The sequence below is a fragment of the Nerophis ophidion genome, linkage group LG21 (assembly GCF_033978795.1).
Source record: "Nerophis ophidion isolate RoL-2023_Sa linkage group LG21, RoL_Noph_v1.0, whole genome shotgun sequence".
Lineage (NCBI taxonomy): Eukaryota > Metazoa > Chordata > Actinopteri > Syngnathiformes > Syngnathidae > Nerophis > Nerophis ophidion.
In genome coordinates this window covers 42,320,554-42,464,732 of record NC_084631.1, presented here as the reverse complement: position 1 = coordinate 42,464,732, position 144,179 = coordinate 42,320,554, and the positions used below count along the sequence as shown (strand labels likewise).

The 144,179-nt window shown below is 40.1% G+C and overlaps 2 protein-coding genes across 3 annotated transcripts in view; both read left to right on the top strand.

The window, feature by feature from the left end:
• Positions 1 to 8,534, top strand: part of trappc9 (trafficking protein particle complex subunit 9) — a 320,599-nt gene extending 312,065 nt beyond the window's left edge. For both annotated transcript variants that reach the window (XM_061882643.1, XM_061882642.1), the window contains one exon: positions 6,569 to 8,534. In XM_061882643.1, coding sequence (XP_061738627.1) covers positions 6,569 to 6,736 — 168 coding nt within the window. In that variant the 3' untranslated portion in view covers positions 6,737 to 8,534. The remainder of the gene's footprint in view (positions 1 to 6,568) is intronic.
• A 33,940-nt stretch (positions 8,535 to 42,474) lies between these two features.
• Positions 42,475 to 131,381, top strand: kcnk9 (potassium channel, subfamily K, member 9). The gene is made up of 2 exons (XM_061882641.1): positions 42,475 to 43,006; positions 129,534 to 131,381. Exons 1-2 carry the CDS (start codon positions 42,724 to 42,726, stop codon positions 130,361 to 130,363), a joined length of 1,113 nt encoding a protein of 370 aa, XP_061738625.1. The 5' UTR covers positions 42,475 to 42,723; the 3' UTR covers positions 130,364 to 131,381.
• Positions 131,382 to 144,179: the final 12,798 nt, after the last annotated feature.

The following is a 144,179-nucleotide window of genomic DNA, read 5'->3' as shown; positions in this document are numbered from 1 at the left end:
ATTATTATCATCACAATTGACATTTCAATATTATTATTATTATTATTATATTATCAGTAGGCTAAATGAACCTCTTCAACATATTATTATTATCATCATTGAAATGTCAGTATTATTATAATTGACTCTTTGATATTATTATTATCATTGACTCTTCAATAATAATATTATTATTATCATCATTTACACTTCAATATGATTATTATTTATAATAATAATTATTATTATTATCATTGACACTTGAATATTTTTATTGTTATCATAATCATTGACACTTCAATACTATTATTATTATCATTGACACTTCAATTGTATTATTATTATTATCATCACAATTGACATTTCAATATTATTGTTGGTATTATTATTATTATAGTATCAGTAGGCTAAATGAACCTCTTCAACATATTATTATTATTATTATTATCATCATTGAAATGTCAGTATTATTATAATTGACTCTTTAATATTATTATTATCATTGACACTTCAATTGTATTATTATTATCATCACAATTGACATTTCAATATTATTATTATTATTATTATTATTATTATTATTATTATCCTCATCATTGACACTTGAATTGCTTTTCTTTGTTTAGTCGATCAACACTGAAACAAACATGCATGCTTTTACAAACAATATTTTTAGGCCAAATATGACATTTTTTTCCCTAATTTAAAATCATTTCATAAAATCAGATTGCAACGGTTAAATGTGTTAATTTTCCACTAATAACAATACATGACTTTTGTGGATGAAATCCTAATAGTCGTCTTTTGTTGACGGTAGTTGGTCAGTGAAATTTCCACTCAGTAGGAATTTCTATTTACAAAGTGAAAATATTGCTAGTTAAACATTAAAATCATGTTCTAAATATGACTTTTAAGAAGATGGGAGCCCTAAAGACATGAATTTACACTTGACTCTGCTACTTGTTGATTATGTCAGCTACTTCGTGCTTAACTGGGTTCTATTAACACTGACAAGATTGTATATACGGCGGATACTGCCCTCCAAAATAGTTTCTCTCGTTTTGAGGAAATAACATTAGAGGAATTGTTACAACGTGTAAATGGAATAAAACAGACAACATGTTTACTTGACCCACTTCCTGGGAAACTGATCAAGGAGCTCTTTGTATTATTAGGTCCATCCGTGCTAAATATTATAAACTTATCACTTTCCTCGGGCACTGTTCCCCTAGCATTCAAAAAAGCGGTTATTCATCCTCTTCTTAAAAGACCTAACCTCGATCCTGACCTCATGGTAAACCTCACCTTCCCTTTATTTCAAAAATCCTCGAAAAAATTTCAGGGCAAATCACTCTACAGAGATAGCCCTCGCAAAAATGACTAATGATCTATCGCTAACGATGGATTCTGATGCGTCATCTATGTTGCTGCTCCTCCATCTTAGCGCTGCTTTCGATACCGTCGATCATAATATTTTATTAGAACGTATCAAAACACGAATTGGTACGTCAGACTTAGCCCTGTCTTGGTTTAACTCTTATCTTACTGATACTGTGTCTCCCATAACAATGTGACCTCGGACTACGTTAAGGTAAAGTGTGGAGTTCCCCAGGGTTCGGTCTTTGGCCCTGCATTCTTCAGTGCAGGGCCGCTAGGTGACATCATACGCAAATACGGTGTTAGCTTTCACTGCTATGCTGATGACACCCAACTCTACATGCCCCTAAAGCTGACCAACACGCCGGATTGTAGTCAGCTGGAGGCGTGTCTTAATGAAATTAAACAATGGATGTCCGCTAACTTTTTGCAACTCAACGCCCAAAAAACGGAAATGCTGATTATCGGTCCTGCTAGACACCGACCTCTATTTAATGATACAACTCTAACATTTGACAACCAAACAATTAAACAAGGCGACTCGGTAAAGAATCTGGGTGTTATCTTTGACCCAACTCTCTCCTTTGAGGCACACATTAAAAGCGTTACTAAAACGCTTTTAATGGGACGGCGTGGCGCAGTGGGAGAGTGGCCGTACGCAACCCGAGGGGCCCTGGTTCAAATCCCACTTAGTACCAACCTCGTCACGTCCGTTGTGTCCTGAGCAAGACACTTCACCCTTGCTCCTGATGGGTGCTGGTTGGCGCCTTGCATGGCAGCTCCCTTCATCAGTGTGTGAATGTGTGTGTGAATGGGTAAATGTGGAAGTAGTGTCAAAGCGCTTTGAGTACCTTGAAGGTAGAAAAGCGCTATACAAGTACAACCCATTTATTTATTTATTTATTTAAAACGGTTTTCCTGCTGGCTCCACTGTGAACGGGACTCTCGCTGCTGTGTTGGATCCGCTTTGGACTGGACTCTTGCGACTGTGTTGGATCCGCTTTGGACTGGACTCTTGCGACTGTGTTGGATCCGCTTTGGACTGGACTCTTGCGACTGTGTTGGATCCGCTTTGGACTGGACTCTTGCGACTGTGTTGGATCCGCTTTGGACTGGACTCTTGCGACTGTGTTGGATCCGCTTTGGACTGGACTCTTGCGACTGTGTTGGATCCGCTTTGGACTGGACTCTTGCGACTGTGTTGGATCCGCTTTGGACTGGACTCTTGCGACTGTGTTGGATCCGCTTTGGACTGGACTCTTGCGACTGTGTTGGATCCGCTTTGGACTGGACTCTTGCGACTGTGTTGGATCCGCTTTGGACTGGACTCTTGCGACTGTGTTGGATCCGCTTTGGACTGGACTCTTGCGACTGTGTTGGATCCGCTTTGGACTGGACTCTTGCGACTGTGTTGGATCCGCTTTGGACTGGACTCTTGCGACTGTGTTGGATCCGCTTTGGACTGGACTCTTGCGACTGTGTTGGATCCGCTTTGGACTGGACTCTTGCGACTGTGTTGGATCCGCTTTGGACTGGACTCTTGCGACTGTGTTGGATCCGCTTTGGACTGGACTCTTGCGACTGTGTTGGATCCGCTTTGGACTGGACTCTTGCGACTGTGTTGGATCCGCTTTGGACTGGACTCTTGCGACTGTGTTGGATCCGCTTTGGACTGGACTCTTGCGACTGTGTTGGATCCGCTTTGGACTGGACTCTTGCGACTGTGTTGGATCCGCTTTGGACTGGACTCTTCCGACTGTGTTGGATCCGCTTTGGACTGGACTCTCGCGACTGTGTTGGATCCGCTTTGGACTGGACTCTCGCGACTGTGTTGGATCCGCTTTGGACTGGACTCTTGCGACTGTGTTGGATCTGCTTTGGACTGGACTCTTGCGACTGTGTTGGATCCGCTTTGGACTGGACTCTTGCGACTGTGTTGGATCCGCTTTGGACTGGACTCTTACGACTGTGTTGGATCCGCTTTGGACTGGACTCTCGCGACTGTGTTGGATCCGCTTTGGACTGGACTCTTGCGACTGTGTTGGATCCGCTTTGGACTGGACTCTTGCGACTGTGTTGGATCCGCTTTGGACTGGACTCTTGCGACTGTGTTGGATCCGCTTTGGACTGTACTCTTGCGACTGTTTTGGATCCGCTTTGGACTGGACTTTTGCGACTGTGTTGGATCCGCTTTGGACTGGACTCTTGCGACTGTGTTGGATCCGCTTTGGACTGGACTCTTGCGACTGTGTTGGATCCGCTTTGGACTGGACTCTTGCGACTGTGTTGGATCCGCTTTGGACTGGACTCTCGCGACTGTGTTGGATCCGCTTTGGACTGGACTCTCGCGACTGTGTTGGATCCGCTTTGGACTGGACTCTCGCGACTGTGTTGGATCCGCTTTGGACTGGACTCTCGCGACTGTGTTGGATCCGCTTTGGACTGGACTCTTGCGACTGTGTTGGATCCGCTTTGGACTGGACTCTTGCGACTGTGTTGGATCCGCTTTGGACTGGACTCTTGCGACTGTGTTGGATCCGCTTTGGACTGGACTCTTGCGACTGTGTTGGATCCGCTTTGGACTGGACTCTTGCGACTGTGTTGGATCCGCTTTGGACTGGACTCTTGCGACTGTGTTGGATCCGCTTTGGACTGGACTCTTGCGACTGTGTTGGATCCGCTTTGGACTGGACTCTTGCGACTGTGTTGGATCCGCTTTGGACTGGACTCTTCCGACTGTGTTGGATCCGCTTTGGACTGGACTCTCGCGACTGTGTTGGATCCGCTTTGGACTGGACTCTCGCGACTGTGTTGGATCCGCTTTGGACTGGACTCTTGCGACTGTGTTGGATCTGCTTTGGACTGGACTCTTGCGACTGTGTTGGATCCGCTTTGGACTGGACTCTTGCGACTGTGTTGGATCCGCTTTGGACTGGACTCTTACGACTGTGTTGGATCCGCTTTGGACTGGACTCTCGCGACTGTGTTGGATCCGCTTTGGACTGGACTCTTGCGACTGTGTTGGATCCGCTTTGGACTGGACTCTTGCGACTGTGTTGGATCCGCTTTGGACTGGACTCTTGCGACTGTGTTGGATCCGCTTTGGACTGTACTCTTGCGACTGTTTTGGATCCGCTTTGGACTGGACTTTTGCGACTGTGTTGGATCCGCTTTGGACTGGACTCTTGCGACTGTGTTGGATCCGCTTTGGACTGGACTCTTGCGACTGTGTTGGATCCGCTTTGGACTGGACTCTTGCGACTGTGTTGGATCCGCTTTGGACTGGACTCTCGCGACTGTGTTGGATCCGCTTTGGACTGGACTCTCGCGACTGTGTTGGATCCGCTTTGGACTGGACTCTCGCGACTGTGTTGGATCCGCTTTGGACTGGACTCTCGCGACTGTGTTGGATCCGCTTTGGACTGGACTCTTGCGACTGTGTTGGATCCGCTTTGGACTGGACTCTTGCGACTGTGTTGGATCCGCTTTGGACTGGACTCTTGCGACTGTGTTGGATCCGCTTTGGACTGGACTCTTGCGACTGTGTTGGATCCGCTTTGGACTGGACTCTTGCGACTGTGTTGGATCCGCTTTGGACTGGACTCTTGCGACTGTGTTGGATCCGCTTTGGACTGGACTCTTGCGACTGTGTTGGATCCGCTTTGGACTGGACTCTTGCGACTGTGTTGGATCCGCTTTGGACTGGACTCTTGCGACTGTGTTGGATCCGCTTTGGACTGGACTCTTGCGACTGTGTTGGGTCCGCTTTGGACTGGACTCTTGCGACTGTGTTGGATCCGCTTTGGACTGGACTCTTGCGACTGTGTTGGATCCGCTTTGGACTGGACTGTTGCGACTGTGTTGGATCCGCTTTGGACTGGACTCTTGCGACTGTGTTGGATCCGCTTTGGACTGGACTCTTGCGACTGTGTTGGATCCGCTTTGGACTGGACTCTTGCGACTGTGTTGGATCCGCTTTGGACTGGACTCTTGCGACTGTGTTGGATCCGCTTTGGACTGGACTCTTGCGACTGTGTTGGATCCGCTTTGGACTGGACTCTTGCGACTGTGTTGGATCCGCTTTGGACTGGACTCTTGCGACTGTGTTGGATCCGCTTTGGACTGGACTCTTGCGACTGTGTTGGATCCGCTTTGGACTGGACTCTTGCGACTGTGTTGGATCCGCTTTGGACTGGACTCTTGCGACTGTGTTGGATCCGCTTTGGACTGGACTCTTGCGACTGTGTTGGATCCGCTTTGGACTGGACTCTCGCGACTGTGTTGGATCCGCTTTGGACTGGACTCTTGCGACTGTGTTGGATCCGCTTTGGACTGGACTCTTGCGACTGTGTTGGATCCGCTTTGGACTGGACTCTTGCGACTGTGTTGGATCCGCTTTGGACTGGACTCTTGCGACTGTGTTGGATCCGCTTTGGACTGGACTTTCGCGACTGTGTTGGATCCGCTTTGGACTGGACTCTCGCGACTGTGTTGGATCCGCTTTGGACTGGACTCTTGCGACTGTGTTGGATCCGCTTTGGATTGAACTTTCACAGTATCATGTTAGACCCGCTCCACATCCATTGCTTTCTTCCTCTCCAAGGTTCTCATAGTCATCATTGTCACCGACGTCCCACTGGGTGTGAGTTTTTCCTTGCCCTTATGTGGGCCTACCGAGGATCTCGTAGTGGTTTGTGCAGCCCTTTGAGACACTAGTGATTTAGGGCTATATAAGTAAACATTGATTGATAAATCCTTCATTCTTCAATGGAAGACAGATTGTCATCACTGAGACCCGGGACTTACTTTAGTGCCGCAGGAACCAGTGGAAACACTTTAGTCGGTTCCAGGGTCAAACTGCAGCAATGTGAAGACTTCAAGTCAGTCGTCACGTTTGCAGAAGTCCCACACTTGACTTTTCCAGTCTGTCTGCAGCACTTTGGACTGTGGGGGCGCTCCTTTTGTTTGCCCGGATGCCATCAGAAATAATCTTCATAAATAGATTCACCCGGTCACAACATTAGGTGCACATCCTCTGGTCCATTGAGATGCAACATAATATGAATATAATAATGATACAAGTAGCCAAAGAGGAAATCCATCCCTTGAAGAGGTTGGATCATCCTTACTGGCCTGTAAAAAGATGACTTGAAAGACATTTCCTTTGTGGACCTTCTTTAAGAATGATCCTGTGCTGTGGTGTCCACTGCAGGTGAAGCCCGGAGACAAGAAGGTGTGCACAGGTGCGCTGCTCTTCCTCTACGCGGGACATTTCTACCTCAACATCAAGTTCCAGGACGACAGCGCCGGACGAGAACTTCCTTTAGCGTGGTTCACTCTGCCCAGCGTCCACATCAGAACTCTTCTACCTGCAGCTTAGACTCACCTTCACCGCCACATACTCCCCTGTCACTCACATCTGGATCACACTACCCACTGCCCCGGACTGCTGGCACTAACATCTGGATAAGACTACTGTAAGTAACTTATGGATAGTAAATACTCCCCTAGACTGCTGTCAGTCACATCTGGAGAATAAATACTCGCCTTGACTGCTGTAACATATGGATAATACAACTGTAAGTAACTTATGGATAATAAACACTCCCCTAGACTACTGTAAGTAACTTATGGATAATAAATACTCACCAAGACTGCTTTTAGTCAAATCTGAAGAACCAATACTCCCCTAGACTGCTGTAAGTAACATCTGGATAATGCTTCATACTTCACTTCTCCACCTTAAATACTCCCCTAGACTGCTGTAAGTAACATCTGGATAATAAATACTCACCAGGACTGCTGTAACATCTGGATAATACGACTGTAAGTAACTTATGGATAATAAATACTCCCCTAGACTGCTGTAAGTAACATCTGGATAATAAATACTCACAAGACTGCTGTAACATCTGTATCATACGACTGTAAGTAACTTATGGATAATAAACACTCCCCTAGACTGCTGTTAGTAACATCTGGATAATGCTTCATACTTCACTTCTCCACCTTAAATACTCCCCTAGACTGCTGTAAGTAACATCTGGATAATAAATACTCACCAAGACTGCTGTAACATCTGGATAATACGACTGTAAGTAACTTATGGATAATAAACACTCCCCTAGACTGCTGTACGTAACATCTGGATAATAAATACTCACCAAGACTGCTTTTAGTCAAATCTGAAGAACCAATACTCCCCTAGACTGCTGTAAGTAACATCTGGATAATGCTTCATACTTCACTTCTCCACCTTAAATACTCCCCTAGACTACTGTAAGTAACATCTGGATAATAAATACTCGCCTTGACTGCTGTAACATCTGGATAATACGACTGTAAGTAACTTATGGATAATAAACACTCCCCTAGACTGCTGTAAGTAACATCTGGATAATGCTTCATACTTCACTTCTCCACCTTAAACACTCCCCTAGACTGCTGTAAGTAACATCTGGTTAATAAATACTCACCAGGACTGCTGTAACATCTGGATAATACGACTGTAAGTAACTTATGGATAATAAACACTCCCCTAGACTGCTGTAAGTAACATCTGGATAATACGACTGTAAGTAACTTATGGATAATAAACACTCCCCTAGACTGCTGTAAGTAACATCTGGATAATGCTTCATACTTCACTTCTCCACCTTAAATACTCCCCTAGACTGCTGTAAGTAACATCTGGATAATAAATACTCACCAGGAGTGCTGTAACATCTGGATGATACAACTGTAAGTAACGTATGGATAATAAACACTCCCCTAGACTGCTGTAAGTAACATCTGGATAATAAATACTCACCAAGACTGCTTTTAGTCAAATCTGAAGAACCAACACTCCCCTAGACTGCTGTAAGTAACATCTGGATAATGCTTCATACTTCACTTCTCCACCTTAAATACTCCCCTAGACTGCTGTCAGTCACATCTGGAGAATAAATACTCTCCTTGACTGCTGTAACATCTGGATAATACGACTGTAAGTAACTTATGGATAATAAACACTCCCCTAGACTGCTGTAAGTAACATCTGGATAATAAATACTCACCAAGACTGCTGTAAGTAACATCTGGATAATAAATACTCACCAAGACTGCTGTAACATCTGGATCATACTACTGTAAGTAACTTATGGATAATAAACACTCCCCTAGACTGCTGTACGTAACATCTGGATAATAAATACTCACCAAGACTGCTTTTAGTCAAATCTGAAGAACCAATACTCCCATAGACTGCTGTAAGGAACATCTGGATAATGCTTCATACTTCACTTCTCCACCTTAAATACTCCCCTAGACTGCTGAAAGTAACATCTGGTTAATAAATACTCACTAAGACTGCTGTAACATCTGGATGATACAACTGTAAGTAACTTATAGATAATAAATGCTCCCCGAGACTGCTGTCATATAACATCTGGATAATACTACAAACTAACAATAGAAAAGCGCGATATAAATCTAATCCATTATTATTATTATTATTATTATTATTATTACTTCACTTCTCCACCTTAAATACTCCCTTTGACTGCTGTCAGTCACATCTGGATAATACTATTGTAAGTACAAACCCCGTTTCCATATGAGTTGGGAAATTGTGTTAGATGTAAATATAAACAGAATACAATGATTTGCAAATCATTTTCAACCCATATTCAGTTGAATATGCTACAAAGACAACATATTTGATGTTCCAACTCATAAACTTTTTTTTTTTGGCAAATAATAATTAACTTAGAATTTCATGGCTGCAACACGTGCCAAAGTAGTTGGGAAAGGGCATGTTCACCACTGTGTTACATCACCTTTTCTTTTAACAACACTCAATAAACGTTTGGGAACTGAGGAAACTAATTGTTGAAGCTTTGAAAGTGGAATTCTCTCCCATTCTTGTTTTATGTAGAGCTTCAGTCCTTCAACAGTCCGGGGTCTCCGCTGTCCTATTTCAGCTTCATAATGCGCCACACATTTTCCATGGGAGACAGGTCTGGACTGCAGGCGGGCCAGGAAAGTACCCGCACTCTTTTACTACGAAGCCACGCTGTTGTAACACGTGGCTTGGCATTGTCTTGCTGAAATAAGCAGGGGTGTCCATGATAAAGTTGCTTGGATGACAACATATGTTGCTCCTAAACCTGTATGTACCTTTCAGCATTAATGGTGCCTTCACAGATGTGTAAGTTACCCATGCCTTGGGCACTAATGCACCCCCATACCATCACACATGCTGGCTTTTACACTTTGCGCCTATAACAATCCGGATGGTTATTTTCTTCTTTGTTCTGGAGGACACTATGTCCACAGTTTCCAAATATAATTTAAAATGTGGACTCCTCAGACCACAGAACACTTTTCCACTTTGCATCAGTCCATCTTAGATGATCTCGGGCCCAGCCAAGCCGGCAGCGTTCCTGGGTGTTGTTGATAAATGGGTTTGGCTTTGCATAGCAGAGTTTTAACTTGCACTTACAGATGTAGCGACCAACTGTAGTGACTGACAGTGGTTTTATGAAGTGTGCCTGAGCCCATGTGGTGATATCCTTTACACACTGATGTCGGTTTTTTGATGCAGCACCGCCTGAGGGATCAAAGGTCTGTAATACCATCGCTTACGTGCAGTGATTTCTCCAGATTCTCTGAACCTTTTGACGATTTTACGGACCGTAGATGGTAAAATCCCTAAATTCCTTGCAATAGCTCGTTGAGAAATGTTCGACAATTTGCTTATCAGTATTGTCTTTGTCACGTGTTGCTGGCATCAAATTCTAAAGTTAATGATTATTTGCAACAAAACATTTTTTTTATGAGTTTGAACATCAAATATGTTGTCTTTGTAGCATATTCAACTGAATATGGGTTGAAAAGGATTTGCAAATCATTGTATTCTGTTTATATTTACATCCAACACAATTTCCCAACTCATATGGAAACAGGGTTTGAACTTATGGATAATAAATACTCCCCTAGACTGCTGTCAGTAACATCTGGATAATACTACACACTTCTCCACCTTACACCTACACTAGTGTGTGTGTGTGTGTGTGTGTGTGTGTGTGGCCAGTGTGTCACCTTCACCTGTCAGCAACAGGAAGTGCAGGTGTCATCAAGATTTGGACACCTTCATATTTGGTAAAGGTGAGTATCGTCATTGTGTACTTTTCTATGTTCTATTACGCCATCTATCATAGTTACATGTCACACAATGTATAAGGATTCATGAATTACTGTAGTACTACATGATAGTAGTACTACATGATATTAATATTCATTTTAAGTCAATTACAAAATGTGTCACACTTTTCTAGGGGTTTTTTTTCTAATAAAATGAGTTCAATTAGAATCATGTTGTCACTTGGTGCGGTGGTGTAGACGGGGTTTGTTCTCCCAGGATGCAGACTGGACGGCTCCGGACGACAGCGTTAGGTAGGAGATGATAATTGAATCATAATAGTACCAGAAGACAGATTCAATCCAAAGAAAAACGTGTCGATCGCAGGGGAAGCTAAGATAAAAGCTTAGCACAGGATTAAGATCAGGAATCATGAAGAGGACTAAACCATGGTGATAGTTGCCTACCGCAAACAATGAAGCCACACCGACTGTGGCGAGCAACGTGACTAAATAGCTCTCTGATTAGTGCTCAACAGCAGGTGCTAATCAGAGGCAGGTGAAACCAATTAGTAGTACCCATGGAAACCAAAACAAACACCCAAAGTGCACAAAACAGGAACTGAGGGAGTCCAAAACTAACAGAACATACTAAAGGAATTCATGTCAACCAAATTCTTCAATAAAGATTTTTTTTCCGAGCAGAAGAGAAAATGTAACGTAAACATTAAAGCTGCAAGCAGCGAAGGACGGGACCGCTTTGGCTGCTGCCCCCGCCAAGATGGATGGATAGTAGCTACTATTAGCAAACAGACTTACCAACTCGGCGTAATATCTTAACATCGACACACTCTCTCGTCACAACTCGGCCTTGATGGTCGGCACCTTTAAGTTTACAGTTAGTTGTAAAATGTTGGACGGTTGTTTTTACGATATGCAGGCAAACGACAACTTTAAAACATACCGGCTTAGCTACGGTGCCTGGCAGCCATCTTGGTATAGACGATCACAGCCCCTCCCTCACGAATGTTGGTGCGTGCGCACCAGCAGCAGACGGTACGGGGGAAAAAAAGAAGAAAAAAAACATCTCCCTCACTGTGTCTGCGCACGGCGGCCATTTTTGAAATGGTTTTCAGCGCAGCTGTTATTTGAAGGCTGAGAAAATCCAAACCGTAGCAGTAATTAAAACTCTTTCATCAACTTTTAATCAGAAGGGTTCAATCTCTCTCCTGTGGTAGTTTGAAGCCGACACGACAAACGTGCTCGGAGGAGATGATGTTTGAAAAAAGGTGACCGGTTTGTACAAAACTTTTGTTTTGAAGGGGGAATTGCAAACTTTCTGTTGATTTTTGCTGGGGGTTGTCAATATATGAAATGTAGCTCTAAGTGAGACCTACATAGAGGTTTTTGTTTCATGTCTCTACGGCAGTCCTACTGGAAGTTACAAGCAGTTGTGTCTGTGTTTTCTTCCTAGGAGCAGTTTTGTCTGTGTTTTATTCCTAGGGGGCGCTAAAGCGCAGTTTTTAGTTTTGGGGTTAGGTTTTTTGATTAGATCGCAATTATAGCCAGTCCTGATGTGTGTGTCCAGTTTGGTGAGTTTATAAGCATGTTAAAGCGGTCAAATTTCAGCTCAAAGAGGCAAAAGTGAGTGTTCTTACAAAACTTTTGTTTTGAGGGGGGAATTGCAAACTTCCTGTTGATTTTTGCTGAAGGATGTCAGTGTATGAAAGCTAGGTCTAAGTGAGACCTACATCGAGGTTTTTGTTTCATGTCGCTACGACATTCCTACTGGAAGTTACAGGCAGTTGTGTATGTGTTTTCTTCCTAGGAGCAGTTTTGTCTGTGTTTTATTCCTAGGGGGCGCTAAAGCGCAATTTCGAGTTTTGGGGTTAGGTTTTCTGATTAGATCGCAATTTTCGCCAGTCCTGAAGTGTGTGTCCAGTTTGGTGAGTTTATAAGCATTTTAAGGGGGTCAAATTAGAGCTCAAAGAGGCAAAAGTGAGTGTTTTTACAAAACGTTTGTTTTGAAGGGGGAATTGCAAACTTCCTGTTGATTTTTGCTGAAGGATGTCAGTGTATGAAAGCTAGGTCTAAGTGAGACCTACATCGAGGTTTTTTCTTCATGTCGCTATGACATTCCTACTGGAAGTTACAGGCAGTTTTGTCTGTGTTTTCTTCATACGGGGCGCTAAAAATGCAATTATTAGTTTTGGGGTTAGGTTTTTTGATTAAATCGCAATGTTCGCCAGTCCTGATGTGTGTGTCAAATTTGGTGAGTTTTGAAGCATGTTAAGGGGGTCAAATTAAAGCTCAAAGCTGCGGAATAATAATAAAGGAATAATATAACGCCAGAAATTGAATAGGGTCCTCTGTCCCAAAGGGACATTCGGTCCCTAATAAATGTGCAAATCCTCCTGACAACAACGGATGGCAGTGCCCTCCCAACCCCCCACAACCCAATATCAGTACGGGAGCAGGAAGGGCCTTGGAACACGTTTTAAAAGATGTGCCATGCCATTGAAAATTCTCTAATTGATACAACACATGAGATGTTCCATTTGCTTGGAGCCTCTCTAGGTCGTCCTCAGACGAGCCTTCCATTGTTGCTTCCAGTCATCCCGATTCTCCATACATTTGGACAGTTCCCTGGTACTCGGAGCTCCTGCATCCTTCTTGAGTATGTCCACGTACAGTGGGGCAAAAAAGTATTTAGTCAGCCAGCAATTGTGCAAGTTCTCCCACTTAAAATGATGACAGAGGTCTGTAATTTTCATCATAGGTACACTTCAACTGTGAGAGACAGAATGTGAAAAAAAATCTAGGAATTCCCATTGTAGGAATTTTAAAGAATTTATTTGTAAATGATGGTGGAAAATAAGTATTTGGTCAAGCATTCAAAGCTCTCACTGATGGAAGGAGGTTTTGGCTGAAAATCTCACGATACATGGCCCCATTCATTCTTTCCTTAACACGGATCAATCGTCCTGTCCCCTTAGCAGAAAAACAGCCCCAAAGCATGATGTTTCCACCCCCATGCTTCACAGTAGGTATGGTGTTCTTGGGATGCAACTCAGTATTCTTCTTCCTCCAAACACCACCAGTTGAGTTTATACCAAAAAGTTCTATTTTGGTTTCATCTGACCACATGACAATCTCCCAATCCTCTGCTGTATCATCCATGTGCTCTCTGGCAAACTTCAGACGGGCAGGACATGCACTGGCTTAAGCAGGGGGTCACGTCTGGCACTGCAGGATTTTGATTCCCTGTCGGCGTAGTGTGTTACTGATGGTAACCTTTGTTACTTTGGTCCCAGCTCTCTGCAGGTCATTCACCGGGTCCCGCCGTGTGGTTCTGGGATTTTTGCTCATCGTTCTCATGATCATTTTGACCCCACGGGAGGAGATTATCAGTGGTCTTGTATGTCTTCCATTTTCTGATAATTGCTCCCACAGTTGATTTTTTCCCACCAAGCTGCTTGCCTATTTTAGATTCACTCTTCCCAGTCTGGTGCAGGTCTACAATTCTTTTCCTGGTGTCTTTTGACAGCTCTTTGGTCTTGGTCATAGTGGAGTTTGGAGTCTGACTGTTTGAGGCTGTGGACAGGTGTCTTTTATACAGACAACGAGTTCAAACAGGTGCCATTAATACAGGTAACGAGTGGAGGACAGAAGAGCTTCTTAAAGAAGAAGTTACAGGTCTGTGAGAGCCAGAGATCTTCCTTGTTTGAAGTGACCAAATACTTATTTTCCACTATAATTTACAAATGAATTATTTAAAATTCCTACAATGTGAATTCCTGGATTTTTTTTTCCCATTCTGTCTCTCACAGTTGAAAGCCAAATATTTTAAAATGTATTTCCGTGTCTATCTGTGTTGGCCCTGCGATGAGGTGGCGACTTATCCAGGGTGTACCCCGCCTTCCGCCCGATTGTGGCTGAGATAGGCGCCAGCGCCCCCCGCGACCCCAAAAGGGAATAAGCGGTAGAAAATGGATGGATGGATGGATTTCCGTGAGAGCCATTTAATATTTTTAACACCGAATACAACTGTCAGGTTCAAACACTGATGACATCTATTAAACAGACAAGAAGCAAGGAATTAAACAGAGACAGGATTCAATTTAGCTCAATGAGGAGAAACCTGCAGACTTGTACCCTTGTACAGTGTTGTCGCCTCCTCTTTTATTTGGACTTTCCCTGATTACAACAACTAAATGCATGCATTTTTAAGTAAGACCAACATTTTCAGAGTATAATCAGTCTCTTATTCTTTTATAATAACTTTGTTATTCTGAAGCTAACCAACAATAAATAAAATACTTTTGACCACTAATGCGACTTCTTGAACAGGTGCAATAGAAACGGATGGATGGATTCAAATGCATGAGAATGTTTTATATTTGGAACGTTATTTTTAACCAGCGGAATTATTCATTACTTATCCGCTAAGATTTATCTGAGAGCCAGATGCAGTCATCAAAAGAGCCACATCTGGCTCTACACCAGGGGTGCCCATTACGTCGATCGCGAGCTACCAGTCGACCGCGGGGGGTGTGTCAGTCGATCTCCAGCCAGGCTTTTAAAAAAAATAGACCTAAAAATCAGTGATCATCAATCTTCACCAAGACGTCACTTAAATGACATTCACGGTACCGGAGGGTCTTGTGAGATGACGCTGGCTGCTGCAAGATCATTATTATTAAAAATGACCGAGAGGAAGGCGAGAAACACTTTTTATTTCAACAGACTCTCGCGCCGTACCTTCCGTCAAAACTCTAAAGGCCGACTGCACATTTCCTATCTTCACAATAAAAGCCCTGCTTCATGCTGCCTGCGCTAACTAAATACAGAGTCTCGGAAAACTGGCGTGCACAAGCGATCCCTCAGAAAGCTGGCGTGCACATCACTTGTGCACGCCAGTTTTCCGAGACTCTTATTTTGTTAGCGCAGGCAGCATGAAGCAGGGCTTTTATTGTGAAGATAGGAAATGTGCAGTCGGCCTTTAGAGTTTTGACGGAAGGGACAGCGGGAAAGTCTGTTGAAATAAAAAGTGTTTCTCGCCTTCCTCTCGGTCATTTTTTCATAATAATGAACTGGCAGCAGCCAGCGTCATCTCACAAGACCCTCGGGTGCCGTGAATGTCAATCAAGCAAGCTACGGAATTTGCCGCCAATGTTTTTCTTGTAAAGTGTATGGAAGCTGGATGAATTAGATGCCAAAAACCAACCACTTTCATGTGGTATTGTACAGAAAGGACAACTTTTTTTCTCCTCCATTTGAAAATGTGGGCGTTATCATCATTACTGTCTGATTCCAATCAATGCAAGTCATCAGAATCAGGTAATACACCAACTTATATTCTTGTCTTCGTGAAAGAAAGACATCTATATGTGTTACACATGCTTGTATTATCATTAAACACATTTAACTTGTTTACAAAAATGTCTCTTTCATAAATGAATAAATATAAATGATATATATAAATGAGGTAGATCCCCTCGAGTTGGTCAATTGAAAAGTAGCTCGCCTGCAGAAAAAGTGTGGGCACCCCTGCTCTGGAGCCATAGGTTTCCTACCCCTGATCCAGAGACTTCTCCAGGGTTGGCTTCAGGGTCCAGCATTCGCTGCCATAGAGGAGAAGGGACTCAACTGTCGCGTAGAAGAAGCTGAGTTTCATTTGGCGGGGGAGGTTGGAGCCCCTCACATCCATGAGCTGCCTCACGCTGCAGAGAAAGGACACGGAGATTTGACAGGAAGTCGCACACGTCTGCTAGATATTTTTGTTTTCTTTCATTAATGTTGTGCTAAAGCTTGTTGTTGCCAGGCAGAGATCACTCCTTCAGGTCATTGAGTGGCTGGGCACTGCCCGCTGCCTCACGCTGCAGAGAAAGGACACAGAGAGCTGGCAGTAAGTCACACACGTCTGCTTGCATGACATCTTTTTTTTGTTTGTTTTTTGATGTTTGCCCCTTGTTGCTAGGCAGGATGGATGTGCCGTGCTGGCGTCTCTGGGCCTCACTCTGCCAGGCAAGGACAGGGAGAGTTGGCAGGAGCAGGAAGTGACAGCTTTAAGGTACATGGTCAAACATTTCTTCCTCACTTTTTTTCTACGAAGTGATAGCCGATGTTTGACAACATCAGAATGTGGCAACAAAAAAAACAACACACTTTGTTCGCCACATTGCCCTCTGTTGGATGAAGCGAGCACTGCAGGCCGTGCTTCAGTTTTGCAAGTGAAAACCGAACTTTGGACCATCTTGGTCGGCGTTTTTCTCCTGCGCTCTGATTGGCCGACCTGAGACGCGGGGGAGGAAGCGTGTTGAAGAGCAAATGTTTGACTTGATAGCGAAGACGTCCTCAAAGCTGGGCTGAACATGAAAAGCTTCATGCAAATCCACGTGCACGCTTTGGGCCGCAGTCCAATTAAATCTCCTCTCTTTGCCGGGCTTAAGTGGTGTCCATTCACAAAGTCCCACCTTCCACCTTCGTATGCAAATCATGTCAACACACGGATTATACAACGTGAGCTCAGGAACCTTCAGGACTTCCTTTGTGTCTTACTGTACAACATACTTACTGTATGTGCTGCATTAGTACATTAAATACACTGTATGTGCTGCATTAGTACATTAAATATACTGTATGTGCTGCATTAGTACATTAAATACACTGTATGTGCTGCATTAGTACATTAAATATACTGTATGTGCTACACTAGTACATTAAATATACTGTATGTACTGCATTAGTACATTAAATACACTGTATGTGTTGCATTAGTACATGACATATACTGTATGTACTGCATTAGTACATTAAATATACTGTATGTACTGCATTAGTACATTAAATATACTGTATGTGCTGCACTAGTACATTAAATATACTGTATGTGCTGCATTAGTACATTAAATACACTGTATGTGCTACATTAGTACATGAAATATACTGTATGTGCTACACTAGTACATTAAATATACTGTATGTGCTGCATTAGTACATTAAATATACTGTATGTGCTACACTAGTACATTAAATACACTGTATGTGCTGCATTAGTACATGAAATATACTGTATGTGCTACACTAGTACATTAAATACACTGTATGTGCTGCATTAGTACATTAAATATACTGTATGTGCTACACTAGTACATTAAATATACTGTATGTGCTACACTAGTACATTAAATACACTGTATGTGCTACACTAGTACATTAAATACACTGTATGTGCTACACTAGTACATTAAATACACTGTATGTGCTACACTAGTACATTAAATACACTGTATGTGCTACACTAGTACATTAAATATACTGTATGTGCTACACTAGTACATTAAATATACTGTATGTGCTACACTAGTACATTAAATACACTGTATGTGCTACACTAGTACATTAAATATACTGTATGTGCTACACTAGTACATTAAATACACTGTATGTGCTACACTAGTACATTAAATATACTGTATGTGCTACACTAGTACATTAAATATACTGTATGTGCTACACTAGTACATTAAATATACTGTATGTGCTACACTAGTACATTAAATATACTGTATGTGCTGCATTAGTACATTAAATACACTGTATGTGCTGCATTAGTACATTAAATATACTGTATGTGCTACACTAGTACATTAAATATACTGTATGTGCTGCATTAGTACATGAAATACACTTTATGTGCTGCATTAGTACATTAAATACACTGTATGTGCTACATTAGTACATTAAATATACTGTATGTGCTACACTAGTACATTAAATACACTGTATGTGCTGCATTAGTACATTAAATACACTGTATGTGCTGCATTAGTACATTAAATACACTGTATGTGCTGCATTAGTACATTAAATATACTGTATGTGCTGCATTAGTACATTAAATATACTGTGTGTGCTGCATTAGTACATTAAATACACTGTATGTGCTGCATTAGTACATTAAATACACTGTATGTGCTACATTAGTACATTAAATATACTGTATGTGCTGCATTAGTACATTAAATATACTGTATGTGCTGCATTAGTACATTAAATACACTGTATGTGCTGCATTAGTACATTAAATACACTGTATGTGCTACACTAGTACATTAAATACACTGTATGTGCTACATTAGTACATTAAATATACTGTATGTGCTGCATTAGTACATTAAATACACTGTATGTGCTGCATTAGTACATTAAATATACTGTATGTGCTACACTAGTACATTAAATACACTGTATGTGCTACACTAGTACATTAAATACACTGTATGTGCTACACTAGTACATTAAATATACTGTATGTGCTACACTAGTACATTAAATACACTGTATGTGCTACACTAGTACATGAAATATATTATTGTACAATATTTTGTACAATAATACAGCTCCTCTGGCAGCTCCTCCCCTAGCTGCCACCTTACCGTGGTAGAGGAGTTTGCGTGTCCCAATGATCCTAGGAGCTATGTTGTCCTGGGACTTTAAGCCCCCTGGTAGGGTCTCCCAAGGCAGACAGGTCCTAGGTGAGGGATCAGACAAAGAGCAGCTCAAAGACCTTCATGAAGAAGACATATCGAGGACCCAGATTTCCCCCTCTGGAGCCAGGCCCGGAGTTGGGGCACGATGGCGAGCGCCTGTCCCCATGGGGCCCGGCCGGGAACAGCCCGAAGAGGCAACGTGGGTCACCCCTCCAATGGGCTCACCACCCATAGCAGGGGCCACAGAGGTCGGGTGCGATGTGAGCTGGGCGGCAGGGCACTTGGCGGTCCGATCCTCAGCTACGTAAGCTAGCTCTTGGGACGTGGAACGTCACCTCTCTGGGGGGGAAGGAGCCTGAGCTAGTGCGCGTTGTAGAGAAGTTCCGGCTGGATATAGTCGGACTCACTCACTCACTCGATGTTTGCTTATTGGACTTTTGTGCTCGTCACAGTTTGTCCATAACAAACACCATGTTCAAACGTAAGGGGGTCCATACGAGCACCTGGCACTAGGACACCTTAGGCCGCAGTTCCATGATCGACTTTGTAATTGTGTCATCGGATTTGCGGCCTCATGTTTTGGACACTCGGGTGAAGAGAGGGGCGGAGCTTTCTACCGATCACCACCTGGTGGTGAGTTGGCTGCGATGGTGGGGGAGGATGCCGGACAGACCTGGCAGGCCCGAACGCATTGTGAGGGTCTGCTGGGGACGTCTGGCCGAGTCTCCTGTGAGAGAGAGTTTCAATTCCCACCTCCGGAAGAACTTTGAACATGTCACGAGGGAGGTGCTGGAGATTGAGTCCGAGTGGACCATGTTCCGCACCTCTATTGTCAAGGCGACCGATTGGAGCTGTGGTCGCAAGGTAGTTGGTGCGTGTCGTGGCGGTAATCCTAGAACCCGCTGGTGGACACCAGCGGTGAGGTATGCGGTCAAGCTGAAGAAGGAGTCCTATCGGGTTCTTTTGGCTCATAGGACTCCGGAGGCAGTGGACAGGTACCGACAGGCCAAGCGGTGTGCAGCTTTAGCAGTCGCGGAGGCAAAGAGAGATCCGCCCAGAGTTCCTTAAGGCTCTGGATGCTGTGGGGTTGTCTTGGTTAACAAGACTCTGCAGCATCGCGTGGACATCAGAGGCGGTACCTCTGGATTGGCAGACCAGGGTGGTGGTCCCTCTCTTTAACAAGAGGCACCAAAGGGGTGTGTTCCAACTATCGTGGGATCACACTCCTCAGCCTTCCCGGTAAGGTCTATTCAGGTGTACTGGAGAGGAGGCTACGTCGGATAGTCGAACCTCGGATTCAGGAGGAACAGTGTGGTTTTCGTCCTGGTCGTGGAACTGTGGACCAGCTCTATACTCTCGGCAGGGTTCTTGAGGGTGCATGGGAGTTTGCCCAACCAGTCTACATGTGCTTTGTGGACTTGGAGAAGGCATTGGACCGTGTCCCTCGGGAAGTCCTGTGGGGAGTGCTCAGAGAGTATGGGGTATCGGACTGTCTGATTGAAAAGAATAGAATATATCTATATCATAATTGTATGCAAAAACTAATTAAGTGCAAATTCATAACACATAAAAACACAAGAACATAGATAAAAAGAGCAAGCATACAGCTCACCTGCACAGTCATTATTGTCATCTTGTGTTCAGCGACACTATGGCTCTCGGGTAAAAAGTGTTCTTGAATCGGTTTGTCCAGTATTTTATTGTCCTGTATCTCCTGCCTGAGGGCATCAGTTCAAAAAGTTTATGTCCAGGGTCAGATGGGTTCTTTATGATGTTTTGGGCCATTTTGAGGCACCTGGCACTGTACAGTTCATCTAGGGAGAGGAGACAGCAGCCAGTGATCATCATGGCAGTCCACTCTGTATGATCAGTCTCAGAACTTGGTCCGCATTGCCGGCAGTAAGTCGGACACGTTTCCAGTGAGGGTTGGACTCCGCCAAGGCTGTCCTTTGTCACCCATTCTGTTCATAACTTTTATGGACAGAATTTCTAGGCGCAGTCAAGGCGTTGAGGGGTTCCGGTTTGGTGACCGCAGGATTAGGTCTCTGCTTTTTGCAGATGATGTGGTCCTGATGGCTTAATCTGGCCCGGATCTTCAGCTCTCATTGGATCGGTTTGCAGCCGCGTGTGAAGCGACCGGATTGAGAGTCAGCACCTCAAAGTTCGAGTCCATGGTTCTCGCCCGGAAAAGGGTGGAATGCCATCTCCGGGTTGGGGAGGAGACCCTGCCCCAAGTGGAGGAGTTCAAGTACTTGGGAGTCTTGTTCACAAGTGAGGGAAGAGTGGATCGTGAGATGGACTGGCGGATTGGTGCGGCGTCTTCAGTAATGCAGACGCCGCAACTAACTCTCAGATGATGCTGAGAGTTAGTTGCATACATACATAGATGATGCTGAGAGTTAGTTGCATACATACATGGATGATGCTGAGAGTTAGGTGCATACATACATAGATGATGCTGAGAGTTAGTTGCATACATACATGGATGATGCTGAGAGTTAGTTGCGTACATACATGGATGATGCTGAGATTTAGTTGCATACATACATAGATGATGCAGAGAGTTAGTTGCATACATACATAGATGATGCTGAGAGTTAATTGCATACATACATAGATGATGCTGGGAGTTAGTTGCATACATACATGGATGATGCTGAGAGTTAGTTGCGTACATACATAGATGATGCTGGGAGTTAGTTGTATACATACATAGATGATGCTGAGAGTTAGTTGCATACATACATAGATGGTGCTGAGAGTTAGTTGCATACATACATAGATGATGCTGAGAGTTAGTTGCATACATACATAGATTATGCTTAGAGTTAGTTGCATATATACATAGATGATGCTGAGAGCTAGTTGCATACATACATAGATGATGCTGAGTGTTAGTTGCATACATACATAGAAGATGCTGAGAGTTAGTTGCATACATACATAGATGATGCTGAGAGTTAGCTGCATACATACATAGATGATGCTGAGTGTTAGTTGCATACATACATAGATGATGCTGAGAGTTAGTTGCATACATACATAGATGATGCTGAGAGTTAGCTGCATACATACATAAATGATGCTGGGAGTTAGTTGTATACATACATAGATGATGCTGAGAGTTAGTTGCATGCATGCATAGATGATGCAGGGAGTTAGTTGCATACATACATAGATGATGTGGGGAGTTAGTTGCATACATGCATGGATGATGCTGAGAGTTAGTTGCATACATACATAGATGATGCTGAGAGTTAGTTGCATACATACATAGATGGTGCTGAGAGTTAGTTGCATACATACATAGATGATGCGGGGAGTTAGTTGCATACATACATGGATGATGCTGAGAGTTAGTTGCATACATACATAGATGATGCTGAGAGTTAGTTGCATACATACATAGATGATGCTGAGAGTTAGTTGCATACATACATAGATGATGCTGAGAGTTAGTTGCATACATACATAGATGAAGCTGAGAGTTAGTTGCATATATACATAGATGATGCTGAGAGTTAGTTGCATACATACATACATACATAGAGGATGCTGGGAGTTAGTTGCATACATACATAGATGATGCTGAGAGTTAGTTGCATACATACATAGATGATGCTGAGAGTTAGTTACATACATACATAGGTGATGCTGAGAGTTAGTTGCATACATACATAGATGATGCTGGGAGTTAGTTGCATACATACATAGATGATCCTGGGAGTTAGTTGCATACATTCATAGATGATGCTGAGAGTTAGTTGCATACATTCATAGATGATGCTGAGAGTTAGCTGCGTACATACATAGATGATGCTGGGAGTTAGTGACATACATACATAGATGATGCCGAGAGTTAGTTGCATACACACATAGATGATGATGGGAGATAGTTGCATACATACATAGATGATGCTGGGAGTTAATTGCATACATACATAGATGATGCTGAGAGTTAGTTGCATACATACATAGGTGATGCTGAGAGTTAGTTGCATACATGCATAGATGATGCTGAGAGTTAGTTGCATACATACATAGATGAAGCTGGGAGTTAGTTACATACATACATAGGTGATGATGGGAGTTAGTTGCATACATACATACATAGATGATGCTGAGAGTTAGTTGCATACATACATAGATGATGCTGAGAGTTAGTTGCATACATACATAGATGATGCTGAGAGTTAGTTGCATACATACATAGGTGATGCTGGGAGTTAGTTGCATACATACATACATAGATGATGCTGAGAGTTAGTTGCATACATATACAGATGATGCTGGGAGTTAGTTGCATACATACATGGATGATGCTGAGAGTTAGTTGCATACATACATAGATGATGCTGAGAATTAGTTGCATCCATACATAGATTATTTCTGAGAGTTAGTTGCATACATACATAGATGATGCTGAGAGTTAGTTGCATACATACATAGATGATGCTGAGAGTTAGTTGCATACATACATAGATGATGCTGAGAGTTAGTTGCATACATACATAGATGATGCTGGGAGTTAGTTTCATACATACATAGGTGATGCTGAGAGTTAGTTGCATATATACATAGATGATGCTGGGAGTTAGTTTCATACATACATAGGTGATGCTGAGAGTTAGTTGCATACATACATAGATGGTGCTGAGAGTTAGTTGTATACATACATAGATTATGCTTAGAGTTAGTTGCATATATACATAGATGATGCTGAGAGTTAGTTGCATACATACATAGATGATGCTGAGTGTTAGTTGCATACATACATAGAAGATGCTGAGAGTTAGTTGCATACATACATAGATGATGCTGAGAGTTAGTTGCATACATACATAGATGATGCTGAGAGTTAGTTGCATACATACATAGGTGATGCTGGGAGTTAGTTGCATACATACATACATAGATGATGCTGAGAGTTAGTTGCATACATATACAGATGATGCTGGGAGTTAGTTGCATACATACATGGATGATGCTGAGAGTTAGTTGCATACATACATAGATGATGCTGAGAATTAGTTGCATCCATACATAGATTATTTCTGAGAGTTAGTTGCATACATACATAGATGATGCTGAGAGTTAGTTGCATACATACATAGATGATGCTGAGAGTTAGTTGCATACATACATAGATGATGCTGAGAGTTAGTTGCATACATACATAGATGATGCTGGGAGTTAGTTTCATACATACATAGGTGATGCTGAGAGTTAGTTGCATATATACATAGATGATGCTGGGAGTTAGTTTCATACATACATAGGTGATGCTGAGAGTTAGTTGCATACATACATAGATGGTGCTGAGAGTTAGTTGTATACATACATAGATTATGCTTAGAGTTAGTTGCATATATACATAGATGATGCTGAGAGTTAGTTGCATACATACATAGATGATGCTGAGTGTTAGTTGCATACATACATAGAAGATGCTGAGAGTTAGTTGCATACATACATAGATGATGCTGAGAGTTAGCTGCATACATACATAGATGATGCTGAGTGTTAGTTGCATTCATACATAGATGATGCTGAGAGTTAGTTGCATACATACATACATAGATGATGCTGAGAGTTAGATGCATACATACATAGATGATGCTGGGAGTTAGTTGCATACATACATAGATGATGCTGAGAGTTAGTTGCATACATACATAGATGATGCTGGGAGTTAGTTGCATACATACATAGATGATGCTGGGAGTTAGTTGCATACATACATAGATGATGCTGGGAGTTAGTTGCATACATACATAGATGATGCTGGGAGTTAGTTGCATACATACATAGGTGATGCTGGGAGTTAGTTGCATACATACATAGACGATGCTGAGAGTTAGTTCTATACATACACGGATGATGCTGAGAGTTAGTTGCATACATACATAGATGATGCTGAGAGTTAGTTGCATACATACATAGATGATGCTGAGTGTTAGTTGCATACATACACATATGATGCTGGGAGTTAGTTGCATACATACATAGATGATGCTGAGAGTTAGTTGCATACATACATAGATGATGCTGAGAGTTAGTTGCATACATACATAGATGATGCTGAGAGTTAGTTGCATACATTCATAGATGATGCTGAGAGTTAGTTGCATACATACATAGATGATGCTGGGAGTTAGTTGCATACATACATAGATGATGCTGAGAGTTAGTTGCATACATACATAGATGATGCTGAGAGTTAGTTACATACATACATAGGTGATGCTGAGAGTTAGTTGCATACATACATAGATGATGCTGGGAGTTAGTTGCATACATACATAGATGATCCTGGGAGTTAGTTGCATACATTCATAGATGATGCTGAGAGTTAGTTGCATACATTCATAGATGATGCTGAGAGTTAGCTGCGTACATACATAGATGATGCTGGGAGTTAGTGACATACATACATAGATGATGCCGAGAGTTAGTTGCATACACACATAGATGATGATGGGAGATAGTTGCATACATACATAGATGATGCTGGGAGTTAATTGCATACATACATAGATGATGCTGAGAGTTAGTTGCATACATACATAGGTGATGCTGAGAGTTAGTTGCATACATGCATAGATGATGCTGAGAGTTAGTTGCATACATACATAGATGAAGCTGGGAGTTAGTTACATACATACATAGGTGATGATGGGAGTTAGTTGCATACATACATACATAGATGATGCTGAGAGTTAGTTGCATACATACATAGATGATGCTGAGAGTTAGTTGCATACATACATAGATGATGCTGAGAGTTAGTTGCATACATACATAGGTGATGCTGGGAGTTAGTTGCATACATACATACATAGATGATGCTGAGAGTTAGTTGCATACATATACAGATGATGCTGGGAGTTAGTTGCATACATACATGGATGATGCTGAGAGTTAGTTGCATACATACATAGATGATGCTGAGAATTAGTTGCATCCATACATAGATTATTTCTGAGAGTTAGTTGCATACATACATAGATGATGCTGAGAGTTAGTTGCATACATACATAGATGATGCTGAGAGTTAGTTGCATACATACATAGATGATGCTGAGAGTTAGTTGCATACATACATAGATGATGCTGGGAGTTAGTTTCATACATACATAGGTGATGCTGAGAGTTAGTTGCATATATACATAGATGATGCTGGGAGTTAGTTTCATACATACATAGGTGATGCTGAGAGTTAGTTGCATACATACATAGATGGTGCTGAGAGTTAGTTGTATACATACATAGATTATGCTTAGAGTTAGTTGCATATATACATAGATGATGCTGAGAGTTAGTTGCATACATACATAGATGATGCTGAGTGTTAGTTGCATACATACATAGAAGATGCTGAGAGTTAGTTGCATACATACATAGATGATGCTGAGAGTTAGTTGCATACATACATAGATGATGCTGAGAGTTAGTTGCATACATACATAGGTGATGCTGGGAGTTAGTTGCATACATACATACATAGATGATGCTGAGAGTTAGTTGCATACATATACAGATGATGCTGGGAGTTAGTTGCATACATACATGGATGATGCTGAGAGTTAGTTGCATACATACATAGATGATGCTGAGAATTAGTTGCATCCATACATAGATTATTTCTGAGAGTTAGTTGCATACATACATAGATGATGCTGAGAGTTAGTTGCATACATACATAGATGATGCTGAGAGTTAGTTGCATACATACATAGATGATGCTGAGAGTTAGTTGCATACATACATAGATGATGCTGGGAGTTAGTTTCATACATACATAGGTGATGCTGAGAGTTAGTTGCATATATACATAGATGATGCTGGGAGTTAGTTTCATACATACATAGGTGATGCTGAGAGTTAGTTGCATACATACATAGATGGTGCTGAGAGTTAGTTGTATACATACATAGATTATGCTTAGAGTTAGTTGCATATATACATAGATGATGCTGAGAGTTAGTTGCATACATACATAGATGATGCTGAGTGTTAGTTGCATACATACATAGAAGATGCTGAGAGTTAGTTGCATACATACATAGATGATGCTGAGAGTTAGCTGCATACATACATAGATGATGCTGAGTGTTAGTTGCATTCATACATAGATGATGCTGAGAGTTAGTTGCATACATACATACATAGATGATGCTGAGAGTTAGATGCATACATACATAGATGATGCTGGGAGTTAGTTGCATACATACATAGATGATGCTGAGAGTTAGTTGCATACATACATAGATGATGCTGGGAGTTAGTTGCATACATACATAGATGATGCTGGGAGTTAGTTGCATACATACATAGATGATGCTGGGAGTTAGTTGCATACATACATAGATGATGCTGGGAGTTAGTTGCATACATACATAGGTGATGCTGGGAGTTAGTTGCATACATACATAGACGATGCTGAGAGTTAGTTCTATACATACACGGATGATGCTGAGAGTTAGTTGCATACATACATAGATGATGCTGAGAGTTAGTTGCATACATACATAGATGATGCTGAGTGTTAGTTGCATACATACACATATGATGCTGGGAGTTAGTTGCATACATACATAGATGATGCTGAGAGTTAGTTGCATACATACATAGATGATGCTGAGAGTTAGTTGCATACATACATAGATGATGCTGAGAGTTAGTTGCATACATTCGTAGATGATGCTGAGAGTTAGTTGCATACATACATAGATGATGCTGAGAGTTAGTTGCATACGTACATAGATGATGCTGAGTGTTAGTTGCATACATACATAGATGATGCTGAGAGTTAGTTGCATACATACATAGATGATGCTGAGAGTTAGTTGCATACATACATAGATGATGCTGAGAGTTAGTTGCATACATACATAGATGATGCTGAGTGTTAGTTGCATACATACATAGATGATGCTGAGAGTTAGTTGCATACATTCATAGATGATGCTGAGAGTTAGTTGCATACATACATGGATAGATGATGCTGGGAGGCTAACTGTGGCGTCACCATGACAACTGGACAAACTGCCTGGGCTAATGAGGGCCAGACATATAACCTTCTCTAGAGAATAACTACTCTGCCAACTTCACTTTGTACACTTCCCTCTTTCCTGACTCAATCATATCTTTCACTTTCATTTTACTAGTACATCATCTTGATGTAATTATTCACTTTTTATTACAAGTACATCATCTTGATGTAATTGTTGACATCATCCAACACTTTCTTGTAAACGTTGACATCATCCAACACTTTTTTGTAAACGTTGACATCATCCAACACTTTTTTGTAAACGTTGACATCATCCGACACTTTTTTGTAAACGTTGACATCATCCGACACTTTTTTGTAAACGTTGACATCATCCAACACTTTTTTGTAAACTTTGACATCATCCGACACTTTTTTGTAAACATTGACATCATCCAACACTTTTTTGTAAACGTTGACATCATCCAACACTTTTTTGTAAACGTTGACATCATCCAACACTTTTTTGTAAACGTTGACATCATCCGACTCTTTTTTGTAAACGTTGACATCATCCAACACTTTTTTGTAAACGTTGACATCATCCGACACTTTCTTGTAAACGTTGACATCATCCAACACTTTTTTGTAAACGTTGACATCATCCGACACTTTTTTGTAAACGTTGACATCATCCAAAACTTTTTTGTAAACGTTGACATCATCCAACACTTTTTTGTAAACGTTGACATCATCCAACACTTTTTTGTAAACGTTGACATCATCCAACACTTTTTTGTAAACGTTGACATCATCCGACACTTTTTTGTAAACGTTGACATCATCCAACACTTTTTTGTAAACGTTGACATCATCCAACACTTTCTTGTAAACGTTGACATCATCCGACACTTTTTTGTAAACGTTGACATCATCCAACACTTTCTTGTAAACGTTGACATCATCCGACACTTTTTTGTAAACGTTGACATCATCCAACACTTTCTTGTAAACGTTGACATCATCCGACACTTTCTTGTAAACGTTGACATCATCCAACACTTTTTTGTAAACGTTGACATCATCCAACACTTTCTTGTAAACGTTGACATCATCCAACACTTTTTGTAAACGTTTACATCATCCAACACTTTTTTGTAAACGTTGACATCAGCCGACACTTTTTTGTAAACGTTGACATCATCCAACACTTTTTTGTAAACGTTGACATCATCCAACACTTTATTGTAAACGTTGACATCATCCAACACTTTTTGTAAACGTTTACATCGTCCAACACTTTCTTGTAAACGTTGACATCATCCGACACTTTTTTGTAAACGTTGACATCATCCGACACTTTTTTGTAAACATTGACATCATCCGACACTTTTTTGTAAACGTTGACATCATCCGACACTTTTTTGTAAACGTTTACATCATCCAACACTTTATTGTAAACGTTGACATCATCCAACACTTTTTGTAAACGTTTACATCGTCCAACACTTTCTTGTAAACGTTGACATCATCCGACACTTTTTTGTAAACGTTGACATCATCCGACACTTTTTTGTAAACATTGACATCATCCGACACTTTTTTGTAAACGTTGACATCATCCGACACTTTTTTGTAAACGTTTACATCATCCAACACTTTATTGTAAACGTTGACATCATCCAACACTTTTTGTAAACGTTTACATCGTCCAACACTTTCTTGTAAACGTTGACATCATCCGACACTTTTTTGTAAACGTTGACATCATCCGACACTTTTTTGTAAACATTGACATCATCCGACACTTTTTTGTAAACGTTGACATCATCCGACACTTTTTTGTAAACGTTTACATCATCCAACACTTTTTTGTAAACGTTGACATCAGCCGACACTTTTTTGTAAACGTTGACATCATCCAACACTTTTTTGTAAACGTTGACATCATCCAACACTTTTTGTAAACGTTTACATCGTCCAACACTTTCTTGTAAACGTTGACATCATCCGACACTTTTTTGTAAACGTTGACATCATCCAACACTTTTTTGTAAACGTTGACATCATCCAACACTTTTTTGTAAACGTTGACATCATCCAACACTTTTTTGTAAACGTTGACATCATCCGACACTTTTTTGTAAACGTTTACATCATCCAACACTTTATTGTAAACGTTGACATCATCCAACACTTTTTGTAAACGTTTACATCGTCCAACACTTTCTTGTAAACGTTGACATCATCCGACACTTTTTTGTAAACGTTGACATCATCCGACACTTTTCTGTAAACATTGACATCATCCGACACTTTTTTGTAAACGTTTACATCATCCAACACTTTTTTGTAAACGTTGACATCAGCCGACACTTTTTTGTAAACGTTGACATCATCCAACACTTTTTTGTAAACGTTGACATCATCCAACACTTTTTGTAAACGTTTACATCGTCCAACACTTTCTTGTAAACGTTGACATCATCCGACACTTTTTTGTAAACGTTGACATCATCCGACACTTTTTTGTAAATGTTGACATCATCCGACACTTTTTTGTAAACGTTGACATCATCCAACACTTTTTTGTAAACGTTGACATCATCCGACACTCTTTTGTAAATGTTGACATCATCCGACACTTTTTTGTAAACGTTGACATCATCCGACACTTTTTTGTAAACGTTGACATCATCCAACACTTTTTTTGTAAACGTTGACATCATCCGACACTTTTTTGTAAACGTTGACATCATCCAACACTTTTTTGTAAACGTTGACATCATCCAACACTTTTTTGTAAACGTTGACATCATCCAACACTTTTTGTAAACGTTTACATCGTCCAACACTTTTTTGTAAACGTTGACATCAGCCGACACTTTTTGTAAACGTTTACATCGTCCAACACTTTTTTGTAAACATTGACATCAGCCGACACTTTTTTGTAAACGTTGACATCATCCGACACTTTTTTGTAAACGTTGACATCATCCAACACTTTTTTGTAAACGTTGACATCATCCAACACTTTTTGTAAACGTTTACATCATCCAACACTTTTTTGTAAACGTTGACATCAGCCGACACTTTTTTGTAAACGTTGACATCATCCAACACTTTTTTGTAAACGTTGACATCATCCAACACTTTATTGTAAACGTTGACATCATCCAACACTTTTTGTAAACGTTTACATCGTCCAACACTTTCTTGTAAACGTTGACATCATCCGACACTTTTTTGTAAACGTTGACATCATCCGACACTTTTTTGTAAACATTGACATCATCCGACACTTTTTTGTAAACGTTGACATCATCCGACACTTTTTTGTAAACGTTTACATCATCCAACACTTTTTTGTAAACGTTGACATCAGCCGACACTTTTTTGTAAACGTTGACATCATCCAACACTTTTTTGTAAACGTTGACATCATCCAACACTTTTTTGTAAACGTTGACATCATCCAACACTTTTTGTAAACGTTTACATCGTCCAACACTTTCTTGTAAACGTTGACATCATCCGACACTTTTTTGTAAACGTTGACATCATCCGACACTTTTTTGTAAACGTTGACATCATCCGACACTTTTTTGTAAACGTTGACATCATCCAACACTTTTTTGTAAACGTTGACATCATCCGACACTTTTTTGTAAATGTTGACATCATCCGACACTTTTTTGTAAACGTTGACATCATCCGACACTTTTTTGTAAACGTTGACATCATCCAACACTTTTTTTGTAAACGTTGACATCATCCAACACTTTTTGTAAACGTTGACATCATCCAACACTTTTTTGTAAACGTTGACATCATCCAACACTTTTTTGTAAACGTTGACATCATCCAACACTTTTTGTAAACGTTGACATCATCCAACACTTTTTTGTAAACGTTGACATCAGCCGACACTTTTTGTAAACGTTTACATCGTCCAACACTTTTTTGTAAACATTGACATCAGCCGACACTTTTTTGTAAACGTTGACATCATCCAACACTTTTTGTAAACGTTTACATCGTCCAACACTTTTTTGTAAACGTTGACATCAGCCAACACTTTTTTGTAAACGTTGACATCATCCAACACTTTCTTGTAAACGTTGACATCATCCAACACTTTTTTGTAAACGTTGACATCACCCAACACTTTTTTGTAAACGTTGACATCATCCAACACTTTCTTGTAAACGTTGACATCATCCAACACTTTTTTGTAAACGTTGACATCACCCAACACTTTTTTGTAAACGTTGACATCGTCCAACACTTTTTTGTAAACGTTGACGTCATCCAACACTTTTTTGTAAACATTGACATCATCCATTACTTTTTTGTAAACGTTGACATCATCCGACACTTTTTTGTAAAAAAGTGACATCAGTGTGTAAAGGATATCACCACATGGGTTAAGGAACACTTCAGAAAACCACTGTCAGTAACTACAGTTGGTCGCTACATCTCTAAGTACAAGTTAAAACTCTTACTATGCAACGCCAAAGCCATTTATCAACAACACCCAGAAACGCTCATCTAAGATGGACTGATGCAAAGTGGAAAAGTGTTCTGTGGTCTGACGAGTCCACATTGTTTTTGGAAACTGTGGACGTGGTGTCCATAGGACCAAAAAGAAAAACTCAGCATGTGTGATGGTATGGGGGTGTATTAGTGCCCAAGGCATGGGTAACTTACACATCTGTGAAGGCACCATTAATGCTGAAAGGTCCATACAGGTTTTGGAGCAACATATGTTGCCATCCAAGCAAAGTTATCACGGACGCCCCTGCTTATTTCAGCATGACAATGCCAAGCTAGGTGTTACAACAGCGTGGCCTCATAGTAAAAGAGTGCGGGTACTAAACTGGCCTGCCTGTAGTCCTACTGTACATGTGAGCATATTTATAATATTCCTTAATGGAAGACAGGGATGATCATGCTGCGTGATAAACAGACAATCTCACTGTTAGTTTATTGTAAGCCATCGCCATGGCGACGAGGCTGAGCGCTTGCCATAATGAAAGTAATGAAAGTTGCTGCGACAAAAGCATGAGAGCTTCTGTGGGTCTGTGGGTGGTCCGGACTCCACATGTGGACCACGTGGACTTAAATATAGACCCAGTGTGTCCGCGCTTACATGACTCCACTTCTTCTTCTTCATCTAAATGCAATACCAGCGCTCCCCTTTCACGCAGGGCGGGATTTGCATTGCAAACCAATAATAATTAAAGCTGCAAGCAGCGTTGGTCGGGTCCGCCTTTGGCTGCTGCCCCCGAGACCCACGGCCGGATAAGCGTTAGAAGACGCCTTGGAGCCACTATTTTGAGAATCTAATGCATTGTGAAAGTAATGCAGTTGTTGTATTGAAGTGAAAATATCAAACTTCCCTGTTGATGTTTGCTAAAGTATGTTGATTATTCAAATGTAGGTCTAAGTGAGACCTACATAGTGTTTTTTGTTTCATGTCTCTCTGACATTCCTACCGGAAGTTACAAGCAGTTTTGTCTGTGTTTTCTTCCTAGGAGCAGTTTGTCCGTGTTGTATTCCTAGGGGGGCGGTAGAGCGCAATTTTGAGTTTTGAAGTTAGGTTTTTTCATCAGATCGCAATTTTTGCCAGACCTGATGTGTGTGTCAAGTTTGGTGAGTTTAGAAGCATTTTATGGGGGTCAAAAAACAGCTCAAAGAGGCAAAAATGACATTTTTTAGGAGATTTTGCACAGGGGTTCTTTGAAGGCGCGTAAAATCAAAACCTGAGAACTTATCAAAACTCTGTACTATACTTTTAATCAGAAGGGTTCAATCTCTCTCCTGTGCGAGTTTGAAGCCAAAACAACAAACGCACTCAGAGGAGATAATGTTTGAAGAAAGGTGACCGGTTTTTACAAATCTTTTGTTTTGAAGGGGGGATTGCAAACTTCCTGTTGATTTTTGTTGGGGGTTGTCAATCTATGAAATGTAGGTCTAAGCGAGACCTACATAGAGGTTTTTTGTTTCATGTCCCTCCGACATTCTTACCGGAAGTTACAAGCAGTTTTGTCTGTGTTTTCTTCCTAGGAGCAGTTTTTTCAGTGTTTTATTCAAAAATAGCGCTAGAGCGCAATTTTGAGTTTTGGGGTTTGGTTTTCTCATTAGATCGCAATATTCGCCAGTCCTGATGTGTGTGCCAAGTTTGGTGACTTTTGAAGCATTTTAAAGGGGTCAAATTACAGCACAAAGAGGCAAAAAATGCATTTTTTTGCAAACATTTTATTTTGAAGGGGTTTTTGCCAACTTCCTGTAGATTTTTGCTGAACAAAGTGTGTGTATGAAAATTGGGTCTAAGTCAGACCTACATAGGAGTTTTTGTTTCATGTCGCTATGACATTCCTAACAGAAGTTACATGCAGTTTTGTCTGTAATTTTTTTTCCTAGGGGGGCGCTAGAGCGCAATTTTCATTTTGGGGGATTGGTTGCTTAATATGTTGGGAAGGTTTGCTATACCGACGTGTGTGTCAAATTTGGTGAGTTTTGAAGCATGTTAAGGGGGTCAAATTACAGCGCGTAGGTGCGGAATAATAATAAAACACAGCAGTTTCAATAGGGTCCTTGGCCCATGGCAAAGGATGCATCATTGCGCAATAGGATTTGTTTCTCACTTGTTACCTGGGATAGTGGGTGTGGCTACATGTGTGTGTGTGAGAGAGGTGTGTTTACATGTGTGTGTGTGTGTGTGTGTGGGAGGTGTGGCTACATGTGTGTGTGTGTGTGTGGGAGGTGTGTTTACATGTGTGTGTGTGTGGGAAGTGTGGCTACGTGTGTGTGTGTGTGTGGGAAGTGTGTTTACATGTGTGTGTGTTTGTGCACCTGTTTGGGGGACTTGTTTGTCTAGTTTAGAGAGAGTGAACCTGTGTGCTGTTACTCCTGTTGACAAAGTTGTGTGACTATCAAAAAGTAATTAATCACCAAGAGCCCTGCTTTCCACTCTCTGTGATTAATTACTTTTTGGTAGCCACACAACAATCATGAAAACGGAGCAAAATAATCTATGTAATGTACACCTGTTAATCATTAGCATGTTGCTATTTGGACAAGGACCCTATTGAAACTGCTGTGTTTTATTATTATTCCGCACCTACGCGCTGTAATTTGACCCCCTTAACATGCTTCAAAACTCACCAAATTTGACACACACGTCGGTATAGCAAACCTTCCCAACATATTAAGCAAAAAATCCCCCAAAATGAAAATTGCGCTCTAGCGCCCCCTAGGGAAAAAATTAAAGACAAAACTGCATGTAACTTCTGTTAGGAATGTCATAGCGACATGAAACAAAAACTCCTATGTAGGTCTGACTTAGACCCAGTTTTCATACACTCACTTCTTTCAGCCAAAATCTACAGGAAGTTGGCAAAAACCCCTTCAAAATAAAATTTTCGCAAAAAATGCAATTTTTCCTCTTTGCGCTGTAATTTGACCCCTTTAAAATGCTTCAAAAGTCACCAAACTTGGCGCACACATAAGGACTGGCGAATATTGCGATCTAATGAAAAAACCAAACCCCAAAACTCAAAATTGCGCTCTCGCGCTGTTTTTGAATAAAACACTGAAAAACTGCTCCTAGGAAGAAAACACAGACAAAACTGCTTGTAACTTCCGGTAAGAATGTCGGAGAGACATGAAACAAAAACCTCTATGTAGGTCTCGCTTAGACCTACATTTCATAGATTGACAACCCCCAACAAAAATCAACAGGAAGTTTGCAATCCCCCCTTCAAAACAAAAGTTTTGTAAAAACCGGTCACCTTTCTTCAAACATTATCTCCTCTGAGTGCGTTTGTTGTTTTGGCTTCAAACTCGCACAGGACAGAGATTGAACCCTTCTGATTAAAAGTATAGAACAGAGTTTTGATAAGTTCTCAGGTTTTGATTTTACGCGCCTTCAAAGAACCCCTGTGCAATGTCTCCTAAAAAAATGTCATTTTTGCCTCTTTGAGCTGTTAAATTTGACCCCCTTAAAATGCTTCTAAACTCACCAAACTTGACACACACATCAGGTCTGGCAAAAATTGCGATCTGATGAAAAAAACCTGACCTCAAAACTCAAAAATTGCGCTCTACCGCCCCCCTAGGAATACAACACGGACAAACTGCTCCTAGGAAGAAAACACAGACAAAACTGCTTGTAACTTCCGGTAGGAATGTCAGAGAGACATGAAACAAAAAACACTATGTAGGTCTCACTTAGACCTACATTTTAATCATTAAGATACTTTAGCAAAAATCAACAGGAAGTTTGATATTTTCACTTCAATACAACAACTGCATTACTTTCACAATGCATTGGATTCTCAAAATAGTGGCTCCAAGGCGTCTTCTAACGCTTATCCGGCCGTGGGTCTCGGGGGCAGCAGCCAAAGGCGGACCCGACCAACGCTGCTTGCAGCTTTTATTCTGCTTTGTAATTGACATTATTAGTATTATTATTATTATTATTGTCATGTTGCAGCACATGGTTCCTACTGTACATGCATTGTCATATTAATATATAAGATATGTATACACGCTACGATTTTAACATTGAGCTAGTACAAACCCTGTTTCTATATGAGTTGGAAAATTGTGTTAGATGTAAATATAAACAGAATACAATGATTTGCAAATCCTTTTCAACCCATATTCAGTTGAATATGCTACAAAGACAACATATTTGATGTTCAAACTCATAAACTTTTTTTTGTTCGCAAATAATAATTAACTTAGAATTTCATGGCTGCAACACGTGCCAAAGTAGTTGGGAAAGGGCATGTTCACCACTGTGTTACATCACCTTTTCTTTTAACAACACTCAATAAACGTTTGGGAACTGAGGAAACTAAATTGTTGAAGCTTTGAAAGTGGAATTCTTTCCCATTCTTGTTTTATGTAGAGCTTCAGTCCTTCAACAGTCCGGGGTCTCCGCTGTCCTATTTTACGCTTCATAATGCGCCACACATTTTCCATGTGAGACAGGTCTGGACTGCAGGCGGGCCAGGAAAGTATCCACACTCTTTTACTACGAAGCCACGCTGTTGTAACACATGGCTTGGCATTGTCTTGCTGAAATAAGCAGGGGCGTCCATGATAACGTTGCTTGGATGACAACATATGTTGCTCCAAAACCTGTATGGACCTTTCAGCATTAATGGTGCCTTCACAGATGTGTAAGTTACCCATGCCTTGGGCACTAATACACCCCCATACCATCACAGATGCTAGCTTTTACACTTTGCGCCTATAACAATCCGGATGGTTATTTTCCTCTTTGTTCCTCTGTTTCCAAATATAATTTGAAATGTGGACTCGTCAGACCACAGAACACTTTTCCACTTTGCATCAGTGCATCTTAGATGAGCTTAGCCAGCAGCATTCCTGGGTGTTGTTGATAAATGGGTTTTGCTTTGTATAGCAGAGTTTTAACTTGCACTTACAGATGTAGCGACCAACTGTAGTTACTGACAGCGGTTTTATGAATGTTCCTGAGCCCATGTGGTGATATCCTTTACACACTGATGTCGGTTTTTGATGCAGGGATCAAAGGTCCGTAATATCATCGCTTACGTGCAGTGATTTCTCCAGATTCTCTGCACCTTTTGATATTTTTACAGACCGTAGATGGTAAAATCCCTGAATTCCTTGCCATAGCTCGTTGAGAAATGTTGTTCTAAAACTGTTCGAAAATTTGCTTACAAATTGCTGACCCTCACCCCATCCTTTTTTGTGAATTACTTAGCATTTCATGGAAGCTGCTTTTACAGCCAATCATGGCACCCACCTGTTGCCAAGTAGCCTGCACACCTGTGGGATGTTCCAAATAAGTGTTTGATGAGCATTCCTCAACTTTATCCGTATTTATTGCCACCTTTCCCAACTTCTTTGTCACGTTTATGAGTTTGAACATCAAATATGTCGTCTTTGTAGCATATTCAACTGAATATGGGTTGAAAAGGTTTTGCAAATCATTGTATTCTGTTTATATTTACATCTAACACAATTTCCCAACTCATATGAAAACGGGGTTTGTATGCTATGTGTATTAAGATGAGTGTGCACACAATTGAGCATCCTAATGAAAACCTTCTAATTTTACACACTTTTGTGCAATCATTGAGATTACATTAAATTATTTCAAGATACTTGTCTTAGAGATATGAGTTTATAGTGTGTTTATTATTACTAGTAAGTTTCTTTTAATATTACATTATGCTGTTTTGCACAACTTATTGAGATCCCATGCAAGATGTCTATGGAACTTTGTGCTTATTTTAATACGCTACTGCACAGTTCTGCGAGAAACAGTTAGAAAGATGTACATTTTTGCTATGTTTCGTATTATGATCATGCTTTTGAATCATGCACTTTCTGGTACAGTCGTGCATATAATTGGACATTTCTGCTGCCCACCTGTGCCGTCAGGTGAGAATTCCACTTCAAAAATGTGTCTCCTCAGTTCCCAAACCTTTGCTGAGAGTTGTTCAAAGGAAAGGCCATGTAACACACTGGTAAAAAAAAAAAAAAAAAAGCCTTTTTTGCTGCCGATAAATTCTAAGTTCATGATTATTTTCCCAAAAATAAGAAAGTTTGTCAGTGTGAAGATGAAATACAAAACAACTGCTTTTAGGAAGAAAACACATATTAAACTGCTTGTGACTTCCGGTAGGAATGCCGGAAAGACATGAAACAAAAACTTCTAAGTAGGTCTCACTTAGACCTACAAAAATCAATAGAACTCACAACTCATCCAAAGCAAAATTTTCGCAAAAAATGCTATTTTTGTCTCTTTGAGCTGTAATTTGACCCCTTTAAAATGCTTCAAAACTCACCAAACTTGGCACACACGTCAGGACCGGCAGAAATTAGAATGTAGTGGAAAAAAATAATAAAAAAACACAAAATTGCGCTCTGGCGCAATTTTTGAATAAAACACAGAAAAAACTGCTTCTAGGAAGAAAACACATTTAACACTGCTTGTAACTTCCAGTAGGAATGACGTAGAGACATGAAATGAAAACCGCTATGTAGGTCTGACTTAGACCTGCATTTCCAATTAGAAACTTCTATAGCAAAAATCAACAGAAATTTTGCAAAAACTCATTCAAAGCAAAATTTTCGCAAAAAATGTTATTTTTGCCTCTTTGAGCTGTAATTTGACCCCTTTAAAATGCTTCAAAACTCACCAAACTTGGCACACACAACAGGACTAGCAGAAACTAGAATCTAGTGGAAAAAAAAAAAAAAACACAGAAAAAAACTGCTTCTGGGAAGAAAACACATGTAAAACTGCTTGTAACTTCCGGTAGGAATGCCGGAAAGACATGAAACAAAAACCTCTATGTAGGTCTCACTTAGACCTACATTTTGAAATTGACATCCTTCAGCAAAAATCAACAGGAAGTTAAATATTACCCCTTCAAAATAAAAGTTTTGTAAACACCCGTCACCTTTTTTCAAAAGTTATCTCCTCTGAGCGCGTTTGTCGTTTCGGCTTCAAACTCGCACAGGAGAGAGAGATTGAACCCTTCTGATTAAAAGTATAGAACAGAGTTTTGATTACTGCTCCGGTTTTGATTTTACGCGCCTTCAAAAGAACCCCTGCGCAAAGTTACCTAAAAAATGTCATTTTCGCCTCTTTGAGCTGTAATTTGACCCCCTTAAAATGCTTCAAAGTGCAAGTTAAAGCTCTACTATACAAAGCGAAAGCCATTTATCAACAACCTCCAGAAACGCCGATCTGTAATGTGACCCCCTTACCATGCTTTAAAACTCACCAAATTTTACACACACATCAGGACTGGCGAAAATTGCCATCTAATAAAATAACAAACCCTAAAAATTTAAATTGAGCTCTAGCGCCCCCCTAAAAACCTCTCTGTTGGTCTGACTTAGACCAGGACTTGGTAGCAGCCAAAGGCGGACCCGACCAATGCTGCTTGCAGCTTTAATCATATTCTCATTAGGCCCTTCTTTAGAAAAAACAACTTTGTTTTTTCATATGGCAAACACAAAATATGCAAAATTTTCTCCAAAAATATCTCAAAGTGGAATATTTAATGTGACATTGATTTTGATTAATTATTATTTTTTTCACAGAAAATAAAAGCCTGCATGGCAGCTTTGTGTTATTAGAGTAAACATTGCAACATTTTATTGTCACATTTCACCTGTTTACTCTTTTATACCACTTTTTCAGTTCTTTATTTTTTAATCGTATTTTTAGAATGTGCTTAGGGCTGTTAAAAAAGGCACTTTGGACACCCCTGGTTTACATGTATAACTTTCTCCGACTGTCTAAGACGTGTTTTATGCCACTTCTTTTTCTGTCTCATTTTGTCCACCAAACTTTTAAGGTTGTGCATGAATGCACAAAGGTGAGTTTTGTTGATGTTATTGCCCTGTGTGGAGTGCTAATCAGACCTATTTGCTCACTGCAAGCTAATCGATGCTAACATGCTACTTAGGCTAGCTGTATGTACATATTGCATTATTATGCCTCATTTGTAGCTATATTTGAGCTCATTTAGATTTCTTTAAGTCCTCTTAATTCAGTTTATATCTCATGACACACTATCCGTATGTAATATGGCTTTTATTTTTTTTGCGGCGCCAGACATTTTTGTATTTTTGGTCCAATATGGCTCTTTCAACATTTTGGGTTGCTGACCCCTGCTATAGAATATCGTGTTTATTTTAAAGGCCTACTGAAAGCCACTACTAGCGACCACGCAGTCTGATAGTTTATATATCAATGATGAAATATTAACATTGCAACACATGCCAATACGGACGCTTTAGTTTACTAAATTGCAATTTTAAATTTCCCGGAAGTTTCTTGTTGAAAACGTCGCGGACTGCAGAGGACATATCAGTGCTGCACCAAACACGGCTAAAAGTCGTCTCTGTTCATGGCGTAATTACACAGTATTTTGGACATCTGTGTTGCTGAATCTTTTGCAATTTCTTCAATTAGTAATGGAGACGTCAAAGAAGAATGCTGTTGGTAGATTGCAGCTGCCTTTTGCACCGAGACACAGCCGGTGTTTCTTTGTTTGTTGAGAAGCTTTAACACAGAGCGGTCAAGCGGACATGTTTTCTCTACGTCAACCAGCATGTTTTTGGATGGGGAAAATTGTGATATATATCTTACCGGAGACATCATTGGATTATTCGTCGTCCTGCAGCAGCTGTCTAAAAGGCAGCTGTGAGCTTGGCTCCTCGGCTTCTCTCTGAGACACTGCGTGTTCACCGCAGCCATCCGACCTCCAGGTATGTCTTTACAATCTCACTAAAACACTATTAAAACAATAAGCAGATAAGGATCTTCCAGAATTATCCTAGTAAATGTGTCTAATTACATCTGAAACGCTCACACTGCCACCGCCCGGAGCTGTCGCATTTTTTTCTTTTTTTTTTTTTGTAGTCCTTCACTATCAATATCCTAATTCACAAATCTTTCATCCTCGCTCAAATTAATGGGGAAAATGTCGTTTTCTCGGTCCGAATTGCTCTCGCTGCTGGTGGCCATGATTGTAAACAATGTCCAGATGTGAGGAGCTCCACAACCCGTGATGTCACGCGCACGTCGTCTGCTACTTCCGGTACAGGCAAGGCTTTTCTATTAGCGACCAAAAGTTGCGAACTTTATCGTGGATGTTCTCTACTAAATCCTTTCAGCTAAAATATGGCAATATCGCAAAAATGATCAAGTATGACACATAGAATGGACCTGCTATCCCCGTTTGAATAAGAACATCTCATTTCAGTAGGCCTTTAACACATATACTATATGCTTATGCTTTTGATTCGGCAGAATGACGTCATGCACTTCTGCGTGCAGTAATGCATGTCATTGTACATTTCAGCTGACCACCTGTGCCATCATGTACCAAAGCAGCAAGGAAGCTGGTTCGGCAAGTGTGTACCCCACTCCCACCATCATTGTGCGTGTGTGTGTGTGTGCAGCATCACGCTTCTTCAGCACCGTGGACAGCGCTCCCCATCAGCATCACGACAAGAAGTCAGTGGTGGTGATGATGATGTTTCTGATGATGATGCAGTCATCTGTTGCACTTCTGTGCAGCAGCAAAGTGATGCAGGAGGCAGCAACGCCCACTGGTGTGTGTGTCGGTGCGTGTGCGTGAGAGTGCGTGGGAAAGGAAGCTGCGCCGGAGTTGGCGTGAGAAGAAGGTGTGACTTGTCTTTCTTCTGCGGCGAGATGGATATTTCCGGAGTGCTTTTCGCGGCGGCGCGTGACTCCTCTGCTGGGTGTCCACGTTTGCAGGACGCGGCGTTGTGAGCGATGTGCGCGCGCAAAGAGGAGCGCACGTGGCAGCAGGTCGCCGCTGAAAGTTGCGGAGATGTCCCGCAAGTGCGCGTGAGGGCGCGCGCAGAGCTTCCCGCCATGAGCGTCGTCCGTTGCGCAGCACTCGGGGCCACCGGAAGCCCGCAGGCGGCACTGGCCGCAGCTCGTTGATGGCACTGCGCACCGGGAGGACTTGGTTCGGACGGGTCTTGCACAGGGTCTCGCGGCTGCAGGGCTCCTGGTCCCGGCGCTCCAGCAGCCTCTTGTGTCTCTCCGGCAGCCGGCGGCAGCAGCAGCAGCAGGATCCGGGCTCCTCGTCCGCCTGCAGGCGCAGTGCACTCGGCTTCCCTCGCCGCGCACGTCGCACCATCCCGGGGAGGAGCGAGAGGGGACATGAGCCCCTCACCTGCCGGCTCCTGGCGGCCATGAAGCGGCAAAACGTGCGGACCTTATCCCTGATCGTGTGCACGTTCACCTACCTGCTGGTGGGGGCCGCCGTCTTCGACGCCCTGGAGTCCGACTTCGAGATGCGGGAGAAGGAGCAGCTGGAAGCCGAGGAGCGGCGCCTCCAGGGGAAATACAACATCAGCGAGGACGACTACCGCAAGCTGGAGACCATCATCATGGAGGCCGAGCCGCACAGAGCCGGCGTGCAGTGGAAATTTGCCGGCTCCTTCTACTTTGCCATCACGGTCATCACCACCATCGGTAAGTTAATTGCTCTTGTCACGCAACACGTTGCATGCACCCACTTTCAAGTTGCATGCACCCGCTTTCACCACGCAACATGTTGCATGCGCCCACTTAAACCACGCAACATGTTGCATGCACCCGCTTTCACCACGCAACATGTTGCACGCACCCACTTTCACCAAGCAAAATGTTGCATGCACCCACTTAAACCACGCAACATGTTGCATGCACCCACTTTCACCACGCAACATGTTGCATGCACCCGCTTTCACCATGCAACATGTTGCATGCACCCGCTTTCACCACGCAACATGTTGCATGCACCCACTTTCACCACGCAACATGTTGCATGCACCCACTTTCACCACGCAACATGTTGCATGCACCCGCTTTCACCACGCAACATGTTGCACGCACCCACTTTCACCACGCAACATGTTGCATGCACCCACCTAAACCACGCAACATGTTGCATGCACCCGCTTTCACCACGCAACATGTTGCATGCACCCACTTAAACCACGCAACATGTTGCATGCACCCGCTTTCACCACGCAACATGTTGCATGCACCCACTTTCACCACGCAACATGTTGCATGCACCCGCTTTCACCACGCAACATGTTGCATGCACCCACTTAAACCACGCAACATGTTGCATGCACCCGCTTTCACCACGCAACATGTTGCACGCACCCACTTTCACCACGCAACATGTTGCATGCACCCACTTAAACCACGCAACATGTTGCATGCACCCACTTTCACCACGCAACATGTTGCATGCACCCGCTTTCACCACGCAACATGTTGCATGCACCCTCTTTCACCACGCAACATGTTGCATGCACCCGCTTTCACCACGCAACATGTTGCATGCACCCTCTTTCACCACGCAACATGTTGCATGCACCCGCTTTCACCACGCAACATGTTGCATGCACCCGCTTTCACCACGCAACATGTTGCATGCACCCACTTTCACCACGCAACATGTTGCATGCACCCGCTTTCACCACGCAACATGTTGCATGCACCCTCTTTCACCACGCAACATGTTGCATGCACCCGCTTTCACCACGCAACATGTTGCATGCACCCACTTTCACCACGCAACATGTTGCATGCACCCGCTTTCACCACGCAACATGTTGCATGCACCCTCTTTCACCACGCAACATGTTGCATGCACCCGCTTTCACCACGCAACATGTTGCATGCACCCACTTTCACCACGCAACATGTTGCATGCACCCGCTTTCACCACGCAACATGTTGCATGCACCCACTTTCACCACGCAACATGTTGCATGCACCCGCTTTCACCACGCAACATGTTGCATGCACCCGCTTTCACCACGCAACATGTTGCATGCACCCGCTTTCACCACGCAACATGTTGCATGCACCCGCTTTCACCACGCAACATGTTGCATGCACCCTCTTTCACCACGCAACATGTTGCATGCACCCACTTTCACCACGCAACATGTTGCATGCACCCACTTTCACCACGCAACATGTTGCTTGCACCCACTTTCTGCCGCCTGCGCCCACTTTCACCACGCAACACATTGCATGCAACAACTTGGCCTTTTTTTTACTGCTATTTACAAGTTGTCTTGTGACGTCACTGCTGCGCCCGTACTATCGTGCGCTTCCTGTTGCACGCAAAGCTTGGTGCTGCGTCACGACCACTTCTGCCCAACACTTAGAACTGCATCTTTCTTTCAAAGTGGGGGTTTTTTAGTGCAGCTGTACCTAATGTTGTGGCAGGTGTGCCTAATGTTGTGGCAGGTGTACCTAATGTTGTGGCAGGTGTGCCTAATGTTGTGGCAGGTGTACCTAATGTTGTGGCAGGTGTACCTAATGTTGTGGCAGGTGTACCTAATGTTGTGGCAGGTGTGCCTAATGTTGTGGCAGGTGTGCCTAATGTTGTGGCAGGTGTGCCTAATGTTGTGGCAGGTGTGCCTAATGTTGTGGCAGGTGTGCCTAATGTTGTGGCAGGTGTGCCTAATGTTGTGGCAGGTGTACCTAATGTTGTGGCAGGTGTACCTAATGTTGTGGCAGGTGTACCTAATGTTGTGGCAGGTGTACCTAATGTTGTGGCAGGTGTGCCTAATGTTGTGGCAGGTGTGCCTAATGTTGTGGCAGGTGTGCCTAATGTTGTGGCAGGTGTGCCTAATGTTGTGGCAGGTGTGCCTAATTTTGTGGCAGGTGTGCCTAATGTTGTGGCAGGTGTGCCTAATGTTGTGGCAGGTGTGCCTAATGTTGTGGCAGGTGTACCTAATGTTGTGGCAGGTGTGCCTAATTTTGTGGCAGGTGTGCCTAATGTTGCGGCAGGTGTGCCTAATGTTGCGGCAGGTGTGGCTAATGTTGTGGCAGGTGTGCCTAATGTTGTGGCAGGTGTACCTAATGTTGTGGCAGGTGTGCCTAATGTTGTGGCAGGTGTGCCTAATGTTGTGGCAGGTGTACCTAATGTTGTGGCAGGTGTGCCTAATGTTGTGGCAACATAAAGATGTTTTGTCAGCCCAAACATAGCACACATGTGTTTTTATAGCACAAACATAGCACAAATGTTATTGTCGATAGCATGAATTTTTTTGCCAGCTCAAACATAGCACACATGTTTTGTAATAGAAGAAGCATAGCACAAATGTTATTGTTGATAACATAAACATGTTTTGTCGGCCCAAACATAGCACACGTGTGTTTTTATAGCACAAACATAGCACAAATGGTATTGTTGATAACATAAACATGTTTTGTCAGCCCAAACATAGCACACATGTTTTTTAATAGAAGAAGCATAGCACAAATGTTATTGTTGATAACATAAACATGTTTTGTCAGCCCAAACATAGCACACGTGTGTTTTTATAGCACAAACATAGCACAAATGTTATTGTTGATAGCATTCATTTTTTGACAGCTCAAACATAGCACACATGTTTTTTAATAGAAGAAGCATAGCACAAATGTTATTGTTGATAACATAAACATGTTTTGTCAGCCCAAACATAGCACACATGTGTTTTTATAGCACAAACATAGCACAAATGTTATTGTTGATAGCATGCATTTTTTTGACAGCTCAAACATAGCACACGTTTTTTAATAGAAGCATAGCACAAATGTTATTGTTGATAACATAAACATGTTTTGTCAGCCCAAACATAGCACACATGTGTTTTTATAGCACAAACATAGCGCAAATGTTATTGTTGATAGCATGCATTTTTTTGCCAGCTCAAACATAGCACACGTTTTTTAATAGAAGAAGCATAGCACAAATGTTATTGTTGATAACATAAACATGTTTTGTCAGCCCAAACATAGCACACGTGTTGTTTTTATAGCACAAACATAGCACAAATGGTATTGTTGATAACATAAACATGTTTTGTCAGCCCAAACATAGCACACATGTTTTTTAATAGAAGAAGCATAGCACAAATGTTATTGTTGATAACATAAACATGTTTTGTCAGCCCAAACATAGCACACGTGTTGTTTTTATAGCACAAACATAGCACAAATGTTATTGTTGATAGCATGCATTTTTTTGCCAGCTCAAACATAGCACACATGTTTTTTAATAGAAGAAGCATAGCACAAATGTTATTGTTGATAACAGAAACACTTTTTTGTCAGCCCAAACATAGCACACGTGTGTTTTTATAGCACAAACATAGCACAAATGTTATTGTTGATAGCATGCATTTTTTTGACAGCTCAAACATAGCACACATGTGTTTTTATAGCACAAACATAGCACAAATGTTATTGTTGATAACATAAACATGTTTTGTCAGCCCAAACATAGCACACATGTGTTTTTATAGCACAAACATAGCACAAATGTTATTGTTGATAGCATGCATTTTTTTGACAGCTCAAACATAGCACACATGTTTTTTAATAGAAGAAGCATAGCACAAATGTTATTGTTGATAACATAAACACTTTTTTGTCAGCCCAAACATAGCACACATGTGTTTTTATAGCACAAACATAGCACAAATGTTATTGTTGATAGCATGCATTTATTTGACAGCCCAAACATAGCACACATGTTTTTTAATAGAAGAAGCATAGTACAAATGTTATTGTTGATAACATAAACATGTTTTGTCAGCCCAAACATAGCACACATGTGTTTTTATAGCACAAACATAGCACAAATGTTATTGTTGATAGCATGCATTTTTTTGCCAGCTCAAACATACCACACATGTTTTTTAATAGAAGAAGCATAGCACAAATGTTATTGTTGATAACATAAACATGTTTTGTCAGCCCAAACATAGCACACATGTGTTTTTATAGCACAAACATAGCACAAATGTTATTGTTGATAGCATGCATTTTTTTGACAGCTCAAACATAGCACACATGTTTTTTAATAGAAGAAGCATAGCACAAATGTTATTGTTGATAACATAAACATGTTTTGTCAGCCCAAACATAGCACACGTGTTGTTTTATAGCACAAACATAGCACAAATGTTATTGTTGATAGCATGCATTTATTTGTCAGCCCAAACATAGCACACATGTTTTTTAATAGAAGAAGCATAGCACAAATGTTATTGTTGATAACATAAACACTTTTTGTCAGCCCAAACATAGCACACATGTGTTTCTGATAGCACAAACATAGCACAAATGTTATTGTTGATAGCATGCATTTTATTGACAGCCCAAACATAGCACACATGTTTTTTAATAGAAGAAGCATAGCACAAATGTTATTGTTGATAACATAAACATGTTTTGTCAGCCCAAACATAGCACACATGTGTTTTTATAGCACAAACATAGCACAAATGTTATTGTTGATAGCATGCATTTTTTTGACAGCTCAAACATAGCACACATGTTTTTTAATAGAAGAAGCATAGCACAAATGTTATTGTTGATAACATAAACATGTTTTGTCAGCCCAAACATAGCACACCTGTGTCTTTATAGCACAAAAATAGCACAAATGTTATTGTTGACAGCATGCATTTTTTTGACAGCTCAAACATAGCACACATGTTTTTTAATAGAAGAAGCATTGCACAAATGTTATTGTTGATAACATAAACATGTTTTGTCAGCCCAAACATAGCACACCTGTGTCTTTATAGCACAAACATAGCACAAATGTTATTGTGATAGCATGCATTTTTTTGACAGCTCAAACATAGCACACATGTTTTTTAATAGAAGCATAGCACAAATGTTATTGTTGATAACATAAACATGTTTTGTCAGCCCAAACATAGCACACATGTGTTTTTATAGCACAAACATAGCGCAAATGTTATTGTTGATAGCATGCATTTTTTTGCCAGCTCAAACATAGCACACATGTTTTTTAATAGAAGAAGCATAGCACAAATGTTATTGTTGATAACATAAACATTTTTTGTCAGCCCAAACATAGCACACGTGTTGTTTTATAGCACAAACATAGCACAAATGTTATTGTTGATAGCATGCATTTATTTGTCAGCCCAAACATAGCACACATGTTTTTTAATAGAAGAAGCATAGCACAAATGTTATTGTTGATAACATAAACATGTTTTGTCAGCCCAAACATAGCACACGTGTGTTTTTATAGCACAAACATAGCACAAATGTTATTGTTGATAGCATGCATTTATTTGACAGCCCAAACATAGCACACATGTTTTTTAATAGAAGAAGCATAGCACAAATGTTATTGTTGATAACATAAACATGTTTTGCCAGCCCAAACATAGCACAGATGTGTTTTTATAGCACAAACATAGCACAAATGTTATTGTTGATAGCATGCATTTTTTTGACAGCTCAAACATAGCACACATGTTTTGTAATAGAAGAAGCATAGCACAAATGTTATTGTTGATAACATAAACATGTTTTGTCAGCCCAAACATAGCACACATGTGTTTTTATAGCACAAACATAGCACAAATGTTATTGTTGATAGCATGCATTTTTTGACAGCTCAAACATAGCACACATGTTTTTTAATAGAAGAAGCATAGCACAAATGTTATTGTTGATAACATAAACATGTTTTGTCAGCCCAAACATAGCACACGTGTTGTTTTATAGCACAAACATAGCACAAATGTTATTGTTGATAGCATGCATTTTTTGACAGCCCAAACATAGCACACATGTTTTTTAATAGAAGAAGCATAGCACAAATGTTATTGTTGATAACATAAACATGTTTTGTCAGCCCAAACATAGCACACATGTGTTTTTATAGCACAAACATAGCACAAATGTTATTGTTGATAGCATGCATTTTTTTGACAGCCCAAACATAGCACACATGTTTTTTAATAGAAGAAGCATAGCACAAATGTTATTGTTGATAACATAAACATGTTTTGTCAGCCCAAACATAGCACACATGTTTTTTAATAGAAGAAGCATAGCACAAATGTTATTGTTGATAACATAAACATGTTTTGTCAGCCCAAACATAGCACACGTGTTGTTTTATAGCACAAACATAGCACAAATGTTATTGTTGATAGCATGCATTTATTTGACAGCCCAAACATAGCACACATGTTTTTTAATAGAAGAAGCAGAGCACAAATGTTATTGTTGATAACATAAACATGTTTTGTCAGCCCAAACATAGCACACGTGTGTTTTTATAGCACAAACATAGCACAAATGTTATTGTTGATAGCATGCATTTTTTTGCCAGCTCAAACATAGCACACATGTTTTTTAATAGAAGAAGCATAGCACAAATGTTATTGTTGATAACATAAACATGTTTTGTCGGCCCAAACATAGCACACGTGTGTTTTTATAGCACAAACATAGCACAAATGGTATTGTTGATAACATAAACATGTTTTGTCAGCCCAAACATAGCACACATGTTTTTTAATAGAAGAAGCATAGCACAAATGTTATTGTTGATAACATAAACATGTTTTGTCAGCCCAAACATAGCACACATGTGTTTTTATAGCACAAACATAGCACAAATGTTATTGTTGATAACATAAACACTTTTTTGTCAGCCCAAACATAGCACACATGTTTTTTAATAGAAGAAGCATAGCACAAATGTTATTGTTGATAACATAAACATGTTTTGTCAGCCCAAACATAGCACACATGTGTTTCTGATAGCACAAACATAGCACAAATGTTATTGTTGATAGCATGCATTTTTTTGACAGCCCAAACATAGCACACATGTTTTTTAATAGAAGAAGCATAGCACAAATGTTATTGTTGATAACATAAACATGTTTTGTCAGCCCAAACATAGCACAGATGTGTTTTTATAGCACAAACATAGCACAAATGTTATTGTTGATAGCATGCATTTTTTTGACAGCTCAAACATAGCACACATGTGTTTTTATAGCACAAACATAGCACAAATGTTATTGTTGATAACATAAACATGTTTTGTCAGCCCAAACATAGCACACATGTGTTTTAATAGAAGAAGCATAGCACAAATGTTATTGTTGATAACATAAACATGTTTTGTCAGCCCAAACATAGCACACGTGTTGTTTTATAGCACAAACATAGCACAAATGTTATTGTTGATAGCATGCATTTTTTGACAGCCCAAACATAGCACACATGTTTTTTAATAGAAGAAGCATAGCACAAATGTTATTGTTGATAACATAAACATGTTTTGTCAGCCCAAACATAGCACACATGTGTTTTTATAGCACAAACATAGCACAAATGGTATTGTTGATAACATAAACATGTTTTGTCAGCCCAAACATAGCACACATGTGTTTTTATAGCACAAACATAGCACAAATGTTATTGTTGATAGCATGCATTTTTTTGACAGCTCAAACATAGCACACATGTGTTTTTATAGCACAAACATAGCACAAATGTTATTGTTGATAACATAAACATGTTTTGTCAGCCCAAACATAGCACACATGTGTTTTAATAGAAGAAGCATAGCACAAATGTTATTGTTGATAACATAAACATGTTTTGTCAGCCCAAACATAGCACACGTGTTGTTTTATAGCACAAACATAGCACAAATATTATTGTTGATAGCATGCATTTTTTGACAGCCCAAACATAGCACACATGTTTTTTAATAGAAGAAGCATAGCACAAATGTTATTGTTGATAACATAAACATGTTTTGTCAGCCCAAACATAGCACACATGTGTTTTTATAGCACAAACATAGCATAAATGGTATTGTTGATAACATAAACATGTTTTGTCAGCCCAAACATAGCACACATGTTTTTTAATAGAAGAAGCATAGCACAAATGTTATTGTTGATAACATAAACATGTTTTGTCAGCCCAAACATAGCACACATGTGTTTTTATAGCACAAACATAGCACAAATGTTATTGTTGATAGCATGCATTTTTTGACAGCCCAAACATAGCACACATGTTTTTTAATAGAAGCATAGCACAAATGTTATTGTTGATAACATAAACATGTTTTGTCAGCCCAAACATAGCACACGTGTTGTTTTATAGCACAAACATAGCACAAATGGTATTTTTGCTCGCATAAACATTTGTTTTGACACGCCAACATAGCACAAAGATGTAGGACAAGTTATGTGAGATTTGGACAAGGTGTGTGGGGGGGGTTGGCGAGTCAATATTAGAAAGGAAGTAACATTAAACTCATAACAACACAAACACTTTTCGATAGCACAAACATTTGGGAGAGGTTTGAAAAAATATGTACAATTTAGTGTTTGAGAATGGTTGAAAACCCAGAACTGCGCACATGAAAATGTTTCTAGCACAAAGAAAGGTAAGGTGGGCTGCTAGTCAACAACAACAACAACAACAACAACAATAATAGCAGCATTTATTTCCGCAGTGTGTGATGTTCCTGTCAAACTAAGAGTGTGTGAGCTCCGTGATGACGAGTCACATGCTGTTATTGGAGGTGAGCACTAATGCACCTGCCAGTCTTTGCCAGGCAACACTCTAGTGTGTGTGAGACTCAACAGTCATGTGACCAGCAGGACACTCCAGTGTGTGTGAGACCCAACAGTCATGTGACCAGCAGGACACTCCAGTGTGTGTGAGACTCAACAGTCATGTGACTAGCAGGACACTCCAGTGTGTGTGAGACTCAACAGTCATGTGACCAGCAGGACACTCCAGTGTGTGTGAGACCCAACAGTCATGTGACCAGCAGGACACTCCAGTGTGTGTGAGACTCAACAGTCATGTGACCAGCAGGACACTCCAGTGTGTGTGAGACTCAACAGTCATGTGACCAGCAGGACACTCCAGTGTGTGTGAGACTCAACAGTCATGTGACCAGCAGGACACTCCAGTGTGTGTGAGACCCAACAGTCATGTGACCAGCAGGACACTCCAGTGTGTGTGAGACCCAACAGTCATGTGACCAGCAGGACACTCCAGTGTGTGTGAGACTCAACAGTCATGTGACCAGCAGGACACTCCAGTGTGTGTGAGACTCAACAGTCATGTGACCGGCAGGACACTCCAGTGTATGTGAGACTCAACAGTCATGTGACCAGCAGGACACTCCAGTGTGTGTGAGACTCAACAGTCATGTGACTAGCAGGACACTCCAGTGTGTGTGAGACTCAACAGTCATGTGACTAGCAGGACACTCCAGTGTGTGTGAGACTCAACAGTCATGTGACCAGCAGGACACTCCAGTGTGTGTGAGACTCAACAGTCATGTGACCAGCAGGACACTCCAGTGTGTGTGAGACTCAACAGTCATGTGACCGGCAGGACACTCCAGTGTGTGTGAGACTCAACAGTCATGTGACTAGCAGGACACTCCAGTGTGTGTGAGACTCAACAGTCATGTGACCAGCAGGACACTCCAGTGTGTGTGAGACTCAACAGTCATGTGACTAGCAGGACACTCCAGTGTGTGTGAGACTCAACAGTCATGTGACTAGCAGGACACTCCAGTGTGTGTGAGACTCAACAGTCATGTGACTAGCAGGACACTCCAGTGTGTGTGAGACTCAACAGTCATGTGACTAGCAGGACACTCAAGTGTGTGTGAGACTCAACAGTCATGTGACCAGCAGGACACTCCAGTGTGTGTGAGACTCAACAGTCATGTGACCAGCAGGACACTCCAGTGTGTGTGAGACCCAACAGTCATGTGACCAGCAGGACATTCCAGTGTGTGTGAGACCCAACAGTCATGTGACCAGCAGGACACTCCAGTGTGTGTGAGACTCAACAGTCATGTGACAAAAATTCAACTCAATACTTTGTAATATAACCTTTGTTGGCAATAACAGAGGTCAAATGATTACTTTAGGTCTTTACCAGGTTTGCACACACAGTAGTTGGTATTTTGTCCCATTCCTCTATGCAGATCTTCTCGAGAGCAGTGATGTTTTGGGGCTGTCGCCGAGCAACACGGACTTTCAACTCCCTCCACAGATTTTCTATGAGGTTGAGGTCTGGAGACTGGCTAGGCCACTCCAGGACTTTCGAATGCTTCTTACGGAGCCACTCCTTCGTTGTCCGGGCGGTGTGTTTGGGATCATTGTCATGCTGGAAGACCCAGCCAAGTTTCATCTTCAAACCTCTCACTGATGGAAGGAGGTTTTGGCTGAAAATCTCACGATACATGGCCCCATTCATTCTTTCCCTAACACGGATCAATCGTCCTGTCACCTTAGCAGAAAAACAGCCCCAAAGCATGATGTTTCCACCCCCATGCTTCACAGTAGGTGTGGTGTTCTTGGGATGCAACTCAGTATTCTTCTTCCTCCAAACACCACCAGTTGAGTTTATACCAAAAAGTTCTATTTTGGTTTCATCTGACCACATGACATTCTCCCAATCCTCTGCTGTATCATCCATGTATCCATTTTGGTATAAACTCAACTAGTGTTGAGTTTATACCAAGCCTTTATATATATGTATATATATATATATATATATATATATATATATATATGCGTGTGTGTGTATATATGTATATATATATATATATATATATATATATATATATATATATATATATATAAAGGCTTCACGGTGGAAGAGGGGTTAGTGCGTCTGCCTCACAATACGAAGGTCCTGCAGTCCTGGGTTCAAATCCAGACTCGGGATCTTTCTGTGTGGAGCTTGCATGTCCTCCCCGTGACTGCGTGGGTTCCCTCCGGGTACTCCGGCTTCCTCCCACCTCCAAAGACATGCACCTGGGGATAGGCCCCTCCCACCTCCAAAGACATGCACCTGGGGATAGGCCCCTCCCACCTCCAAAGACATGCACCTGGGGATAGACCCCTCCCACCTCCAAAGACATGCACCTGGGGATAGGTTGATTTGGCAACACTAAATTGGCCCTAGTGTGTGAATGTGAGTGTGAATGTTGTCTGTCTATCTGTGTTGGCCCTGCGATGAGGTGGCGACTTGTCCAGGTGTACCCTGCCCTTCTGCCCGACTGTAGCTGAGATAGGCGCCACCGCCCCCCGCGTGCCCAAAAGGGAATAAGCGGTAGAAAATGTATATATATATATATATATATATATATATATATATACATTTGTGTGTATATGTATATATGTGTATATTTGTATATATATGTATAATATATATATATATGTGTGTGAATGTGTGTGTATATATATATATATATATATATATATATATATATATATATATATATATATATGTGTGTGTGTATTTACATATATATATATATGTGTGTGATATATATATATATGTGTGTGTGTGTCTCGTAATGGCCATAGGGGTCCATCTATATATAATAAATATTGCCAGTCTCAATTAACTTGTGCTCAGCTGGGAAAGTAATTATATATATACTTATTATGTCATACATTTAATAATATGAAACTGTTACAGGCGAAATAAATCATGTTAATATTAAAAAATGTAACGTAAATGAATGTGGGGATGTAAAAGGCATCCGGTTCTATCAGACCGGGCGGAAGTGCAACCGGAAGCGGAAGTTAACGCGGAAGTAGACGACACACCACCTGAAGCACCTGCCAGTCACAGCGTTTTGACTACGGAGCCACACTATGGAAGTAACCTCATTTTGGACTATTTTTGTGACTTACCAACATTGTCCTGCGGAGAAGATGACAACACAGACTCTTAGCAGCAGGACGCACTGACCGCAGTGACGTGAGTACACAGCTGCTGCTTCCCAACAGTTGATTGCTGCTTTGCACACCTCTCCTACGTCACTTTTATTAGTAGATTGCACAGTACAGCAGAGGTGGGTAGAGTAGCCAAAAACTGTACTCAAGTAAGAGTACTGTTACTTTAGAGATGTATTACTCAAGTAAAAGTAAGGAGTAGTCACCCAAATATTTACTTGAGTAAAAGTAAAAAGTATGTTGTGAAAAAACTACTCAAGTACTGAGTAACTGATGAGTAACCTGCTCGTTTAATGATTACGGCAACAAATAATGCACAAAAACATAAAAATAGCAATGAGCAAATTCAGAGCCAGGAATATCTCTTAAGCAACTAAAACAATATTATATATTAAATAATACATTAAAATAAAAAAAAAATTAAGGCAAATTGAGCCACAATAACTTAACAGCACCGTAGGCTCAGTAGGCATTCAATGATTGATTGAAACTTTTATTAGTAGATTGCACAGTTCAGTACATATTTCGAACAATTGACCACTAAATGGTAACACCCCAATAAGTTTTTCAACGTTTATCAATTCCTTAATAAATGACCAAGCCGAGGTGATCTACCTCATATATACATACACATACACACATATCATATATTATATATATATATACCTTTTATATATACAGTATATACTTTATTTTTATTTATTTTGCGGTTTTTGTTCACATGTTAAAGGTGTTTTAATGAATATACATGCATGTTTAACATATAGATTCCTATCTTTAATGAAGACAACAATATAAGTTGTATAAGTACCTGATTCTGATGACTTGCATTGATTGGAATCAGACAGTATAGTGCTGATAACGTCCCGGTTTCCAAATGGAGGGGAAAAAAAGTTCCTCCTTCCTGTCTAATACCACATGAAAGTCCTTGGTTTTTTGGCATCTTATTTGTCCAGCTTCCATATTCGTGTTTATACACTTTACAAGAAATACATTGGCGGCAAACTCCGTAGCTTGCTAGTTTGTTTGCGCTGGCTTTCGGAGACTCTTATTTTGCTAGCGCAGGCGCGATGGAGCGGCGCTTTTATTGTGAAGACAGGAACTGGGCGATCAGAGCCAGGAATATCTTTTAAGCAACTAAAACAATATTATATATAAATAATAATACATTAAAATAAAAAAAAATTAAGGCAAATTGAGCCACAATAACTTAACAGCACCGTAGGCTCAGTAGACATTGATTGATTGATTGATTGATTGATTAAAACTTGTATTAGTAGATTGCACAGTACAGTACATATTCCCTACAATTGACCACTAAATGGTAACACCCCAATAAGTTTTTCAACGTTAATCAATTACTTAATAAATGACCAAGTCGAGGTGATTTACCTCATATATACATATACATCCACACATATATATACAGTATATAATTTATATTTATATATTTTGCGGTTTTTGTTCACATGTTAAAGGTGTTTTAATGTATATACATGCATGTTTAACATATAGATTCCTATCTTTAATGAAGACAATAATATAAGTTGTATAAGTTACCTGATTCTGATGACTTGGATTGATTGGAATCAGACAGTATAGTGCTGATAACGTCCCGGTTTTCAAATGGAGGAGAAAAAAAGTTCCTCCTTCCTATCTAATACCACATGAAAGTCCTTGGTTTTTGGCATCTTATTTGTCCAGCTTCCATATTCGTTTTTATACACTTTACAAGAAATACATTGGCGGCAAACTCCGTAGCTTGCTAGTTTGTTTGCGCTGGCTTTCGGAGACTCTTATTTTGTTAGCGCAGGCGCGATGGAGCGGCACTTTTATTGTGAAGACAGGAACTGGGCGATCAGTCTTTAGGCTTTTGACGGAAAGTACGGTTAAAATAAAAAGTGTCTTTTTTCCTTTACACTTTTGATTGATTAGTTGATTGATGGAAACTTTTATTAGTAGATTGCACAGTACAGTACATATTCTGTACAGTTGACCACTAAATGGTAACACCCCAATAAGTTTATCAACATGTCGGGTTCTACGTCTGACGGTCACGTGACCACCTGGCTCTGTTTGTCCAACGTCACTAGTGACTGCATTTGATTGGTGAAACGCAAGCATGCGTAGTTCCTACTTTGAATGCGTGTCTGACAAAATCAAAACAAACAAAGCGTGCATTAAGAGATCGATAAAAAAAAAAGTAGCGAGTATCGACCTGATTGCAGATAAATGGAGCGGAGTAAAAGTAGCGTTCCTTGTCTATAAATAATACCCAAGTAAAAGTAAAAGTATGTTGCATAAAAACTACTCTGAGAAGTACAATTTCTCCCAAAAGTTACTCAAGTAGATGTAACGGAGTAAATGTAGCGCGTTACTACCCACCTCTGCTTGTACAGTACATATTCCGTACAATTGACCACTAAATGGTAACACCCCAATAAGTTTTTCAACTTTTGTAAGTCGGGGTCCACCTTCATCATTTCATGGTACAAATATATACTATCAACATAATACAGTCATCACACAGGTTAATCATCATAGTATATACATTGAATTATTTACATTATTTACAATCCGGCGGGTGGGATGAGGAGCTTTGGTTGATATCAGTACTTCAGTCATCAACAGAGAAATGTGGACATTGAAACAGTGTAGGTCTTATTTAGTAGGATATGTACAGCCAGCAGAGAACATAGTGAGTTCACATAGCATAAGAACAAGTAAATACATTAGAAGTACATTTGAGTTGTTTATAATCCGGGGAGATGGGATGTGAATGGAGGAGGGTATTAGTAAAGTGTTGAAGTTGCCTGGAGGTGTTGTTTTAGAGCGGTTTTGAAGGAATATATAGATGCACTTACTTTTATACCTGTTGGGAGTGCATTCCACATTGATGTGGCATCGAAAGAGAATGAGTTAAGACCTTTGTTAGATCGGAATCTGGGTTTAACGTGGTTTGTGGAGCTCCCCCTGGTGTTGTGGTTATGGCGGTCATTTGCGTTAAGGAAGTAGTTTGACATGTACTTTGGTATCAAGGAGGTGTAGCGGATTTTATAGACCAGGCTCAGTGCAAGTTGTTTGACTCTGTCCTCCACCCTGAGCCAGCCCACTTGGAGAAGTGGGTTGAATTGAGGTGTAATCTGGGGTGGAAGTCTAAAAGTAACCGGATTAGCTTATTCTGGGATGTTTGGAGTCTAGATTTGAGGGTTTTGGAGGTGCAAGCGTAATCGAAGAAGGGTTGAATGAGAGTTCCCGCTAGAATCCTCAAGGTGCTTTTGTTGACCAGAGAGGAGATTCTGGAGAGGAATCTCGTTCTTTGGTTGACCTTTTTGATCACCTTGGTTGCCATTTTATCACAGGAAAGATTAGCCTCTAGAATGGATTTATGTTGGCGGGTTATATGGACAAGTAGGGGGAGGTGTTTGTTAAGCGTGTTTAATTTTTTATATAATAAATACAGCCTAGTGGTGTTGTGGCTAATAGTTATCCATGTCTTGTGTTTATTTACTGTATTAATCATTCCCAGCTGAATATCAGGTCCCACCCGTGACTCCTTAATTAGCGTAGTGGGCAGAGACACCTGGGGAACTTGGGTGTGTGTGTGTATATATGTGTGTGTTTATCTATCAATTAATCAATTTTTATTTATATAGCCCTAAATCACCAGTGTCTCAAAGAGCTGCACAAACCACAACGACATCCTCGGTAGGCCCACATAAGGGCAAGGGAAAATTCACACCCAGTGGGACGTCGGTGACAATGATGACTATGAGAACCTTGGAGAGGACCCCATATGTGGCAATGGATGTCGAGCGGGTCTAATATGATACTGTGAAAGTTCAATCCATAGTGGATCCAACACAACCGTGAGAGTCCAGTCCATAGTGGATCAAACACAGTAGCGGGAGTCCCGTCCATAGCGGAGCCAGCAGGAAACCATCCCAAGCGGAGGCGGATCAGCAGCGCAGATTTTGTCCCAAGTCGATACACAGGCGAGAGGTCCATCCTGGGCCCCGACTGTGGACAGCCAGTACTTCATCCATGGCCACTCTAGAAGGGAGAGTGGGACAGAGGAGATTAAGAAAAGAAACGGCAGATCAACTGGTCTAATAAGAGGGTCTAGTTAAAGGCTAGTGTATACAAATTAGTTTTAAGGTGAGATTTAAATGCTTCCACTGAGGTAGCATCGCATTCCAGAGTACTGGAGCCCGAAATGAAAACGCTCTATAGCCCGCAGACTTTTTTTGGGCTTTGGGAATCACTAATAAGCCGGAGTCCTTTGAATGCAGATTTCTTACCGGGACATATGGTACAATACAATCGGCAAGATGGGATGGAGCTAGACCGTGTAGTATTTTATACGTAAATAGTAAAACCTTAAAGTCACATCTTAAGTGCACAGGAAGCCAGTGCAGGTGAGCCAGTATAGGTATATATGTATGTATATATGTATATAAAGGTATATACAGTATAGGTATATATGTATATAAAGGTATATACAGTATAGATATGTATGTATGTATATATGTATATAAAAGTATATACAGTATAGGTATATATGTATGTGTATATGTATATAAAGGTATATACAGTATATGTATGTATATATGTATATAAAGGTATATACAGTATAGGTATATATGTATGTATATATGTATATAAAGGTATATACAGTATATGTATGTATATATGTATATAAAGGTATATACAGTATAGGTATATGTATGTATATAAAGGTATATACAGTATAGGTATATATGTATGTATATATGTATATAAAGGTAAATACAGTATAGGTATGTATGTATGTATATATGTATATAAAGGTATATACAGTATAGGTATATATATATATATGTATATAAATGTATATACAGTATAGGTATATATGTATGTATATATGTATATAAAGGTATATACAGTATAGGTATATATGTATGTATATATGTATATAAAGGTATATACAGTATAGGTATATATGTATGTATATATGTATATAAAGGTATATACAGTACAGGCGTAATATGATCAAACTTTCTTGTTCTTGTCAAAAGTCTAGCAGCCGCATTTTGTACCAACTGTAATCTTTTAATGCTCGACATGGGGAGACCCCAAAATAATACGTTACAGTAATCGAGACGAGACGTAACAAACGCATGGATAATGATCTCAGCGTCTTTAGTGGACAAAATGGAGCGAATTTTAGCGATATTACGGAGATGAAAGAAGGCCGTTTTAGTAACGCTTTTAATGTGTGACTCAAAGGAGAGAGTTGGGTCAAAGATAATACCCAGATTCTTTACCGTGTCGCCTTGTTTTATTGTTTGGTTGTCAAATGTTAAAGTTGTACTATTAAATAGAGGTCGGTGTCCAGCAGGACCGATAATCAGCATTTCCGTTTTTTTGGCGTTGATTTGCAAAAAGTTAGCGGACATCCATAGTTTTATTTCATTAAGACACGCCTCCAGCAGACTACAGTCCGGCGTGTTGGTCAGCTTTAGGGGCATGTAGAGTTGGGTGTCATCAGCATAACAGTGAAAGCTAATACCGTATTTGCGTATGATGTCACCTAGCGGCAGCATGTAGATGCTGAAGAGTGCAGGGCCAAGGACCGAACCCTGGGGAACTCCACATGTTACCTTAACATAGTCCGAGGTCACATTGTTATGGGAGACGCACTGCATCCTGTCAGTAAGATAAGAGTTAAACCAAGACAGGGCTAAGTCTGACATACCAAATCGTGTTTTGAGACGCTCTAATAAAATATTATGATCTACGGTATCGAAAGCAGCGCTAAGATCGAGGAGCAGCAACATAGATGACGCATCAGAATCCATCGTTAGCAATAGATCATTAGTCATTTTTGCGAGGGCTATCTCTGTAGAGTGATTTGCCCTGAAACCGGATTGAAAGGTTTCACATTGATTGTTAGACGCTAAGTGTTCATTTAGCCGCTCTGCAATTGTTTTTTTTGAGGATTTTTGAAATAAAGGGAAGGTGAGATAATATATATATTATAGTAACTTTGCATGCAGTCTACTTTTGGCCCCTGGCCAAAGATTTTTAGCCCACTGTGGCCCCCAAGTCAAAAGGTTTGGACACCCCTGCCGTAGGAGATGCTCAGATAAGTTGCTTGCTTACAGGAAGTTGCTCTTTGTGTTGCCCGATGTCTGTGCCATGACTGTCATTTTTGTGTTTGTACTGCTAATATAGTCAGTGTTATTTCTTAAAAGTTTTAAATATTGCGATAATTTATTTCAACGTGCATAGATACTCCAAATAACACAGTTATTCAACTCCCTGCTGAGTGTACAAAAGGTGTCTTTTAATTTAAATACAAAGCCCAAAAAAAGCCTCCGGGCTATAGAGCGTTTTCATTTCGGGCTCCAGTACTCTGGAATGCCCTCCCGGTAAAAGTTCGAGATGCCACCTCAGTAGAAGCATTTAAGTCTCACCTTAAAACTCATTTGTATACTCTAGCCTTTAAATAGACTCCCTTTTTAGACCAGTTGATCTGCCGTTTCTTTTCTTTTTCTCCTATGTCCCACTCTCCCTTGTGGAGGGGGTCCGGTCCGATCCAGTGGCCATGTACCTCTTGCCTGTGTATCGGCTGGGGACATCTCTGCGCTGCTGATCCGCCTCCGCTTGGGATGGTTTCCTGCTGGCTACGCTGTGAACGGGACTCTCGCTGCTGTGTTGGGTCCGCTTTGGACTGGACTCTTGCGACTGTGTTGGATCCATTATGGATTGAACTTTCACAGTATCATGTTAGACGCGCTCGACATCCATTGCTTTCCTCCTCTCCAAGGTTCTCATAGTCATCATTGTCACCGACGTCCCACTGGGTGTGAGTTTTCCTTGCCCTTATGTGGGCCTACCGAGGATGTCGTAGTGGTTTGTGCAGCCCTTTGAGACACTAGTGATTTAGGGCTATATAAGTAAACATTGATTGATTGATTGAAATAGCACTGGGGAAAAATGCGTTAAAACAGTCATGGCTGTAGGCAACGTCTTGATGTAGATTCTTTTTTAATAACTCCACAAACAGCAGCTTTAGATATATTTGTTGCTGAAAACAGGCCCAACTTTTGTTTACAGCGCTATTAAAATGACACATAGCATCCTGAATTCTGACTTATAAGTTTTTGGAGAAGTCCAGTGGGGAGTGCTCAGAGAGTATGGGGTATCGGACTGTCTTATTGTGGCGGTCCGCTCCCTGTATGATCAGTGTCAGAGCGTGGTCCGCATTGCCGGCAGTAAGTCGAACACATTTCCAGTGAGGGTTGGACTCCGCCAAGGCTGTCCTTTGTCACCCATTCTGTTCATAACTTTTATGGACAGAATTTCTAGGCGCAGTCAAGGCGTTGAGGGGTTCCGGTTTGGTGACCGCAGGATTAGGTCTCTGCTTTTTGCAGATGATGTGGTCCTGATGGCTTCATCTGGCCGGGATCTTCAGCTCTCACTGGATCGGTTCGCAGCCGAGTGTGAAGCGACCGGAATGAGAATCAGCACCTCCAAGTCCGAGTCCATGGTTCTCGCCCGGAAAAGGGTGGAGTGCCATCTCCGGGTTGGGGAGGAGACCCTGCCCCAAGTGGAGGAGTTCAAGTACCTAGGAGTCTTGTTCACGAGTGAGGGAAGAGTGGATCGTGAGATCGACAGGCGGATCGGTGCGGCGTCTTCAGTAATGCGGACGTTGTACCGATCCGTTGTGGTGAAGAAGGAGCTGAGCCGGAAGGCAAAGCTCTCAATTTACCGGTCGATCGACGTTCCCATCCTCACCTATGGTCATGAGCTTTGGGTCATGACTGAAAGGATAAGATCACGGGTACAAGCGGCCCAAATGAGTTTGGGTCTCTCCCTTAGAGATAGGGTGAGAAGCTCTGCCATCCGGGAGGAACTCAAAGTAAAGCCGCTGTTCCTCCACATGGAGAGGAGCCAGATGAGGTGGTTCGGGCATCTGGTCAGGATGCCACCCGAACGCCTCCCTAGGGAGGTGTTTAGGGCACGTCCAACCGGTAGGAGGCCACGGGGAAGACCCAGGACACGTTGGGAAGACTATGTCTCCCGGCTGGCCTGGGAACGCCTCGGGATCCCCCGGGAAGAGCTAGACGAAGTGGCTGGGGAGAGGGAAGTCTGGGTTTCCCTGCTTAGGCTGTTGCCCCCGCGACCCGACCTCGGATAAGCGGAAGAAGATGGATGGATGGATGAAGTTTTTGGAGTAATGATAGATGACTAACTGTACTTTCTGTCATCAGACTCCACATGTTGGATCAAAGAATGTTTTATTCAGTTACATTTTAGTAAGATGTTAGCCAACAATGTTGTGTTTCTTTGGGGGGAAAAAGCCTGCTGTCTGTTTACTTTCAGTCTCAAGTAAGCACAAACATGAATGAGTATTGTTTTCAAAAGTGTTTAAAAGTAACGTGGAGATGAAAGCCGTACATTCTGCAAGCCTTTGCATTCTGAAATTCTTCAGCGATATCAAAAGTGACTCTGCTGACAAAAATATAAACAAGTTTGACTTGATTCAAATCTCTCGTCTATCAGACATGCTCATAACTCATATGAGTCCATTCCACCATTTTTCAATTTTTTCCCAGGCGGCAAACCTTTGGAAAAGTGTCCAGCTGGTCTCGATGCCGTGCCTTGTTTTGTTGTATTTTATTTTGGAGGACCTATTTTAATCCAGTTTGTTGTTTGCTTTCATGTTGCAGACAAAGCTTTTGTCCAGTGTCTTCCCAGCCCCCACAATGCATTGCAAAGTCACAGGGCCGATATATAAAATGTCTTCAAGCTACATTTTAGCGGCTAAAAGTTTGCCGGACCTGGTTAGAAAACAAGCCTAAAATCACTACTGTGTTTATTTTTATCCACAGGGGCCACAACTATAAAATATTGTCTCCGCTACCATTTCAATGACCAACATTAAAATGTAGTAGGCATTATAAACGAGGCAGATGTTTTATGTAACGAGTATATTTAATGTTTTTTGCCACTGTTACACTTCAGACAGTTTGAACAGTAACACTGCGTTTGAATACAGGAACTGTCCTCAAGTGATTGTTTGGCAGAGTCCTTAATGCTGACCGAGCAGTTTGCTTTTACAACATTGGTTGTGTTCCCGCTGTGATCATAAATGACCACATGGTCAACGAGACCTATTGCCCACTTTCTCATGCACGCCAAATCATTATTCAAGTTTTTAAAAAAAAGTGTTCAAGTTTGGGAAATGAATCCAATTATCACCTGCTTCCAATTAACGCCTCTGCCTTTTTGCACCTTGTCAAAAATAAACCCCTGGGCTATAACGAGAGTGCAAGCATGTGACTTGTCACAGCCACTGTATTCCTCCTAATAGGCGCAGTGAGAGTGGACATACAAACCCCGTTTCCATAGGAGTTGGGAAATTGTGTTAGATGTAAATATAAACAGAATACAATGATTTGCAAATCCTTTTCAACCCATATTCAGTTGAATATGCTACAAAGACAACATATTTGATGTTCAAACTCATAAACTATTTTTTTTTTTGCTAATAATAATTAACTTAGAATTTCATGGCTGCAACATGTGCCAAAGTAGTTGGGAAAGGGCATGTTCACCACTGTGTTACATCACCTTTTCTTTTAACAACACTCAATAAACGTTTGGGAACTGAGGAAACTAATTGTTGAAGCTTTGAAAGTGGATTTCTTTCCCATTCTTTTTTTATGTAGAGCTTCAGTCCTTCAACAGTCCGGGGTCTCCGCTGTCGTATTTTACGCTTCATAATGCGCCACACATTTTCCATGGGAGACAGGTCTGGACTGCAGGCGGGCCAGGAAAGTACTCGGACTCTGTAACACATGCTGAATGTGGCTTGGCATTGTCTTTCTGAAATAAGCAGGGGCGTCCATGAAAAAGACGGGGCTTAGATGTTCCAAAAGCTGTATGTACCTTTCAGCATTAATGGTGCCTTCACAGATGTGTAAGTTACCCATGCCTTGGGCACTAATGCACCCCCATACCATCACACATGCTGGCTTTTCAACTTTGCGTCGATAACAGTCTGGATGGTTCGCTTCCCCTTTGGTTCGAATGACACGATGTCAAATATTTCCAAAAGCAATTTGAAATGTGGACTCGTCAGACCACAGAACACTTTTCCACTTTGCATCAGTCCATCTTAGATGATCTCAGGCCCAAAGAAGCCGGCGGCGTTTCTGGATGTTGTTGATAAATGGCTTTGGCTTTGAATAGTAGTGTCAGGCTTTCCCCTGACAGTTTGTCTATGTTTTAGTTTTCCTCTGCATTTGTCTGTTTCCTCTGTGTTTAGTAGTTCCTGTTTAGTGCTCTTATTTTGTTTCAGCTTCCTGTTGGTCTCCCTGTGTCCTGTCTGCACTCGGCTGCGGCTGATTGGCATCTGGTCACACCTGATGTCAATCAGCCAGCTCCTATTTCACCTGCTTTGTTCCTCCAGTCAGTGCTGGATCATTGTATTGTATTGCATTGTCGTTGCCACATGTCACTCTTGTCGTGCTACGTGTCGTGTCATTTTGTTACAGCCCCTACCTGTCATGCGACACTTTGTCCCGGTCGTCGTAGCGGTAAGCTGTTTTTGTTAGCATTAGTTATTTCCAGTTTTTCTGTTTGCTATCCACTAGCTTCCATGCTAAAGTTCCTTTTTGTTTTTCTAGCTCCCAATGCTAGCTCCCTTAGTTGGTTATTCCGCCCACGTGCGTTTTTTTTGTTTGTTCTTGTTTAGTTTTAATTCAATCATGTCTTCTTATCTAATGCCTGCCTCCTTCTCTGCATCTTGGGGTTCGACACCTAATAACCCTGACGAGTAGAGCTTTAACTTGCACTTACAGATGTAGCAATCAACTGTATTTAGTGATAGTGGTTTTCTGAAGTGTTCCTGAGCCCATGTGGTGATATCCTTTAGAGATTGATGTCTGTTTTTGGTACAGTGCCGTCTGAGGGATGGAAGGTCACGGTCATTCAATGTTGGTTTCCGGCCATGCCGCTTACGTGGAGTGATTTCTCCAGATTCTCTGAAGCTTTTGATGATATTATGGAGCGTAGATGTTGAAATCCCTACATTTCTTGCAATTGCGCTTTGAGAAAGGTTGTTCTTAAACTGTTTATTTGCTCACGCAGTTGTGGACAAAGGGGTGTACCTCGCCCCATCCTTTCTTGTGCATTTTTTGGTAAGCTGTTTTTATACCCAATCATGGCACCCACCTGTTCCCAATTAGCCTGCACACCTGTGGGATGTTCCACATAAGTGTTTGATGAGCATTCCTCAACTTTTATCAGTATTTATTGCCACCTTTCCCAACTTCTTTGTCACGTGTTGCCGGCATCAAATTCCAAAGTTAATGATTATCTGCAACAACAAAAAAATCAAGTTTATGAGTTTGAACATGAAATAGATTAGATTAGATTAGATTAGATAGTACTTTATTTATTCCGTCAGGAGAGTTCCTTCAGGAAAATTACAATTTTCAGCACAATCCCATTCAAAATCAGACAAACATTACAGGGAGACAGAACAGGATCGCTGACGGGTCTGCCGGCTTCCAGCGCCCCTTACAAAAAAGATGACATACAGGTAAACAAGGGGGGGGGGAATAGAAGATTAAAATAAAATAAAATAAAATAAATAAATATGTTGTCTTTGTAGCATATACAACTGAATATGGGTTGAAAATGATTTGCAAATCATTGTATTCTGTTTATATTTACATCTAACACAATTTCCCAACTTATATGGAAACAGGGTTTGTACATCAACATAAACAATGACACCTGAACATGGTTCGATCCTCGTTATCGTCCTGGTACCGTCAGACTGGCATTTTTGACCCCCCCTTCATCCCCGTACGACCCGCATCTCGACTGCGGTTCTTCTTGTACGTGCACACAGTGTGACACTCGGAGGTAAAGTCCGTGCTGACGTTGCCAGGAGACTAAAGAGGGCTCCCAGTCATCTCAGCTAAATGTGTGGAAACATCAACAGTGGTGTATTTATACCACAGACGTGTCCGTCACTTCAATGAATCCCACACAACTAGAATTAAACATGTCAATGATTTCACTGATACCACGTCTTCATAACGTAGTTACAGCACATCTGCAACATCACACATGTCATGTCTTTTTCATCATGTCTTGTTTGGCTATGTTCTCTTTGGTTTTTGGACTTTTAAGTTCCTGTTTTTTCACTCCCCTGTTTTGTCACCATGACTACTAGGGGCTGCGAATCTTTGGGTGTCCCACGATTCGATTCAGTATCGATTCTTGGGGTCACGATTCGATAAGAAAGATGTCCAGGCATCGAGTAATTGTCTCTGGCCCCCTGCCTGGCAGAGGCAATGATGAGAGATATAGCAGATTAGTGTCTCTTAACAAGTGGCTGGATAGCTTCTGTAGACAACAGGGATTTACGTTTATTGATAACTGGCCCTCTTTCTGGGGCAAACCTGGCTTGCTGAGGAGAGACGGCCTTCACCCTAACCAGGAAGGCGCTATCCTCTTGTCTCGGAACATAGATTTTGCATTGAGCCACATTTCAATCAATCAATCAATCAATGTTTATTTATATAGCCCCAAATCACAAATGTCTCAAAGGACTGCACAAATCATTGCGACTACGACATCCTCGGAAGAACCCACAAAAGGGCAAGGAAAACTCACACCCAGTGGGCAGGGAGAATTCACATCCAGTGGGACGCCAGTGACAATGCTGACTATGAGAACCCTTGGAGAGGACCTCAGATGTAGGCAACCCCCCCCTTCTAGGGGACCGAAAGCAATGGATGTCGAGCGGGTCCAACATGATACTGTGAAAGTTCAATCCATAGTAGCTCCAACACAGCCGCGACAGTTCAGTTCAAGCGGATCCAAGACAGCAGCGAGAGTCCCGTCCACAGGAAACCATCTCAAGCGGAGGCGGATCAGCAGCGTAGAAATGTCCCCAACCGATACAGGGTCTCGACTCTGGACAGCCAGTACTTCATCCATGGTCATCGGACCACAAGGGAGAGGGGGACATAGGAGAAAGAAAAGAAGCGGCAGATCAACTGGTCTAAAAAGGAGGTCTATTTAAAGGCTACAGTATACAGATGAGTTTTATGGTGAGACTTAAATGCTTCCACTGAGGTAGCATCTCGAACTGTTACCGGGAGGGCATTCCAGAGTACTGGAGCCCGAACGGAAAACGCTCTATAGCCCGCAGACTTTTTTTGGGCTCTAGGAATCACTAATAAGCCAGAGTCTTTTGAACGCAGATTTCTTCATATGGTACAATACAATCGGTACATTTCCTGGTTTGTTTTTTTACCATGAAAACTCATTGCTTTTCACCTTGCCCTCCTAGTCACGCCCATGCCCTCAGTCCCGCACCTGTTCCTAATTATTCACAGCCACTATTTAAGTCAATTTTTTTCCGTCCATCAGTCTGGGAACATCAACTTTCATTACCCATGCCGTTCTAACTTCATTGCCATGCTTTTTGATTCATCCACGCAAAGTAAGTTTTTGTTTGTATTTATGTCTTTGATAGTATCTTTTGTTTTAAGTATAGTATAGATTTTTATCCGCCACAGAGCGCGTCCTTAGTTGCCTTTTTTTTTGTATTTTGAGTATTAATAAAAACATCATGTACCTTAATTCACGCCTGGCTCGTCCCATATTCCCTCTGCGTCGAAGGAGCACAAACAATCCAAGTCCAAGCCTGACAAAAAAAAAAAAAAAAAAAATATATATATATATATATATATATATATATATATATATATATATATATATATTTACTGTGTGTTTATATACAGTGTAGGGATGCACCGATTAATCGGTAACCGAATATATTCGGCCGAATATGGCAAAAAAAGCCACATTCAGCCTTCGGTGGAATGAGTTAAAAGCAAGGCCGGATAGTGGCGTGTGACGCCATTTTTTTGACGCGGTGACGCAATCAACCAACGTGCAGTGTTAAATTTAAATTGTTTTATACATAGTTAGTTTCCTTCTTTTTTTTCTGAAGCTGAAGTACTGTTATTGACAAATCTGTTCTGGCCTGGGATGTGTTGTGTACCTGTATAAGTGTATGAGGTTACAAGCACACACTTAATTGAGATTTAGTGGGGCCTCTGTTTACATTATCAGCCTGTTGTGTAGGCTACCTGTATAAGTGTATGAGGTTACAAGCACACACTTAATTGAGATTTACTTGAGCCTTCTGTTTACATTATTAGCCTGTTGTGTAGGCTACCTGTATAAGTGTATGAGGTTACAAGCACACACTTAATTGAGATTTACTTGAGCCTTCTGTTTACATTATTAGCATATCTACTGTGGCTAAGCAGACTTTTGCCAAAAGGACAATAATTCATTTGTTGTGGGTTTATCCACTTTAATGCACCTTATTTTTTTTGGGAATGCATGTTTTGTTTGAAGGCCTAATATAAATGAAAAACGTTGTGCTTTTTTTGAAAAGCAAAGGCTACTGGAATATTAAAAAATGTCAATATTCAATAAAAATTTACTTTATTTGAAAAACATGTCTAAAAATGTATTCTAGGCTATTTATGCAATATAAAAAAGTTGTGAAAAACTGCATTTATTATTCGGTATTTGGTATTCGGCCTTCGGCCAAGCGCTCAAATTTTATTCGGCTTCGGCCACAAATTTTCATTTCGGTGCATCCCTAATACAGTGTATATGTATATACACGGCATATTTATATGGTGTATATATATGGTGGGGGTGTGTATATGTATATATATATAATATAATTATTATAACATTTTAGGAAAACACTGTTTTGGAGAACATTGGAAATTTACCTGATATAACTTGTAAATATATCTGAAAATATAGATCATATTTTACACGAAAGCACTTTATGAGAACAGAGCTGTACAAATATCTGAAAAAAAATGTTTGAATATAAAGATCAAATACCTTTACTATGCCTCAAAGTACTCCTAAAGACGACATTTCATGAGAATGCATTCAAATGACTTTCAACGAAAGAAATCGCAATTTTAGGACAAAAAAACTTGAAAAAGGGGAAAAAAGTATTGACATGTTCTGTCTTTTAATGTTGATTTGCTTTGAATTGAATAAACTTGTAAATAAAAAAGAACACTCATTAGAATGTGTCGCGTCGATACAAGTCTATTCCAATAACTGTTTATGACAGAAAAATGATTCAGTATTACCAGAAAAGATCTGAATTGGGCCCCAAAAATTAAATTGTCATACATAAAACAAACCTTTTTTTTTTTTTTTTTACATATTTCCTTTCTCTTAGTTCAGGGGTGCCCATTACGTCGATCACGAGCTACCAGTCGACCGCGGGGGGTGTGTCAGTCGATCTCCAGCCAGGCTTTTAAAAAAAATAGACCTAAAAATGAGTGATCATCAATCTTCACCAAGACGTCACTTAAATGACATTCACGGTACCGGAGGGTCTTGTGAGATGACGCTGGCTGCTGCAAGATCATTATTATGAAAATATGACCGAGAGGAAGGCGAGAAACACTTTTTATTTCAACAGACTCTCGCGCCGTACCTTCCGTCAAAACTCTAAAGGCCGACTGCACATTTCCTATCTTCACAATAAAAGCCCTGCTTCATGCTGCCTGCGCTAACTAAATACAGAGTCTCAGAAAACTGGCGTGCACAAGCGATCCCTCAGAAAGCTGGCGTGCACATCACTTGTGCACGCCAGCTTTCTGAGACTCTTATTTTGTTAGCGCAGGCAGCATGAAGCAGGGCTTTTATTGTGAAGATAGGAAATGTGCAGTCGGCCTTTAGAGTTTTGACGGAAGGGACGGCGCGAAAGTCTGTTGAAATGAAAAGTGTTTCTCGCCTTCCTCTCTGTCATTTTTTCATAATAATGAACTGGCAGCAGCCAGCGTCATCTCACAAGACCCTCGGGTGCCGTGAATGTCAATCAAGCAAGCTACGGAATTTGCCGCCAATGTTTTTTTTGTAAAGTGTATGGAAGCTGGATGAATTAGATGCCAAAAACCAACCACTTTCATGTGGTATTGTACAGAAAGGACAACTTTTTGTCTCCTCCATTTGAAAATGTGGGCGTTATCATCATTACTGTCTGATTCCAATCAATGCAAGTCATCAGAATCAGGTAATACACCAACTTATATTCTTGTCTTGGTGAAAGAAAGACATCTATATGTGTTACACATGCTTGTATTATCATTAAACACATTTAACTTGTTTACAAAAATGTCTCTTTCATAAATAAATTAATATAAATGATATATATAAATGAGGTAGATCCCCTCGAGTTGGTCAATTGAAAAGTAGCTCGCCTGCAGAAAAAGTGTGGGCACCCCTGTCTTAGTTAAATAAAAGATATATTGTCTGCGTGGCAAAGATATATTTCCTTTGTACAGCAAAAGAAATTGCCAAAAAGTGAGCCTAATTGTTGTGTTTAGTACCGGGCTTTTGTTAACGAGGTGTTTATTAATGATGCTTTCGACCTTAACGTTCGATAACAATGTGACTTGCTGGCCCCCCTGCTGTGTGTGTCTACCAGAAGCCAGACAGACTATTTTGTGCTTGAAGTGAGCCTCCTGGGGTTCAGACCCGCTGGCTGCGGAGCTTCCGAGTCCCGCAGAGATCATCCACGCCGCAGGACCGCGTTCCCATCGATCCGTGCAGGGAGCTTCCATCAAGCGCTCGGCGGGCGGCCTCGGTAAAGTGAAAATAATCTACTTGCAGCAAACTTCCGCTACAAATCGTTTTTCAATAAGCGGCACAGCCGTAACGCTACGTGAAGAACTATCTTACAAACCACCACTTTGGCAAATCATCTTTTCAAGTTCTGGATTCAAATGTTTCTATCCTGCAAGTGAAAGTGTTTGGCAACACACTTTGTTGTCCTCGGCGTCCAGGTGTGATGTTTTTGAAACACCCCCAGGAGAGCAATTAGCTCATTTAGGACGGGCTAGCCTCGCGGCCGTCCTGCTGTCACATAAATTTGTTTTTGTTTTTGCCATTAATTATGAATCAAACCTCGCAGAAGTTAAGACTCTCCTAAAACTTCATGTTCTTGTCGAAATAGTTCCGTATTTTCCCGTGTATAAGTCGCTCCGGAGTATAAGTCGCACCTGTGGAAAATGCATAATAAAGAAGGAAAAAAACATATACCGTATTTCCTTGAATTGCCAACGGGTATATAGTATGCACCTGACTAGAATTACTGCCGGGTCACACTCGTTTCGCAGAATATTATTTTTATTAGTGCAGGTCTAGAATTTCCGCCGGGTCAAACTCGTTTCACAAAATAATTAGCATATTCCTAGAATTTCCACAGGGTCAAACTCGTCACGTCAGGAGTGACACACCACCTGTCATCATTTTCAAAATGGAGGAGGCTGATTTCAATCATTTGAAATCACATAAAGCATGGGTTTCAAATTTGGCCCGCCGTGTAATTTCATTTGGCCTTTGAGGCAATATCAAATTAATATTAGTGCTGGCCCGCCAGTATTATACAGCGCCGGTGCCGGTGTAACACCGCATTCACCACTAATACTCATACTTGCCAACCCTCCAAATTTTCCTGGGGCAACCACACTCTCGAATTTCTACCGATTTCCACCCGGACAACAATATTGAGGGCGTTCCTTAAAGGCACTGCCTTAAAGCGTTCTCTACAACCTGTCGTCACGTCCGCTTTTACTCCATACAATCGGTGTGCCGGCCTAGTCACTTAAGATATGCGGCTTTTAAACACACACATGAATGAATGCAACAGCCATACAGGTCACACTGAGGGTGGCCGTATAAACAACTTTAACACTGTTACAAATATGCGCCGCACTGTAAACCCACACCAAACAAGAATGACAAACACATTTCGGGAGAACATCCGCACCGAAAGACAACATAAACACAACAAAATAAATACCCAGAAGCCCTTGCAGCACTAACTCTTTTGGGACGCTACAATATACACCCTAAGCTACCACCACTATTAAGATTATGCACTATTAAGTTATATAAGCGTTGCTTGTTCCATATTCTGTGTTAAAGAAAATCAGTGTAGCAAACTGAGCAATAATTAACGTTTGCAGTTTCTCTTGCTACTTCAAGGCTTGAATGTTTGATTCATTCATTAGTTATTTTATTTTCTAATGTATTTTTGGACTGTAAAAAGGTTTATTTTGATATTCACCTCAGAAGGTTGCAAATAGAAAAGAGGCATTAAATTTTCTATTTACATTTTATTGGATATGCCATTGATATTTTTTAATCATTTTTCTTTGAAATACTATTTTGCATGTCACTATAAAGTTAAATAAGCCGTGCTTGTTCAATATTCAATGCAAAACTTATTTGGGTCCCTATTAAAAGGTTAATTTGTTCAACCTTAGCCCGCGGCTTTGTTCAGTTTTAAATTTTGGCCCACTCTGTATTTGAGTTTGACACCCCTGGCATAAAGGGAAGAAGATTAAGAGCTATTCAGTAGGATTTAAGGTCCAAGCTATTGAATATGCTAAAAAGAACAGTAAGCAGCTATGTTTTATTAATATACCGTAGCTGCGTGTGTCAAATATGAGTCATTAAATGACTCCCGCCTCCTAGTGGTAGAGGGCGCTAGTGATCCTTCTTGCGACTACTCGGCTGCAGAAGAAGTGACAACAATATTTTTCCTCTCGCTTGCACTTTTAACATGGAGGATTACATATCTAAAATAAAACGGTTTTCTAAACTGGACTTTCAATCGAAGCAGGAGGTAATAAAGGAAGATCTCCATCGAGACAGAGAGACTTTTAAAACTGAAGAAAGATAAGGAAGACTTCTATAAACAAGTTATCCATGCTTTTGATCAGAAGGAGCCGCGCATGGACTTCATTTATAAGTAAATGTAAGACCATAACGTTTTTTTTATGGTATCCTTATATCACACTCAGGTTTATAAGCGCAGGCCTAAATTTACCGCATGCCTTTGGTAAACGCCGGAGCGAGAAGAGGTTTTAGATTAATTAGCGCCCTGGTGGCAATTCAAGGAAATACGGTATAAGTCACACTGGAGTATAAGTCACATTTTTTGATAAAAGCCAACAGCAAGAATAGACATTTGAAAGGCAATTTAAAATAAATAAAGAATAGTGAACAACAGGCTGAATAAGTGTAGGTTATATGAGGCATAAATAAGCAACTGCTATGTTAACCTAACATATTATGGTAAGAGTCATTCAAATAACTAGAACATATAGAACATGCTATACCTTTACCAAACTATCTCTCACTCCTAATCCATAAATCCCATGAAATCTTATACGTCTAGTCTCTTACGTCAATGAGATAAATAATATTATTTGATATTTTACGGTAACGTCTTAATAATTTCACACATAAGTCGCTTCTGAGTATAAGTCGCACCCCCGGCCAAACTATGAAAAAAACTGCGACTTATAGTCCGAAAAATCGAGCTGAGGATCATGTTTGGTGCGTCAGCACGCACCAGCAGAAACGGCGAGGAGAGGAAAAATGGCAAATAAAGCAATTCTACTGGTTAATAAAGAGGGTATCGAAATACATTTTGGTATCGGGACCAAAATGTTGGTATCGGTGTAACCGGTGGTCTTTTCCTCTGCATTGTGTGGATTTTATGAAACCCGACCGACACCTTGGGTTGCTGCTCAGATGCACTTTACTGATAATACACGGAATACAACTGTGGTTAATAACTTTTTGCCATCGTCGAGCCCTTCTCCCGTTATCACAGACAAAAAGGGCGGAGTTACGTACAACCGAGAAATAAAAACATGCCTGATAATACACCGAATACAACTGTCGTCAATCACTTTTTGCCACCGTCGAGCCCCTACACAAATATAATGAACCAGAATGTCAACTTAAGTTCTTAACAAGACAATACATTTTCTGTGGTCCCGTTATCATAGGCAAAAGGGAAGTTGGGAGGCGTGTCCAACGCATATTAAGAGCCAGGTGTCACAGTAATTACTGCAGTCGGAGAAACAACGAGACGATGGTTCCACATTGACAAAACATAAAACAATATTCAGGTATTTACATGTCACTTACACATTTTGTGTAATTATAACAATAATATAAAATACATTATTTACAAGACAAATGACCCTGTTACACTGGGACATGAATGACATGAATTTACCTACGTGTAACCCCAGGATATTTTAATATGCGTCAGGTTTAAGCACCGCACTATGTTTTAAAACAGGGGTGCCCATTACGTCGATCGCGAGCTACCAGTCGACCGCGGGGGGTGTGTCAGTCGATCTCCAGCCAGGCTTTTAAAAAAAATAGACCTAAAAATGAGTGATCATCAATCTTCACCAAGACGTCACTTAAATGACATTCACGGTACCGGAGGGTCTTGTGAGATGACGCTGGCTGCTGCAAGATCATTATTATGAAAATATGACAGAGAGGAAGACGAGAAACACTTTTTATTTCAACAGACTATCGCGCCGTACCTTCCGTCAAAACTCTAAAGGCCGACTGCACATTTCCTACCTTCACAATAAAAGCCCTGCTTCATGCTGCCTGCGCTAACTAAATACAGAGTCTCGGAAAACTGGCTCTCAATTTACCGGTCGATATGCGTTCCCATCCTCACCTATGGTCATGAGCTTTGGGTCATGACCGAAAGGATAAGATCACGGGTACAAGCGGCCCAAATGAGTTTGGGTCTCTCCCTTAGAGATAGGGTGAGAAGCTCTGCCATCCGGGAGGAACTCAAAGTAAAGCCGCTGCTCCTTCACATGGAGAGGAGCCAGATGAGGTGGTTCGGGCATCTGGTCAGGATGCCACCCGAACGCCTCCCTAGGGAGGTGTTTAGGGCACGTCCAACCGGTAGGAGGCCACGGGGAAGACCCAGGACACGTTGGGAAGACTATGTCTCCCGGCTGGCCTGGGAACGCCTCGGGATCCCCCGGGAAGAGCTAGACGAAGTGGCTGGGGAAAGGGAAGTCTGGGTTTCCCTGCTTAGGCTGTTGCCCCCGCGACCCGACCTCGGATAAGCGGAAGAAGATGGATGGAATAACACATTAACAAAGTGATGTGTCACATGAATGGTTTTTGAATGACTTTGTGACATGAAAAAACAAGTAATGTGTACAAACCTTGTGTTTACTTTTTTATATTAAATTGAAACACAAATCAGTTTGGCTAATGAAGATGAAGAGGAGTGACACCTTCCACAGCGAATACACAATCTTCACAGCCTTCATTCAATTTTATGAGATGACAAAACATGTGATCTAATATTGATGTTATTTGAACACTGATACAGTTTGCAGTTAAATAAAGGAGTGAACATCCCCGTAAACAAAGTAAAGACTTTATAAACAAGTTGTGACAACGTTCACTGCATGTTTCCTCGCCTCATTAACTCTCAGTCACAGCAGCTGGTGAACGCTGTGTTGAGAAAATAAAAGCAACATCAAATAGTTTTCTTTATACTTTTAGTGTGGGGACAATATTGTCCACACCTGTCTCCATCCAAGCACAGCAGTGTGCTCCTAAACACATGGCGGGAAGCGAGGGAAAATGAGGTTAAAGCAAGTGCTTGGCTACGTTTACTCTAAGGCCGGGGTGCCCATTACGTCGATCGCGAGCTACCAGTCGACCGCGGGGGGGGTGTCAGTCGATCTCCAGCCAGGCTTTTAAAAAAAATAGACCTAAAAATGAGTGATCATCAATCTTCACCAAGACGTCACTTAAATGACATTCACGGTACCGGAGGGTCTTGTGAGATGACGCTGGCTGCTGCAAGATCATTATTATGAAAATATGACCGAGAGGAAGGCGAGAAACACTTTTTATTTCAACAGACTCTCGCACCGTACCTTCCGTCAAAACTCTAAAGGCCGACTGCACATTTCCTATCTTCACAATAAAAGCCCTGCTTCATGCTGCCTGCGCTAACTAAATACAGAGTCTCGGAAAACTGGCGTGCACAAGCGATCCCTCAGAAAGCTGGCGTGCACATCACTTGTGCACGCCAGCTTTCTGAGACTCTTATTTTGTAAGCGCAGGCAGCATGAAGCAGGGCTTTTATTGTGAAGATAGGAAATGTGCAGTCGGCCTTTAGAGTTTTGACGGCGCAAAAGTGTTGAAATAAAAAGTGTTTCTCGCCTTCCTCTCTGTCATTTTTTCATAATAATGAACTGGCAGCAGCCAGCGTCATCTCACAAGACCCTCGGGTGCCGTGAATGTCAATCAAGCAAGCTACGGAATTTGCCGCCAATGTTTTTCTTGTAAAGTGTATGGAAGCTGGATGAATTAGATGCCAAAAACCAACCACTTTCATGTGGTATTGTACAGAAAGGACCACTTTTTTTCTCCTCCATTTGAAAATGTGGGCGTTATCATCATTACTGTCTGATTTCAATCAATGCAAGTCATCAGAATCAGGTAATACAACAACTTATATTCTTGTCTTCGTGAAAGAAAGACATCTATATGTGTTACACATGCTTGTATTATCATTAAACACATTTAACTTGTTTACAAAAATGTCTCTTTCATAAATAAATAAATATAAATGATATATATAAATGAGGTAGATCCCCTCGAGTTGGTCAATTGAAAAGTAGCTCGCCTGCAGAAAAAGTGTGGGCACCCCTGCTCTAAAGTGAAATTTTTGCAGCAAAGTTCGCGTCCTTAGTCCGCCATGATTATCGAGACAAACACTGCCAGGACGCATGCGCCTGACTTCCTGTTGCCTAAAATGCATTAATAAATGACTGGTTTTCGGAAATGGATAAATTAGACGGTATTACTAACTGTTGGGAATTTTAATGCAACTTATCATTGTGCTGTTTACTGTTACATCCCTTGTCCATTAACAAGTAAAAAGTCTAGGGCGGTCACGGCATGTTTCTTGCCACAAATGTTGCTACATTTTTTAGAGCGAGATGGCAAATGACGAGGGCGGTCGCGGCTTTTTCCGTGGTTAAACTCGAGCCTTGGTAGTGGGTATCATTAAGGGTATCGTTGTTTGGCATCCTGTTAACTGCTAACTTTAGCATTGTCAGCTTCAAACACCGATGGCATCTATTAAACAGACAAGAAGCAAGGAATTAAAGAGAGACTTGATTCAATTTGGCTCATGAGGAGAAACATCTGGGCTGTACTCCTGTACAGTCTTCCACCACGCTTTGACAAAATGGTTGCAGGCCTCCTCTTTTATTTGGACTTTCCCTGATTACATAGCAACAACTGTTTCTAAGAGGAGAAGGGGTCGTAAAACGCTGTTGCACTCGGTCACAATACAGTTCAAAGAAAAGATGCCTAGAGCAGGGGTGCCCACACTTTTTCTGCAGGCAAGCTACTTTTCAATTGACCAACTCGAGGGGATCTACCTCATTTATATATATCATTTATATTTATTTATTTATGAAAGACACATTTTTGTAAACACGTTAAATGTGTTTAATGATAATACAAGCATGTGTAACACATATAGATGTCTTTCTTTCACGAAGACAAGAATATAAGTTGGTGTATTACCTGATTCTGATGACTTGCATTGATTGGAATCAGACAGTAATGATGATAACGCCCACATTTTCAAATGGAGGAGAAAAAAAGTTGTCCTTTCTGTACAATACCACATGAAAGTGGTTGGTTTTTGGCATCTAATTCATCCAGCTTCCATACACTTTACAAGAAAAACATTCCGTAGCTTGCTTGATTGACATTCACGGCACCCGAGGGTCTTGTGAGATGACGCTGGCTGCTGCCAGTTCATTATTATGAAAAAATGACAGAGAGGAAGGCGAGAAACACTTTTTATTTCAACAGACTTTCGCGCCGTCCCTTCCGTCAAAACTCTAAAGGCCGACTGCACATTTCCTATCTTCACAATAAAAGCCCTGCTTCATGCTGCCTGCGCTAACAAAATAAGAGTCTCGGAAAGCTGGCGTGCACAAGTGAGGTGCACGCCAGCTTTCTGAGGGATCGCTTGTGCACGCCAGTTTTCCGAGACTCTGTATTTAGTTAGCGCAGGCAGCATGAAGCAGGGCTTTTATTGTGAAGATAGGAAATGTGCAGTCGGCCTTTAGAGTTTTGACGGAAGGGACGGCGCGAAAGTCTGTTGAAATAAAAAGTGTTTCTCGCCTTCCTCTCGGTCATATTTTCATAATAATGATCTTGCAGCAGCCAGCGTCATCTCACAAGACCCTCCGGTACCGTGAATGTCATTTAAGTGACGTCTTGGTGAAGATTGATGATCACTAATTTTTAGGTCTATTTTTTTTTTAAAAGCCTGGCTGGAGATCGACTGACACACCCCCCGCGGTCGACTGGTAGCTCGCGATCGACGTAATGGGCACCCCTGGCCTAGAGCTTGCGTAAGGTCCTGCTTCCTCTCTGCTTTGTAGATAGATAGCTGTGGACGGGACTCTCGCTACTGTCTTGGATCCGCTTTGACCTGAACTCTCGCGGCTGTGTTGGAGCCACTATGGATTGAACTTTCACAGTATCATGTTAGACCCGCTCGACATCCATTGCTTTCGGTCCCCTGGAGGAGGAGTGTTCCCCACATCTGAGGTCCTCTCCAAGGTTTCTCATAGTCAGCATTGTCACTGGCGTCCCACTGGATGTGAATTCTCCCTGCCCACTGGGTGTGAGTTTTCCTTGCCCTTTTGTGGGTTCTTCCGAGGATGTCGTAGTCCTAATGCTTTGAGACATTTGTGATTTAGGGCTATATAAATAAACATTGATTGATTGATTGATTGATAGATGGATAGATGGATGGATACAAAGTACTTTATTGATTCTTTCAGGAGAGTTCCCTCAGGAAAATTAAAAAGATCTCGGGTCAAGACAAGATCTTCCTGTGGATCACAATAGATCAAAGAAACCGACGCCGTCATGTCGCTTCCCATCGTAAACAGTGGAGTTTTACCAGCCTTTTGCTTGGAAAGTTCAAGAGCAGCTGTTGTCTCCTCGCCGGGAACTCATGGGAACAGAAAGTTTTGTGATAACTTCCATACAATTATTCTGACAAGCAACCAAACTAATTACACCTCAACAAATTCCAATAAAGCATGGAACTAATCGTAATTAACCAAGTTTGCGTCCAGGACTGAGCAGAAGTATCACCAGCAGAGGTGGCTCTAAAGTTCCTGACCTCATTTTCTGGCTAGATGGACATGGCTGTCCTCCTGGCAGCAACCAGTCATGTCCGCTGAGCTTTAAAATCCGCTTGCACAGACAGAAAAAAAAAACTGCTCAAACAGGTCAAACGCGGATTGATGTCTCCATTGTCCATTATGTCGTGGTGCATTGTCGCCGGCGTGCAGCATCTCATAACAACGGCGGTAATGAAACACGTCCATGCCCAATGTATTGTCTTCACAAAGCATGTGACCCACCACCTGCTGCTCCTTCTATGCAGCCGGACCCTGACAATTATCTTCCCTGTGAAGCTGGCCAACGTGTAATGTGCTCCCACGCAGTCTTCTCACAAGCACTTCATTCCGTGGGCGTGCATGTGCGTGCGTGCGTGTGTGTGTGTGTGTGTGTGTGTGCGTGTGCGTGTGCTCTCCTCTCCGAGTTATTTGCCACACAACAGCAGCATGAATTCGGCGTTGGCGGCTCGTGAACAGTGTGTGGTCCGCTCGCTTTTTTTATTTTTTAAATATTGTATTTATTTCTTTTATTTCCTCCCCAAACACGAGTAGTGTCTCTGATACTAAATGCAGCTCCCCTGCAGGCTGGAAAACAAACACAGAAGACGTTGGCACACAAGCATTGATCCACACAGGTTGCAAACCTGATAGATAGGGTGTGTGTGTGTGTGTGTGTGTGTGTGTGTGTGTGTGCGTGTGTGATTCACACTAATACATAGAGATAACACTAAGAATGTAAAATGTCAGACTCTCAAGGTAAACATTTGTATGTCACACGATTACAATTGGAATATTTTTTCTTATCATAATGGGAAAAAAACAATTACACAACAACATCCTATACCAGAGTATTAAACATCCCATACCAGAGTATTAAACGTCCTATACCAGAGTATTACACGTCCTATACCGGAGTATTAAACATCCTATACCAGAGTATTAAACATCCTACACCGGAGTATTAAACGTCCTATACCAGAGTATTACACGTCCTATACCGGAGTATTACACGTCCTATACCGGAGTATTAAACATCCTATACCAGAGTATTAAAGGTCCTATACCAGAGTATTACACGTCCTATACCAGAGTATTACACGTCCTATACCAGAGTATTACACGTCCTATACCAGAGTATTACACGTCCTATACCGGAGTATTAAACATCCTATACCAGAGTATTAAATGTCCTATACCAGAGTATTACACAACCTATACCAAAGTATTACACGTCCTATACCAGAGTATTACACGTCCTATACTGGAATATTAAACATCCCATACCAGCGTATAAGACGTCCTATACCAAAGTATTGGACGTCCTATACCGGAGTATTACACGTCCTATACTGGAATATTAAACATCCTATACCAGAGTATTAAATGTCCTATACCAGAGTATTACACAACCTATACCAGAGTATTACACGTCCTATACCAGAGTATTACATGTCCTATACTGGAATATTAAACATCCCATACCAGCGTATAAGACGTCCTATACCAAAGTATTGGACGTCCTATACCAGAGTATTACACGTCCTATACTGGAATATTAAACATCCTATACCAGAGTATTAAACGTCCTATACCAGAGTATTACACAACCTATACCAGAGTATTACACGTCCTATACCAGAGTATTACACGTCCTATACTGGAATATTAAACATCCCATACCAGCGTATAAGACGTCCTACACCAAAGTATTGGACGTCCTATACCAGAGTATTACACGTCCTATACTGGAATATTAAACATCCCATACCAGAGTATAGGACGTCTTATACCAAAGTATTGGACGTCCTATACCAGGGTATTGGACGTTCTATACCAGAGTATAGGACGTCTTATACCAGGGTAAAGGACGTCCTATACCTGAGTATTACATGTCCTATACCAGAATATTAAACATCCTATACCAGAGTATAGGAAGTCCTATACGAAAGTATTGGACGTCCTATACCAGAGGATTGGACGTCCTATACCAGAGTATAAGATGTCCTATACCAGAGTATAAGAGGTTTATACATAGTACTTTTCTCCCTGGCACTCATGGAGGGTGGACACTCTTCTTTCCTCTCCCTTATCTCTCCTGCTTGCTTCTTTCTTTTGTCTTGTCTTCACTTTCTTGTTGCCTCTTTTTGCACTGCTCTCCAAATCTAAACATTGGAACTATTTAACTGGCCTCAACAAAATGGACAAGATCTCGGGTTTGGGGGAACCTGCTGTCGTGACCACGGACTCTTGGGAGTAGAAGGAGGGCCGCGTGCCTGGCGACACTTTTCTGTCCAGGAAGTGAAGATATCCACCTATTGGGAATGATGACAGGACATCTGCTGATTGCAGTAAGTGTTGCTCTGGTTTGTCCACAAATTGGAAGTTGCTGGCAGTCTTCAAAGTACCTCAAAGCTGCCACAAATGATTGGAGGATGCAGGAAAAACTGTGGATTACATCGGACTGTCCACCCCGCAGTTTTGAGGACCAGTCATAGACAATTTTAGAGTGAAAAGCAAATTTCATTTTCACTTGCATACAAAACATCCTAACTTGGATTGTTTCTCTGGCTTTTCCCTAGCTACTTTGATAGCAAATTGCATACCATGCACTGTCTTGACTATGCCTTTATGGACCTTGTAGTGGGGAACACATTTGGCTTTGTCAACATTTGGGGTAAAATATTGCCAAATTAGCGCTTTGTCTTGAGATTTAGCCACTTTTATAGCAAATTGCATACCATGCACTGCCGTGACTATGACTTTATGGACCTTGTAGTGGGGAACACATTTGGCTTTGTCCACAACATTTTGGGTAAAATATTGCAAAATTAACACTTTGTCTTGAAATTTAACCATTTTTATAGCAAATTGCATACCATGCACTGCCGTGACTATGCCTTTATGGACCTTGTAGCGGGGAACACATTGGGCTTTGTCAACATTTGGGGTAAAAAATTGCAAAATCAGCACTTTGTTTTGAGATTTAACCACTTTTATAGCAAATTGCATACCATGCACTGTCGTGACTATGCCTTTATGGACCTTGTAGTGGGGAACACATTTGGCTTTGTCAACATTTGGGGTAAAAGATTGAAAAATTAGCACTTTGTCTTGAGATTTTTCCACTTTTATAGCAAATGGCAAACCATGCACTGTCGTGACTATGCCTTTACGGACCTTGTAGTGGGGAACACATTTGGCTTTGTCCACAACATTTGGGGTAAAAGATTGTAAAATCAGCACTTTGTCTTGAATTTTTTCCACTTTTATAGCAAATTGCATACCATGCACTGCCATGACTATGCCTTTATGGACCTTGTAGTGGGGAACACATTTGGCTTTGTCAACATTTGGGGTAAAAGGTTGCAAAATTAACACTTTGTCTTGAGATTTAACCACTTTTATAGCAAATTGCACACCATGCACTGTCATGACTATGCCTTTATGGACCTTGTAGCGGGGAACACATTTGGCTTTGTCCACAGTATTTTGGCCACAGAATGATAATCTATTGGGGTTTTCTATCTCCTACCAACATACCATGCACTTTTGTGACTATTCTAGTGTAAAAACTGCAAGTTGCCTTCTTTTGTTTTCTCCATCTTTGTTGTTGCAGGTGTAACACTTTTACGGCGAACATGATGCACTGTGGTGACTGCACATTTGTCTTTATGTACGTCATTTTGGAGGAAAAAAATGACAGTCAAGTCTGATTTGAACATTTCAATCAGCATACCATGCACTATTGTGACAACTCTGGTGTAATACTGCAAACTGCCTTTTGAGGTGTTTTTGTCAGCTTTGGTTCTGACTTTTGTACTTGACACAAGCGCAGCACTGCAGATTTGACTACCATGATTGGAAACTGCATACCATGCACTGTTGTGACTATGCCTTTATGGACCTTGTAGTGGGGAACACATTTAGGGTAAAATATTGCAAAATTAGCACTTTTTCTTGAGATTTAGCCCCTTTCGTAGCAAATTGCATACCATGCACTGTCATGACTATGCCTTTACGTCCTTGTAGTGGGGAACACATTTGGCTTTGTCAACATTTGGGGTAAAATATTGCAAAATTAGCACTTTTTCTTGAGATTTAGCCCCTTTTGTAGCAAATGGCATACCATGCACTGTCGTGACTATGCCTTTATGGACCTTGTAGTGGGGAACACATTTGGCTTTGTCAACATTTGGGGTAAAAAATTGCAAAATCAGCACTTTGTCTTGAGATTTAGCCACTTTTGTAGCAAACTGCATACCATGCACTGTCGTGACTATGCTTTGATTGATTGAAACTTTTATTAGTAGATTGCACAGTACAGTACATATTCCGTACAATTGACCACAAAATGGTAACGCCCGAATAAGTTTTTCAACTTGTTTAAGTCGGGGTCCACGTTAATCAATTCATGGTAGTGGGGAACACATTTGGCTTTGTCCACAACATTTTGGGTAAAAGGTTGCAAAATTAACACTTTGTCTTGAGATTTAGCCCCTTTTGTAGCAAATGGTATACCATGCACTGTCGTGACTATTCCTTTATGGCCTTGCTTTGTGAATTTGGGAACATATTTGGCTTTGTCCACAACATTTGGGGTAAAAGATTGTAAAATTAGCACTTTGTCTTGAAAATGTTCCACTTTTATAGCAAATTGCATACCATGCACTGTCGTGACTATGCCTTTATGGACCTTGTAGTGGGGAACACATTTGGATTTGTCCACAACATTTGGGGTAAAAGGTTGCAAAATTAGCACTTTGTCTTGAAATGTTTCCACTTTTATAGCAAATTGCATACCATGCACTGTCGTGACTATGTCTTTATGACCTTGCTTTGTGAATTTGGGAACATATTTGGCTTTGTCCACAACATTTGGGGTAAAATATTGCAAAATTAGCACTTTTTCTTGAGATTTAGCCCCTTTTGTAGCAAATTGCATACCATGCACTGTCGTGACTATGCCTTTATGGACCTTGTAGTGGGGAACACATTTGGCTCTGTCAACATTTGGGATAAAATATTGCAAAATTAGCACTTTTTCTTGAGATTTAGCCCCTTTTGTAGCAAACTGCATACCATGCACTGTCGTGACTATGCCTTTATGGACCTTGTAGTGGGGAACACATTTGGCTTTGTCAACATTTGGGGTAAAATATTGAAAAATTAGCACTTTGTCTTGAGATTTTTCCACTTTTATAGCAAACGGCATACCATGCACTGTTGTGACTATGCCTTTACGGACCTTGTAGTGGGGAACACATTTGGCTTTGTCCACAACATTTGGGGTAAAAGATTACAAAATTAGCACTTTGTCTTCAGATGTATCCAGTTTTATAGCAAACTGCATACCATGCACTGTCGTGACTATGCCTTTATGGACCTTGTAGTGGGGAACACATTTGGCTTTGTGCACAACATTTGGGGTAAAAGATTGTAAAATTAGCACTTTGTCTAGAAATTTTTCCACTTTTATAGCAAACTGCATACCATGCACTGTCGTGACTATGCCTTTATGGACCTTGTAGTGGGGAACACATTTGGCTTTGTCAACATTTGGGGTAAAATATTGCAAAATTACCACTTTGTCTTGAGATTTAGCCCCTTTTGTAGCAAACTGCATACCATGCACTGTCGTGACTATGCCTTTACGGACCTTGTAGTGGGGAACACATTTGGCTCTGTCAACATTTGGGATAAAATATTGCAAAATTAGCACTTTTTCTTGAGATTTAGCCCCTTTTGTAGCAAACTGCATACCATGCACTGTCGTGACTATGCCTTTATGGACCTTGTAGTGGGGAACACATTTGGCTTTGTCCACAACATTTGGGGTAAAAGGTTGCAAAATTAGCACTTTGTCTTGAAATGTTTCCACTTTTATAGCAAATTGCATACCACGCACTGTCATGACTATGCCTTTATGGACCTTGTAGTGGGGAACACATTTGGCTTTGTCCACAACATTTGGGGTAAAAGGTTGCAAAATTAGCACTTTGTCTTGAAATGTTTCCACTTTTATAGCAAATTGCATACCATGCACTGTCGTGACTATGTCTTTATGACCTTGCTTTGTGAATTTGGGAACATATTTGGCTTTGTCCACAACATTTGGGGTAAAATATTGCAAAATTAGCACTTTTTCTTGAGATTTAGCCCCTTTTGTAGCAAATTGCATACCATGCACTGTCATGACTATGCCTTTATGGACCTTGTAGTGGGGAACACATTTGGCTCTGTCAACATTTGGGATAAAATATTGCAAAATTAGCACTTTTTCTTGAGATTTAGCCCCTTTTGTAGCAAACTGCATACCATGCACTGTCGTGACTATGCCTTTATGGACCTTGTAGTGGGGAACACATTTGGCTTTGTCCACAACATTTGGGGTAAAAGGTTGCAAAATTAGCACTTTGTCTTGAAATGTTTCCACTTTTATAGCAAATTGCATACCATGCACTGTCGTGACTATGTCTTTATGACCTTGCTTTGTGAATTTGGGAACATATTTGGCTTTGTCCACAACATTTGGGGTAAAATATTGCAAAATTAGCACTTTTTCTTGAGATTTAGCCCCTTTTGTAGCAAATTGCATACCATGCACTGTCGTGACTATGCCTTTATGGACCTTGTAGTGGGGAACACATTTGGCTCTGTCAACATTTGGGATAAAATATTGCAAAATTAGCACTTTTTCTTGAGATTTAGCCCCTTTTGTAGCAAACTGCATACCATGCACTGTCGTGACTATGCCTTTATGGACCTTGTAGTGGGGAACACATTTGGCTTTGTCAACATTTGGGGTAAAATATTGAAAAATTAGCACTTTGTCTTGAGATTTTTCCACTTTTATAGCAAACGGCATACCATGCACTGTTGTGACTATGCCTTTATGGACCTTGTAGTGGGGAACACATTTGGCTTTGTCCACAACATTTGGGGTAAAAGATTACAAAATTAGCACTTTGTCTTCAGATGTATCCAGTTTTATAGCAAACTGCATACCATGCACTGTCGTGACTATGCCTTTATGGACCTTGTAGTGGGGAACACATTTGGCTTTGTCAACATTTGGGGTAAAATATTGCAAAATTACCACTTTGTCTTGAGATTTAGCCCCTTTTGTAGCAAACTGCATACCATGCACTGTCGTGACTATGCCTGTATGGACCTTGTAGTGGGGAACACATTTGGCTATGTCCACAACATTTGGGGTAAAAGGTTGCAACATTAGCACTTTTTCTTGAGATTTAGCCCCTTTTGTAGCAAATTGCATACCATGCACTGTCTTGACTATGCCTTTATGGACCTTGTAGTGGGGAACACATTTGGCTTTGTGCACAACATTTGGGGTAAAAGATTGTAAAATTAGCACTTTGTCTAGAAATTTTTCCACTTTTATAGCAAACTGCATACCATGCACTGTCGTGACTATGCCTTTATGGACCTTGTAGTGGGGAACACATTTGGCTTTGTCAACATTTGGGGTAAAATATTGCAAAATTACCACTTTGTCTTGAGATTTAGCCCCTTTTGTAGCAAACTGCATACCATGCACTGTCGTGACTATGCCTTTATGGACCTTGTAGTGGGGAACACATTTGGATTTGTCAACATTTGGGGTAAAATATTGCAACATTAGCACTTTTTCTTGAGATTTAGCCCCTTTTGTAGCAAATTGCATACCATGCACTGTCTTGACTATGCCTTTATGGACCTTGCTTTGTGAATTTGGGAACATATTTGGCTTTGTCCACAACATTTGGGGTAAAAGATTGTAAAATTAGCACTTTGTCTTGAAGTTTTTCCACTTTTATAGCAAATTGCATACCATGCACTGTCATGACTATGCCTTTATGGACCTTGTAGTGGGGAACACATTTGGCTTTGTCCACAACATTTTGGGTAAAATATTGCAAAATTAACACTTTGTCTTGAGATTTAGCTCCTTTTGTAGCAAACTGCATACCATGCACTGTCATGACTATGCCTTTATGGACCTTGTAGTGGGGAACACATTTGGCTTTGTCAACATTTGGGGTAAAATATTGCAAAATTAGCACTTTGTCTTGAGATTTAGCCCCTTTTGTAGCAAACTGCATACCATGCACTGTCATGACTATGCCTTTATGGACCTTGTAGTGGGGAACACATTTGGCTTTGTCCACAACATTTTGGGTAAAAGGTTGCAAAATTAACTTTTTGTCTTAAGATTTAACCACTTCTATAGCAAATGGCATACCATGCACTGTCGTGACTATGCCTTTATGACCTTGCTTTGTGAATTTGGGAACATATTTGGCTTTGTCCACAATATTTGGGGTAAAAGATTGTAAAATTAGCACTTTGTCTGTAAATTTTTCCACTTTTATAGCAAATGGCATACCATGCACTGTCATGACTATGCCTTTATGGACCTTGTAGTGGGGAACACGTTTGACTTTGTCCACAACATTTGGGGTAAAATATTGCAAAATTACCACTTTGTCTTGAGATTTTTCCACTTTTATAGCAAATGGCATACCATGCACTGGCGTGACTATGCCTTTATGGACCTTGTAGCAGGGAACACATTCGGCTTTGTCAACATTTGGGGTAAAAGATTGCAAAATTAGCACTTTGTCTTGAGATTTAGCCCCTTTTGTAGTAAATGAGGTGGCGACTTGTCCAGGGTGTACCCCGCCTTTCGCCCGATTGTAGCTGAGATAGGCGCCAGCGCCCCCCGCGACCCCGAAAGGGAATAAGCGGTAGAAAATGGATGGATAGATTGTAAAATTAGCACTTTGTCTTGAAAATGTTCCACTTTTATAGCAAATTGCATACCATGCACTGTCATGACTATGCCTTTATGGACCTTGTAGTGGGGAACACATTTGGCTATGTCCACAACATTTGGGGTAAAAGGTTGCAAAATTAGCACTTTGTCTTGAGATTTAGCCCCTTTCGTAGTAAATGAGGTGGCGACTTGTCCAGGGTGTACCCCGCCTTCCGCCCGATTGTAGCTGAGATAGGCGCCAGCGCCCCCCGCGACCCCGAAAGGGAATAAGCGGTAGAAAATGGATGGATAGATTGTAAAATTAGCACTTTGTCTTGAAAATTTTCCACTTTTATAGCAAATTGCATACCATGCACTGTCATGACTATGCCTTTATGGACCTTGTAGTGGGGAACACATTTGGCTTTGTCCACAACATTTGGGGTAAAAGGTTGCAAAATTAGCACTTTGTCTTGAGATTTAGCCCCTTTTGTAGCAAATGGCATACCATGCACTGTCGTGACTGTGCCTTTCTGGACCTTGTAGTGGGGAACACATTTGGCTTTGTCCACAACATTTGGGGTAAAATATTGCAAAATTAGAACTTTGTCTTGAGATTTAGCCCCTTTTGTAGTAAATGAGGTGGCGACTTGTCCAGGGTGTACCCCGCCTTCCGCCCGATTGTAGCTGAGATAGGCGCCAGCGCCCCCCGCGACCCCGAAAGGGAATAAGCGGTAGGAAATGGATGGATAGATTGTAAAATTAGCACTTTGTCTTGAAAATTTTCCACTTTTATAGCAAATTGCATACCATGCACTGTCATGACTATGCCTTTATGGACCTTGTAGTGGGGAACACATTTGGCTATGTCCACAACATTTGGGGTAAAAGGTTGCAAAATTAGCACTTTGTCTTGAGATTTAGCCCCTTTCGTAGCAAATGGCATACCATGCACTGTCGTGACTGTGCCTTTCTGGACCTTGTAGTGGGGAACACATTTGGCTTTGTCCACAACATTTGGGGCAAAATATTGCAAAATTAGCACTTTGTCTTGAGATTTAGCCCCTTTTGTAGTAAATGGCATACCATGCACTGTCGTGACTATGCCTTTATGGACCTTGTAGTGGAGAACACATTTGGCTTAACATTTGGGGTAAAAGGTTGCAAAATTAACACTTTGTCTTGAGATTTAACCACTTTTATAGAAAACTGCATACCATGCACTGTCATGACTATGCTTTTATGGACCTTGTAGTGGGGAACATATTTGGCTTTGTCCACAACATTTTGGGTAAAATATTGCAAAATTAACACTTTGTCTTGAGATTTAGCCCCTTTTGTAGCAAACTGCATACCATGCACTGTCATGACTATGCCTTTATGGACCTTGTAGTGGGGAACACATTTGGTTTTGTCAACATTTGGGGTAAAATATTGCAAAATTAGCACTTTGTCTTGAGATTTAGCCCCTTTTGTAGCAAATGGCATACCATGCACTGTCGTGACTATGCCTGTATGGACCTTGTAGTGGGGAACACATTTGGCTTTGTCCACAACATTTGGGGTAAAAGATTGCAAAATTAGCACTTTTTTCTTGAGATTTAGCCCCTTTTGTAGCAAATGGCATACTATGCACTATCTTGACTATGCCTTTATGGACCTTGTAGTGGGGAACCCATTTGGCTTTGTCAACATTTGGGATAAAATATTGCAAAATTAGCACTTTTTCTTGAGATTTAGCCCCTTTTGTAGCAAACTGCATACCATGCACTGTCGTGACTATGCCTTTATGGACCTTGTAGTGGGGAACACATTTGGCTTTGTCAACATTTGGGATAAAATATTGCAAAATTAGCACTTTTTCTTGAGATTTAGCCCCTTTTGTAGCAAACTGCATACCATGCACTGTCGTGACTATGCCTTTATGGACCTTGTGGTGGGGAACACATTTGGCTTTGTCCACATTTGGCTTTGTCCACATTTGGGGTAAAAGATTGCAAAATTAGCACTTTGTCTTGAGATTTAGCCACTTTTGTAGCAAATGGCATACCATGCACTGTCATGACTATGCCTTTATGGACCTTGTAGTGGGGAACACATTTGGCTTTGTCAACATTTGGGATAAAATATTGCAAAATCAACACTTTGTCTTGAGATTTAGCCCCTTTTGTAGCAAACTGCATACCATGCACTGTCATGACTATGCCTTTATGGACCTTGTAGTGGGGAACACATTTGGCTTTGTCAACATTTGGGGTAAAATATTGCAAAATTACCACTTTGTCTTGAGATTTAGCCCCTTTTGTAGCAAACTGCATACCATGCACTGTCGTGACTATGCCTGTATGGACCTTGTAGCGGGGAACACATTTGGCTTTGTCAACATTTGGGGTAAAATATTGCAAAATTAGCACTTTGTCTTGAGATTTAGCCACTTTTGTAGCAAACTGCATACCATGCACTGTCATGACTATGCCTTTATGGACCTTGTAGTGGGGAACACATTTGGCTTTGTCAACATTTGGGGTAAAATATTGCAAAATTACCACTTTGTCTTGAGATTTAGCCCCTTTTGTAGCAAACTGCATACCATGCACTGTCGTGACTATGCCTGTATGGACCTTGTAGCGGGGAACACATTTGGCTTTGTCAACATTTGGGGTAAAATATTGCAAAATTAGCACTTTGTCTTGAGATTTAGCCACTTTTGTAGCAAATGGCATACCATGCACTGTCATGACTATGCCTTTATGGACCTTACTTTGTATCGGGGAACACATTTGGCTTTGTCCACAACATTTGGGGTAAAAAATTGCAAAATCAGCACTTTGTTTTGAGATTTAGCCACTTTTGTAGCAAACTGCATACCATGCACTGTCGTGACTATGCCTTTATGGACCTTGTAGTGGGGAACACATTTGGCTTTGTCAACATTTGGGATAAAATATTGCAAAATTAGCACTTTTTCTTGAGATTTAGCCCCTTTTGTAGCAAACTGCATACCATGCACTGTCGTGACTATGCCTTTATGGACCTTGTAGTGGGGAACACATTTGGCTTTGTCAACATTTGGGGTAAAATATTGCAAAATTAGCACTTTGTCTTGAAATATAGCCCCTTTTGTAGCAAACTGCATACCATGCACTGTCGTGACTATGCCTTTATGGACCTTGTAGTGGGGAACACATTTGGCTTTGTCCACAAAATTTGGGGTAAAATATTGCAAAATTATTACTTTTTCTTGAGATTTAGCCCCTTTGTAGCAAATGGCATACCATGCACTGTCGTGACTATGACTTTATGGACCTTACTTTGTAGCGGGGAACATATTTGGCTTTGTCCACAACATTTGGGGTAAAAAATTGCAAAATCAGCACTTTGTTTTGAGATTTAGCCACTTTTATAGCAAATTGCATACCATGCACTGTCATGACTATGCCTTTATGGACCTTGTAGTGGGGAACACATTTGGCTTTGTCAACATTTGGGGTAAAATATTGCAAAATTAGCACTTTGTCTTGAGATTTAGCCACTTTTATAGCAAATGGCATACCATGCACTGTCGTGACTATGCCTTTATGGACCTTGTAGTGGGGAACACATTTGGCTTTGTCCACAAAATTTGGGGTAAAATATTGCAAAATTATTACTTTTTCTTGAGATTTAGCCCCTTTGTAGCAAATGGCATACCATGCACTGTCGTGACTATGACTTTATGGACCTTACTTTGTAGTTGGGAACATATTTGGCTTTGTCCACAACATTTGGGGTAAAAAATTGCAAAATCAGCACTTTGTTTTGAGATTTAGCCACTTTTATAGCAAACTGCATACCATGCACTGTCGTGACTATGCCTTTATGGACCTTGTAGTGGGGAACACATTTGGCTTTGTCAACATTTGGGGTAAAATATTGCAAAATTAGCACTTTTTCTTGAGATTTAGCCCCTTTTGTAGCAAACTGCATACCATGCACTGTCGTGACTATGCCTGTATGGGTGTGGTGGTGTCCACTGGTGCACAAGGTTAACTCAAACTCTTTTCACAAAGTTGGACACACATAATTGTTCCAAATGTGTGTCCCCCCCCCCCCCTTATTGAGTCATCAGTGGATGAAAGAGCGCCCCCTAGGCTCCCGTGCCTGCATTGCAGCTTCTTTGCTGAACAGCTTGAGTCGCGACCTCTGACCCCTGTGGCCGCGGGTGCTCTCAGCAGGCTCGTGTTAGTCACTTTCTAGAAGGTGACAAGCTGTCGGCGTCACGCAGCACGCCAGCGAGGACGTCTGCATCTTCTTGACAGCTCCTCGTCTTTTCCACCGACTCGGGTTTATTGCCGCGGGTCTTTTGTCTTTCCTGCTGCTCGGCCGGGCTGTGACGCAGGCCTCTAGTCACCACATCGCATGGCAGATAGAAGAAAGAGCTTATTTATGATATTTCTTCCAAGAATGCGCGCACAGTGACAAAAGTCGTACTGACTTCATTCGCCTTTATTTAGAAAATATTAATGTACATGTTCTAAGGCAGGGGTCACCAAGGCGGGCACCAGGTCGCCCGTAAGGACCAGATGAGTCGCCCGCTGGCCTGTTCTAAAAATAGCTCAAATAGCAGCACTTACCAGTGAGCTGACTCTAATTTTTTAAATAGCATTTATTTACTAGCAAGCTGGTATCGCGTTGCTCGACATTTTTAATTCTAAGAGAGACAAAAATCAAATAGAATTGATAAATCCAAGAAAATATTTTAAAGACTTAGTCTTCACTTGTTTAGATTAATTTATTGTTTTACTTAGCTTCTTATAACTTTCAGAAAGACGATTTTAGAGAAAAAATACAACCTTAAAAATGATTTTAGGATTTTTAAACACATATACCTTTAAAATTCCTTCCTCTTCTTTCCTGACAATTTAAATGAATGATCAAATATATATATGTATATATTTATTTTATTGTAAAGACTAATAGATACATTTTAATTTAATTCTTCATTTTAGCTTCTGTTTTTTCGATGAAGAATATTTGGGAAATATTTCTTCAAACTTATGATTTAAATTCCCCAAAAATATTCTGGCAAATCTTGAAAATCTGTAGAATCAAATTTAAAAAATGTTTCAAAGTCTTTTGAATTTCTTTTAAAATTTTTGTTCTGGAAAATCTAGAAGAAATAATGATTTGTCTTTGTTAGAAATATAGCTTGTTCCAATTTGTTATATATTCTAACAAAGTGCCGATTGGATTTTAAACTATTTAAAACATGTCATCAAAATTCTAAAATTAATCTTAATCAGAAAAAATTACTAATCATGTTCCATAAATTCTTTTTTTGAATTTTTTTCCAAAAGATTCAAATTAGCTAGTTTTTCCCTTAATTTTTTCGGTTGAATTTTGAATTTTAAAGAGTCGGAATTGAAGATAAACTATGTTTCAAAATGTAATTTTCGTTTTGTTTGAGTTTTCTCCTCTTTTAAATCATTCAATTTTTTCTAATCATGTTTTCTCTACAAAAAACCTTCCGTTAAAGGAAAAAAAAATGTACGACGGAATGACGGACAGAAATACCCATTTTTTTTATATATATATATAGCTTTATTTATTAAAGGTTAATTGAGCAAATTGGCTATTTCTGGCAATTTATTTAAGTGTGTATCAAACTGGTAGCCCTTCGCATTAATCAGTACCCAAGAAGTAGCTCTTGCTTTCAAAAAGGTTGGTGACCCCTGTTCTAAGGGTACGTAGCATGGAGCGCTACTGCCTACTGGCGCTGACGAGACGCGGGGCCGCCATCTTGGAGTGGTGATCAGTGCAATTCATTAGTCAGGAGCAATGAACTGTCAGCACATTTCATTCATTTTACCTCACGGAATACCACTCATTTTCACCCCCTTTTTTGTCATAGCTGTAGCTATGATAAAAGACACATGTTTTATTATTCATAGTTTGCTTAACAGTAATAGAATATTCTTACATGCTACAAATGAGCAGATCAAAACTGGGAATATAATCCCGGAGAAGGGTCAGCTATTTTGAAGTTGAAGAAACATGATGAGGTTTTATTTACATGCTACATAAACAATGTATGAATACATGAGATGTTTATATATTGTCATGTCTATGTGATCATGTTTTGTTTTACTCATGTTCTGTTGGTTTTTGGGCCACTCAGTTCCTGTTTTTGCACTTTCTGCTTTGTTTTGTCACCATGACTACCCATTAGATTTCCCCTGTCCTCAAGTCCCACACCTGTTTTCACTAATCACCACAGTATTATTTAAGCCTGTCTGTTTCTGTTCTTCATCCTGGCAACATCACCTTCTAGCACCATCTATCACCCTCGATACCTCTACTCACGCCATGCCACGTTTACAAATTTAAAACTCATTTGTATACTCTAGCCTTTAAATAGACTCCCTTTTTAGACCAGTTGATCTGCCGTTTCTTTTATTTTTCTCCTATGTCCCACTCTCCCTTGTGGAGGGGGTCCGGTCCGATCCGGTGGCCATGTACTGCTCGCCTGTGTATCGGCTGGGGACATCTCTGCGCTGCTGATCCGCCTCCGCTTGGGATGGTTTCCCGCTGTGAACGGGACTCTCGCTGCTGTGTTGGATCCGCTTTGGACTGGACTCTCGCGACTGTGTTGGATCCATTATGGATTGAACTTTCACAGTATCATGTTAGACCCGCTCCACATCCATTGCTTTCCTCCTCTCCAAGGTTCTCATAGTCATCATTGTCACCGACGTCCCACTGGGTGTGAGTTTTCCTTGCCCTTATGTGGGCCTACCGAGTATGTCGTAGTGGTTTGTGCAGCCCTTTGAGACACTAGTGATTTAGGGCTATATAAGTAAACATTGATTGATTGATTGATTGATTGTTTCTTTGTCCTATGCCACGTACGTTTTTGGTCCCAGTTATTGAGTTAGTTTTATTGTTCATCGTGCAAGTTTTGTTTCCCTAGTCAGTTTTGTACTTCCTCCCTTGTGCGCGCCTTTTTTTTGTTCCTGTTTTTAGTTACGGTGTCAAAAAAATAAAATATGTCTATACCTTCACGCCATCTCCGGTCCAAGGTTACTTGCATCCCGGGAAAACCACCATCTCACAGTCCAAGTATTGACATATATCTTATAGACTGTATCTCTGTTGCTGCAGCAGCAGTTTTTTCTTTCTCGACACTTTGTATTGATATTTTCTATTACATTCTTCCCTTAAATTATCATGTTTACAGTAATTGTTTTATATGTATTTTTTATGTATGTCGCTTTGGGTAAAAGCATCTGCCAAATACTTCAACATAAAGACCTGAAAGCATTTATATCAGCTAAAACCACCAATCTGTTTCACTGGATTCAGAATAAAATCTAATTCCGTCTTATCCAACAATGTTAGTATTTGAATATTGTTACTTGAAGACTTATTCCTGGTTACAATTATACTGTTAAAGTATTGTCTTATACTTGGCCTAAAATAAGAATGCATCATAATCAGGGGCGGCTGGTGAATTTTGTTTTAGGTGGGGCTGAAAGTTTGTAAAGCAAACCCCTGTAGGGGGGGGGTCATCTTCCCCTAGAAGATTTCTTGGTGATTTTCACATACAAATGAAGCATTCTGGTGCATTCCGACAAAATAATGAAGACATACAGGTGCTGTTCATATTATTAGAATATCATGAACAAGTGATTTATTTCAGTAATTATATTCAGAAGGTGAAACTTACATATTATATCAATTCATTGCACACATAGTGATATATTTGAAATGTTTATTTCTTTAAATTTTGATGATTAGTACTGACAATTACTGAAAATCCCAAATTCAGTATCTCAGAAAATTAGAATATTAGTTACGACAGGGGTGCCCATTACGTCGATCGCGAGCTACCAGTCGATTGTAGAGGGTGTGTCAGTCGCTCGCCAGCCAGGCATTAAAAAAATCGACCTAAAAATTAGTGATCATCAATCTTCACTAAGACGTCACTTTCGTCATTTGATTGACATTCACAGCACCCAAAGATCTTCTGAGATAACCCTGGTTGATCGAGGGGAAGGCGAGAAACACTTTTTATTTCAACAGACTCTCGCATCGTACCTGCCGTCACAACGCTAAAGATCGACTGCACAGTTCCTGTCTTCACAATAAAAGCGCTGCTTCATCCTGCCTGCGCTAACAATATAAGAGTCTCAAAGAAACTGGCGTGCACATAGTTTTCCGCCATTGTACTTCTTGTAAAGTTTATAAAAACGAGTACGGAAGCTAGACAAATAAGATGCCAAAAACTAACCACTCTCATGTGGTATCGGACAGAAAGGAGCACTTTTTTTTTTCATCCATTTGAAAATGTGGACGTTATCAGCACTACTGTCTGATTCCAATCAATGCAAGTCATTAGAATCAGGTAATACACCAACTTATATTCTTGTCTTCATGAAAGAAAGTAATCTATACGTGTTAAACATGCTTGTATTATTATCAAACACCTTTCCCTTGTTAACAAAAAAGTATATAAGAATGAGGTAGATCCCCTCGACTTGGTCAAGTGAAAAGTAGCTCGCCTGCAGAAAAAGTTTGAGCACCCATGAGTTACGACTAGTACCAAAACATATTTTTTAGAAATGTGGGCCAACTGAAAAGTATGAAGATGGAAAGTTTCAGCATGTACGGCAATCAATACTTAGTTGCAGCTCCTTTTGCCTGAATTGCTGCAGCAATACGGCGTGGTATAAAGTCGACCAGTCTGTTGCACTCCTCAGGTGTTATGAGAGCCCAGCTTGCTTTAATAGTGGCCTTCAGCTCTTCAGCATTGTTGGCTCTGGCATCTTCCGCTTCACAATAGCCCATAGCTTTTCTATGGGGTTAAGGTCAGGTGAGTTTGCAGGCCAATCAAGAACAGGGATACCATGGTCCTTAAACCAGGTACTGGTAGATTTGGCACGGTGTGCAGGTGCCAAGTCATGTTGGAAAAGGAAATCTTCACCTCCATAAAATTGGTCGGCGGCAGGCGGCATAAAGTGTTCTAAAACCTCCTGATAGACTGCTGCATTGACCCTAGACCTCAGGAAACACAGTGGACCAACACCAGCAGATGACATGGCACCCCAGACCATTACCGATTGTGGAAATTTGACACTGGACTTCAGGCAACGTGGATTCTGTGCCTCTCCTGTCTTCCTCCAAACTCTGGGACCTTGATTTCCAAAGGAGATACAAAATTTACTTTCATCTGAAAACATAACTTTGGACCACTCAGCAGCAGTCCAGTCCTTTTTGTCTTGAGCCCAGGCGAGACGCTTTTGACGTTGTCTCTTATTCAAGAGTGGCTTTACACAAGGAATGCGACAGCTGAAGCTCATATCTTGCATACGTCGGTGCGTGGTGGTTCTTGAAGCACTGACTCCAGCTGCAGTCCACTCTTTGTGGATCTCCCCCACATTTTTGAATCGGTTTTGTTTGACAATCTTCTTATCCCTCTTGCTTGTACACTTTTTTCTACCACATCTTTGTCTTCTATTAATGTGCTTGGACACAGAGCTCTGGGAACATCCAACCTCTTTGGCAATGACCTTTTGTGTCTTGCCCTCCTTCTTCTTTAAAGTATCAATGGTCATCTTTTGGACAGTTGTCAAGTCAGCAGTCTTCCCCATGATTGTGTGTCATACAGAATCAAAACCAGAGACCATTTAAAGGCATTTCCAGGTGTTTTGAGTTAGTTAGCTAATTAGAGTGTGGCACCAGGTGTCTTCAATATCTGACCTTTTCACCATATTCTAATTTTCTGAGATGTTGAATTTAGGGTTTTCATTGGTTGTCAGCTATAATCATCTCCTTTTTGGCAAAAATCACTTGAAATGTATCAGTCTGTTTGGAATGAATGTGTACATTCTACAAGTTTGACTTTTTAAATGGAATTAATGAAATAAATCAACTTTTTCATGATATTCTAATATTATAACCAGCACCTGTATATATTCTCACTAATAACAAGTGTACTTTTCTTGGTAAAAAAAAAAAAAAAATTGTTTTTACTCAATGTGTTGAAAAATATTCTTAAATGAAGTAAATGGTAGTGCCATCATCATGACATCCTGATTTTTTTTCATGCTTGAAATAAGAAATGATTACTTAAAAAAAAAAAAAAGCAAAGCAGTTTTATACTTGTGTTGATGACACAGCTTTGCAACACTTGATATTTTACTTTCATGTTTTACTCCACATAGCTCATCACATCTCAGCAACAAGCTGTAATATCTTACTGACATCATTTAGGAGCAAAACCCTTCAAACAAGTAAAAGACTAACATCAAATCTGCTTAGTGAGAATCAATCAATCAATCAATCAATGTTTACTTATATAGCCCTAAATCACTAGTGTCTCAAAGGGCTGCACAAACCACTACGACATCCTCGGTAGGCCCACATAAGGGCAAGGAAAACTCACACCCAGTGGGACGTCGGTGACAATGATGACTATGAGAACCTTGGAGAGGAGGAAAGCAATGGATGTGGAGCGGGTCTAACATGATACTGTGAAAGTTCAATCCATAATGGATCCAACACAGTCGCGAGAGTCCAGTCCAAAGCGGATCCAACACAGCAGCGAGAGTCCCGTTCACAGCGGAGCCAGCAGGAAACCATCCCAAGCGGAGGCGGCTCAGCAGCGCAGAGATTTCCCCAGCCGATACACAGGCGAGCAGTACATGGCCACCGGATCGGACCGGACCCCCTCCACAAGGGAGAGTGGGACATAGGAGAAAAAGAAAAGAAACGGCAGATCAACTGGTCTAAAAAGGGAGTCTATTTAAAGGCTAGAGTATACAAATGAGTTTTAAGGTGAGACTTAAATGCTTCTACTGTGGTGGCATCTCAAACTTTTACCGGGAGGGCATTCCAGAGTACTGGAGCCCGAAATGAAAACGCTCTATAGCCCGCAGACTTTTTTTGGGCTTTGGGAATCACTAATAAGCCGGAGTCCTTTGAACGCAGATTTCTTGCCGGAACATATGGTACAATACAATCGGCAAGATAGGATGGAGCTAGACCGTGTAGTATTTTATACGTAAGTAGTAAAACCTTAAAGTCACATCTTAAGTGCACAGGAAGCCAGTGCAGGTGAGCCAGTATAGGTATATATGTATGTATATATGTATATAAAGGTATATACAGTATAGGTATATATGTATGTATATATGTATATAAAGGTATATACAGTATAGGTATATATGTATGTATATATGTATATAAAGGTATATACAGTGCAGGCGTAATGTGATCAAACTTTCTTGTTCTTGTCAAAAGTCTAGCAGCCGCATTTTGTACCAACTGTAATCTTTTAATGCTAGACATGGGGAGACCCGAAAATAATACGTTACAGTAATCGAGACGAGACGTAACAAACGCATGGATAATGATCTCAGCGTCTTTAGTGGACAGAATGGAGCGAATTTTAGCGATATTACGGAGATGAAAGAAGGCCGTTTTAGTAACGCTTTTAATGTGTGCCTCAAAGGAGAGAGTTGGGTCAAAGATAATACCCATATTCTTTACCGAGTCACCTTGTTTAATTGTTTGGTTGTCAAATGTTAGAGTTGTATCATTAAATAGAGGTCGGTGTCTAGCAGGACCGATAATCAGCATTTCCGTTTTTTTGGCGTTGAGTTGCAAAAAGATAGCGGACATCCATTGTTTGATTTCATTAAGACACGCCTCCAGCTGACTACAATCCGGCGTGTTGGTCAGCTTTAGGGGCATGTAGAGTTGGGTGTCATCAGCATAACAGTGAAAGCTAACACCGTATTTGCGTATGATGTCACCTAGCGGCAGCATGTAGATGCTGAAGAGTGCAGGGCCAAGGACTGAACCCTGGGGAACTCCACACGTTACCTTAACATAGTCCGAGGTCACATTGTTATGGGAGACACACTGCATCCTGTCAGTAAGATAAGAGTTAAACCAAGACAGGGCTGAGTCTGACATACCAATTCGTGTTTTGATACGTTCTAATAAAATATTATGATCGACGGTATCGAAAGCAGCGCTAAGATGGAGGAGCAGCAACATAGATGACTCATCAGAATCCATCGTTAGCAATAGATCATTAGTCATTTTTGCGAGGGCTGTCTCCGTGGAGTGATTTGCCCTGAAACCGGATTGAAAGGTTTCACATAGATTGTTAGACGCTAAGTGTTCATTTAACTGCTACGCAACAATTTTTTCGAGGATTTTTGAAATAAAGGGAAGGTGAGACACTGGTCGGTAGTTTACCATGAGGTCGGGATCGAGGTTAGGTCTTTTAAGAAGAGGATGAATAACCGCTTTTTTGAATGCTAGGGGAAAAGTGCCCGAGGAAAGTGATAAGTTTATAATATTTAGCACTGATTGACCTAATAATACAAAGAGCTCCTTGATCAGTTTCCCAGGAAGTGGGTCAAGTAAACATGTTTGTTTTAAAGTATGATCTTATCAGACAAAAAAAATAAGCAAATATCCCCCTTATTTGAGATATTCAATCTTACTTAGATTTCAGTTTTAGCAGTGCAGCAATGGTATGACAAGCAGTTGAAAAGAAGTGCAGCAGTTCCTTAAAATTGACTGCCAGGTAGACCCCCCCCCCCCCCCCCCCCCCTACAAGCCTACATCTCTTGACTCTGTTTGACCTTCATTAAAATGCCAAAGCCCACAAAAGAGTACCTTTGGGGCGAAGGTTGCAGCCAAATAAACCTGCAGATCGGAAGGTGCTGGTTTAAGCGAGCATTTGTGGAGCTGAAAGTGTTTCACGAGGATCAGCCTTGATGCTCTTAAATAATCATGCAAAGTCAACAACACCCGCAGACCGGGTTGTTAATGTGTCCGCTGTATGAGAAATAAAACACATTTTAGCATTCTATCAAACGTTCCGATTGCTAATAGCAAGCAGCATACCATGCACTGCAAAATGTCTTTCATCCTCTTACGTTTCAGTCCTCTTTGTTGCTACTTTGCAAGATTTGCACAAGTTTAACATAACTTCACATACCATGCACAATCATGACTATTCCAGCATGTTAGCACAAAAGGTCTGTCATTCTTCTTTTTAATTTTCTTTTTTTGTTTGTTTCTTTTCTTTGTCTTCGTGGCCACTTTCAACACTTGCATAGCAGCAAGCAGCATGCCATGCATTGATAGACTTTTTAATTATCAGCAGCATACCATGCACCATCAACTGTCTTTCATCTTCTTACGTTTCAGTCCTCTTTGTTGCTCCCTTGCAAGTTTTGCACAAGTTGGGCATCATTTGTGGGGATTTTGGCACTTCTTTTGGGCAAAAACCAATCAGACAATCCTTTTAGGTCTCTGAAAGTTGCATACCATGCACAATCATGACTATTCCAGCATAGTAGCACAAAAAATCTGTCATTGTTCTTTTTTCTTTTCTTTTATTTTGGTTTGTTTTCTTTATCTTTGTGGCTACTTTCAACACTTGCATAACAGCAAGCAGCATGCCATGCATTGATAGACTTTTTAATTATCAGCAGCATACCATGCACTGACAACTACCTTTCATCCTCTTACGTCTCAGTCCTCTTTGTTGCTCCCTTGCAAGTTTTGCACAACTTTGGCATCATTTGTGGGGATTTCGGCACTTCTTTTGGTCAAAACCTATCAGACAATCCTTTTAGGTTTCTGAAAGTTGCATACCATGCGCAATAATGACTATTCCAGCATAGTAGCACAAAAAATCTTTCATTCTTCTTTTTTCTTTTCTTTTATTTTGGTTTGTTTTCTTTATCTTTGTGGCCACGTTCAACACTTGCATAGCAGCAAGCAGCATGCCATGCACTGATAGACTTTTTAATTAGCAGCAGCATACCATGCACTGACAACTACCTTTCATCCTCTTACGTCTCAGTCCTCTTTGTTGCTCCCTTGCAAGTTTTGCACAAGTTTGGCATCATTTGTGGGGATTTTGGCACTTCTTTTGGGCAAAACCAATCAGACAATCCTTTTAGGTCTCTGAAAGTTGCATACCATGCATTATCATGCCTAATCCAGCATAGTAGCACAAAAGGTCTGTCATTCTTCTTTTTAATTTTCTTTTTTTGTTTGTTTCTTTTCTTTGTCTTTGTGGCCACTTTCAACACTTGCATAGCAGCAAGCAGTATGCCATGCATTGATAGACTTTTTAATTATCAGCAGCATACCATGCACCATCAACTGTCTTTCATCTTCTTACGTTTCAGTCCTATTTGTTGCTACCTTGCAAGATTTGCCCAACTTTGGCATCATTTGTGGGGATTTTGGCACTTCTTTTGGGCAAAAACCAATCAGACAATCCTTTTAGGTTTCTGAAAGTTGCATACCATGCACAATCATGACTATTCCAGCATAGTAGCACAAAAAATCTGTCATTCTTCTTTTTTCGTTTCTTTTATTTTGGTTTGTTTTCTTTATCTTTGCGGCCACGTTCAACACTTGCATAGCAGCAAGCAGCATACCATGCGCTGATAGACTTTTTAATCATCAGCAGCATACCATGCACTGACAACTACCTTTCATCCTCTTACGTTACAGTCCTCCTTGTTGCTCCCTTGCAAGTTTTGCACAAGTTTGGCATCATTTGTGGGGATTTTGGCACTTCTTTTGGGCAAAACCAATCAGACAATCCTTTTAGGTCTCTGAAAGTTGCATACCATGCATTATCATGCCTAATCCAGCATAGTAGCACAAAAACTCTGTCATTCTTCTTTTTTCTTTTCTTTTATTTTGGTTTGTTTTCTTTATCTTTGTGGCCACGTTCAACACTTGCATAGCAGCAAGCAGCATGCCATGCGCTGATAGACTTTTTAATTATCAGCAGCATACCATGCACCATCAACTACCTTTCATCTTCTTACGTTTCAGTCCTCTTTGTTGCTCCCTTGCAAGTTTTGCACAAGTTTGGCATCATTTGTGGGGATTTTGGCTCTTCTTTTGGGCAAAAACCAATCAGACAATCCTTTTAGGTCTCTGAAAGTTGCATACCATGCACAATCATGACTATTCCAGCATAGTAGCACAAAAAAATATGTCATTCTTCTTTTTTCTTTTCTTTTATTTCGGTTTATTTTCTTTATCTTTGTGGCGACGTTCAACACTTGCATAGCAGCAAGCAGCATGCCATGCATTGATAGACTTTTTAATTATCAGCAGCATACCATGCACTGACAACTACCTTTCATCCTCTTACGTCTCAGTCCTCTTTGTTGCTCCCTTGCAAGTTTTGCACAAGTTTGGCATCATTTGTGGGGATTTTGGCACTTCTTTTAGGCAAACCAATCAGACAATCCTTTTAGGTCTCTGAAAGTTGCATACCATGCATTATCATGACTAATCCAGCATAGTAGCACAAAAGGTCAGTCATTCTTCTTTTTAATTTTCTTTTTTGTTTGTTTCTTTTCTTTATCTTTCTGGCCACGTTCAACACTTGCATAGCAGCAAGCAGCATGCCATGCATTGATAGACTTTTTAATTATCAGCAGCATACCATGCACCATCAACTGTCTTTCATCTTCTTACGTTTCAGTCCTCTTTGTTGCTCCCTTGTAAGATTTGCACAAGTTGGGCATCATTTGTGGGGATTTTGGCACTTCTTTTGGGCAAAAACCAATCAGACAATCCTTTTAGGTCTCTGAAAGTTGCATACCATGCACAATCATGACTATTCCAGCATAGTAGCACAAAAAATCTGTCATTCTTCTTTTTTCTTTTCTTTTCTTTTGATTTGTTTTCTTTATCTTTGTGGCCACGTTCAACACTTGCATAACAGCAAGCAGCATGCCATGCATTGATAGACTTTTTAATTATCAGCAGCATACCATGCACCATCAACTGTCTTTCATCTTCTTACGTTTCAGTCCTATTTGTTGCTACCTTGCAAGTTTTGCACAACTTTGGCATCATTTGTGGGGATTTCGGCACTTCTTTTGGTCAAAACCTATCAGACAATCCTTTTAGGTTTCTGAAAGTTGCATACCATGCGCAATCATGACTATTCCAGCATAGTAGCACAAAAAATCTTTCATTCTTCTTTTTTCTTTTCTTTTATTTTGGTTTGTTTTCCTTATCTTTGTGACCACGTTCAACACTTGCATAGCAGCAAGCAGCATACCATGCGCTGATGGACTTTTTAATTATCAGCAGCATACCATGCACTGACAACTACCTTTCATCCTCTTACGTCTCAGTCCTCTTTGTTGCTCCCTTGCAAGTTTTGCACAAGTTTGGCATCATTTGTGGGGATTTTGGCACTTCTTTTGGGCAAAACCAATCAGACAATCCTTTTAGGTCTCTGAAAGTTGCATACCATGCATTATCATGCCTAATCCAGCATAGTAGCACAAAAGGTCTGTCATTCTTCTTTTTAATTTTCTTTTTTTGTTTCTTTCTTTTCTTTGTCTTCATGGACACTTTCAACACTTGCATAGCAGCAAGCAGCATGCCATGCATTGATAGACTTTTTAATTATCAGCAGCATAACATGCACCAACAACTTTCATCTTCTTACGTTTCAGTCCTCTTTGTTGCTCCCTTGCAAGTTTTGCACAAGTTTATTACAACTTCCCATCATTTGTGGGGAAGTTGGCACTTCTTTTGGTCAAAACCAATCAGACAATCCTTCCAGGTTTCCAGAAGTTGCATACCATGCACTATCATGAGTAGTCCAGCATAGTTATACACAAAAGGTATTTTATTCTTCTTTTTATTTTATTATTTTTTTTTGTTTTGTTTATTTTCTTTGTCTTTGTGGCCACTTTCAACACTTGCATAGCAGCAAGCTGCATGCCATGCGCTGTTTCCGTGGTATCTTATTTTGACACTTATCGCCACTCCATTAAGACCCCACTTAGCCCTTTTACTGCCACAGACTTCAACTTTGCGACTGCCTTTGTGATAGTTTTAACGTGTGTGTGTGTGTATGTGTGTGTGTGTGTGTGTGTGTGTGTGTGTGTGTGTGTGTGTGTGATGCTTTTTAAAGAGCTGCTGCAATAAACACCACATGGGCCGGAGAGAACAAAACAGGGCGCTGGGATTCATAAACCTGACCACTTTAGGCTGACTAGACTGTGCTGTCAGCTTCATGTACATAATGTGCATCTCACACTTGACTATTGCATGATACATCCCAAAATGGAACACATTAATTTTTCTCCTCAAAATTCTACACACAATACCCCATAAGGACAACGTGAAAACTTTTTTTTTTTTTTGGGAAATTTTTGCAAATGTAATAAAACTGAAAAATATAATGTACTTAAGTATTTCGGCAGCAACTACAGCCTCAGGTCTTTTTGTGCAAGATGATAATCCTGTCTCAACAATTACTTTGTCTCGTGCTCTGCCATGCACTGTAAACTTTGGAACCTTTTCATATATGGACAGATGTGTGCCTTCCCAAATCAAAGACTTGCACCTGGGGATAGGCCCCTCCCACCTCCAAAGACATGCACCTGGGGATAGGCCCCTCCCACCTCCAAAGACATGCACCTGGGGATAGGCCCCACTTGCACCTGGGGATAGGCCCCTCCCACCTCCAAAGACATGCACCTGGGGATAGGCCCCACTTGCACCTGGGGATAGGCCCCTCCCACCTCCAAAGACATGCACCTGGGGATAGGCCCCTCCCACCTCCATAGACATACATCTGGGGATAGGCCCCTCCCACCTCCATAGACATACATCTGGGGATAGGCCCCTCCCACTTACAAAGACATGCCCCTGGGGATAGGCCCCTCCCACCTCCAAAGACATGCACCTGGGGATAGGCCCCTCCCACCTCCATAGACATACATCTGGGGATAGGCCCCTCCCACCTCCATAGGAATACATCTGGGGATAGGCCCCTCCCACTTCCAAAGACATGCACCTGGGGATAGGCCTTTCCCACCTCCAAGGACATGCACCTGGGGATAGGCCCCACTTGCTCCTGGGGATAGGCCCCTCCCACCTCCAAAGACATGCACCTGGGGATAGGCCCCTCCCACCTCAAGACATGCACCTGGGATAGGCCCCTCCCACCTCCATAGACATGCACCTGGGATAGGCCCCTCCCACTTCCAAAGACACGCCCCTGGGGATAGGCCCCTCCCACCTCCAAAGACATACACCTGGGGTTAGGCCCCTCCCACCTCCAAAGACATGCACTTGGGGATAGGCCCCTCCCACCTCCAAAGAGATGCACCTGGGATAGGCCCCTCCCACCTCCATAGACATGCACCTGGGATAGGCCCCTCCCACTTCCAAAGAAACGCCCCTGGGGATAGGCCCCTCCCACCTCCAAAGACATACACCTGGGGATAGGCCCCTCCCACTTCCAAAGACATGCACCTGGGGATAGGCCCCTCCCACCTCCATAATACACCTGGGGATAGGCCCCTCCCACCTCCATAGACATGCACCTGGGATAGGCCCCTCCCACTTCCAAAGACATGCACCTGGGGATAGGCCCCTCCCACCTCCAAAGACATGCACCTGGCGATAGGCCCCTCCCACCTCCAAAGACATGCACCTGGGGATAGGCCCCTCCCACATCCATAGACATGAACCATGGGATAGGCCCCTCCCACTTCCAAAGACATACACCACAATTGAGCACTAAATGCTAACACCACAATAAGTTTGTCAACTCGTTTAAGTCGGGCTCCACCTTCACCAATTCGTGGTGTATCTGACATCTCAAGGATGATGTGTTGAAACAGGATGCACCTGGTCCGACAGGCTGTGAATACTTATGTACATGAGATATATGTGTTATTTTGAATAGATTTGCAAAGATTTCAAAAGGTTTTTTCACGTTGTTGTTATGGGGTGTTGCGTGTAGAATTTTGAGGATAAAAATGAATGTATTCCAAGGCTGTAACATAAGCAAGGGTGGAGAAAGTGAAAGCAGAAGACTTTTGGAGGTGTGACTAAGCAGTGAGGTGTCACCCTTTCACTCACGGGGAACAGATCGTCCTCGCCGGCCACGGCCAGATTTCACTTTGGGGTCTCCATTATTCAGGAGTGAGAGGCTTTTTGATTGAATGATTTATTGGCTCTCTCACATTTGATTTTCTGCGACATAACTCAGCATCTGCTTTCGTCTAATTGAGGCCCCTCGACATGTTTATGCAATATACTCCTCGCTGGACGGGAAAAACACCCGATGAATGAATGAATGAATTATACAAGACTGCAAACACACTATCGGTGTAGCACAAGGACTCCTGGGAGGGCCAGACTTGATATCATGCAAGTTGGAAGTGTTACTTCCTGGTTGATGAGGGACGAGGCACTGATGAGGGACAGGTATTGTCAATTTAGTTCCTTTAATGAAATGCCTCAGCACTGTTGGGACTTCAGATCTTCCTCAGATGCACTTTGTCTTTGGATAGCTTCGATTCAGACATGTATGGGATGTTGATGTATTTATGATGGCGGTGTGAACACGAGGGTTGTGATATTTCCAACCGGGACCCAGGTCACCCTGCAACGTACCAAGATGTCCGACTGTCAAGTCCCATCTTGTTATGTAGTCCTTCATCTTCCAATAGAGATGGGACTTGTTGAACTGGGTTAAGTTCAAGTTAAAGTAGCAATGATAGTCACACACACACTAGATGTGGTGAAATTATTCTCTGCATTTGACCCATCCCCTTGTTCACCCCCTGGGAGGTGAGGGGAGCAGTAAGCAGCAGTAGTGGCCGCGCCCGGGAATCATTTGTGGTGATTTAACCCTCAATTCCAACCCTTGACACTGAGTGCCAATCAGGGAGGTAATGGCTCCCATTTTTACAGTCTTTGGATTGACTCGGCCGGGGTTTGAACTCACAACCTACCCATCTCAGGGCGGACACTCTAACCCAGGGGTGCCCACACTTTTTCTGCAGGCGAGCTACTTTTCAATTGACCAACTCGAGGGGATCTACCTCATTTATATATATCATTTATATTTATTTATTTATGAAAGAGACATTTTTGTAAACAACTTAAATGTGTTTAATGATAATACAAGCATGTGTAACACATATAGATGTCTTTCTTTCACAAAGACAAGAATATAAGTTGGTGTATTACCTGATTCTGATGACTTGCATTGATTGGAATCAGACAGTAATGATGATAACGCCCACATTTTCAAATGGAGGAGAAAAAAAGTTGTCCTTTCTGTACAATACCACATGAAAGTGGTTGGTTTTTGGCATCTAATTCATCCAGCTTCCATACACTTTACAAGAAAAACATTGGCGGCAAATTCCGTAGCTTGCTTGATGGAGATTCACGGCACCCGAGGGTCTTGTGAGATGACGCTGGCTGCTGCCAGTTCATTATTATGAAAAAATGACAGAGAGGAAGGCGAGAAACACTTTTTATTTCAACAAACTTTCGCGCCGTCCCTTCCGTCAAAACTCTAAAGGCCGACTGCACATTTCCTATCTTCACAATAAAAGCCCTGCTTCATGCTGCCTGCGCTAACAAAATAAGAGTCTCGGAAAGCTGGCGTGCACAAGTGATGTGCACGCCAGCTTTCTGAGGGATCGCTTGTGCACGCCAGTTTTCCGAGACTCCGTATTTTGTTAGCGCAGGCAGCATGAAGCAGGGCTTTTATTGTGAAGATAGGAAATGTGCAGTCGGCCTTTAGAGTTTTGACGGAAGGTACGGCGGGAGAGTCTGTTGAAATAAAAAGTGTTTCTCGCCTTCCTCTCGGTCATATTTTCATAATAATGATCTTGCAGCAGCCAGCGTCATCTCACAAGACCCTCCGGTACCGTGAATGTCATTTAAGTGACGTCTTGGTGAAGATTGATGATCACTCATTTTTAGGTCTATTTTTTTTAAAAGCCTGGCTGGAGATCGACTGACACACCCCCCGCGGTCGACTGGTAGCTCGCGATCGACATAATGGGCACCCCTGGTCTAACCACTAGACCACTGAGTCCCCCTCTTTCCAATTCCACATGAAAGTGGTAGTTTTTTTACATACTGAAGTGTCAGATTCAAACACTGATGACATCTGTGAAACAGACAAGAAGCAAGGAATCATGCAGAAACAGAGTTCCATTTTGGGCTGTACTTTAGTTACAGAAACAATCTACGCTCTAAAGTAGGGGCGGTGTAGCTCGGTTGGTAGAGCGGCCGTGCCAGCAACTCGAGGGTTGCAGGTTCGATCCCCGCTTCTGCCATCTTAGTCATTACCGTTGTGTCCTTAGGCAAGACACTTTACCCACCTGCTCCCAGTGCCACCCACACTGCTTTAAATGTAAAAATTAAATATTTGGTTTCACTATGTAAGGCGCTTTGAGTCACTGGAGAAAAAGCGCTATAAAAATATAATTCACTTCACTAAAGTCCAGCTTACCTGCTCCTGTATTTATTTGCGAGGTCCCTGGTTACATCACTGAGGCTGCTGCTGAAGGAAGGGGGGGGGGGGGTCATTCCAGCAGCCCCAGTTGGACTCAATATATGTCATGTCTTTGTGATCATGTTTTGTTTAGTTGTGTTAGATTACTTCAAGACTCCATTAGTTCCTGTTTTGTCGCTCCATTGTTGTCTTTCCATGCCTACCAATCAGTGCACCTGTCCTCACGACTCACGCACCTGATTCATTTGAACTCACGCACCCGTTTTCAAACGCCACAGCATTATTTAAGCCTGTAGTTGCCAGGCAGTCATTCCAGCAGCCCCAGTTGGACACAATATATGTCATGTCTTTGTGATCATGTTTTGTTTAGTTGTGTTAGATTACTTCAAGACTCCATGAGTTCCTGTTTTGTCGCTCCATTGTTGTCTTTCCATGCCTACCAATCAGTGCACCTGTCCTCACGACTCACGCACCTGATTCATTTGAACTCACGCACCCGTTTTCAAACACCACCGCATTATTTAAGCCTGTAGTTGCCAGGCAGTCAGCCTGACGACATCATCCTCTACACTTTTCTCGTTCCCCATAAGTTTTGTTATTCACGCCGTAGTTGGCAAGTTTGTTTTATGTCCGTAGTTTATGTTGTAGTAATAGTTTTGTTTCATAGCCAAGTTTTTGTACCTCCTCTGTGAGCGCCTTTTATTTGTTCCTTTTTTTTTAGTTAAGATTAAAATTCGTGGTTACCTTCACATCGTGTCCGATCCAGTCGCTTTGCACCTCGGGAAAACAAACCACGCCATAATCCAAGTCATGACAATATAAGATTATTCAGAAATGCAAATGATATCACCCTGTCTCTGCTTTGTCTGCCTCACAGTACCTCATGTTGGGCCTTGGCAGTCAGCAGGCTGGTTCTGGACACAAACACTGATACGAGACCACTCGCTTTGCACAGTACAACTTCAGCACAATCGATAATACTGTAACTATAGCAACGGCCTTTAAGCATAAGAGTTGTGTGATAACTCGCACATAATTATTCTAACAGGAAGCGACTTGAAGATGACGTGTAAAACATCATCCATGCAACAATTTGAGCAAAGAACCACCATCACATGTTATGTAGACCAGGGCTTCTTAACGGGACCCAACTTTTCCACTGAAATATTAAGTAATCTTACTCTTGTTTTTTTTAATGACATGAAAGTATGGGTTGTACACAAACATTATTTATTTAACACATAAACATTATGCTGATTAGACAAATATGTACGGTACTACTTAAAGTTCAAGTAGCAATGATAGTCACACACGCACTAGATGTGGTGAAATTATCCTCTGCATTTGACCCATCACCCTTGATCCCCCCCTGGGGAGTGAGGGGAGCAGTGAGCAACAGCGGTGGCCGCGCCCGGGAATCATTTTTTGGAGATTTAACCCCCAATTCCAAGCCTTGATGCTGAGTGCCAAGCAGGGAGGTCATGGCTCCCATTTTTATAGTCTTTGGTATGACTCGGCCGGGATTTGAACTCACAACCTACCCATCTCAGGGCGGACACTCTAACCACTAGGCCACTGAGTCGTCAAATGCTGCATAGAAAGAAATCTATTATATTGTGCTAAATTAATATTCAATTAAACTATCAATAAAATTCAAATGTAAATACAAACCCCGTTTCCATATGAAAAATTGTGTTAGATGTAAATATAAACGGAATACAATGATTTGCAAATCCTTTTCAACCCATATTCAGTTGAATATGCTACAAAGACAACATATTTCATGTTCAAACTCATAAACTTTATTTTTTTTTGCAAATAATAATCAACTTAGAATTTCATGGCTGCAAGACGTGACAAAGTAGTTGGGAAAGGGCATGTTCACCACTGTGTTACATCACCTTTTCTTTTAACAACACTCAATAAACGTTTGGGAACTGAGGAAACTAATTGTTGAAGCTTTGAAAGTGGAATTCTTTCCCATTCTTGTTTTATGTAGAGCTTCAGTCCTTCAACAGTCCGGGGTCTCCGCTGTCCTATTTTACGCTTCATAATGCGCCACACATTTTCCATGGGAGACAGGTCTGGACTGCAGGCGGGCCAGGAAAGTACCTGCACTCTTTTACTACGAAACCACGCTGTTGTAACACATGGCTTGGCATTGTCTTGCTGAAATAAGCAGGGGCGTCCATGATAACGTTGCTTGGATGACAACATATGTTGCACCAAAACCTGTATGTACCTTTCAGCATTAATGGTGCCTTCACAGATGTGTAAGTTACCCATGCCTTGGGCACTAATACACCCCCATACCATCACACATGCTGGCTTTTCAATTTTGCGTCGATAACAGTCTGGATGGTTTGCTTCCCCTTTGGTACGAAAGACACGATGTCGAATATTTCCAAATACAATTTGAAATGTGGACTCGTTAGATCACAGAACACTTTTCCACTTTGCATCAGTCCATCTTAGATGATCTCGGGCCCAGAGAAGCCGGCGGCGTTTCTGGATGTTGTTGATAAATGGCTTTCGCTTTGCATAGTAGAGCTTTAACTTGCACTTACAAATGTAGCGACCAACTGTATTTAGTGACAGCGGTTTTCTGAAGTGTTCCTGATCCCACGTGGTGATATCCTTTAGAGATTTATGTCGGTTTTTGATACAGTTGTCCTTGTAGCATATTCAACTGAATATGGGTTGAAAACTATTTGCAAATTATTAAGGTTTATTTGAAAAAGGGACAGATACAAAAAACATAAACATCTGAAACAGTTTTCCAAAGTATGCATCATAGTGTTTGTAGCCAAAGCTAATTTACAACACTTGTCCACAAAAATAACAACAACACAGATCCAACATCATTAAAACGGGAAAATAAAAATAATAAGGCAAAAATGAGTCGATTATACTGATAATAGAAATAATACAGACAAAGTGCAAACTAGATAAAAGCCAATAATAATAATAATAACAACACAAAGTGCAGACTAGATAAAAACCAATCATTGTATTCCGTTTATATTTACATCTAACACAATTTCCCAACTCATAGATCCAATATTGGAGAACAAACGCAAAAACGAATGAGTATAACAATAGCAGGGGTTAAAATATGGAACTGTTTAAAGGATGAAATAAAACACAGCACCAACATAAAGCAGTTTAAAAAGCTTTTTAAATCATGTATTATTAGTAAATATAAGAAAGAAGAGCAAACATTGTTTTAGAAACACAATAATATATAATATGTATATAAATATATATACATATAGGTTATATTAAAATGTATATATTACCACTTTATATGGAATTTAAATAAATTGTGTATATATAATATGTATATATATATATATATATATATATATAAGTGTACAAATGTATATGTTTGATTTAAATGTTAAACTGTGTATATGAGACGTGTGCTACATATATGTTGGGGCGGCATAGCTCGGTTGGTTGAGCGGCCGTGCCAGCAACTTGAGGGTTGCTGGTTCGATTCCCGCTTCTGCCATCCTAGTCACTGCCGTTGTGTCCTTGGGCAAGGCACTTTACCCACCTGCTCCCAGTGCCACCCACACTGGTTTAAATGTAACTTAGATATTGGGTTTCACTATGTAAAGCGCTTTGAGTCACTAGAGAAAAGCGCTATATAAACACAATTCACTTCACTTCACTTATATATTGTTTAAAAAATAAAAGTAATATAAGTGAAGCATGTATTAGATTTGGTATATTTTGAACCTTGTTCTTGTTGTGATGGGGTAGGTTTATATAAGCGTTGCTTCAACCTACACCCTTTCGGCTCAATCATTGCTCAAATGAGTGTTTTGTTTTTCTTCTTTTGTTGTTGTTCTTTGTTTTATGTGAAGATTGCCGAAATAAATAAGAAAAATAAATATGGAAACGGGGTTTGTAAAAATACAGCTCTTTAGTCATATTTTTTGCGGTTCAATTTCTCTGACTTTGTCTGTTTGTTTGATATTGTCATTACTGCCACAAGTGGTGGAAAAGTGTATTACAAGGCAGTAGCGCTGCAGAAACCGACCGACACCACAAGGAAGTCCTCTCAAAATGCACCTTATCATTTGCTGCACCCAATGGTGCAAAAATACGTACAATTTCGGGTAATGTAAAACAATCTTTTTTTTTTGTTTTTTAATATCAAACCAAAAAAAGGTGGACATTTTTTTTTTTTTATTAAATGACTCGTCTATTCCGCGACCAGTAAGCTGCATGCCATGCACTGTCCTCCCACACTTGGTGATTAATGGCGTGCAGCAGGTCAGCCTCCCGTGTTGCCGTTTGTCTTGTGGCGCCAATGAAATCTCACTTTGCCACTTGATTTATTCATCGGAACCATTGGCCGTTCTCGGCAAGAGAGAACTGAAACTGTTATAAAATCATAACGGGATTTGCCCTTCCTGGGCCGTGTCACTGGGATCTCAGCATCAATGACTCAGCGTCCACTGTGACTGCACGGCCGTGTGGGAGTGGGAAGATGCTCCAAATAAGTGCTCCTGAAGTCAAGAAGCAGCCAAACAAACCTTGACTCACACACGCCTGCAACACTGTTGTGGACCACAGGGGGCGCTCTCTGCTCTCAGATATCTGCTGCAAAATGTTGTTGCCGTATTTTCTTGAATTGCCGCCGGGGCGCTAATTAATTTAAAACCTCTTCTCACTCCGGCGTTTACCTAAGGCATGCGGTAATTTTAGGCCTGCGCTTATAAATTTGAGTGTGATGTAAGGATACCATCATGAAAAGCACATTTAATATAAAAAACGGTTATTATGATCGCACCTTTACTTATAAATGAAGTCCATGCACAGTTCCTTCTGATCAAAAGCATAGATAACTTGTTTATAGAAGTCTTCCTTATCTTTCTTCAGTTTTAAAAGACTCTCTGTCCCGATGGAGATCTTCCTTTATTACCTCCCGCTTCGATTGAAAGTCCAGTTTAGAAAACCGTTTTATTTTAGATATGTAATCCTCCATGTTAAAAGTGCAAGCGAGAGGAAAAATATTGTTGTCACTTCTTCTGCAGCCGAGTAGTCGCAAGAAGGATCACTAGCGCCCTCTACCACCAGGAGGCGGGAGTCATTTAACGACTCATATTTGACACACACAGCTACGGTATATTAATAAAACATAGCCGCTTACTGTTCTTTTTAGCATATTCAATAGCTTGGACCTTAAATCCTACTGAATAGCTCTTAGTCTTCTTCCCTTTATGCGATTTCAAATGATTGAAATCAGCCTCCTCCATTTTGAAAATGATGACAGGTGAAGTGTCACTCGTGACGTGACGAGTTTGACCCGGTGGAAATTCTAGATATGCGCTAATAAAAATAATATTTTCTGAAAAGAGTTTGACCCGGCAGTAATTCTAGGCAGGTGCATACTATATACCTGGTGGCAATTCAAGGAAATACGGTATTTTCTATCAATCTGGAGGCCTGTATCACCACAGATCATAGCATGTCCACTTACTGCACCCTACTATGGATTGTAAGGAATATATAAGTTTTTTTGCTGTGGTAGATACACTTCCTATTTGCCTGAGATGTACTGCTAGCAAGGCAGCCTTCTTTTAAAACCCCAGACAAAGCGATATCAGGTCCTTGAGTGTTGACCAATCCCCATATTAGTCAGATACGATATCAGCATCAATCATACATACTGTATCAATTAGTAGTGTGGAATGTTAGAAAAGGTTTGATCAAGGGAAATGAGTCAAACCGAGAACAATGCTAGGTATGGAAAATGCTAACTGGTTGATAGTGGATTTATGCTATCTTGAAGCTGAAGTGGGGTGGCAATTGTTTTTTTTTTTTGGCGACTCCCAGTGGCCACAGTAGTTCTTTAGACAGTCAGATGGACGATGATATGTTTGTTACTGGATACTTTTAACACTTCTGCCTTGGAGACTTTGTATGTGTAAGTTAATATGAGACATGTTTACAAACCCTGTTTCCATTAGTTGGGAAATTGTGTTAGATGTAAATATAAACGGAAAAAAAATATTTTCAACCCATATTCAGTTGAATATGCTACAAAGACAACATATTTGATGTTCTAAATCATAAACTTTTTTTTTTTTGCAAATAATAATTAACTTAGAATTTCATGGCTGCATCACGTGCCAAAGTAGTTGGGAAAGGGCATGTTCACCACTGTGTTACATCACCTTTTCGTTTAACAGCTCTCAATAAACGTTTGGGAACTGAGGAAACTAATTGTTGAAGATTTGAAAGTGGAATTCTTTCCCATTCTTGTTTTATGTAGAGCTTCAGTCCTTCAACAGTCCGGGGTCTCCGCTGTCCTATTTTACGCTTCATAATGCGCCACACATTTTCCATGGGAGACAGGTCTGGACTGCAGGCGGGCCAGGAAAGTACCTGCACTCTTTTACTACAAAGCCACGCTGTTGTAACACGTGCTGAATGTGGCTTGACATTGTCTTGCTAAAATAAGCAGGGGCGTCCATGAAAAAGACGGTGCTTGGATGGCAGCATATGTTGTTCCAAAAGCTGTATGTACCTTTCAGCATTAATGGTGCCTTCACAGATGTGTAAGTTACCCATGCCTTGGCCACTAATGCACCCCCATACCATCACACATGCTGGCTTTTACACTTTGCGTTGATATAAGTCTGGATGGTTCGCTTCCCCTTTGGTCCGGATGACACAATGTCGAATATGTCCAAAAACAATTTGACATGTGGACTCGTCAGACCCCAGAACACTTTTCCACTTTGGATCAGTCCATCTTAGATGATCTCAGGCCCAGAGAAGCCTGCGGCGTTTCTGGATGTTGTTGATAAATGGCTTTGGCTTTGCATAGTAGAGCTTTAACTTGCACTTACAGATGTAGCGACCAATTGTATTTAGTGACAGTGGTTTTCTGAAGGGTTCCTGAGCCCATGTGGTGATATTCTTTAGAGATTGATGTCGGTTTTTGATACAGTGCCGTCTGAGGGATGGAAGGTCACGGTCATTCAATGTTGGTTTCCGGCCATGCTGCTTACATGGAGTGATTTCTCCAGATTCTCTGAACCTTTTGATGATATTATGGAGCGTAGATGTTGAAATCCCTAAATTTCTTGCAATTGCACTTTGAGAAAGGTTGTTCTTAAACTGTTTGACTATTTGCTCACGCAGTTGTGGACAAAGGGGTGTACCTCGCCCCATCCTTTCTTGTGAAAGACTGAGCATTTTTTGGTAAGCTGTTTTTATAGCCAATCATGGCACCCACCTGTTCCCAATTAGCCTGCACACCTGTGGGATGTTCCAAATAAGTGTTTGATGAGCATTCCTCAACTTTATCAGTATTTATTGCCACCTTTCCCAACTTCTTTGTCACATGTTGCTGGCATCAAATTCTAACGTTAATGATTATTTGCAATAAAAAATAAAGTTTATGAGTTTGAACATCAAATATGTTGTCTTTGTAGCATATTCAACTGAATATGGGTTGAAAAGGATTTGCAAATCATTGTATTCTGTTTATATTTACATCTAACACTATTTCCCAACTCATATGGAAACCGGGTTTGTATATTGACACACGTGTGACGATTATTACGTATGTTTAGCTTGTGTGCTGTTATGTGCTCAGCAGTTGTGTAGCTGCTAGTTCCTAGTAGCCTATAGACTTGCATGTTTACCTTTTTTAAATGACTTGACTAAAACCGAGGAAAAGTCCAACCTACAGTAGGAAGGGGATTCATATGGCCCTGTCTGTCACCGTTGACCTGACACACGAAACGTGACGTGAACTATCGACTTTTGCCACTAGATGGCAGTAGAGTGTTTAATATCTTAAAATGTGTTCTGCGGCAATTGTAACTTTTACTGCAGCGTCAATTAGTAGAGTGGCACTTTCCATCATTTTCAGCAGACTGTATTGTAAAGTGATTAATCAAGCCTCCACCTCCTTACTCTCATGCGAGATCCACCTAGGAATGGGGCCATATGAGTCACTTCCTGACTGTATAATCCCCATTATTTTGTTTGCTGGGATTGTGACATTAATACAAATAACTTAATCCAATCCACTTTATTAATATAGCTCATTAAAATATAGTTTCACAAAAAGTGAAAACACATTTAGAGGCAGGATAGAACTGAGGTCAGTCAAGTGTATGGAAAACAAAACCACAATGAATTAAAATTCACAAAAATATTAAAGTAGAATTGACTAAAACCCCACAGCTGGTTCAAAAGACAAGGAGTAAGTAAAGCTGCAAGCAGCGTTGGTCGGGTCCGCCTTTGGCTGCTGCCCCCGAGACCCACGTTAGAAGACGCCTTGGTGCCACTATTTTGAGAATCTAATGCATTGTGAAAGTAATGCAGTTGTTATATTGAAGTGAAAATATCAAACTTCCTGTTGATTTTTGCTAAAGTATGTTAATTATTAAAATGTAGGTCTAAGTGAGACCTACATAGTGTTTTTGTTTCATGTCTCTCTGACATTCCTACCGGAAGTTACAAGCAGTTTTGTCTGTGTTTTCTTCCTAGGAGCAGTTTGTCAGTGTTGTATTCCTAGGGGGGCGGTAGAGCGCAATTTTGAGTTTTGAGTTTAGGTTTTTTCATCAGATCGCAATTTTTGCCAGACCTGATGTGTGTGTCAAGTTTGGTGAGTTTAGAAGCATTTTCAGGGGGTCAAATAACAGCTCAAAGAGGCAAAAATGACATTTTTAAGGAGACTTTGCACAGGGGTTCTTTGAAGGCGCGTAAAATCAAAACCTGAGAACTTATCAAAACTCTGTTCTATACTTTTAATCAGAAAAGTTCAAGCTCTCTCCTGTGCGAGTTTGAAGCCAAAACAACAAACGCACTGAGAGGAGATCATTTTTGAAAAAGGTGACCGGTTTTTACAAAACTTTTGTTTTGAAGGGGGGATTGCAAACCTCCTGTTGATTTTTGTTGGGGGTTGTCAATCTATGAAATGTAGGTCTAAGCGAGACCTACATAGAGTTTTTTGTTTCATGTCTTTCCGACATTCTTACCAGAAGTTACAAGCAATTTTGTCTGTGTTTTCTTCCTAGGAGCAGTTTTTTCAGTGCTTTATTCAAAAATAGCGCTAGAGCGCAATTTTGAGTTTTGGGGTTTGGTTTTTTCATTAAATCGCAATATTCGCCAGTCCTTATGTGTGCGCCAAGTTTAGTGACTTTTGAAGCATTTTAAAGGGGTCAAATTACAGCGCAAAGAGGCAAAAATGGCATTTTTGGCGAAAATTTTATTTTGAAGGGGTTTTTGCCAACTTCCTGTAGATTTTTGCTGAAAGAAGTGAGTGTATGAAAATTGGGTCTAAGTCAGACCTACATAGGAGTTTTTGTTTCATGTCGCTATGACATTCCTAACAGAAGTTACATGCAGTTTTGTCTGTCATTTTTTTCCTAGGGGGCGCTAGAGTGCAATTTTCATTTTGAGGGATTGGTTGCTTAATATGTTGGGAAGGTTTGCTATTCCGACATGTGTGTCAAATTTGGTAAGTTTTGAAGCATGTTAAGGGGGTCAAATTACAGCGCGTAGGTGCGGAATAATAATAAAACACAGCAGTTTCAATAGCAAAGGACCCTAAATATGTTATAAATGTGATTTAAAACTCATTAAATAGGGGGATTGTTTCAGAGCCCCAGAAAAAAAGGCACAATCTCCTCTGGATTTTAAGCGGGTTATTGGGACGACAAGGAGAAATTGATCAGATGACCTCACAGGTTTTGAAAAGGTCTAAAAAATACATGGTGGCGCAAATCCGCTCACAGATTCAAAAACAAGAACATTTTCCAACAATTTTGCGCTGGTAAATTTTTATCTTGGTAATGAAAAATGTCGGGGAAACAAAAGGGCATTCAGATGTCCATCCATCCATTTTCTACCGCTTATTCCCTTTTGGGGTTGTGGGGGGCGCTGGCGCCTATCTCAGCTACAATCGGGCGGAAGGCGGGGTACACCCTGGACAAGTCGCCACCTCATCGCAGCATTCAGATGTCCACAAGAGATAGTTTGCCACACACTTGGAAGCAACTACAAGTGACTGTTTTTAATTCACCTTTTTTGTTTAAATCAATTTTTATCTACCACTGCAAATATGAATATGTTACACTTTTTCATCACACACACACACACACACACACACACACACACACACACACACACACACACACACACACTGATGACATCTATTAATCAGACAAGAAGCAAGGAACCAAGCGGAGACAGAGTTCCATAGAGCTCATGAGGAGAACGCATGGCGCTGAACACTCAGTCACATTCTCGCCCTACGCTCTAAGGTTCAGTTCCCACGTTCCTCTATTTATTCAGAGTTCCATAGTCAACATCCCTGAGGCCGCATCTAAAAAGAGTGGTCACATATATTATGCAAAGCAAGTCCAAGACGCACAGTACGTGACGGGCTGGGCTGGGGGCCTTGTGATTTTTCCGAGTCCCCGCTTCGTCTGCGTGTTGTCATCTTCTCTTCGTTAAGGTCCTTGAAGTCTCTGTCTCGTCTGCGTGCTGTCATCCCATCCCTGCCGAGGTCCCTGAAGTTTTGTCCTTGCATAGATTAGAAAAAAGTCTAACTTGATCACTGTGAAGGACTCAAGCCGTCGTCTTGCGGGTTCCAGGGACCACCAAGGAAGGACATTGCTTTGAGCAGGTGTTGACTTCTTTATTTCCCAATAGGCAAACGTCTTTTGCGCGTTGCTTCTCAGCCTTCGCGTTTTCTGCGTCTCGCTGTCGCTCTCTTCCGGGTTGCACGCGCTTCTGCTCGTCTTGTCGTCTCTCTCTTGTTCCTTCCTCGTATGTGTTGCTCTCGCTCCACACCATCACCATCTCCGTTTTCTCCTCCTCCTCCCCTTTTATACAGCGAGAGGAGATACATTAATGGTGTGCAGGTGCGCGATCCACACACCTGATCTTGTTCGTGGCGTCGCTCCCGGCACGCTCCGCCTCGCCGCTCGCTCGCCATCCCCGCCTCCTCGCCGCCATCTTGGGCCAGGCTCCAGCGTGCCCTGCCTCTCTGTCGGACCGTCGGGTCCGCCTCTCCACGAGCACAATAGCTAATAACTAAAGCAACGGACTTTAAGCATACTAAAGTTAGTGTGATAATATATACATAATTATTCTAACACACACACACACACACACACACACACACACACACACACACACACACACACACACACACAAACACACGCCGCATGTGCACTAATAGTACTGCATGTACACTAATAGTACTGCATGTGCACTAATAGTACTGCATGTGCACTAATAGTGCTGCATGTGCACTAATAGTGCTGCATGTACACTAATAGTACTGCATGTACACTAATAGTACTGCATGTGCACTAATAGTACTGCATGCACACTAATAGTACTGCATGTGCACTAATAGTACTGCATGTGCACTAATAGTGCTGCATGTACACTAATAGTACTGCATGTACACTAATAGTACTGCATGCGCACTAATAGTACTGCATGCACACTGATAGTACTGAATGTGCACTAATAGTACTGCATGTGCACTAATAGTACTGCATGTACACTAATAGTACTGCATGTACACTAATAGTACTGCATGCACACTGATAGTACTGAATGTGCACTAATAGTACTGCATGTGCACTAATAGTACTACATGTACACTAATAGTACCGCATGTGCACTAATAGTACCGCATGTGCACTAATAGTACTGCATGTACACTAATAGTACTGCATGCACACTGATAGTACTGCATGCGCACTAATAGTACTGCATGCACACTGATAGTACTGAATGTGCACTAATAGTACTGCATGTGCACTAATAGTACTACATGTACACTAATAGTACCGCATGTGCACTAATAGTACCGCATGTGCACTAATAGTACTGCATGTACACTAATAGTACTGCATGCACACTGATAGTACTGCATGCGCACTAATAGTACTGCATGCGCACTAATAGTACCGCATGTGCACTAATAGTACTGCATGTACACTAATAGTACTGCATGTACACTAATAGTACTGCATGCACACTGATAGTACCGCATGCGCACTAATAGTACTGCATGTGCACTAATAGTACTGCATGTACACTAATAGTACTGCATGTACACTAATAGTACTGCATGTGCACTAATAGTACTGCATGTGCACTAATAGTACTGCATGTACACTAATAGTACTGCATGTGCACTAATAGTACTGCATGTGCACTAATAGTACTGCATGTACACTAATAGTACTGCATGTACACTAATAGTACTGCATGTACACCAATAGTACTGCATGTACACTAATAGTACCGCATGTGCACTAATAGTACTGCATGTGCACTAATAGTACTGCATGTGCACTAATAGTACTGTATGTGCACTAATAGTACTGCATGTGCACTAATAGTGCTGCATGTACACTAATAGTACTGCATGTACACTAATAGTACTGCATGTGCACTAATAGTACTGCATGCACACTGATAGTACTGCATGTGCACTAATAGTACTGCATGTGCACTAATAGTACTGCATGTGCACTAATAGTACTACATGTACACTAATAGTACCGCATGTGCACTAATAGTACCGCATGTGCACTAATAGTACTGCATGTACACTAATAGTACTGCATGCACACTGATAGTACTGCATGCGCACTAATAGTACTGCATGCGCACTAATAGTACTGCATGCGCACTAATAGTACTGCATGTGCACTAATAGTACTGCATGTACACTAATAGTACCGCATGTGCACTAATAGTACCGCATGTGCACTAATAGTACTGCATGTGCACTAATAGTACTGCATGTGCACTAATAGTACTGCATGTACACTAATAGTACTGCATGTGCACTAATAGTACCGCATGTGCACTAATAGTACTGCATGCGCACTAATAGTACTGCATGTGCACTAATAGTACTGCATGTGCACTAATAGTACTGCATGTGCACTAATAGTACCGCATGTGCACTAATAGTACTGCATGTACACTAATAGTACCGCATGCACACTGATAGTACTGCATGTGCACTAATAGTACTGCATGTACACTAATAGTACTGCATGTGCACTAATAGTACTGCATGTACACTAATAGTACTGCATGTACACTAATAGTACTGCATGTACACTAATAGTACTACATGTATACTAATAGTACTGCATCTTCTACTCCTGCAAACACAAAAATGTCTTTTATGATTTGGGGGACGGCGTAGTGCGTTTGGGAGAGTGTCCGTGCCAGCAACTTGAGGGTTCCTGGTTCAATCCCCACATTCTACAAACCCCATCACGTCTGTTGTGTCTTTGAGCAAGACACCTCACCCTTGCTCCTGATGGAATCTGGTTAGGGCCATAAGTGTGTGAATGTGGAAGTAGTGTCAAAGCACTTTGAGTACCTAGAAGGTAGAAAAGCGCCATACAAGTTTATAGGTCTTGTCTCAAAGTAGATGTACTGTATCAATATAGGTCTTGTCTCAAAGTAGGTGTACTGTATCAATATAGGTCTTGTCTCAAAGTAGATGTACTGTGTCAATATAGGTCTTGTCTCAAAGTAGATGTACAGTATCAATATAGGTCTTGTCTCAAAGTAGATGTACTGTATCAATATAGGTCTTGTCTCAAAGTAGATGTACTGTATCAATATAGGTCTTGTCTCAAAGTAGATGTACTGTATCAATATAGGTCTTGTCTCAAAGTAGGTGTACTGGATCAATATAGGTCTTGTCTCAAAGTAGATGTACTGTATCAATGTAGGTCTTGTCTCAAAGTAGATGTACTGTATCAATATAGGTCTTGTCTCAAAGTAGATGTACTGTATCAATATAGGTCTTGTCTCAAAGTAGGTGTACTGTATCAATATAGGTCTTGTCTCAAAGTAGATGTACTGTATCAATATAGGTCTTGTCTCAAAGTAGAAGTACTGTATCAATATAGGTCTTGTCTCAAAGTAGATGTACTGTATCAATATAGGTCTTGTCTCAAAGTAGGTGTACTGTATCAATATAGGTCTTGTCTCAAAGTAGGTGTACTGTATCAATATAGGTCTTGTCGCAAAGTATGTGTACTGTATCAATATAGGTCTTGTCTCAAAGTAGGTGTACTGTATCAATATAGGTCTTGTCTCAAAGTAGGTGTACTGTATCAATATAGGTCTTGTCTCAAAGTAGATGTACTGTATCAATATAGGTCTTGTCTCAAAGTAGATGTACTGTATCAATATAGGTCTTGTCTCAAAGTAGATGTACTATATCAATATAGGTCTTGTCTCAAAGTAGATGTACTGTATCAATATAGGTCTTGTCTCAAAGTAGATGTACTGTATCAATATAGGTCTTGTCTCAAAGTAGATGTACTGTATCAATATAGGTCTTGTCTCAAAGTAGATGTACTGTATCAATATAGGTCTTGTCTCAAAGTAGGTGTACTGTATCAATATAGGTCTTGTCTCAAAGTAGATGTATTTTATCAATATAGCTCTTGTCTCAAAGTAGATGTACTGTAACAATATAGGTCTTGTCTAAAAGTAGATGTACTGTATCAATATAGGTCTTGTCTCAAAGTAGATGTACTGTATCAATATAGGTCTTGTCTCAAAGTAGATGTACTGTATCAATATAAGTCTTGTCTCAAAGTAGATGTACTGTATCAATATAGGTCTTGTCTCAAAGTAGATGTACTGTATCAATATAGGTCTTGTCTCAAAGTAGATGTACTGTATCAATATAGGTCTTGTCTCAAAGTAGAAGTACTGTATCAATATAGGTCTTGTCTCAAAGTAGATGTACTGTATCAATATAGGTCTTGTCTCAAAGTAGATGTACTGTATCAATATAGGTCTTGTCTCAAAGTAGATGTACTGTATCAATATAGGTCTTGTCTCAAAGTAGATGTACTGTATCAATATAGGTCTTGTCTCAAAGTAGATGTACTGTATCAATATAGGTCTTGTCTCAAAGTAGATGTACTGTATCAATATAGGTCTTGTCTCAAAGTAGATGTACTGTATCAATATAGGTCTTGTCTCAAAGTAGATGTACTGTATCAATATAGGTCTTGTCTCAAAGTAGGTGTACTGTATCAATATAAGTCTTGTCTCAAAGTAGATGTACTGTATCAATATAGGTCTTGTCTCAAAGTAGATGTACTGTATCAATATAGGTCTTGTCTCAAAGTAGATGTACTGTATCAATATAGGTCTTGTCTCAAAGTAGGTGTACTGTATCAATATAAGTCTTGTCTCAAAGTAGATGTACTGTATCAATATAGGTCTTGTCTCAAAGTAGATGTACTGTATCAATATAGGTCTTGTCTCAAAGTAGATGTACTGTATCAATATAGGTCTTGTCTCAAAGTAGATGTATTTTATCAATATAGCTCTTGTCTCAAAGTAGATGTACTGTAACAATATAGGTCTTGTCTAAAAGTAGATGTACTGTATCAATATAGGTCTTGTCTCAAAGTAGATGTACTGTATCAATATAGGTCTTGTCTCAAAGTAGATGTACTGTATCAATATAAGTCTTGTCTCAAAGTAGATGTACTGTATCAATATAGGTCTTGTCTCAAAGTAGATGTACTGTATCAATATAGGTCTTGTCTCAAAGTAGATGTACTGTATCAATATAGGTCTTGTCTCAAAGTAGAAGTACTGTATCAATATAGGTCTTGTCTCAAAGTAGATGTACTGTATCAATATAGGTCTTGTCTCAAAGTAGATGTACTGTATCAATATAGGTCTTGTCTCAAAGTAGATGTACTGTATCAATATAGGTCTTGTCTCAAAGTAGATGTACTGTATCAATATAGGTCTTGTCTCAAAGTAGATGTACTGTATCAATATAGGTCTTGTCTCAAAGTAGGTGTACTGTATCAATATAAGTCTTGTCTCAAAGTAGATGTACTGTATCAATATAGGTCTTGTCTCAAAGTAGATGTACTGTATCAATGTAGGTCTTGTCTCAAAGTAGATGTACTGTATCAATATAGGTCTTGTCTCAAAGTAGATGTACTGTATCAATATAGGTCTTGTCTCAAAATAGATGTACTGTATCAATATAGGTCTTGTCTCAAAGTAGGTGTACTGTATCAATATAGGTCTTGTCTCAAAGTAGATGTACTGTATCAATATAGGTCTTGTCTCAAAGTAGATGTACTGTATCAATATAGGTCTTGTCTCAAAGTAGATGTATTTTATCAATATAGCTCTTGTCTCAAAGTAGATGTACTGTAACAATATAGGTCTTGTCTAAAAGTAGATGTACTGTATCAATATAGGTCTTGTCTCAAAGTAGATGCACTGTATCAATATAGGTCTTGTCTCAAAGTAGATGTACTGTATCAATATAAGTCTTGTCTCAAAGTAGATGTACTGTATCAATATAGGTCTTGTCTCAAAGTAGATGTACTGTATCAATATAGGTCTTGTCTCAAAGTAGATGTACTGTATCAATATAAGTCTTGTCTCAAAGTAGATGTACTGTATCAATATAGGTCTTGTCTCAAAGTAGATGTACTGTATCAATATAGGTCTTGTCTCAAAGTAGATGTACTGTATCAATATAGGTCTTGTCTCAAAGTAGAAGTACTGTATCAATATAGGTCTTGTCTCAAAGTAGATGTACTGTATCAATATAGGTCTTGTCTCAAAGTAGATGTACTGTATCAATATAGGTCTTGTCTCAAAGTAGATGTACTGTATCAATATAGGTCTTGTCTCAAAGTAGATGTACTGTATCAATATAGGTCTTGTCTCAAAGTAGATGTACTGTATCAATATAGGTCTTGTCTCAAAGTAGGTGTACTGTATCAATATAGGTCTTGTCTCAAAGTAGATGTACTGTATCAATATAGGTCTTGTCTCAAAGTAGATGTACTGTATCAATATAGGTCTTGTCTCAAAGTAGATGTACTGTATCAATATAGGTCTTGTCTTAAAGTAGATGTACTGTATCAATATAGGTCTTGTCTCAAAGTAGATGTATTGTCACCACCTGTCACATCACACCCTGACTTATTTTGAGTTTTTTGCTGTTTTCTTGTGTGTAGTGTTCTTGCGCTCCTATTTTTTTGGTATTTTCCTGTATCAGTTTCATGTCTTCCTTTTGAGCGACATTTCCCGCATCTACTTTGTTTTAGCAATCAAGAATATTTCAGTTGTTTTTATCCTCCTTTCTGAGGACATTGTTGATTGTCATGTCATGTTGGGATGTACTTTGTGGACGCCATCTTTGCTCCACAGTAAGTCTTTGCTGTCGTCCAGCATTCTGTTTTTGTTGACTTTGTAGCCAGTTCAGTTTTAGTTTTAGTTCTGCATAGCCTTCCCTAAGCTTCAAGGACTTTTTAGGGTGGAACTCTCCTTTTCTTTTCTTTTTTTTAATTCAAGCATTAGACACCTTTTTACCTGCACACTGCCTCCCGCTGTTTCCCACATCTACAAAGCAATTAGCTACCTGCTGCCACCTACTGATATGGAAGAGTATTACATAGGGATGCACCGATTAATCGGTAACCGAATATATTCGGCCGAATATGGCAAAAAAAGCCACATTCGGCCTTCGGTGGAATGAGTTAAAAACAAGGCCGAATAGTGGCGTGTGACGCAATTTTTGGACGCGGTGACGCAATCAACCAACGTGCAGTGACGTTGGGATGTGTAGGCTACCTGTATAAGTGTATGAGGTTACAAGCACACACTTAATTGAGATTTACTTGAGCCTTCTGTTTACATTATTAGCATATCTACTGTGGCTAAGCAGACTTTTGCCAAAAGGACAATAATTCATTTGTTGTGGGTTTATCCACTTTAATGCACTTTATTTTTTTTTTTGGAATGCATGTTTTGTTTGAAGGCCTAATATAAATGAAAAACTTTGTGCTTTTTTTGAAAAGCAAAGACTACTGGAATATTAAAAAAATGTCGATATTCAATAAAAAATTACTTTATTTGAAAAACATATCTAAATATTTATTTTAGGCTATTTATGCAATATTAAAAAAATTGTGAAAAACTACATTCATTATTCGGTATTCGGCCTTCGGCCAAGCGTTTAAATTTTCTTCGGGTTTGGCCACAAATTTTCATTTCAGTGCATCCCTAATTATTACATGCTTACTCTGCTGAGCTCTAGACAGCACCGACACTCAACAATGGAACATTATTTGCAGACTACAATTACTGCTTTGCAAAAATATTTTTAACCCAAATAGATGAAATGAGAGGGGAAGAGGGGTTAGTGCGTCTGCCTCACAATACGAAGGTCCTGCAGTCCTGGGTTCAAATCCAGGCTCGGGATCTTTCTGTGTGGAGTTTGCATGTTCTCCCCGTGAATGCGTGGGTTCCCTCCGGGTACTCCGGCTTCCTCCCACCTCCAAAGACATGCACCTGGGGATAGGCCCCTCCCACCTCCAAAGACATGCACCTGGGGATAGGCCCCTCCCACTTCAAAGACATCCATTGCTTTCCTCCTCTCCAAGGTTTCTCATAGTCATCATTGTCACCGACGTCCCACTGGGTGTGAGTTTTCCTTGCCCTTATGTGGGCCTACCGAGGATGTCGTAGTGGTTTGTGCAGCCCTTTGAGACACTAGTGATTTAGGGCTATATAAGTAAACATTGATTGATTGATTGACATGCACCTGGGGATAGGTTGATTGGCAACACTAAATTGGCCCTAGTGTGTGAATGTTGTCTGTCTAGCTGTGTTGGCCCTGCGATGAGGTGGCGACTTGTCCAGGGTGTACCCCGCCTTCCGCCCGATTGTAGCAGAGATGGGCGCCAGCGCCCCCCGCCACCCCAGAAAGGGAATAAGCGGTAGAAAATGGATGGATGGAGATCATCTCCCATGGCACACTGGTGTTCCGCGGCACAGTGGTTGAAAAACACTGCCCTAGGGGGCACCCTTATTGTCATTTAGGGTTGTGAAAATATTAGGACTGCCCCAGGTGTGTGTGTGTGTGTGTGTGTGTGTGTGTGTGTGTGTGTGTGTGTGTGTGTGTGTGTGAGTCAGCAGCTAAAGTTTAATTAGCTAAAAGCGTGAGAGGCTCCTGCCTCCAAAGTAATGAGATAAGACTCCTCACCCCACTGTGCCAATTCACTCTCTTCCTTTTTGGCAGACACGGCCGTCAAGAAAAGTTCTGAAGTTGTTCTCCTGCTTGCAGGCTACGGCCACGCGGCGCCAGGCACGGACGCGGGCAAGGCCTTCTGCATGTTCTACGCCGTGCTGGGCATCCCCCTGACCCTGGTCATGTTCCAGAGCCTGGGCGAGCGCATGAACACCTTCGTCAAGTACCTGCTGAAGCGCATCAAGAAGTGCTGCGGCATGAGCGCCACCGAGGTCTCCATGGAGAACATGGTGACGGTGGGCTTCTTCTCCTGCGTGGGCACGCTTTGCGTCGGCGCCGCCGCCTTCTCGCACTACGAGGACTGGAGCTTCTTCCAGTCCTACTACTACTGCTTCATCACGCTGACCACCATCGGCTTCGGGGACTTTGTGGCCCTGCAGAAGAACAGGGCGCTCCAGAAGAAGCCGCTCTACGTGGCCTTCAGCTTCATGTACATCCTGGTGGGCCTCACCGTCATCGGCGCCTTCCTCAACCTGGTGGTGCTGCGCTTCTTGACCATGAACAGCGAGGACGAGCGCCGCGACGCCGAGGAGCGAGCCTCGCTGGCCGGGAACCACGGCGCCGCCGTCCGCGTCCAGGACGAGTCCCTGCGGCGAGGCTGGCGGCGGCGGCGCCAGCCTCGCCGCCAGGAGGGGAGCGACCTGCACTCGGTGTGCTCCTGCATGCGCTACAACTCGCACGACTTCTCCCACCGGAACTCGCTGTGCCCCGGTCACTACTTCCACAACATCTCCTACAAGATGGAGGAGATCTCGCCCAGCACGCTGAAGAACAGCTTCGTCCCCTCGCCCGTCAGCTCGCTGTCGCCGGGCCTCCGCAGCTTGACGGACGACCGGCGGCTGATGAGGAGGAGGAAGTCCGTCTAGGACACGGGAAGAGGCCGCTTTGCCAAATCTCATTCCAGCACTTTCCCCCTTTTTTTCTCAGCTTCTGCTCCTCACGGAGAACATTCCAGCAGGAAGCCAAGCATGAAGCATGGATGTCTATTTTTCCAAAGGGATTAGCAGAAACTTTGCTCCACACGTGGGAGATGATATTTTTCATAACTTGAAGAACAGGAGGATGTTTTCTACAAGCCACCACCCTCACCATCATAATCATCATCATCATCATCATCCTCATCAGGCCAAAACAAAATGTCTTCTTGTGTGTGCAGTCTGAAAGGATCATGCTGCTCCTGTTCACTTCTTGTGTGTGCAGTCTGAAAGGATCATACTGCTCCTGTTCACTTCTTGTGTGTGCAGTCTGAAAGGATCATGCTGCTCCTGTTCACTTCTTGTGTGTGCAGTCTGAAAGGATCATGCTGCTCCTGTTCACTTCTTGTGTGTGCAGTCTGAAAGGATCATGCTGCTCCTGTTCACTTCCTGTATGTGCAGTCTGAAAGGATCATGCTGCTCCTGTTCACTTCTTGTTTGTGCAGTCTGAAAGGATCATGCTGCTCCTGTTCACTTCTTCTCCTGTGGAAGCTTCGATGGCACAACAATCCGTGTTTCTCCGACATGAACAGCAAACATAGCAATATTTTACAGTCCAGTTTCCTGCAGCGTTACTTCCTCTGTTCTCAGTGACATCAAATGGCCTCAAAAAGATGTCCTACTCTATCCATATTTTATTTTGCAATACTGCAACACTGTCCATATTCTGACATATTTTAAATAATTTTGTTTTAAAAAGATTTCGACAATCAATTCTTGAAACCTTTTAAAAATTTTAATCTAACCATTTTTCGTCTACTTTTTTACAAATTCAACCGTATGCATAATTTTATTTTTATAATTCCAACTGTATACATATTTTGGTGTGTTTTTATTTCATTTTTAAAAAGTCAACCCACATCATCCATACTTTAATGCAGTGGTCCCCAACCTTTTTGTACCTTTTTTTTTTTTTTTTTTTCTTTGTCATGAAAAAGGGACGTTTTTGTGGTTGGTGCACTAATTGTAAGTGTATATTGTGTTTTTTATGTTGATTTAATAAAAAAAAAATTTAAAAATAAAAAAATATATATATTTATATATATTTATTTATTTTTTTATTTATTTTTTTTTAAAATGAAGATGGATACAAAATTCTCCTGCTGCCTGGTACCAATCGGGCCGCAGCCCGGTGTTTGGGGACCACTGCTTTAATATAAATATTTTGAAAAAGTCAACTCTTCATATTTTGATGTATTTATTTTATTTTCAAAAAGTCAGCTAAGTCCATATTTTAAGTATTTTTTATTTTTAAAAAGTCAACTTTATCCATATTACATTTTTTTTAAGCCATCTCAATCTACATTATAATGTATTTTATTCCAACATTATCAACACATTCTCATTTATTTTATTTTATTTTTTAAATTCCACCTGTGTCAATATTTGAATGTATTTTATTTTTAAAAAGTCAAGGCTATCCATATTTAAATGTATATATTTTTTTATATATTCCAACACTATCCATTTTTTAAAATGTATTTCATGTGTAAAAAGTAATCTCAATACATATTTTAATGTAGTTGTATTTATTTTATTCAAAACATTCCATTATTTTCCATATTTTAATATATTTTCATTTATTTAATTTCACAATTTCAAATCCATCCATATTTGGACGTTTTATTATTTATTTTGTCTTTTTTTTTTTTAATTCCAACTCTATCCATATTTAAATGTATATATTGTTTTATATATTCCAACCCTATCCATTTTTTAAAAATGTATTTCATGTGTAAAAAGTCATCTCAATCCATATTTTAATGTGTTTGCAGTTATTGTATTCAAAACAGTCCAACATTTTCCATATTTTAATACGTTTTCATTTATTTAATTTTACAAATTCAAATTGGTCGTTTTATTATTTATGTTTTTATTGTCCTTTTTTTTAAAATTCCGACTCTATCCATACTTGAATGATTTTTTTTGTTGTTATTTTTTTTTAAAGTCAACGTAGTCTGTATTTTATTTTTAAAAAAAGTAAAATTTTCCCAAATTTTAATATATTTCTATTTTATTTTTCAAAAAGCCAACTCAAACCATTTTTTCTGTATTTTTTTTAATCCAACACTATCCATATTTGTACAAACACATTTTTTTTCCTTTTTTTTTTGAAATCTTAACTATCAATATTTGCATGTAATGTTTTTTTTGTTGTTTTTTTGGCAACATTATTCATATTTTAATGTAACTTATTTTAAATAATTCCACCGCTATACATTTTTTTAATGCGTTTTATTTAAAAAAAAAAAAGTCCAACATTATCCATATTATACCTTTTTAAATGTTTTCTTCGAAAATTTTCAACCGGATCAACATTTGAATGTATTTTATTTTCAAAAAGTCAAAGCTATCCATATTTGAATGTATTTTATTTTAAAAATTCCGACACTATCCATATCTGAATGTATTTTATTTTTATGAAGTCAACCCTCTCCATATTTTAATATATTTCTATTTATTTTATTTATTACATTTTCATTTATTTAATTAAAAACAAAAAATCTAATCTATTAGTATTTAATCGATTTTTAGAGGAATTCAACTTTTTTGAATTCTGTTCCTATTTTGAATAATTTTATTGTATTTCTAACGTTTAACTCTATGCATATTTAATTATATTTTCTTTAAATTAGATTGGCCATATTTTAATGTGTTTTTTTGTTTCATTTAAAAAAAAAATCCAGCTCTGTTGATGCTTGACTGTATTTTTGTTTAATAGATGTCATTTCCCACTCTTTTTATTTATTTATGGCAAAATAAGTAGGTAATATATTTATTTAATTCTTACACAATCCAGCAAGCAAACATTTCTAGCACTATATTACAAACACATAAAATAACTTTAACAGAATAGGTTTAGGGTTATTAATATAAAAACATAAAGGTGAAGAAATAAAAGAACCTAAAATGTGTAATAATTTCAAATGTAAAGTGGTTTTAATTCCATCCGATTTCTACCGCTTGTCACTTATTAATAACACATTTAATTGAAGTTGTCCAGGGTGTACCCTGCCTTCCGCCCGATTGTAGCTGAGATAGGCGCCAGCGCCCCCCGCGACCCCGAAAGGGAATAAGCGGTAGAAAATGGATGGATGGATGATACATTAAATCTTTGATATTAGCCACTGAAGCGGGTTTGTTTGTTGATGGCGAAACAATTCATGAAATTTGAAGTTCCTTCTGGAGGAAAACGTTGTTTTGGAACATCCAGTCAATGATAACAAAGCCAGAAAAAAAAAAAAAGGATGCCTAACTCCACCTCAGCATGATCCTTTCAGTCATAATCATCTTTATTATTTCATGCTTGATTCATTTCATGTCCACCTGGTCAAACTTATCAATAATGTTTGCTCTCAGGTTTGAACCAATCGCCTTCTTCTTCTTCTCCTCCTCCTTCTTCTTCTTCTTCGTCTTTGCTGGTGAAGTTAGCGACAGCATGTACAGTGTTTTATCCTGACATATTTCTTCCAAGAAAGACAACTGAGGTGCATCATCTCGCCAGGCCCCGCCTCCTTTCTAATGTACAATATATCATAATAATATGGATATTCCAGACCACTCCGGCCTGTTTTAAAGCCCAATCTGCCTTTTCTCTCACACAGAAAGAAAGCATGCCCAATTTATTCTTTCTAGCAATTTCGGCTTACCCCCCCACCCCCACACACACACACACACACACACACCCAGACAGACAGACATGTTTGTATCAATCTTTGGAATAAACGAGAAAAAGGCTGAAGTATTTTTGACACATTTGCAAACGTGCCTTGAAGAAAACATAAGTTTCAATGTGACAACTTTCACTTTGCATTCACTCTCATTTCATGTCTTCTACACAACTCCAGTTGTCGTGACACAAGGAAAGATCACATGACCTCGCCGCCGCACAGCTAATTGGATTGGTCCATTTTTATTTCAGTCTGCTTTCATAGCCTTGATTTTTCTCCATCTTGGACGTTTGTTACAACAACAAAGTACATGTTATACATATATATATATATATATATATATATATATATATATATATATATATATATATATATATATATATATATATATATGCTCTACACTTATGTACACATATGTGTGTGAATATATATATATATTGTGTATACAGTAGATATTTGTATGTATATATGTATACACACACATATATGTGTGTGTATGTATATGTGTATATATATATGTGTAAACGTATATGTATGTATGTGTATATATGTATATGTATATATATATGTATATGTATATATGTATATATATATATATGTGTATACGTATATATATGTGTATACATATATGTATATATATGTGTGTATACATATATGTATATACAGTACATGTGTGTATATATGTATATATACACATTGAAATGTTTACATATGTGTATATATGTAAACATATATGTATGTATGTGTATATATATGTATATATGTGTATATATGTATACATACATGTATGTGAGTGTGTATATATGTATACATATATGTATGTATGTGTATATATAATATATATATATACACACACACACACATAATACAACAAAGGAGTATTTTAGGGCCACGCTGAAAAGGAAAACAATGATTGTGTGATGAGATTTTTGAGAATAAAGTTGTAATCTACTTCTTAGTTTGTTTTTTATTGCGGTAAAATCGTGAATTTTCTGATGAAAGTCACATAATTTTTTATATATATATATTATATATGTATGTATATGTATGCATATATATGTGTGTATGTATATATATGTATATATATATGTATATGTATGTATATATATATATATATGTATATATATGTATGTATATATATATATATATATATGTGTGTGTTTTAGATATGATTTTGTGACACATTTTTCTTAACACTGAAAAATAATTCCGACTTCATTTCGTTGAAGTTTTGAGTGCATTCTTGTATCAACTTCAATCTTTGTAACAGCAAAGATTTTTCTTTCACACAACAATTATGTCGCTATCCTCGACATATAACAATTTATTTTGTGATCTTCAAATCTGAAACATTCTGAACTTCCTGCTACTTTTATAACTTTTTCAGGTAAAAGCTACAACTTCGGACTTGACGACTTTTTCTGTTAAAGTTCTGATTTTGTCTTAGTACACTTTTTTTCCCCAAACAGCCCGATGTTAGTCCTGGTGACGTGCACAGGTGCTTTTGTTACTTGGAAGCCAAACAAAGTCCATGCCAATTTACACCTCTGTTCTCCCTTTTTGTTTTTGTTTTTATTACAAAACACAATCCATAAAGAACCAAATCGTCAAGCCGAATTGAAAATGGAACAAAAAATTTAACAAAATACCTTTCTCATTCATAGTTTTTCGTGCTGAAACTTAATTCTCATAAAATGAAGAAATAAAATAAGACTTCATATTTACAACAAGTTTTATTGGTGTTGTGTTAAACTTATTTTTTGTAACACAAACATTTTGTAACATGAAAGTGTTTTCATCACAATGTTTTTTCGTGTGTAATTACCACTTCTGTTGAAACATTACATAAAATAAGCCAACATCGTAATACAAATGTTACTGATAGTTTTTTGTGATAGAACTTTATTCTTGTAAAATCATGACTTTTTCTCGTAAATCTTACGCCTTCTCATTTGCAACATTCGACTTTTCTCTCAAAGTTCTTGGTAACCTGACATTGTCTTACATCGCCATGTTTTCCTGTCAAATCACAACTTCCCATGTTTTTGGGGGGAAGATTACGAAAGTAAAAAACAACGTAAAACAACTTTTTCTCCCATACAACATTATTTATAGTAAAGTCGATTTTGTACGTTCATGTTGTAAACAAAACAAAGTTGATCCTTTTTTACGAATGACAATCCATAAAGACCCCAATCGTTGACTTCTCATTCCTATTTTTTCCTGACAAAACAACTTAATTCTCATGACTTCATGTTTCCAACGTACAAGTTTTTTTCTCGTAAATTTTGTTCCCTGCTTAATTTTACAAGGTATTTTTTTGCGTGGCCATGTATTTGAAGTTTGTGTGTAACATCTTAGATTACGACGTTTTTCTTGTCAAATGACAAGTTCTTAAAGAAAGAAATAATTCCGATTTAAGTTTTGAATGCATTCTTGTGTCAACTTCAATCTTTTTAACAGCACAGATTTTTCTTTCACACACAATTACGTTTGTGTGTTACATCTTAGATTACGATGTTTTTCTTGTCATACGACAAGTTTTTTAAAGAAAGAAATAATTCCGACTTAAGTTTTGAATTCATTCTTGTGTCAACTTCAATCTTTTTAACAGCACAGATTTTTCTTTCACACACAATTACGTTTGTGTGTTACATCTTGGATTACGATGTTTTTCTTGTCGTACGACAAGCTCTTAAAGAAAGAAACAATTCCGACTTATGTTTTGAATGCATTCTTGTATTAACTTCAATCGTTGTAACATGAAATATTTTTCTTTCACACACAATTATGTTTGTGTGTTACATCTTAGATTACGATGTTTTTCTTGTCGTACGACAAGTTCTTAAAGAAAGAAACAATTCCGACTTAAGTTTTGAGTGCATTCTTGTATCAACTTCAATCTTTGTAACATGAAAGATTTTTCTTTCACACACAATTACGTCGTTATCCTCGACATATAACAATTTATTGCGTAATTTTACAAGGTCTTTTTTTGCGTGACCATGTATTTGTGTGTAATATTTTAGATTACGACGTTTTCTTGTCTAATGACAAGTTCTTAAAGAAAGAAATAATTCCGACTTAAGTTTTGAATTCATTCTTGTATCAACTTCAATCTTTTTAACAGCACATATTTTTCTTTCACACACAATTACGTTTGTGTGTTACATCTTAGATTACGATGTTTTTCTTGTCGTACGACAAGTTCTTAAAGAAAGAAACAATTCCGACTTAAGTTTTGAATGCATTCTTGTATTAACTTCAATCTTTGTAACATGAAATATTTTTTCTTTCACACACAATTACGTTTGTGTGTTACATCTTAGATTACGATGTTTTTCTTGTCGTACGACAACTTCTTAAAAAAAGAAACAATTCCGACTTAAGTTTTGAGTGCATTCTTGTATCAACTTCAATCTTTGTAACATGAAATATTTTTTCTTTCACACACAATCACATCGTTATCCTCGACATATAACAATTTATTGCGTAATTTTAGAAGGTCTTTTTTGCGTGACCATGTATTTGTGTGTAATATTTTAGATTACGACGTTTTTTTGTCTAATGACAAATTCTTAAAGAAAGAAATAATTCCGACTTAAGTTTTGAATTCATTCTTGTGTCAACTTCAATCTTTTTAACAAAACAGATTTTTCTTCCACACACAATTACGTTTGTGTGTTACATCTTGGATTACGATGTTTTTCTTGTCGTACGACAAGTTCTTAAAGAAAGAAACAATTCCGACTTAAGTTTTGAATGCATTCTTGTATTAACTTCAATCGTTGTAACATGAAAGATTTTTCTTTCACACACAATTACATCGTTATCCTCGACATATAACATTTTATTGCGTAATTTTACAAGGTCTTTTTTGCGTGACCATGTATTTGTGTGTAACATCTTAGATTACGACGTTTTTCTTGTCAAAGGACAAGTTTTTAAAGAAAGAAATAATTCCGACTTACGTTTTGAATTCATTCTTGTGTCAACTTCAATCTTTTTAACAGCACAGATTTTTCTTTCACACACAATTACGTTTGTGTGTTACATCTTAGATTACGATGTTTTTTCTTGTGGTACGACAAGTTCTTAAAGAAAGAAACAATTCCGACTTAAGTTTTGAGTGCATTCTTGTATCAACTTCAATCTTTGTAACATGAAAGATTTTTCTTTCACACACAATTACGTTTGTGTGTTACATCTTAGATTACGATGTTTTTCTTGTCGTACGACAAGTTCTTAAAGAAAGAAACAATTCCGACTTAAGTTTTGAGTGCATTCTTGTATCAACTTCAATCTTTGTAACATGAAATATTTTTCTTTCACGCACAATTACATCGTTATCCCCAACATATAACAATTTATTGCGTAATTTTACAAGGTATTTTTTTGCGTGGCCATGTATTTGAAGTTTGTGTGTAAGATCTTAGATTACGACGTTTTTCTTGTCAAATGACAAGTTCTTAAAGAAAGAAATAATTCTGACTTAAGTTTTGAATGCATTCTTGTATCAACTTCAATCTTTGTAACATGAAATATTTTTCTTTCACACACAATTACGTTTGTGTGTTACATCTTAGATTACGATGTTTTTCTTGTCGTACGACAAGTTCTTAAAGAAAGAAACAATTCCGACTTAAGTTTTGAGTGCATTCTTGTATCAACTTCAATCTTTGTAACATGAAAGATTTTTCTTTCACACACAATTACATCGTTATCCTCGACATATAACATTTTATTGCGTAATTTTACAAGGTCTTTTTTGCGTGACCATGTATTTGTGTGTAACATCTTAGATTACGACGTTTTTCTTGTCAAAGGACAAGTTCTTAAAGAAAGAAATAATTCCGACTTAAGTTTTGAATTCATTCTTGTGTCAACTTCAATCTTTTTAACAGCACAGATTTTTCTTTCACACACAATTACGTTTGTGTGTTACATCTTAGATTACGATGTTTTTTCTTGTGGTACGACAAGTTCTTAAAGAAAGAAACAATTCCGACTTAAGTTTTGAGTGCATTCTTGTATCAACTTCAATCTTTGTAACATGAAATATTTTTCTTTCACACACAATTACGTTTGTGTGTTACATCTTAGATTACGATGTTTTTCTTGTCGTACGACAAGTTCTTAAAGAAAGAAACAATTCCGACTTAAGTTTTGAGTGCATTCTTGTATCAACTTCAATCTTTGTAACATGAAATATTTTTCTTTCACGCACAATTACATCGTTATCCCCAACATATAACAATTTACTGCGTAATTTTACAAGGTATTTTTTTGCGTGGCCATGTATTTGAAGTTTGTGTGTAAGATCTTAGATTACGACGTTTTTCTTGTCAAATGACAAGTTCTTAAAGAAAGAAATAATTCTGACTTAAGTTTTGAATGCATTCTTGTATCAACTTCAATCTTTTTAACAGCAAAGATTTTTCTTTCACACACAATTACGTTTGTGTGTTACATCTTAGATTACGATGTTTTTCTTGTCGTACGACAAGTTCTTAAAGAAAGAAACAATTCCGACTTAAGTTTTGAGTGCATTCTTGTATCAACTTCAATCTTTGTAACATGAAAGATTTTTCTTTCACACACAATTACATCGTTATCCTCGACATATAACATTTTATTGCGTAATTTTACAAGGTCTTTTTTGCGTGACCATGTATTTGTGTGTAACATCTTAGATTACGACGTTTTTCTTGTCAAAGGACAAGTTCTTAAAGAAAGAAATAATTCCGACTTAAGTTTTGAATTCATTCTTGTGTCAACTTCAATCTTTTTAACAGCACAGATTTTTCTTTCACACACAATTACGTTTGTGTGTTACATCTTAGATTACGATGTTTTTTCTTGTGGTACGACAAGTTCTTAAAGAAAGAAACAATTCCGACTTAAGTTTTGAGTGCATTCTTGTATCAACTTCAATCTTTGTAACATGAAATATTTTTCTTTCACACACAATTACGTTTGTGTGTTACATCTTAGATTACGATGTTTTTCTTGTCGTACGACAAGTTCTTAAAGAAAGAAACAATTCCGACTTAAGTTTTGAGTGCATTCTTGTATCAACTTCAATCTTTGTAACATGAAATATTTTTCTTTCACGCACAATTACATCGTTATCCCCAACATATAACAATTTATTGCGTAATTTTACAAGGTATTTTTTTGCGTGGCCATGTATTTGAAGTTTGTGTGTAAGATCTTAGATTACGACGTTTTTCTTGTCAAATGACAAGTTCTTAAAGAAAGAAATAATTCTGACTTAAGTTTTGAATGCATTCTTGTATCAACTTCAATCTTTTTAACAGCAAAGATTTTTCTTTCACACACAATTACGTTTGTGTGTTACATCTTAGATTACGATGTTTTTCTTGTCGTACAACAAGTTCTTAAAGAAAGAAACAATTCCGACTTAAGTTTTGAGTGCATTCTTGTATCAACTTCAATCTTTGTAACATGAAATATTTTTCTTTCACACACAATTACATCGTTATCCTCGACATATAACAATTTATTGCGTAATTTTACAAGGTCTTTTTTGCGTGACCATGTATTTGTGTGTAATATTTTAGATTATGACGTTTTCTTGTCTAATGACAAGTTCTTAAAGAAAGAAATAATTCCGACTTAAGTTTTGAATTCATTCTTGTGTCAACTTCAATCTTTTTAACAGCACAGATTTTTCTTTCACACACAATTACGTTTGTGTGTTACATCTTAGATTACGATGTTTTTCTTGTCGTACGACAAGTTCTTAAAGAAAGAAACAATTCCGATTTAAGTTTTGAGTGCATTCTTGTATCAACTTCAATCTTTGTAACATGAAATATTTTTCTTTCACACACAATTACATCGTTATCCTCGACATATAACAATTTATTGCGTAATTTTACAAGGTCTTTTTTGCGTGACCATGTATTTGTGTGTAATATTTTAGATTACGACGTTTTCTTGTCTAATGACAAGTTCTTAAATAAAGAAATAATTCCGATTTAAGTTTTGAATTCATTCTTGTGTCAACTTCAATCTTTTTAACAGCACAGATTTTTCTTTCACACACAATTACGTTTGTGTGTTACATCTTAGATTACGATGTTTTTCTTGTCGTACGACAAGTTCTTAAAGAAAGAAACAATTCCGACGTAAGTTTTGAATGCATTCTTGTATCAACTTCAATCTTTGTAACATGAAAGATTTTTCTTTCACACACAATTACGTCGTTATCCTCGACATATAACAATTTATTGCGTAATTTTACAAGGTATTTTTTTGCGTGGCCATGTATTTGAAGTTTGTGTGTAACATCGTATACTATGACGTTTTTCTTGTCAAATGACAAGTTCTTAAAGAAAGAAATAATTCCGATTTAAGTTTTGAATTCATTCTTGTGTCAACTTCAATCTTTTTAACAGCACAGATTTTTCTTTCACACACAATTACGTTTGTGTGTTACATCTTAGATTACGGTGTTTTTCTTGTCGTACGACAAGTTCTTAAAGAAAGAAACAATTCCGACTTAAGTTTTGAATGCATTCTTGTATTAACTTCAATCATTGTAACATGAAATATTTTTCTTTCACACACAATTACGTTTGTGTGTTACATCTTGGATTACGATGTTTTTCTTGTCGTACGACAAGTTCTTAAAGAAAGAAACAATTCCGACTTAAGTTTTGAGTGCATTCTTGTATCAACTTCAATCTTTGTAACATGAAATATTTTTCTTTCACACACAATTACATCGTTATCCCCAACATATAACAATTTATTGCGTAATTTTACAAGGTATTTTTTTGCGTGGCCATGTATTTGAAGTTTGTACGTAAGATCTTAGATTACGACGTTTTTCTTGTCAAAGGACAAGTTCTTAAAGAAAGAAATAATTCCGACTTAAGTTTTGAATTCATTCTTGTGTCAACTTCAATCTTTTTAACAGCACAGATTTTTCTTTCACACACAATTACGTTTGTGTGTTACATCTTAGATTACGATGTTTTTCTTGTCGTACGACAAGTTCTTAAAGAAAGAAACAATTCCGACTTAAGTTTTGAGTGCATTCTTGTATCAACTTCAATCTTTGTAACATGAAATATTTTTCTTTCACACACAATTACATCGTTATCCTCGACATATAACAATTTATTGCGTAATTTCACAAGATCTTTTTTGCGTTACCATGTATTTGTGTGTAATATTTTAGATTACGACGTTTTTCTTGTCAAATGACAAGTTCTTAAAGAAAGAAATAATTCCGACTTAAGCTTTGAATTCATTCTTGTGTCAACTTCAATCTTTTTAACAGCACAGATTTTTCTTTCTCACACAATTACGTTTGTGTGTTACATCTTAGATTACGATGTTTTTCTTGTCGTACGACAAGTTCTTAAAGAAAGAAATAATTCCGACTTAAGTTTTGAGTGCATTCTTGTATCAACTTCAATCTTTGTAACATGAAATATTTTTCTTTCACACACAATTACGTCGTTATCCTCGACATATAACAATTTATTGCGTAATTTTACAAGGTCTTTTTTGCGTGGCCATGTATTTGAAGTTTGTGTCTAACATCTTAGATTACGGCGTTTTTCTTGTCAAATGACAAGTTCTTAAAGAAAGAAATAATTCCGACTTAAGTTTTGAATTCATTCTTGTGTCAACTTCAATCTTTTTAACAGCACAGATTTTTCTTTCACACACAATTACGTTTGTGTGTTACATCTTAGATTACGATGTTTTTCTTGTCGTACGACAAGTTCTTAAAGAAAGAAACAATTCCGACTTAAGTTTTGAGTGCATTCTTGTATCAACTTCAATCTTTGTAACATGAAATATTTTTCTTTCACACACAATTACATCGTTATCCTCGACATATAACAATTTATTGCGTAATTTTACAAGGTCTTTTTTGCGTGACCATGTATTTGTGTGTAATGTTTTAGATTACGACGTTTTTTTGTCTAATGACAAGTTCTTAAAGAAAGAAATAATTCAGATTTAAGTTTTGAATTCATTCTTGTGTCAACTTCAATCTTTTTAACAGCACAGATTTTTCTTTCACACACAATTACGTTTGTGTGTTACATCTTAGATTACGATGTTTTTCTTGTCGTACGACAAGTTCTTAAAGAAAGAAACAATTCCGACTTAAATTTTGAGTGCATTCTTGTATCAACTTCAATCTTTGTAACATGAAATATTTTTCTTTCACACACAATCACATCGTTATCCTCGACATATAACAATTTATTGCTTAATTTTACAAGGTCTTTTTTGCGTGACCATGTATTTGTGTGTAATATTTTAGATTACGACGTTTTCTTGTCTAATGACAAGTTCTTAAAGAAAGAAAAGAATCCAAATTTAAATAGAAAATGTTCCATGTCGTTTTTCACCCTGACGACGCAACAAACTGTCAGGAGAATAAAATCCTAATGTTACGTTAAAAGAAAAATTCAATTTTCTTGTAAAATGTCAACTTTTAAATGATTTCAACCCACTTTTGTCTATTTTGGACTTTTCCCCCAGCAAACGCAAATTTCCAACCTTTAATGTCTTTTCTATTGTCTTTCTCTGCAGTTTGGCTGTCAAAACTCCTTTGTTGTCGTTTTTGACCAATCCCGTTCATTCCTTACAGGGTTCCATCTTTCAACAAAAGGGGGCGACAAAGCTGAGGGTAAAAAAAAAAAAACAATTTCTCCTTTGCACCTTTTTCTAGTTGTTGAAAGGGTGTGAGCATGACTCGGTGCACATAACACACTTTATTAATAAAACCAACACCAGCTTCTGGAGGCTTCGGGTGTCTTCTGTCTTTTGAAGTGCTTTGTCTGTGTGAGCATCCTTCTTTTGCAGCTGCAGCTTCTGTCCTGCACTAATTATACTTCCACATCATGACGGGCCTTCTTGTGCCCGCCTAAGCTGTAATTTGGCGTCCTCGGTCCAGCCAAGTCCAACATGGAGGTCTGCAATAAGAAGGTACACACACACACACACACATTGTCAACCTTTCTTTCATTTTGGGTGTCAAA

Coding starts and splice junctions, on each gene's coding strand:
- kcnk9 (XM_061882641.1), top strand. CDS start 42,724: ATGAAGCGGCAAAACGTGCGGACCTTATCCCTGATCGTGTGCACGTTC. Junction 43,007..129,533: donor CACGGTCATCACCACCATCG/GTAAGTTAATTG, acceptor TCCTGCTTGCAG/GCTACGGCCACGCGGCGCCA.